At 41.2% G+C, this 113,592-nt stretch overlaps 2 protein-coding genes and 1 long non-coding RNA gene across 13 annotated transcripts; 2 read left to right on the top strand and 1 right to left on the bottom strand.

Annotated features, from left to right (window-relative positions):
• Positions 1 to 7,868: 7,868 nt before the first annotated feature.
• Positions 7,869 to 53,760, bottom strand: ZNF592 (zinc finger protein 592). Of its 9 annotated transcripts, XM_074354028.1 has the most exons (13): positions 53,643 to 53,760; positions 48,877 to 49,038; positions 39,051 to 39,159; positions 34,802 to 34,885; positions 27,642 to 27,719; positions 24,433 to 26,695; positions 17,795 to 17,973; positions 12,347 to 12,523; positions 11,925 to 12,084; positions 11,524 to 11,811; positions 11,175 to 11,287; positions 10,399 to 10,534; positions 7,869 to 9,251 (listed from the first exon to the last, which is right to left on the bottom strand). In XM_074354028.1, the coding sequence occupies exons 6-13, from the start codon at positions 26,674 to 26,676 to the stop codon at positions 8,751 to 8,753; spliced, it is 3,798 nt and encodes a 1,265-aa protein (XP_074210129.1). In that variant the 5' UTR covers positions 26,677 to 26,695; positions 27,642 to 27,719; positions 34,802 to 34,885; positions 39,051 to 39,159; positions 48,877 to 49,038; positions 53,643 to 53,760; the 3' UTR covers positions 7,869 to 8,750. The 9 variants fall into 9 exon arrangements, with proteins under 9 accessions (XP_074210129.1, XP_074210126.1, XP_074210127.1 ...); XM_074354025.1 differs by lacking the exon at positions 27,642 to 27,719; XM_074354026.1 differs by lacking the exon at positions 27,642 to 27,719 and having other exon boundaries at positions 48,877 to 49,005; positions 53,643 to 53,738.
• Positions 53,761 to 53,825: 65 nt separating this feature from the next.
• On the top strand, positions 53,826 to 73,137 carry LOC105069094 (uncharacterized). The gene is made up of 3 exons (XR_835293.3): positions 53,826 to 54,828; positions 59,553 to 59,674; positions 72,773 to 73,137. It is a non-coding gene; the product is annotated as an uncharacterized LOC105069094 (long non-coding RNA).
• A 1,579-nt stretch (positions 73,138 to 74,716) lies between these two features.
• On the top strand, positions 74,717 to 105,809 carry SEC11A (SEC11 homolog A, signal peptidase complex subunit). 3 transcript variants are annotated; one of them, XM_010955111.2, is made up of 6 exons: positions 74,717 to 74,861; positions 75,078 to 75,282; positions 88,076 to 88,185; positions 98,963 to 99,082; positions 105,041 to 105,098; positions 105,286 to 105,809. In XM_010955111.2, exons 2-6 carry the CDS (start codon positions 75,232 to 75,234, stop codon positions 105,334 to 105,336), a joined length of 390 nt encoding a protein of 129 aa, XP_010953413.1. In that variant the 5' UTR covers positions 74,717 to 74,861; positions 75,078 to 75,231; the 3' UTR covers positions 105,337 to 105,809. The 3 variants fall into 3 exon arrangements, with proteins under 3 accessions (XP_010953413.1, XP_074210150.1, XP_010953411.1); XM_074354049.1 differs by lacking the exons at positions 105,041 to 105,098; positions 105,286 to 105,809 and adding exons at positions 92,926 to 93,075; positions 99,763 to 100,961 and having other exon boundaries at positions 74,739 to 74,861; XM_010955109.3 differs by lacking the exon at positions 74,717 to 74,861 and adding an exon at positions 92,926 to 93,075 and having other exon boundaries at positions 74,927 to 75,282.
• The last annotated feature ends 7,783 nt before the right edge of the window (positions 105,810 to 113,592 follow it).

Raw genomic sequence — 113,592 nt, 5'->3', positions numbered from 1 at the left:
CCTACTCAGCTCTCTCTCCTCCAATGCAAACAAAATTCCAAGGGAAAAGTCTGCCCTCCTTTGAAGCACTGGCCAAGGGCACACATTACCTAATATTTATTAGCTATCAGGATAACATTCCACATTTCTCATCATCTCCCACCTGAACTTATTCAATTCAGGCCACCTCACACTGAGTGCCACTGTGCACCAGGCTCTGGTTCCCTGTCATCAGCCCACCCTCCTCTGATAACTGAGTCAGCATTGATCTCATCCTCTCAAAGACCTTCACCCCAACTCCCTTGAGCAACCCAATCAAATGTCCACCACTTGAACCTTGTCAGAGGAATTTCTCCACCTCCAAAATGCCATCTGTTATCCTTCCCATCTACCAAGCTTGCCCTCAGCTTTAGGGCAACTCCAGACTCCAACTCTCTTCTAACTTCTCCACTCATGAGTTCCTTCCTGGCTTCTTTATCACCCCCATCCCATCCCCATCTACACATCTACACATAGACATGGACAGTAACTCCAACTACCACTAGACTTTCCTCTGGGATCTCATTTCACTTGCCCCTTGACCTTCTGCTAAGTTTGCCTTGCTGCTTCCTAACCTGGAGTCTGGCTGTGGGCTTCTTGCTCTGAGGCTGGCCAACATTTCTGGTTTCCAACCTGAGTCCGGTCCCAGGCAGTTTGGCAATCCTTTTACGTTTCCCCAAGCTGACCTTTTCCTTTCCCTACAGCAACTGTTCTAAACAAGATTCCAACCTCCCCTCGCCTTCTTCACTGGCAATAGTCAACTGTCCCTTAAAATACAGGGAAAAGTGAGACCACTGGGCAAGGACTTCCACTTTGGAGGAGGACAGGCTACTATATCATCCCTGAGTCGCCTACCCTCTGCTTCAAAATGTATATCATTCCTTTCCAAGGCCCTCAAACTTCTGCTCCATCAGCTCTCCCTGTCCTCCCCTGCCTGGCCTCCTTCCTCACAGCCTAGGAGGATGATCAATGTTTACTTTTCCCTGAAATATTTACCTTATCTTTCTCTTCCCTTCACTACCTTTACTTCTCAAAAGAGCTCAAAGGAAACCAGGCATGTTATCAAGCAGTAATGGGTAACCAGAATTGGGTGATAAAGTGCAAGCTTTGGCTTCCTGAACAAAGCAGAAGCATCCCAATGACCAGAGCTGAAGCAGAGGTCTGCCTGACAAGAGTGGCCAGATGCCAGCCCCTGAATGTTACAGCATTGCTCCTCAGGATCAAAGATGGTCCCTGGCCTGGGACGGAAAGAACACATGGCCCCAGCTGTGAGGTGGGGAGGCAACAGAGGGTAGGGACCACTCAGCATTGGCAGGAAAGGAACTTGGCATGTACCTCTAGCCTCGTCCTGCCACTGTGAGGCCTCAGCACTCTCTAGAACCCTCTGGGTGAGGTCCCTTCAGCCTGTGTCTGGACATCTCCGGGGACTGGGAATACGCTACTCCAGGTGGTCCATTTCATTTTTAGGAGAACCTTCCTTCTATGGAATCTAATTCTGTTCTGCCTTCTGAGGCCACACAGAGGAAATCTAGACTCCTTGGTGATATAATAGCCCTGCAAAGGTGTGAAAAAAAAGTGATCATGAAACATCTCTTTCCCTGATGAAACATCAAGTTCCTTCAATAGCTCCTTGAGTGAAATGGCCCTGAGAGCTCCACACCATGCTGGATGGTCCCCTCTGAACATATCCACTTTGCCAGTGTCCACTTTAAGCTACTATGCCATGAATGTCACACTTCACACGTGAGCTCCTCGTGGAAAAGTACGACTATCATCAACCTCACTCTGGTCAGTAGACTTTTAAGATCTTCTTCTGCGTTTCCGGCACTTATGTGGACTCAGGCTGAAGTAGCCTTTTCCACAAGCAATGGCACAGGAATTGAGTTCAGAGGTCAGTGACACCTTCCTTGTGAAGCATCATAAGCTTCCACCCCAGTTTTCAAAGCTCCCCAGACTTGTGGCCAATCTCAATGCAAGTTAGTAGTAGTACGGTAAGTTAATTAAACACATGTCCATCTCCTCAGTTTCCTCTTTCTATTTTTCCTTCTCATGATTCCACTTATTTTAAAGATCTCGCCCTGAGCTCAACAAAGCCCTAGATTTCTGCCGATCATGCTCTCCTATGGGAAACTTCTGCCTTCAGCTGCAAGCCAGTCTGCAGTGCTCTGGACTGCTTGTCTGACCTCTAAGACCTCCCACTGCTCCCAGCTCAAGGCAGCCAAGTCCCTAATCCTGGAGGGTGGAAACTCCAGATCCTGCCGCTCTGGGATCAGTTGGTCACTCTGGCACTCCTGGGACCGGCGATGTGGTCACAGCTGTGCTGAGGTAGGTGGACACCAATTAAAGGATTATTGGCAACAAGAAACTACTCCTGATTCTTGTTTGATTGGAAGGGGAACTAGGGACTCGAGTGTAGAGCTACCCTAGCCAGTTGCCTTCCCCAACCCGCCTATTCTGATGCAACATCCAATTAGAAAGGCCAGGAACTTCTGCCACAAATGTAGGTCCTTTCTAGAATAAAGTTATCACTACATAGGAGGCTGACTCTGTGGTCAGGGGCCAGTAATTAATTGGTCAGGCCCAGGACACAAACTCCCCATCCTTAGAAAGGCCCCAGCCCAGCCCAGGCCTTTCCTGGTCTTCTTGCGGAGTGAACTGGTCCCTTTCCTCCCCTTCAAGTCTTTTTCTAAGGAACCTTTTGTATCTCAGCCAGCACTCCTTTTCCACAACAACTACATCTTCTCATTCTTTAAAAAAAATTTAATTATCTCCAAGCAATAGCTGCTGCAGTTACTGCTCAACTCAAGGGATGCCACTGACAAATCAAGTTACTAGCTCCATTTTTGAGTTTGCCAGTCCAATCAGCCACTCCTACTTTCTCACCCCACCACCACCATCTTAAAATCGTGTTGTTCCCAGATTCTAAACTCTACCTGTTCAAACTCCCCGGCCTGCTCCTCCACTGCTTTCTGTGCCTTTCCTTACCATCACCTCTCCCCTTCCCTCACCTCATCTTCTCCTTTTCCCCATTCTAAAATCACATTCAAAGCCCTACTCAAAACCAGTCTAGGGTAGAAATGGGAAGCCCCCTACTTAGGCAAAGAGCTTCTTAGAAAGGAGAATTTACCTTCCTCCTCAGATACCAAAATTATGGAGCCCTATCTATGCTCAGTGGGTCTTAGGGGAAAATTCCAAGCAAGTTGGTCTAAGGACTAGAAAATACAAAGGAAAATAGGAATTGTACACAGTGTGCCCTGGGCTATAACTGAAAGGGATGCCTAGAAGCAGTAGATCTTCCCAGTTTAAAATATTAAAGAGCAGCTTAATTTCTCACTTCAAGCATCAAAGGCATAATCAACTTTCCCCATTTTCACAGAAATTAGAGGCAAAGACTATGGGGTTAAGTTTTAGAAGTAACATCTAAGAGATTGTAGTCTATGTCTATCTGTAAATAATGCCATGCCCACCCATGAAATGAGATGGTGCTACTGATCCACTGTCACTTGAGCCCTCACTACAATGGGGGCTCTTCCCAGTTAGAGTTGACTCAAATGGTTTTATCATATCCTTTTGCCACATTTTCCATACAATCTATTACACATTTGTTAATTTTTTTAGTATTTGTGCACTAATAACTCAATTTTAATTTGCAAGTAATAATAAATATTATAAAAAAAAAAAAGAGCATTTTAAAACGGCAATACGTGACACAATGAACTAACTCAAGAAGGTATCTGGACCTAGGTCCCTAATGAACAGGTGCTGGGGTAACAGAAGGATTTGAAGGTGCTTTGGAATTATCAAGGAAACAGTTCAAACTTGGAAAGGCTTGACAAAAGCCTAAAGAAACAGGTGCTCATAAAAGGGCTAGAACTCAATTGAAAAAGCAGAAATCTGATGCAAATTGAAACATAAATAAATGCAAAAAAAAGTGATATTGCCTTGGTGGAGTGAGGTCAGTGGGAGGGGTCTTTTACATATATCTTCTGTATGTATCTAGGCCAAAAGTCAATAAACAAATAAAACAAACAAAAGAAGAAACTCTTAGTTTTTTTTTTCCGGCAGAGGTACTGAGGATCAAACCCAGGACCTTGTACATGCTAAGCATGCACTCTACCATTTGAGCTATACCCTTCCCCCCAAAAGAAATTCAATAAGCGTTCTTGCCTTTGGGAAGGTCTCTTCTATTTTTACATAAAAATATACAGAAACAAGAAGATAAAATCTAGCCAGGCTCAATCAAGTTCTCCAGAGATTTAAACCAACCTTCACTCCCCCACCCCCACCATTTGATAGATGCAAGAACTGAGGCCAAGAGAGATCAAACGACTAGCTGCAGAGCCCAGACTGGAATCTAGGGCTCTTGATGTCTAGTCACTGGCTTTCTTCATTCTATCACACTGCCAGTAAGTTTATCTAAGGCTATGTAGAAACATGGAAAATGTCCAGACATCATGTTAAGCAGAAAAAAGTAGAGTACAAAATCAGAGGCAGTGTAGTGCTAGTCACACTTGAGTGAATCTCTGCTCTGCCCCTTACTAGTTCCATGACCTTAGGGTCAACCACTCCTAATCTCCAAAAGAATAGTGGTATTTATCTCATAGGATTGTTATGAGGCTAAATAGGGGAATGAATGTGAGAGTAATGTCTGTCACATAGAAATGTTTGATGTTAACCACTGTTATTATCGTAATTATACTATAAATTCAACTATGAACTGAACAAAGATTAGAAAATGATGTGCAAAGATGAAAATTGCAAAGGTAAGACAGGATTATAATTATGCATGGTTTTTTATTTTCTCTAATAATGCTGTATCATTTTCCAATAAGAAAAAAGGCATTTTTAAATAGGGACCTCAAAACAAACCCATACTGGGACTTGAGTCTTAATCTGCTCTTTTCTCCAGAAGGACCTAAGTTTCACAGTTCCTAAGACTGCTGTGGCAACTGGTAGCGGAAAAAGTCAGGTTGTGGACAACAGCCTGAATCCCTTGGAAAATACAGGGAGAAATGTTCCAGAATCTAGAAGATTCTGTCTCAGATCTGACCCTGAGAGAACTTTATAGCTACCACTTGAATCAGATTCTTTCACTCACGCATGCATGTATTAATTCACTCATCCAAACACCCTTTGAACCACTACTGTATACAAGGAACTGTGCTAGGAGCTTTTAAAGAATTGGACTGACCCTCTGGATGAATTGGGAACGATCTCCATTATATGTGAAAAAAGCAAGCTTCAGAACACTGTGTATAGAATGCTACCATTTGTATTAAAAATAGATATATAAATATACATATTTATAAACTTGCAAATGCATAGAATTGCTCAGAAAGGATACATAAGGTATAAGTAACAGTGATTAATTCTGGAGAGGGGGACTGGGGAACTGAAGGCTGACCCCCACTGGGAAGCTTATTTTTCATTGTATTCTCTTTTGTATTGTTTGGATCTCTTATCGTGTATATTCATTTAAAAAATTTTTTGTCTTAAACAAGTAAAAGAAAGTATGCCCAGAGCTGAATTTACAGTGGTGGCCAGAACAGGCAGGGAGGTTCCCCAGTCTGGGGGAAGGCAAAGTGTGTTGAACTTGCTGAGCCACAGCTGTTAAAGTTTTTAAAAAACCAGACTGTTTACATAAGTTAAGGGAAGAGTTCATTCTACACCAATTAGCTTATAGTAACTCGGCATATCATTTTACAGAGATAAAGCAGTTGGAAAATAAATATTAGTCATTTGTCAAGCCTTAGAGTGTATTAAGTTGTAGTTTCTACAAGGGTGGGGAATCTTATCTGTTTAAGTTGATCAGTAGAGCATTCACTCCAGCAGGTAAGTGCTTGTTACAGCAAGCATTTTCTGATGATAACACAACTATTTAAAAATATCTTTTAAAAAAATCAGAAGACATTAGACCCTGAGGGAACCATGTTCCCTGTGAGGGTTGGTCCATCTTTTCTAGAATAGCCCCCCAAATGGTCTTCAAATGGCAAGATAAATCCCAATGAGAATGAAAGGTCATAGAGACACTGCATGTGCTTCGGAATGGCGCAAGTGACTGTGATGCACAGGGCCCTCCTTGGGGTGACAAGGCACAGACTGACTCCAAAGAGAACCTGGCACTCAGTGGGGCACCCCAACCACAGGGGAGGTAGGAAAGCAGATGTCTGGATGGCTGCAAACCTCCGACAAGCTGGCAGCCAGCCACAGCAGCCGGGACATTAAGGCAACACAGTGGTTGACATCATGGACTTCAGAACCAGATAGGCTTGACTTACAGGTCATCGAGCAAGCTGTTTAACCTCTCTGAGCCTTGGTTTTCTTTTCTGTAAAATGGAAGATAACTGTGAGATCACTGTAAGGACAAAACGAGAATCACTGGAAAGCATTTTTAGCAAGATGCTGGGCCCAAGAGCAGGGCTTCAAGTGTTGTTGTCACTATTACTAATAGTGGAGAGGTGCCCCAGACCAGCCATAACTGACCATCAGCATCCAAGCCTGAACAGAGGGTGAGGTGTGCTCCACCTTCCATGTCTGAAGTCAAGAATCCCTCACATTGATACTGTTTCATAAATTAGAAAATGCTTCCACACTCATCATCTCACAAAAGCCTCTGAAGCAAGTTGGGTGGGAATTACTAGGTCTATCTTGAAGGGAAGGGGCCAGTGAAGTTAGGGGGCTTGTTAAGAGCTGGTTGAGGGCAGAACTCAGGCTATGACCCAGGTTTCTTGGTGAGTGGCTCAGCATCCTGTCTTTCCACTCCACGCCATTCCCAGGAAGGAGAGGGCTTTGGAGTCAGGACAGGTCAAATCTGTGACTTCACCACCTCCTCTCCCCTAGTACCAGCTACCAGCCTCTTCTATAATCTATCTGTGCCTGCAAATGGCCCCAGGTGCAGGGTGGGCACCCTGCAACTGTAATTAGGAAGGGATGACAGCTAAGCTGGGGCTAGCTCTGGCTCTGGAGGGAGCCAGAATTAGGTTTGTCCTTGCTGCTGCTCAGGAAGCAGGGACATAGTGGCCTTGCCAGGTATGGCATGCATTAAAAAGCATTTTCTCTCTGAAACGGAAACAAGCACTAACCTTTTCCATTGCCATTAGCATTTCCACTACAAATGTGGCACTTGAGAGGAAGAAAATGTATTTTTTTCAATTGTGAAAAGGTCAGGCATATTTATTTGACTTAATAATTTATAATTGATATTCAATGCCTTCCTTGAAAGCACATCTAAGAAATCAGTCAGCACCCACTTCCCTTTGCTGCACTAGATCCTGCCAGGCCCAGACTCACATCCCCTCCATGCAGGGCTGCAGCAGCCGCTTGGGGCAGAGGTCAGAGGACACCTCCACACAGCCGGCTCCTTGTGCTTGGTCAGGTCCTAACTCTGTCATCAGTGAAACGGCAGCCCAGCCTCCCATGTCTAATCCCAGTGCTGCCACACCTGAGTTCCCTGTGGCAGTAGCAACACCAAGGCCTCCTGAACAGAGCAATTGCAGAATCCCCCCCTCCCCACCAGTAAAGGGTTCTCTTAGTTTGGAAAACCATTTGTAGGAAAGATGGAGGTACCCAGAAAAATTTCAGTAGGCCCTAAAAACCAAGGGAGACCTTGGAGATGACTCTTGACGGGCATTAAGACCCTCCCCTCACCCTTTCAGGTCCCTAGGGAACCTAGAAGTACTGAGCTCCTGGTTTCCTAACCACAGCTCCAAAATCTAGAGAGGACCTTCTGGGACAGCAGGGAACACTGTTCTCCCTCAGAGGTGGGACAGTGAGGGAAGTCTGGGAGAGACCCTTGAATGGATCAGGGTAGGGCCAGGCTCACCTGAAGAGGAATACAAGAGCCTACCTGCTGTGGTAAGAAGATTCTTTTTATTTGAAATATAGTCTGAGCAACATGAGTGTAGCCAAGAAGAGGAGGGGCTGGCCTGCCTGGGGCAGCAGCCTCTCTAATGGCACAGGAGCAAGAGTACAAATATTCCAAAGTCTGTGGGCCCCAAACCCCGCTTGTCAGGAAAGGCAGAGCAGCGGCAGAACAAGGACGCACAGCTCCTTCTGCAGGGCCTGCCTCTCGGTGCCTGCCTGCCTTGGCAGCGTTTCCTGCTCTCCCGGGTTCCAAACAGAGGTGTGCTGCACAAGTTTCTCCCACCCACACAGACAGGATGAGCCAGTGTGACAAATCTCCGGACTATTTGGGGGGAAAGAATCAGAGAAGACAGGAAAGGGCAAGGTGACCAAGGGCCCTCTGCAAGCCAGGCTGGGCGAGCTCTCCAAGAGGGGCTGCGCTGGCACCCTCATCCCCCTTCTCAGGCTCGGATGGCAAGAAGGAGAGCTGCTGTCTATAGGCCAAGGAGGCCCCTGGCTGAAGGCAGCGAGCGGGGAACCTCTCAGAAGAGCACAGCCGCTGAGGGGTTTCGAGCCAAGTGGACAGCATCGGCGTTGGGCCACTTAAGCAGCCTGGGGTTGGAAGGACACAGACAAGATTGGGGTACCAAGAAGCAGCCAGCACAAAGCCATAAATAACAGAAGCAAATTCAGAGCTGTGAGGGTCCTGGGCGACCCCGCATCTCCTGGGGCTGGGGATTCCCAGCCCCCCGCAGCTCAGGGCAGACACTGCTCCAGGGCACAGCGGGCCACACTCTCACCGGGGCGGAGCCTTCTCCTTCCCACTGTCCACAAGGCAGGCGGAGTACACCGCGGCACCACCCCAACTGAGCACACCGCAAAGCCTCCGGTCACACCTGCGGGGACGGTGTGTGGCTGTCCTGGTCCTGAGGGGCCTGTGGTTGACTCTGAGCATCCTGGGCACCGTCTTCATCAGGATCCAGGCCCAGGGATCTCCTCGCCTCTGGGTCGCCCAACAGAGGCTCCCCGGCACATTCCTCCAGTCCGTTCTCCCTAGTCTCCATGGGCACCTCCTCCCCGGAGCCCTCCTCTGGCTCTGCCGCCTCCACCTCTTCCTCCTCCTGGTCTCTCACCTTGTGGACGATGAAGAGGTGGCGGCTGAGGGAGCTGGCAGAGGTGTAGCACAAGCCACAGAGGAGACACTGGGCTGTGGAGCTGTCCTTTTGATGCTGAGGTATGTGGCTCTGAAACTCGAGCCCCGAGTCTGTGGCAAAGCTACATTTTGCACACTGGAAAAGGGACTTGTGCCTTTTGGTGGAAGAGACAGTCGCGCCATTGCTGGTGCCTGGAGCGTCCCCCGCTCCGCTGACTGGTCTTTTCAGATGGTTCACCTGAAAGGGAAACAGTGTGAGCAGAGTCCAGGCCAAGCCTGAGCCCTAGACATGAGCCCTCAGTCATGATCAGTGCAGCCCAAGGACTCGTAGAATCACTACCGAGGCCAGGGTCACCCCAGCCCTGAATGCTGGCTTAGGTTTGGTTTGTTTCTTTGCCTTTTTATTTTATTTTTTTAATGTAACATACACCTGTGGCATAACATTCCAAAGATATGGGAAGGATATAGAAAAGATTAAGTCCCTCTTACCCCCCTCCCCAGCCCTGCTCTCCAGTGAACACCGTATTACCTGGGTTCTGTGGCTCCCTCAAGAGATATTCTATGCATATACAAAACTTAAACTATTGTCTTTTACAAAATGATAGCATTACACGCACAGTTTTCTTCACTCTGCTTTTTTCACTTAACACACTGGCACTTGTCTCCATGAGAGCATATCCAGAGGCTTTTCTCCTAAGGGCAGCACAGTAACCCAACATGGGGATGAACGGTCCCCTGGCAGACATTCAGTGGAGTTCCTTCTTTGTTACTGCACACAGTGCTGCAGTGAACATCCTTAAACACATCTCTTTATGCCCAAGGCCAAAGATATCTGACAGATAAATCTTATAAGTGGAATTGCTAGATCAAAGGGTGTATGCATTTGGTGGGGAAGAGAGGGTGTGTATTTTAATCACAGACAGATGTTGCCAAAATGTCAGTCGACACCCCACCTGCTATGTGTGAAAGGACCTTTGCAGACCAGCGCCCTTCTCTGAATAATGAAGAACACCCTGAAACTCCAGGCCGTTCTCAGAGTTTCCCAGACATGCCTGGCCCTCTGAGGGGCAGCCCCTCAACAATGGAGTGGGAAGAGCCTACAGTGAGGAGGGACACCAGGCTGCTCCAGAAACTTATTAGAAATACGAACACCCAGGAAGGGGTCACAGTGACAGGAAACAGCAGGAAAAAGAGGTTGATGGGCTGCCTCATGGCTCTTTGGCCCTGTCCTTTAAATGTGTGCAGTTCCTAGGCAGGTCACACAGAGCTAGAGGGATGCTCCATGGCCACAATGACAGATGGGCTTCCTGTAGCCTTCCCAGTGCCCCTGCAGCCCCAGGCCTCACTGAGCAAGCTGTGCCAGTGGGCAGGGGCCCCACACTCACCTGAGGGGAATGTCCACCCGAAGGTCTGACTTTGGACGTCTGGCTCAAATCAGGGTTTCTGATACCATGCATAAGGCTGATGTGGCTCTCCAGGAGGGAGGGCCGAGGAAAGCTGGGGCTGTCCTCTGTGCAATACCTGCAAAAGTACAGCCAAAGGAGGTCGTATAAGATGACAGGCCTCAGGGCCCAGCAGGGCCACGCAGGCCAGGCAGGCAGACGGAAGGGGAGAGAGTATGAGCCGGCTCTAGGGGAGAGAGTATGAGCCAGCAGGGTGGTCCTCAGGTTGGCTGGGCAGTGCTGGGTGCCCCTAGAGAAATCTAGCCGGCAAGCCAGCCAAGGTAGCAGACAACAGAAGTCAGAATATTGATACTGGCCTTAAGCTATGGTTTTACTCCCCACTCCCTGATATCACCATCCAGAGAGCCAAGTGCTGGGCTAGTGGTCAGCCTGAAAGAGTGGCCTGTCCTGTCCAGTAGCTCACACGGATGGTGTTGAGGCTTCTCGGTCAGAGGGCACAGGCTCATATCACCACCACACCTCTCAAACCTCAGGGCCCTCCACTGCTCACTGGCAGTGCAGCCCGGAGTTAGGGAGTTGGGAAGGGGAGGGCGCAAGAGCCATCCAGAAGCTCATTTCTGGCATGCTCTGTTTCCATTAGAAATTTGCTTATCTCTTGCCTGTGAGCCCTGATCTCACAGCAGAGAAAAGCCCCAGTGGTACCATGGGAAAGTCTTATTAAATTTCAGGCTTTCTGGCTCCCACCTCTAGGGACTCACCCACAAGTGTAGACTTTCTTCACTGTGTCATGGTTGTTGCGGATGTGTTTGCGGAGGCTGTTGGGGGTGTGGAAGGACTGTTCACACTGCCGACACGGATACCTCTTCAATGTCTATGGGAGATGACAGGATGCAAAGTGTCAGAACCATACGATAGTTTTGGGTGCATCTTTCTTCTTAGATGACATAGGCAGAAAGGAGGATGCCCTAAAACATTAAGATTTGCGACATCCACCCTGTCCAAAGCACCAGGAACCCTAGGGGGTTGTCCACAAAAGACGGCTCTGACCCCACAGCACAGAAGTCCAGAGAATCTGGGGCTGCACTGTGTCCAGGTGACTACACTTACCCGACCATGACTCTTTTTCATGTGGGACACGTAGCTCTCCCGATCAGGAACCCACTCCTGGCACTCCTGGCAGGTCCAGCCAGTGTTCCTCAGCCGGGGCCTGGCCTCACCCCTGCGATGGGCCTCAGGCCTGCCCCATCGGCTAGAGGGCAGGGAGCTGCCCCGAGCAGCCACACTAGTGGCTGGGGGCTCAGTGGGAACTCGAGAACCTGGGCGACTTGAGGACGTGTCCACTGAAGACTGGAGACTTGATAGCTCGTCCACATTTCGCGGAACACCGTGGGTGCTCTGGGGATGGGGAGAGCGATTACTGACTGGGCAAGGGGAAAGATGCACAAAGTCAGACCCCCGGCCTGAGGCATATGCCCTTCTCCCCAGCCTCCTTCCCCACGGCGTCCCACCTTGACATGTTGCATCAACTCTGGCTTCTGCAGGAACAAGAGCGGGCACTCAGGGCACTTGAAGACGCCCACTTGTGTCTTGCTGGCATTCTGGTAAAAATGCTGCTGAATATGCCTCTTCTTGTTGAAGACCATTTCACAGGAGCACTTATAAATGAGCCTGATGAGATAAGCCCCAAGGTGTGAGGTAACCAAGGCTCTGTTGGCAGAACCACATGGCTCCTCCATCCTATCTCTGATCACTCTGAACCAGGGTCAGGCTCAGGAAAGCACTACTCTGAGCCAAGGTGGATACTCTTCAGTGGACTCCAGGCATCTCTGCCACTAGCCCAGGCTCCCCAGCCCATCCCAATGCTCCCCATACAGCACCCAGGCTAATCAGCTACACCCCACAGGCCTGCTGGCCATGGAGCTGCACTCACTGGGAGGGTCGGTGGGGCTGAGTGGGATGCTGGGTGGCGCTGTGGTCCGCAGTGCTACTGGCAGTCTTGAAGGCCATGGGGCAGAATGCACATTTGTGGAAAACCTGGCAGTGTCGCTCTTGGATGTGGCTTTTCAGCAAGGCCAAGGTCAAGTGGACGACCCCGCAATGGATGCACCTGGATGACAGAGGTGGGGCGGGGGGTGCAGGGAGGAAGTATGCATGTCAGACCCAAAAGTAGTGTTGGAAAAGAAGAGATGGAAGACAGGAACAGAGCCATCTTCCTCTTCCTCTCAGTCTTCCATTCTCCACACCTACAACCCAAGAACCTACTTGCTGCCATGTGGCACAATGCAGTCATGGGGGTTCCCCAAGCCTAAGACCACATCTGGTAGAAAAGTGGAGCGAAAGCTTCCTCTCCTCTCACTGGTTGGAGAATATTCTGCAAACCAAAAACCTGAGCCTAGCCAAGAGAAGTTGATAGGAGTGGGAGAGGGAGGGAAATGGTTCAAAAATGACATAAACGGTATCTAGTTAAGTGTGATAAAACTGCAGGTGTCCGAGAGGAATTTCAGAAGGAGATTATAGAAAGCCTGTGCCTTCACACAAGCTGGTACTGAATAGGCAGGGACTGCCACTTAATAAAATGTACAGTTAAAAAATGCTATGCTCGTCATAAACTACAATTAAAAAAAAAAAAAAAACAGCCCTAAAAGCCCAGGAAGAAATGTCTAGAGCAGCACTGTCCAATGGAACTTGCCGTGATGATGGAAATGTTGTATACTGTACTGTCCATGTGACTATTTAAATTTAAATTAATAAAATAAAATGGCCAGTTACGCTGGCTACAGTTCAAGTGCTCAACAGCCACATGTGCCTGATACCATTCTGGAATGTGTAGCTCATAAGTATTCTAGTGTCTCCTTGGTGGGACTATGGATAACTTTTTAATTTCCTTTTTCCCTACCAATTTGTATTTTCTGAGTTTTGTTTACTGAACATATCATTTTTATAATGTATGAACTGTCTTAAATCATTTTTCCAAAATTGAGGCCATGTTGGGCTCTTCTTTCAACTTTGAAATATCTCTATAAATATTGCATTTCCTTTCTTCAGTATCAGAGAATAATGTGACCTTTTTCCAGGCCAGCCTGCATTCATCCAGGTTCCTAGACCCTCATGTGTTTAGTCTTTCCCCCTGCCTATAAACACACACAGGTCTCCCCAGGTGAGAAAACACCTTCCCTGCTCCCAGCTATTCCTCTTGAGGTAACATTTATCTTCCTTTTGTTGTAGTACTGCTTGCTCCTATAACCTTGACATCCCAGTAGGCACCAGAAGAGAGGCTATTTCTTTACTGAAAGAAAGGACATCCCTTCACTTAAGAATTCTTTGACTCCCAAATATAACCCTTCATTTCAATATATTAACCCATTTTTCACAACCCATATAAATCATCACAGAATCTTGACCAACCCTTTTTGGTTTACTGCTTTTTATGTGTGTTGGGGGTGGGGTGGTAAGAACCATCTTGTGCAAACTCAGTTAGCAATGAGAAGTCCACAGAACCAGAAAGCTGTTTGCAACTAATGCCAATGAGCATTCATTACCGAATGTGTGTACGTGTGTTAAAGTTTCTATACAAACTACTTACATTTAATTATATTTTCTTTTCTCTCCTGCTAAACAAAATAGACACCAACTTCTAGCATATGAAGTACTTCCATACCATAGGGTATTATGAGGAAAAAAAAAAAATCCACATGTTTCCGAATTCATCCAAAGTGGCCAAGTATACCTGATGTGTGGAAAGAATCTCTTAAGTGGATTTATTTGTGCAGTTTGACCAAATTCCTACAGGACCAATATAAATGCGACTGGAAATCCATTCTATTTACCCAGTAGACATTCTTGGAAGAAACCTCATGGAAAGTAAGAACACAAAGGGGTAAAAGAACACATGCCAAGTAGCCTCAGTGAAAGACTGAATCAAGCAGGGTTTACAAACTGATGAAAAAATGTCAGAAGAGAAATCCAACCCTATGACAAAATTCTTTACCAACTACTTAAGAGAAAAAGAGAAATCAAAGAACCATAAGCCGTAAAGTATATAAAGTTTTAAAAAAGATAAAGAGCAGTAAAATATTTAGCTTTGCCAATAATCACAAATTATAAGAAAATAACATATTATTAAAAACAGTCTAAATTTGCTCCCTTATGTCATCATTTGTCACTCTCCAAAGAGCAGAATATAAAATTCTAAAAATATAATATTGTAGAACTCCATAGTAGAGTACAATGAAATGGAACATAGGTACCTTCTGAAAATTTATTTTAAAATATTAATACCCACAGAATGGGAGAAAATATTTGCAAATCATATATCTAACAGAGGATTTGTATCCAGAATATATAAATAACTTTTACAACTCAACAAAAAATGACAAGTAACACAATTTTTAAATGGGTAAAAGTTCTCAACAGATATTTCTCAAAAAAAAAAAAAAAATATATATATATACACACACAAATGGCCAATAAGCACAGGAAGATATGCTTGACATTATTATCTATCGGGGAAATGCAAATCAAAACCATAATGAGATATCACTTTACACCCACTGCGATGTCTATAATCAAAAGTCAGACAAAAACAAATTTTGGCAAGGATGTAAAGAAATCAAAACTCTCACACACTACTGGTAGGAATATAAATACAGCATAGCCATTTTGGAAAACAGTTCCTCAATTTGACTCAGCTTATTTCCTCCTAAGTATATATTTAAAAGAACTGAAAACATATGTCACACAATAACTTGTACATGAATATTCATTAGCAACATTATTCATAACAGCCAAAGGGTAAAAACACCCAAACGTCAATCAACTGATGAATGGATAAACAAAATATGGTACATCCATACAACAGAATATCATTCAGCCATAAAAAGGAATGAAATACTAATACATGCTACCACATGGATGAATCTTGAAAACACTATGCTCAGATCACATAGAATATGATTCCATTTATATGATATGTTCGAAAGAGTCAAATCTATGAGATAGAAAGTAAATTGGTAGTTGCTTAGGGCTGGGTGCTGGGAGGGCTGTAAACACAGGGCTTCTTTTTGGGTGATGAAAATACTCTAAAATTGATTGTGGTAACTGACTGTACAACTCTGTGAATATAGTAAAACTCAATGGGTTTTTATGACACTTTAAATGGGTTAATAATATGGTACTTGAATTACATATGAATAAAGCTGTTATAAAAATACATGTATTATTAGTTAAAATTTTAAGTATAATGGACACTGTATTAGTGTGCATATCTTCTGAATTCAACCATTGATTATTGAAGATTTTAATGTTAACATCTTCAGTAATCCCTCTAGCTGAATCATAATACTTTTTTGTCTGAACTTTCTTACAAAAAGGCTTGATAAACTAAATTCTTTTTCAGACATTAGGTTTCTTTTTCCTCTTGCAGAAGAAAGTAAAACGTTTAATTAAAAGACACAAAATGCTATTAATTTATCTGTTATTAAAAATTTCTTGGATTTAAGATTCAAATATAAAAATTAAAGTGTTAACTACATTGCTATTGGATTTGATCTTGAAACAAGCAGCATATGCTTAAGTCAAAGTTAGAAAGGTGTTTTCAAATGTTACAAGATACTGCAAAAACACATGTTCAGGTGTTTGGTTTAAAAAGGTAGCCAGCGATGCTGCCAAACACTGCTCTTCTGCAACACTGTGGCAAGAGCTTTGTATAACCCTATCTCTGGACTGTTTTGTTTCCTACACACTTTTGCTTCTCCATTCTTCATAATGTGCAAAGAAAATAGTCTACATTTGGAAATGCTTATACCAAGATAGAAACCTGGGAGTGATCACTAACCGCCCCCACCCTCACCCCCGTATACAAGCTATCATTCAAGACGTAACGCTGCTACTTCCTAAATCTCTCTCGAATTTAATTAATTTCTCTTCTCTCCACCCCATAGCTATGCCACAGCTTAATCCCTCAGTGTCTCATCTGAACTATCACATGTGCCACTCAACCAGTGTCTAGTCTCCCTCCTCTCTAATATAATGGCAGCTTCCCAGGATGATCTTTCTAAAACACAGATCTAGCTGGATCACTCTCCTGCTGCAAATCTTTCTGTAGCTCCCCACTGTCCACTGGACAAAGTCCAAATGTCTGCCAAGAAATACAAGATCCTGCGTGGCCTGGCCTCTACCAACTCCCTTAGTCTCATTTCTCACCCTCCCCGCCACCCCACCCCCCACCCCCCTGCCCCATTCATCCTGACCTACATCTATGGAAGTGCTTATCATTCTGGCAATCCCTTTGTGTGTGCTGGTATCCCTGGCCTATAGCCTTGCCAGGTATACTCTCCCCCTTTCTTCTACTAAAAATCTCCTAATATCTCCTCTGTGAAGCTTTCCTGACCATTCCTCATCTAAGGGACTTACCACTCTGAATCATAATTACTTGTGTGCATATGTTTTTAACTTATCAGACCGAATCCCCCTTGAAGGCAGGAGCTGGTTCTTAATCATCTTTGTATCCTGAGTGTCTGGCACAATGCTAAAGACAATAGTAAGTACTCAAAAAAAGTTTACTAAATGAACTAAATCAATATTTTTTTTAAATACCAAAAAGAAGAAAACTTGAGTAAATTTGCGCAAAATTAATCTTCGGAAGTGAAAGTGATCAAGTAAAACATCAGAAGATGCAGAAACTCCCAAGCAAGTAAACCAGGGAAGACCGCCTGATTGGGTCCACGTGAAACTGCAGACCAATGGGTTTTGGAGGGAGTGTTTGCCCTCATTTTGATCTTTTTCCTGAAAATGACTTCTTACTTATATTTGTTTGACACAGTGGAGAAGATTCAGTTTAAAATAGAGTTTTCTTGGTTTTATTATGAAGCTGATCATTTTTTCCGTTCTCAGGTTTTACTTCCTTCTCACAAACTGACAAAAGCTAATCAACACAAAGACACTAGAGTCCTTTGAATTGGGCATCTTGCAGCTCCACTTGTTAATAAAAATTGAGAACACTTGGAAGTACTGAAATTTGCAAATTTATTATTGAAACAGTACTTTAAAATTAGTATGCCAAACATAATAACCTTGTGAGCAAATTTATATACTTTAAAAAAAGACAGTGAATGTCATGTATATACTAATCTCCCCCAAACTTTCCCCTTTAAAGCTATTTTTTTTAATGTTTAATTGTTTAACTCCTTATTCTTCTTCCCCTTACTCTTGTTCCCTACAAAGTAAAAAATGTCTGAACACATATCAATCAACATTCTTGTCTTATTAGGCTGGAGCCCAGACCGCTTAAGACCAAAACTCAGTTTTATAAATGAGTTCTGGCCCAGAAAAAGCAGCAGCCACTAGGCAAGCTCAGGACAGCCAGTCAGGCAGCACCCACCTGTAGCCCACTTTGCGGGCATAGTGCAGGCAATTCTCCTTTACGTGGGTCTGGAAGTAGGCAGAGCGACAGAGGGCTCCACACTCCGGACAACAGTAGGGGGACTTGTGGGCGTGGATCCGCTGGTGGGCACAGAAACTGCACTGGTTGGGCAGCAGCATCTGGCACACTTGGCAAGTCTAGGAAAGAACACCAAGAAAGCAGTTCACGCAGGAGCTGCAGGCCTGCAGCTCTGCAGCTGGAGCCATCTGGCTTTCCTAGGACATAGGTCAGAACAACCTCCTCCCCCAACCATCCTCTCTTCCAACTCTCCTGTGATACTTGGGACACCCCCAGGCCTCAGTAAGTGTTGACACTGACACCCAAGCTAGCCTTGCTTCTCACTTTATTAATCAGAGACAGATCTGACTGTTTTCCCAAAGATTAGCCCTGCACCTAGGACTGTGAGTGCTTCTTTCCTCTGGCTTAGCAGAGGAGCAAGCTTTCCTTTCCAGAGGCCCAAGGCACTTACTGAATCCTAAGGCTTCACTACACTGCCAGACTCACCAGGGCCTCTCCCCTAGCCCAGCAGAGTCCTACTCAATACCTTTAGTCAGATGGCTCAGGGACTTCCAAAGCAGACGGGAGCCTACCCTGGTTAATACTCCGAAGCTCCAAGGCAGCCTGACTGAGTTTCCATACCCTCAGCCCTGTTTGCCCATTCTGGGGGACGCCCAGATCCACAAGTGAACACACACACCCACAGAAAAGGGTAGAAGAGGCAGCAGCTCCTTTGTTCTCAGCCCCAGAAGAGAAGCAGAGGATAACAAGTCCTACAGGCTGACTCGCCGAAGCGCTCTAACGGCGGGAGTCCAGACGGCCCAGAGGGGGAGGCCAGAGACTGAGCTGGTGTATGCGCCTGGGGAGGCCCTTCTTAGTAAAAAGGGACAACTGGACTACTCACTGAGAGGCCAGTGACCTGGGGTCAGAGGAGTGCTCAGAGGGATAAGGTGTTAGGAAGGACAGGAAAAGACCTCTGCTTTAATCAGCAATATCCAGAATGTGGGGCCTCTACAGGACAAACAATCCAGTTTTTTTCAACAAAAAACTTACAAGGGGAAAAAAAAAAAGATAAAGAGGGAAGAGGAATTCACAGATTAAAGACATTTAAAAGAAATTTTCAATAATTGCAATGTATAGCCCTTATTTATATCCTGATTCAAGCAAGCCAAGTGTAAAAAGAAATGAGACAATCAGGTATTTGAACACTAACTTAATGATGACAAGATTGAAACAGCTGACACTTGATATTAAGACTTGACGAGGAGTTATTATTCATTTTGAGATGAAATGATATTATGTCTGTGTTTTTGGAGGAAAAAAGTTCATCTTTCAGATAAGCATACTGAAATATAACAGACACTATAGTGCTGGGATTTGTTTAAAAATAATCTACTAAGGGACAGATGGGTAAGAAAATAGACGAAACAAGATGGGCCACTGAGTTGGTAACTGTTAAAAGAGAGTTCAATATACTGTTCTTTTCACTTTTATATATCTTTGGGACATTCCATAATAAAAAGTTTTGTTGTTGTGGCTTTTAGTCTTGCTGTAGGTGCAGAACAGTAGATAAGTACACCACCTTTTTGTAATAAAGGAGGGAATAATCACACACACACACACACACACACACACACACACACTTGCTTACACTTGCCAAAAAGGAGCAATGGAGAAATAAACCAAAGTAAATAAAAATGGTTACCTATGGGGGAGGAGGAGGGTGAAAAGGTGAACAGGGTGAAAAGGACAGGGATGGAAGCAAGACTTTTCTAAATGTACCTTGTTATATAATTTTAACTTTGGAATCACGTAAGTGTTTTACATAATTTAAAATATGTATATAAAATTAAGCTAAATAAACAAAAGCATTCCCTGAAAATGAAAAAAACAGAAACAACCTATGTATCAAGTTGGTGACATAACTATATGGAGAAAAAATGATTCCCAGTGACTTTTAAAACACAGTATTTTGACTTATACATCCTTAATATGATATATTCTAAGGACAAGAAGAACAGCAAGTAAACCCTCAACTTTATGAAGTTGTCCTAATGTTTCAAGTAATATTGGTTTTGATATTTTGAAATGTGTGTCTATGGGGGGGGTGTGTGTGTGTGTGTGCGTAGTAGGAAAATCTTAGGAATCAAGATTTTCAGCACAAAATCAGTCACATTAAAACTATAATCTTGTATTTGAACACCACTATAAACACATGATCTTCCATTCCTCTTGTTAAAAATTTGTATTTCTTAGCTCTGGTGACTGAAAAGGCCTAGAAACAGATATATCCAGTAGAATAAGTATGTCTGGTGCCAGAATGTTCTCTCTAAATATCATTCCTCACAAGAAATGTACCCAGGATATCTTGTTGGGGCTCAAAGTAATTTCTCAAGGCTTAATAAGTTCATGTCAAAAAGACATAGGAGCCAGCTTGAGGGGGCTCCCACTGACCAAAGATGGGATAATTTGAGCATCAAAAAGAATGACTGAATACATAAACATACTGAATATATAGAAACCAATTATAACACCAACACTAAAAATAACAGAGGAAGTCCCCTCATACCCATTAGGGATGGCTACAGAAAATAACAAATGTTGGTGAGAAGGTAGAGAAATTGGAACCCCTGTGAACTATTGATGGGAATGTAAAATAGAATAGCTGGTGTGGAAAACAGTATGGGGGTTCCTCAAAAAATTAAAAATAGAATTACTGTATGATCCAGCAATTCTACTTCTAGGTACATACCCAAAAGAATTGATATTGTACAACATGGGGAATATAGCCAATATTTTACAATACATATAAATGGAGTTTAACCGTTAAAAATTGTGAATCACTATATTGTGCACCTGTAACTAATATTACATAATATTGTACAGCAACCATATTTAATAAAATAAAATATTTGATCACACAAAGAATTGAAAGCAGGGTCTTGAAAAGATATTTGTACACCATGTTCATAGCAGCATTACTCATAATACAACTGGAAGCAACCCAAGTGTCCATCAATGAATGAATGGATAAACAAAATGTAGTGTATACAATAATAGAATATTATTCAGCCTTAAAAAGAAAAGAAATTCTGTCAAAGGCTGAGATATACATGAACCTTGAGAACATTATACTAAATGAAATGAGCCAGTCAAGAAGAGAAAACTACTGTATCATTCCATTTATGTGAGGTACCTAGAATAGTTAAATTCATAGAAACAGAAACTAGAGTGGTGGTTGCCAGGGAAAGGGGGAGGGAAGAATAGGGAGTTATTATTTAATGGGTTTAGAGTTTCAGTTTTGCAAGATGAAAAGAGTTCTGGAAATTGATTGCACAACAATATGAATGTACTTAATGCTATTAAACTGTACACTTAAAAAATGGTTAAGATGGTAAACTTTATGTTATGAGTATTTTACCACAGTTTTAAAAAATAATAGAGGAGGTATGCTCAAAACACTATTTAAGATTGTTAGGGCATTGGCTCTTTTGCCTTCCGAGATGGCTTGCACTCTATCTCTGGAGTGTGTATCTACTTTTACTTTAAACTAAACACACACTTCTCGGTCTCTCCCTCTTGCCTTTCTGAGATGGCCCGCATTCTCCCTATGGAATGTGTATCCTCTAAGCCGTTCTCCCTTCTGAGTGAGATAGACCGCACTCTGTCTATGGAGTGTGTATCTCTCTAAATACACTTGCTTTCACTTTACAGAAAAGAAAAAAAAAAAAGATTGTTAGGGCATTAACTTACTACTCTGAAAACTGTAAACTAAGGGAAACAAATTTATCCCATTTTCCAACATTAAACTGTATTTCAGGGTAACCTAATAGCCCCCATGGAAAAGGGAAAGATATTTTATACAGAATTCCAGCTAATAAGTGAGAAAGATATAATAAAATTTAAAACACCCTCCTGCAACTCCTAATAAAATTACAAGCAGCAATTACTAGTGGATACTAAAATCATCAGGTAAAAGCTAGGAAACTTTATAAGGAAGGGATCAGAACATCACCAATATAAACTCACTGATCAAGTTTAGCATCATTAAAACCGAGACAATCAAGCACTTTGTGCCTCCCTGAAGTCATGAATTATGAAGAACACAGTATTCCCATTCATCAAGATTGAATCTGAATCTAATCAAGTCTTTATTGCTAATTTCTAGTCTTCAGACAAAATATGGGGTATAGAAGAGCAAACTGATTACAGGAGGAAGCAATCAGTCAAACCCAAAATTATCCTGAGATTCTCCGGAAGCAGTCAAATCCAGAATTGTCTTGAAAAATTCTAAGGACATATGACCTAGTTTCTTCAACAAATCAGTGACGTGGGGGAAAAGGATCGGTGAAGTAGGAAGAGGTACAATTCTAGACTGAGAAATTTAAAAGCTATAACAAGCAAACACAACATGTGATCCATGTTTGGATCCGGATTCAAAACAAGCTCAACTATAAAGAGACAATTTTGACATGAAGGGAAATTTTGAATATGGACTTAAATTAGATAATATTAAGGAATTGTTATTAATTTTGTTAGGTGTAATAATGACGTTACAGTTAAATAAAAGCTTAAGAACAAGAAGAAATAGTCTCTGTCTGCTGACATCTGCCCAAGAAAGTGGCTTGGAATGCGAGGGGAAGGACCCCTCCAGCCACTGCAGAGGGAGGCATATCCTGTTCAGACTCCCAGGAAGAAGTCAAAGGCCCTGATGTGCCATCCTGCAGTCCCTCCCCTAGGGTGGAGCCCAATCTCACCCCATCTGTCCACTGCCTGCCCTAAGAGGGCTTGAAGCCTGGGTACCATCTCGGGAAATCCAAAGCCAACAGCCATCAAGGCTAGATTTTGATCCCAGAAGTCAAGCCTTATCCTTTCCCTGAGACTCTGAGGCCAAATTTATTGGCAGATTTTTGAGGGAATTGAGCTGGACTGAGAGGACCCTGACAGCCTTCCTGGGTACTCCCTCTCTTTCTCTCTGGAGGGTCCTCTTGTCCAGCTCCCACTAGAGGAGAATGAAACTGAGAATATGCAGGATAAGAAGGTGCTGGTCTGGGATCCTACACCTAGACCTCAGCCTGCTCGGTTTTTAAAAAAGAGGGTGAAGAACAGAGTGGTGCAGGTACCACACCTCCACTGGCAGTGGTTCTGATCACATGACCCAGAAGAAGTGATCCTGCCCAAGGCAACGATGCTGGTACAGCAAGAATACCTGAAGCCCCTGAGGAAAGGGCCTGGGGGCCACACTGTACCTGACTCATCAGAAAGAAAATGCAAACCAAACAGAGAAGGTGAAAATGAGAGGCAACAGCGACTTACAGCACCATGCTGGCCCTTTCTGGGGGCTGCCCACCAAATTCCACCTTCTGTCTCTACCCTAACACTCCAAACAACTTCCTGGTCCTCAAACTACCTTGCACTTTCCCATAACTTTGCTCCCTATACCTGGAACAACCCTTATCCCTCGACCTTGCAGTTTCAACTCAAATGTCACGTCCACACAGCACCTTCCCTATGCCTGGAACCACGATGAATTAGTCCCTCTGAAGAATTCTACACAACCTTGTTTACAAGGCTGTTTTAGCCCCAGTCTTAGCCTGCCACACACTGTAGCTGCCCGGGTGGGAAGCCCTGCCCACACCAAACCATCATGAGCTCCTGGAAGAATGGTGCGACTCCCTCCTAGGGCATCCCTGCACTTGACACAGCCTCCATGCCCACACTGGGCACTCGGAACATGTGTGCAGAGCTCATCAAGACACCAACAGGTAAGCGGGCCGCTGTGAACTGAAGTTAAAAGAGCTGTTTTGCTTTCCTTCCAGGCCTCTGTGGCCCTAGCTTAGGGAGGCTCAGTGAGGGGGGTGGGCTTGGCTAAGTCGTGAAGAGAGCCACCTGGAGAAGGAGGCAAAGAGCCTTCTGGAGGCCTGCTTCTTCAATCACTGACACAGAGGGTGCCAAAGGGTATATGCCCTCACACACACACACACACACCCTCAACAAGCATAACCAAGAATCTGAACAAGACATAAGCGCAGTTGTTTTCTGAAGAGGCCCCAAAGCCTTTGCCTCGGGGCTGACACGTCCTTGTAGTCTCCTTCCTTCCACATCAGCCCTGCCGCCCGCCCTGTTACAGTTCCCCTGCAAAAACAGCTGTGTCCACTCTGGAGCACAACAACTTGGTAAAGACAGGGTTCTTAGAAGCAGAGGCTGAAACGCAGGGCAGCGATGCACCTACCTCTGCCCCCAAGTCCTCTGGGCACATGCATGGACTGTGCTGACAGCTGCCAAGGACCAGGGGATGTCCAGCAGAGACCTAGCCCAGGCCCGACAATGGGTCCTGACAGCCCACTGGAGTGGGCGCAGAGTGTCCATATACACTCGTTAGATCTTCAGGGTCTCCCCTCAGTTGTGGGCAGGATGCTTTCATCAACACCAAACACTATACATCCAGGCGGGTCGCTAACCATCAAGCCAGATTCCTCTTCTAAGACTCTTAAGATGCCACCACTGCCCCCATATCAATGAGCTCTTCTCTCCATGCCCAGTCATGGAACCTGTGTGAACCAGGGGCCTGACACCTATCACAGGGAGGGTCTGCTTACCAGCCCCTCGGTTTCCTCCGTCATCCTCTGGAAATGTGCAGCCATAGCCATGTAGTCACGCATCTGCTTGTGACATTCGAGACACTTGACACTGTGCCGGATGAGCCTCACAGGGTCTGGGTAGAGTGGCAAAGCTGGAAGGGGAGGGCTGGCACTGCTCAAAGCAAGGCCATGTTTGGGGGAGGAGGGTGGGGCCGGGGCTGCTGGTGCCGGGGAGTTCACAGGGGCCGACACAAACATTTGGTCCGCAGAGATGGGCTTCACGAGCAGCTGGGAGCACTGCATGACGAGCCCCTTGCTCTTGTGGTCACGGGCGTGCCGGAGCAGGCTGCACTTGTTGAAGAAGAGCAGCGTCTGGGAGCACAGTGTGCACAGCACCTCGATGTGGACGCTCCGCCGGCCGTAGTGCTGGCTGAGGCTCTTCTCTAAGGCAAATGCATCCCCGCACTCCAGGCAACAGTACCCACTGGCCGGCACGTGGATCCTGCTGTCAGCAGGCGGGCTGAGATTTGGCGCGTAGAGGGGCACGGGGTTGGAGCTGTGGAGGACCTTGTTGAAGACCTCCACAACCAGGGGGGCGGCCTTTTTCACCTGGTGGACCAGGGGCACCGACATCTGTGTGAGCTGTGGCTGGCTCCGCCGCTGCGCTGAGGACTTGGCCGTCACTGAGGCGGCGACGCTGTGGGGGACCAGATTCAGGTTGGCCAGGTGCACAGCTTTGGGCAGGAGGTTGGCAGGGGCCAGAGTGGATGTCTGCAGTGCTGTGCTCTGCTGCTGCTTCTTGCCCATCTGTGAGCCTGAGGCAGCCCCCTTTGGGCCACGGGACCCAGAGCTGCAGCAGGAAGACGAAGATTCACTGGCTTTCGTCACGCTCTCATCCCCTTTTCTGTCACCCTGGGGGCTCCCTGAATTTGCGCCCACCTCAGGAAAGTGCTCCGCCACAGGCACGGCAGTGACCTCGTCCTCTGGCACCTCGCTTGGAGCCTCAGTGATGGTACTTCCTAGAGGTGACCCGACAGGGGACTTACAGGGATCGTCAGGGTCTGGCAGGATCCTTGTGACAGTCCGTTTGATTTCCCCTGATGATGTCTTAATGGTTTTGATTCTGACTTTGGGTATTGCTGGTGGGGAGCTGGCAGCCACAGAAGGGGAGCCTTTGCTGCTACTGTCACTGCAGATGCTCCGAGGGCTGTCTGATGGCTTGATACTTTTTCTAGTGGCCTCCAGAGGGCTCCGGGGACTCTTTGGTGACTTGGGCATTTTGGGGCTGCCTTTGGAGCCCTCTTTAGTGGGCCCTGAGGGATCCTTTGTGTGGCTGGGCTGATCCTCCTTTGTGACACTGGCTACTCGTTTGGCCTGCAGGGCCACCAAGGCTGCAACACAAGAGGACAGCTTGGAATGAGCTGGCTTCAGACGCTGCCTCGGGGGGACTGACGAGCAGGTACCGAGCTCCGCGGCAAGCCCCTTAGGCTCTCCGATACTGTTGCCGGGGTGGCTGTTGAACTCCAAAGCGTCCCCAAAGAATCGACTGGCATCCAGCTCCTTGTGAGGTTCCACTGCCTTCTGCCCACCTCGCTCGTGCTCCTGCTGACTCCCCAAGGGCAGGGGCTCCGGCTTGGGTTCTTTCTTACAAAAGTGATCAAACATATGCAGCTCTGGGACTGGAAACTTAGTCAGAGCCTCCAGGACAGGGCCCCCCACAGGCCCACACCCAGGAGGGGGTGAGAAATAACTGTCAGAGTGCTTGGGCTTTATCCCGAACCCATTATCTTTGATGGTATCCTCGGGTTCTGGGCTGGAGATTGGGCTGAACTGGTTAAAAGTTGGTAACGGCTCTGACTTGGAAGGTTCCAGCTTGCCAGGGAAACTCCTGGTACTATCTCCATTCATGAAAGTGGAATCAAACTTCCCACAGTTGTGGCCCAGGTTGTGGGGATCTGGAGGCAGGTCCGAGCCCCGGAATCCATTGTGTAGCAGGCTGGGAGCAATGTGATCCTTCTCCGCTTCAAATGACTCCTGGCGGCTGGTGTTCTTGACAATGACACTCACGGCCGGCACATCTGAGGCTGATCCTGAGTGAGACAAGGACACACTCTCATCCATACACATGCCTGGAGGTTTGAGGGGACTCTCATTCTCCTCACTGGGGGTCTGGATGGCCTCCTTGGCATCAAGGCTGGTGGGGTCTGGGATATCAAAGGCAGCCAGAAGGTCATCAAAATCTGGAGTTTTCATATCCCCCATGGCTGGACGCTGGCAAGGGCTATAACGGAAACAGAGAACAGAATCAGTGATCACCAGAACCCCACTGGGCTCCATCCAGCAACATCTTCCATCGCATACCCATCACGCTCACACACACGCAGCCAGCACGCCCATGCACAAACCCCTGCATAAACCCCTGCACTATGGCAAGTCACACACCTGAGTTTTACCCCAACAGGTTTCCAAAATGCTGGGGACATTGGGGGAGGAGTGGAAAGAAAAGTTAATATGTAGTGACAAGCCTGTCTGGCAGGCCCTAAACACCAATACCTGGAAATTTCTGGTTGGTTGCACAGCCAAAAAGAGGGTACACTCATACCACACCCTCATACTCCCTCAATTTCTCAGGGAATATCACTGCTCATGATTATAAGCACCAGCAAAAAACCAACCACTCAGCCCTTCAAAAAGAAGAAGAAGAAGAAGAAAAAAAAGCATGGCTCAGCACCTTCTTTCTTTAGAAAACTTCTGATTCATATGAGTCTTGGCTATAACTTCTGATAATTTACCGTTAGTAAGTAATCCTTAACTTTGTATAACTTGGCTTTTTGCCACATGAATTCACTCAGATCCAAAATGATTTACTACTGCCAGAATTTAAGCTGTCTCATAAGCAAACTCTAGCAAATTATATCAGCCCCTAGGTATTTTTTTTCTCTAATCAGTATCTGCTTGATTCCTTAATTTTCACCCCAAATCTGTTATTGGTTGGTGAATGGACCACTAAACCTGAGGGACAGGGTGACTCTCAAAGAAGCACACAGTTATCAATCTGGCTAGACAACAGTTCTAGAGAAGCCCTAAATTTTATTTTAACTTAATACACAAAGAAAAGAATATCCACCCATTTCCTTCATGATCTGGAGAAGTAGAGCTACAAAACTACTGCAGCAATGGAAATCCAAGGCCCTAGGAAAGAGGTCTTCCAGTAGGAAATTACTAACCTTAGGAAAGAGGCCTTCCATTAGGAAATTACTAAAACACTCACACTTAGATGAAACATGATGCTGGCTGGCTCAAACCTGCAGGAAAGAGGAAGAAAAATCCCACTATCTCCCTTGTTCTGCCCATATCCTGCATCACTTCAGCATCCCAGAGCCTTCCTTACTCCCATATTTCCTACGTGTTCATACTGAAACCTTTACGGATATAGACTGATACAACTCTTATAGAAAGCAGTACAGTAGCTGCACAGAACCAGAAAAGGAGCAAATCCTTGGGTCCAGGAATCCCACTGCCAGAAATTTATCCTAAGAACAAAATTTCCCAAAAGCTATATGCAAGTGTACAGCACTGGGGAACGGTGCACGGGGTAGCTCAGTGGTAGAGCACATGACTAGCATGCATGAAGTCCTGGGTTCAATCTCCATATCTCCATTAAAAAAAAAATCTATACAACCTTGACTTTTTTTTTTGAAGTGTACAGCATTATTAAAACAACACAAAAAGGACAGACACACACACAGAGAGAATCTAAATGTCTTAGAACAGGGAATGGTTAAATAATTAATAGACTATTATGTAGTTATTAAAAATACCAATTATGAAATCTACATTGCAACATGGAAAATTACTTACAGTGTTAAGTTTAAAAAAAATACAAAAATGTTGTCAGGCTGTAGCAATGTAAAACTAAGTATACATTTGAGCCAAGATTAAAAGAGAAAATTAATTATGCAGAGTGGTAGAATTACTGGCGGATTATTTTTTCATAACTTTTTTTTTGTGCTGATAGATTATTTTTATAAGTTTAAAAAGGGAAAATAAAGAAAAAAAAAAAACCACTTAGAACCACAGGGGAGCATTTGGCATGGCAGAAGTATATCTGTTACCACCCCATGGGATCAACACAGGCTTGTAGGTTTGGTTTCTTGTCCCACCCCACCAAGCCCCAGTAAAACACATCTATCTGCCTGCTTAAGAGTTCCCACAGAAAATGAAATAGACTCTCCATTGGTAAGAATCTAATTATGGTAGAGATAACAATGAAGTGAAATACTAATTATCTTTTTTCTTTTTTTTTCTTTACTTTTTTTTCTTTTTAATAGGGGGAGGTAATTAGGTTTATTTTTTACTTATTTATTTAATGGAGGCATTGGGAATTGAACCCAGCACCTCATGCATGTTAGGCATGTACTCTACCTACTGAGTTATACCCTCCCCCCTGAAATACCAGTTATCTTAACTAAATATGGGCTGGCAGACTATCTCACTGAAATGAGATATAAAGTTACTGGACAACAAATGATTGTCTTGTAGAATAGGAAGTGTTGGAGGGGAATATATTGGAAATAAGTGGAAGAAATCAGCCTCGCAATACCGGAAGAACTGCTATGCGGGATGATCGCAACTGTAAGGGAACACCTGTGTGATATTTGCTTCATAAGCTTCTCTCCCCCACCGCCTTTTCTTTATTATTATTATTTTTTACTGTCTAGGAAAAAAAGATTGAGGGAGAAGGGTGGATAGCTAGGTTGTCTTAAGGAGCTGGGAAAAGCAGGTGGGGGAGGAGGAGGAGTAGTTGGGGGTGTGCACAAGGATTAGCGAGGAGGCAACTATTGTCTAACTCAAAGTCACAGGGACTTGAAGCAAGATGTCACATCTGAAGAAAGTAATGTTTTCCACACAGAGAAATCTCAGGGACTGACTGAGAATGGTCAGAGGAAAAGGTATCTTTTACTAGGAAAACCAGAGCTAATAAATGGTATGGCAACTCAACATCAGCAGCAGGAAAAACTTTTATAACCTTTGAATTTTAAATACCAAAGTTGACACTTTTAAAAGCCAAAGATCAAGCCTTGTTTTCTGGTTAGCCTTAGTAAGGAAAACTAAAACAGCAGCAATCGATACCTGTGAATAAAGGACTCACAGGGAACCTAAGTGTTTGTATTTCTTTAAACTTTGCTCTAAAGTATCACACTGTTTATAAGAAGAAAACAGAAATTAATCAAAATGTAACCTGTTAAAAAAGCAAAAGAGAAACTGTAAAGAAAAAGACTATGAATAAAAAGTTCTATTCATCAAAAACTTGCCAGCACATAGTTAAAAGACAAACAACCAAAAGGAATATTTGCAACTTACGATAGTTACTATCATTAATATCTTTATTAATATATAAAAGGTCCTTTAAAACTAGTTAGTAAAAGATAAGCAACATATTAGAAAAATGAGAAAAAGTGATGAGCAGGCAATTAAAAAAAGAACAACCACAAACAGACAATTAATACATAACAAAAGTTGCAACCTCACAAGAAATTAGAGAAATACAAATTAAAATGAGAAACATCTTTGACTTATTAAACTGACCAAGATTTTCAAAAAATAATAATCCCCAGTGCTGGCACAGATGTGGCAAACTGAGCATTTTGAAAGTATCAGAAATTAACATAAGGTGTTTAAAGAGGAATTTAGCTATGTGTACATAAGGCCCAATAATTCCACTTTCAGATATTTATCCTAAGGAAATAGAGATGTATGTGATAAAGATAATCATTATAGAATTATTTATAACACAATTATTTTATAATAAAAAATGAGACACAACCTGAAGTTCCAACAGTAGGAAACTAGTTCTATAAATTATGGTATATTTACACAATTAAATTCTAGGCAGCATTACAGTTCAATATTTAAGGCTATGAGAAATGCTCTTAATATAAAATGAAGGGAAAAGGATACTGAAATGTATACATAGTACCATCTCCATGTAAAACAAAAAATGTTAAATATAGTTTTCATGAGAAAGGCTGGAGGAATACTGTAAAATGTCAAAAGTATCTCAACAGATGATGAGATTTTTTTTTGTTTATCTGCATTTTCAAATTATTCAAACTACTTCTTTCAAATTGTACTGTTTATGTAATTTTATTAAATTATATTTTTAACATTCAAAAAGAAGAAAAAATTAGGCAGGCCAGAAAATTTGAGAAGTTTCTTACAGAGGAACCTAAAAATCATTACTATACAACTCTTAAAGCACGTCTGGCATGACTCAGCAAGGGACTGCCTGCTAGACGATCAGTGAAGCACCTTAACTAAAATTAAAGGTGTAGTCAAAATAATAAGCTTCAGCATACGCCAGTGTCTGCAACTGTTGCAGGCAGCCAAAGTTGAAAACAGCAAACCACAGACAGCTGCCTGTCTTGCCTGGGGGCAGTACCCAGGACCCAGAGCCTGGCGATGGCCCCTGCCCCATGTCCAGGAACATCATGGCCCACCCTCCGGAGCACTCAGCAGGGCTCACCCTGAAGCACCTAATCAAGCAGATCCAGGCATGGTGAGCTTACCAAGTGGTCTGGAGTGGCCTAGTCAACAGGGAAGGCAGGCTCACCAGTTCTCTGGGGACTAAGCTGAGAGCAAATTTCACTCAAAGGTGGAACCATGCCACAATATGTGCAACCCCCCTTGTGGGTAAAGAACAACTCCAGGACTGACAGATTGACACTATGTGCTCTCTCAGGATAAGTTTCTATTCAGGGAATATCTGGAAACTTAAAAAAAAAAAAAAAGTAAATATAAATTCCCATTATTTTTATTATAGGGTCTACTAGTTGCCCAGGAAATTTTACCAAACACTTAAGAAAGAGAATCAACTGGGTGAGAGGGAGGGAACACTGTAATTGTGAAAGGGCTTCATCAGGCCTAATTAACCTATTAGAATTCTTTGAGGGGATACAAACAATATGATTATGGCAGAACAGTAGACAGAATTTCTATAGACTTTAAATGTCAAAATTCCACCAGAAAACAACAAACTGAATTCCATGTTGTTGCTGTGAGGGTGAGTGCATGTGTCCTTATGTGACTGTCCTTTATGGGGAACTATGAACAGTGACATTTTTTAACCCACTGAACAGTTCTGGGCTGGAGCTTAATGTTTTCATAAACTGTCTAGAATGGTAATTCCCCACCCATAGGGGTCCCAATTTCATAACCACAAATGTGTTTCCAATGAGCAGCCATTAAAAACATCACTACTGAATGAGAGTCCCTGAAAAACTTAATTTGAAAAGGAGGTCTTATACTCAAAATGCTTTGGGAACCAATAATCTAGCAGAAAAACATTAGGCTGTAGGATTCATGAGGAAAGAAGCTTATCTGTCTCATTCATCACTGCATTCTCCATTAGGTACTCAATAAATATTTGTTGAAGCAATAAAATAAAACCTTCAAGACTGCAAATGGCCTTAAAGCTGTTCCAGAAATCAAAACGTGAAATTAAAAGACAAGTTCTCACGAGGCCATATGAATAGGAGAAATTATGGCAACGGTGCATCAGTGAAGGCAAATGTGAAGGAACATTTAGGGAAAAGCAATTTCAATTATACATTTAGAATAATGGATTCTAAGCTAAACTGTTCAATAAAGAGGTATCAGCTTAGACTGTTCCCTTAAGACACCACATTGCATGTTTCATTACAAAAGGCTCAGAAAATACTGAGCATTTTCAGAAAGGATATTGGAAACAAAATAAAACTTGTGATCCTGCCCTTATTCAAAACCACTTGGCAGGGAGGGTGTAGCTCAGTGGTAGAGTGCATGCTTAGTATACATAAGGTCCTGGGTTCAATCCCCAGTACCTCCATAAATAAACAAACAAACAAATAAACAAACCTAATTATCTCCCCCCTCAGAAAAAAAGCTGCTTAAAAAAAAACCCACCACTCAGTGTCCAGAGTGAGATGTGCTACACAGTTTTGGTTCACCACACCTTAATAAACACATACCAGCGTTGGAAGAGGTCCTGAGAAATGAGACTGAGTAGATGGGAGAGCTTTCTAATGAGAACTCTATTTTATCCTGAAGAGATACAGATTTAGGGGAAAAGGGTAGGGGGTATAAATGAAGTAAAGATTTGTTCATCAAACCTCAAAACACTAGAGAGGAGAGGGCAGTATTTTTAAAGTTTGAAATAAAAGTTTTAGACCAAAAAAAAAAAAAATTACTTTATCCATTGGTCAGAAAATATACTGAAATTGTTACCACTTAAATGTAAAAATATAGTAACGTCCATGCTTATTGAAATCTAGAAAAAAATGTTAAAGGCTAAGGAACTAAGAACAAGGTATTGTCACTAAACCCATGAGTTTTCTTTCTCTCAGCATTGAAGCCTCTGAATTTCAAATGACGTTAAACTTGGTTATCTGCGTTTCTTATCAATATGAAGTTCAGTGAGACAGATTAATAAAAGTTCCCTAACAGGACACCAAGGAGGCAAAGGCACTCTAAATTCAAGAAAAATCTGATCTCTATTCAGTATATTCTGTTTAATGAGACATGGAAGCAAATAGTATGTCACGGATTTAGATAGTGAAAATAAAAGACTGCATGCCTTAAGGAACACTGTGCTGTAAGACAACAAAATTAAGTTTCCTTGAATTTGCCATTGCTTGTTGGATGAGGACTAGAAAGAAAGGATGTATACATGTATGTTTTACAACATGTAAGTGAGCTCTTTACCCTGCTCCCCTACATGATTGAATATGGCTTGGATATTGACATAATTTGTGTTCAATTATTGTTATAACAGTTAAGAGTTTAAAAATGGATAAATAAAAGTTATCCTCAGCTTTCTATTTTAGAAGCAGCATTCCCGGGGACAACAGAGCAAAAAATAACTCAGGCTGTATGAAACAGAGAGAGAGAAAGAGAAAGGGAGAGAGAGAGATCACTTGGGAGACACTAAGAAAGTACCTGAGCTGGTTCCTAGGTGGGAGAATTTCTGTACCAGGAATGGAAGAGGGCAAGGGGGAAGGAAGCACCAGAGTAAGCTGCTGCTCCATGACCTGCAGGAGGTTTCGTCCAGACTCTGGCTGGAACACTGATCAGAAAGAGACACTGCTTCCATGGTTGGTAGAAAATGTTGCTCAGTGAAACCTTAGCTGGATCAAAGGAAATGGAAAAAAAGAGTTCCATGTTCCTGGACCCAGAATGAAGCCCCAGACTGGGAATAGTAGAGCTAAAAGAAAAAGAAATTATGAACCATAGAAAACTAGTTTTCACCCTTGTGCTGTCACTGATTACCTGTGTGAGGATCTTGGGCAGGTCTTGGTTTAATACATAAAATTAAACTAACTTGAAAGATCTCTGAGTCCTTGAGCAGGCTAGGCTACAACAGCTGGGCAAATTAATCTAGAATTATTAGATTTCTATTGGATAAAACTTAACTCCTAAAGTGGACAAGCAGACTGCCATATACATACCACTGCCCTCCTGAATACACATCTTAGGCCTGCTTGTAGGTCTGACCCCAAGTCATAGGTATTCTGAATCAATTCAATGCTTCATTTCATGAGGCACCTGGTATTCTAATCATTAGCAAAAACTAGCATAAAGAGATTCTCAGCAGGATACAAGAAAACAGGTACCTCAATGGACTCAGGCAAAACAATAAGGCATTCCACTTGTCTTCCTCTATCTAGTCTTGGCCTCTCCAATGCACACTTTGCCAGAATGGCTGCTGTAAAACACTTATCTGATCACAGAGATGTCCCTGCTCAAAATCCCCATCACCTTCAGGATAGAGCTCAAACTCCTCCTAGCATGCAGAATCCATCCCCACCTGGTCTGTGCCCACTTCTCTAGCCACTTCTCAGGGTACCTTTTGGTCACTGGTGGTTCTCTCAGACTTTCTCATGCCTCTATGTCAGAGTCCAAGCTGTTCCTCCTGACTGGCCCCAAACACAAAGTGGCCTGAGAACTCCTTCTCATCCCCAAGCTCCTGCCCCAGGGCCCCTCCTCCTGGATGCCTTCTTCTCCTCCCGTCGTCTGTGGTAGCACTTCCCACAGCGGGCTGGGATCCTGAGTTTTCTTATCAGTCTGTGAGCCTCTCCAAAAGTGGGGTCATGTCCTTACCTATATTTTCAGGACCTAACACACCTGGCACCTGGTGGCCTGTGGGCTGTCACTGCCCGCACCCCTCCCAGAACCATTCTGAGAGGCCCCTCCAAACCTCTGATTGATGCCCCTGCCCCTGCCTGCCCTGCTCCAGGTGCCCCTCACCCAGAGGCAGCTTTTCTTCTCCCCCTCCAGGCCCTTCCACCCCAACCAAAAATTCCATTTCCCAAGAAGAGAATTACATTGCAAGCATTCTAACAAGACTCACAGAATGTTAGAGCTGAAGGGGACCTCAGAAATGACCTGGTCCAGTGGTTTCCAAACACCCGTCTGCAGACTGCTGCTGGACTGACTGCAAAAGAATAACATGGGGGAGTGACTTTAAAATGCAGAACCCCACGCTCCACTGTGGAAATTCTGATTCAGTAGTTCTGGGGTGGATCCCTGCATTTTGAAAAAAGCTTCCCAGTTGATTCCAGCGCACTGGTCTAGTCGAACCTCTTCATTTTATACATGAAGAACTGAGGCTCAGAAAGGGGAAGTTCAACCATCAAACATTTACCAAATGCCAAGATGTATGCCCGGCACTGGGGACACAAAGGGAAGGCACACACAGACTCTGTTCCTGAGTGCCCCCCATGCAACCCACTGAAAACGCCCAACAGCCACACACCTGTGGGGGCCACTGGAGGCTCATCAAGGGGACACGGGCTTCCTACAGGCAGGGAAGGGAGGACTTTCTCTGGCTGCCCTTGTCAGAAGCCACCTCACCCTCCCTTGTACTCCCTTTTGTTTCACTTATTCCTCCTCATGGTGTAATTTTCTACCTTTACTGTAGATATTTCAGTAAAACATTCCCTCTTCTGCTGTTTCAATAGACATACACTAAATTATTAACTAGTTGGTATCCCCTCCACTCCAGACTTGGATGTCCACTTGGATAGGCATCTCAAATCCAGCATGTCCAAAATCTAACTCTTGATTTCCTCCCACAGCCTTTCTCATTTCAGTAAACAACAACTCCATCTTTCCAGTTGCTTGGGCTGAACCCTGGCATCCCTGAGTCCTCTCCCTCAAACCCTTCACCCAATCCATAAGCAAATCCTGTCAACCCTGCCTTCAAAATATATCCAAATCCAAACATCTCTCATCTCCTCCAACTACCTCCTTTTCAATTCCCACAAAAGCTGCCTTCCTGTTCTTGCTTCTATCCTCACCTCCACTACTCCCTCTCAACACAGCAGCCAGAGCGCTGCTTTTAAAACATCCACTACATCATGTTCCTCCTCTCTTCAAAACCCTTCAACATCATCCCACCTCACACAGAGTAAAATCCAGTCTTCACCCCAGCCTACAGGCCAGGATGATCTTCTGTCTCCTCGACCTCTCTCTGTTGCCCAGTCTGCTCCAGGCTCCTTACTGCTCCTCAAGCCTGCAGGGCATGCTCCTGCTCAGAGTCTGCATTCCCTCTGCTTGGAATGTTCTTCCCCCTCAGACCTCTGCGGGCTCACGCCTCACTTCCTTCAGGTATTTTTCAAACATCACTTTGTCAGGAGCCTTCTATGACCATTGCGCATAAGATACCAATCCCCACCCTCACCACCTCACCATCAAACTCTGTCCCTTTAGTCTGCTTTGTTTTTCTTCACAGCCCTTATACCACCTGACACATAATACAATAGCTCATTTATTGTCTGTTTATAAGCTCCAGGATGCTTATTAGAAGGTAATCCACCATTAGAAAGTTCTCATCTGTCCAGAGGTAAAATTGTTGAAGGGTAGTCACAGATTCCTAAGCAGGCTTATTACCAGTCAAGCAGCTGGCTAACCTGCAATGTTATTTGTGTTTTGCTTTTTAAAACTTTTTATACATAGAGAGATCTTGAGTGGTGATGAGACCTTGCCAGTGGGAAAGGGTCTATCTGAAGGAGCACTTGTCTATGAATCTTGGGCTCCTGCAGGGCTGTTTAAGTTAAATATTTTATTGGTGGAAAGTGCCTACTGGCTAATGTCCCCACAATAAGGTCATCTGTCTTGAGGATGGGATCAGTGTGACGCTGGTGGAGAGAGAAGGCTGGCCATGAGAACCACAGGGAAGAAGAGGGCACAGGGTGGTATTGAGTCTTAAGAGGCTGCAACTCTTTGAATATAGTAAAAACCATCGAATCATGCACTTTAAATGAGTGAATTGTATGTCATGTGAATTATATCTCAATAAAGCTGCCATATTTTTAGAAAAGATAAAAGGAGAAGAGGGGATAGGACTGAAAGAAATTGGGATCGTACGAGACTGTACAGCTGACTGAGATGATACAAATGGAATCGAGGCACAGGCAACAAAGTTCAAGCAGAGCTAAGAACTGAGATAAAAACCGACACTTGGTAACCTGTACTCCCTTTACCTTTCACTATGTGCAAACAGATCTCAGCGCTAACTGGGCACTGCACTGTGTTAAAAGGGAACAAGACCCAGAGACAGAAAAGACGGGAACAGGACTCCTCTTGTTCACAGGCTATCCTTGAGGAGTCCCTCCCACTGAGCTTTGTAAAAGCATCATTTCTTGGTGGTAGGGACCCCCAAATTTAAGCAAGAAGTCAGTAGTCTCAGTCCTGCTGGGAACCAAGTCTCCACTCCCTGAACAAAAGGACCCCAAACAAGAAAAGGTAGCCATTCCACAGAATCACTATTTCCCTGTCTCTGGTCCCCTTGTGTTTGGTGGCTCTGAGTGCATCAACCTCATCTATCACAGGCAAACTACAGTCCCAAAGATCCCAAAATTAAAAGCGGGAATGGTGGGGTGGGGAAACATGTTATTAGTCTTGGGGTATCTCTGCAGTTCCCTTAGGTCACCGAGGAGTTTAGGAGCTGGTGAGTCAAGGGCCTGGTAGAGGGTTCCTCCCCAGGTGTTCTGTTTTCACTCCATTTTTCTTTTTCTTGAACCTCCACACACACATATATACATACTCTTCTCCTTCCCATCCCTCTACCCTCCTACTCCTTCCTCCACGCCCCTCTCCAGCCCTCTGTCCTTTTCTCCACGGCCTCCTCCACTCTCTCACACGCATGTTCTTCTTTAGCCCCTTCTTCCTCCCTCTTCTCTCCCTTCCCTCTCAAAAGAGATCTGGCTGGGCTCTTTGACCATGGCTGCTCAGACCTAAGGGCAGTCAGCCTCCTGCAGGAAAGCAGGGCACCAGCCAAGGCAAGCTTTTGTTTTGTTTTGTTTTGTTTTGTTTTTTGTTTTTACCAACAATCCGGCATGGCAATGTACCCAACATCCAGGTATTCACATGTGTGCCCACTGTCTATGTCCCTGGTGACCCAAGGGAATGACAGGGAATCATGATCCAAAGGAACATCCCTGTGTGCCCTTCTACCATCAGACAAAATGGAATATTAAAAGTGCTTATCTTTTTAAGATATCACCTGTGAAATGTTTACAGATAAAATGATGTGATATCTGGGATTTGCCTCAAAATAGCACAGGGCAGGAGGAAGCGAGCAGGGAGGGCATATATATATATATATAAGTGAAATAAGATTGGCCATGAATTGATAACTGTTGGATCTGGGTGAGGAGCACGTGGGGGGGTTATCATATTATTTTCTCTACATTTGCACATCTCCGCACACTAGGGACCAGTATCTCGGATAGTGGACTCTATGGATCCAACTGCATAACCACCAAGGTCACACCCATTAGGATAGCTATTATCCAAACAAAACAAAACAAGACAATCCCAGAAAATAACAAGTGTGGCTGAGAATGTGGAGAAACTGGAATACTGGTGCATTGCTGGCAGGACTGCAATATGGCCACTATAGAAAACAATATGCAGTTTCTTAAAAAAAAAAAATTACATGTAGAATTACCACATGATATAACAATTCCAATCCTAGGTATATATCCAAAAGAACTGAAAACAGGGTCTCAAAGAGGTATTTGTATATGTTTATAGCAATATTATTTACAATACCCAAAAGGTAAAAATAATCCAAGTATCCATCAATGGATGAATGGATAAACAAAACATGATATAAATATACAAAGGAATATTACTCTGCTTTAAAAAGGAATGAAGTTTTGACATATGCTAAAACATATGTGAAACTTAACACATTATACTAAATGAAATAAACCAGATACAAAAGGACAAATATCGTGTGATTCCACTTACATGAGGTACCTAGAGTAGGCAAATTCATAGAGACAAAAAGTAGAACAGCGGTTACCAGGGGATAAGGGGCAAGAGAATAGGGAGTTATTACTTAATGGGTACACGGTTTAGTTTGGGATGACAAAAAGGTTCCAGAGATGGATGGTGGTGATAGTTACATGAATATACTTAATGCCACTGAACAGTATGCTTAAAAATGGTTAAAACGGTAAACTTTGTTATATATGTTTTACCACAATTTTTAAAAATATTAGTAACTACCAAGGAATATTTTTAAAAAATCACTTGTGTTCAAACTCTCAGCTCTTCAAGGCCAGCTCAGGTCAGCCTAGACATCATACCTCAGTGAGGCTCTCAAAACAAGGGTGTGGTGAGTGTTGCTGGGGGTGCAGAGCTGTGGAGAAAGGAATAACTTCTACCTAGGCACATGGTCTAGTTTCCAAACACCACCTAAGGAAAGAAGAAAAATAAAATGTTTTTTAATAGGCCTGAAGGTTAGAGTGAGTTAACAATAATAACAAAAGTGGGGGGTCAGACCCTGAGAAAAATCTCCAAACATAAATTCAAAGCAGGCCTCAAATGTAGTCAAAGATAAAACTTTTCCCAGTCCCAGATCCTGTCCCCTTCCCCTATTGTAGTGTGGTGGTCCAGAGCCCAGACTCTACCTAGGTTCAAATCCCAGTCCTACCACTTACTAGCCATGTGACCTTGTGGGTTTCTTCACTTCTGTGTCTCAGTTTCCCCCTATGTAAAATGGGACTGTTATAGGAATTAAATGAGTTAATACTTGCAAAGCTCTTACAACACTGCCTTAAACATAGCAAACACATGTGTTTAAGTATTATGCCACCAAGCTCAGTGGCCAGCAACCTTTAGCTCATCATCTTTCAGAGTGCCCCTGCAGACTACTGCTTCCCTAAACATCAGGCTGATTGGAAGCATGCACGGGGGACAGACACTGGGTAAGTGAGGGCCAGATACTCCTCCTCACAACTCATCCTCCAGTGCTCAGGAGGGCTGCTGATGCAGAGGAAGCAGAGGTCAGGAAGTGGGCAAGGGGACAGCGGGGCAGGTAGGCTGGGAGAAAGTCACAGGTAGGGGAGAGGCAGGGAAGGGACAAGCACCAAACGGGGGATAAGAATGAGAGAAAACACAGGAAATGCTGACAGAATCCACTTCTTAAAATCTAGGTGGTTCTTGCTAAAAGAGAGAAAAGGCCACAACTAGAAATAAGAAAATTATGAAAGGGAAAAGCTCTCCAACAAAGGCAAACATGAAGTTAAGGTGGGAAACCATCCACACACAAACTAATAGGGAAGTTAAAAGACAAAAGTAGTGAAATCATCTGTATCCACAATAAGCAGTGAAAGGACACACAAACCATTAGATATAAAAGATGATATTAAAACTGGGTGGTCCTGTTGAACATCAGAATCACCTCGGGAACTTTGGAAACTACTAATGCTTGGCCACAACCTCCTAAGATTCCAATTTAACAGGCCAGTGTGGAGAAACTGATTAACAGTCCATCAGGTACAAGTACCCACAAATGACAGAATAAAAACTCTCTTCTAATTCTACTCATTCTCACTCCAATTCTGCATCCCCTCACTTGACTTCATTTTTGTCTTAACTTTGACAGGTCAGCATTTAGTTTGGATTCTACATAGAGAGATATAGACAACATTAAGGAAAAAATTTAGAAGGGACGAGAAGGAAACTCATTATCCCAATTCTACAGAAGGGAAATAGAGAAAAAAAAAATTTTTTTTCTCTGCTGTTTTTCCTTTTCTCATTTTGGACCTCCACATTTCAAAACATAAACTAACCAGCAGACACCATGCTGTCCAAATGAGAATAAAGATAGAGATCAGGGGAACAGGTAGGGGGCTGTCTTCAATCTGATGTTCAACGTAAGTTAGTTCTAAGATGCTCCAATAAGTGTGCCTCATTATTGATTCCAGGGTAACCTCAGTTCCTGCAGACACTGGATTCTGTTGTGTTATTCACACCGCCTCTGTGTCCAGTAACACAGCGCGGCTATAGAGAAGGGTTGGCAAACCTGAGCACCAGGCTTCACTGACCCAGGCTGGCTGCTCTTCCCAGGTTACCCTACCACATTTACAAACTTGGATTTATAGGAGCTTTACAGTTTATAAAACACTACTCCCACTTCACAGGGAACTCACCAGTGAGTGGCAGAACCAAGCCTAATGCTCAAGCTCCCACTTGCCTCCAAGGACCGAGCTGCCCTTCCACTCAGGAACTCTGATCCAGGAGGTCTGATTTCACATTTCAGAATTCCCAACATCCTCTTCTTCCCAAGGTGCTACTGTATACAGCACACATTTTCCTTCAGTGTGGTAATGAGACATTCACTATAACCTTTGCCATAATTATGACACACCGTAGGGTGTTGAAAGACCGAGATGAGAAAACAACGCATGGAACACTGTTCTAGATTAGAGGTTCTTCCAACGCCAGAAAGATTAACAACTGTCAGAGTGAGGAAACCATTAAATGTAAGCCGCTAACTCTACAAGCAAGGAAATGTAGGCTCAGAGAAGCGAGGTAATCAAATGAGATAAAGTATATAAACTGAAGAGTTTTTATTACTGTGAAAGATTTCTGTTATTCCTGGCAAGATGATGGGCCCTGCCTTAGCCTTCCCAGAGGGCCTGACGTCTCTTACTCCCAGTTACCCATTCAAATCTCTCCATCAAACACTGAGTCGAAGGCCAGTAAGCCTCAGACTAGTGATTCTAGCTCTGGGAGCACATTAGAAACACCTGGGGAGCAATGCTAATCCCTAACCCCACCTCAGACCAATTAAATCAGAATCTCTAGGGGATGGAGCCAAGCATTTAAAAAAAAAAAAAAAAAAGCCCATGTGATTGATGTTGTCTGGGGTTGAGAATCACTATTTTTAAATCAAAATGTGGTCCAGGGATCACTGGCCTCAAAAATCACCCCAAAACCTTGTTAACAATGCTGACTTCTGGGCCTACCTGGAGCCTGACTCAGAAGGAGTGGAGTGGGCCCCAGAAATCTGAAGTTGTGACAGTCACCCAGTGGTTAGAGAACAACAGCACTGGCACTGAGTGAGCCCTAGCAGCCACATGTGTGCTCCAGCTGACCCTGGACTCCGAGATGGCCCGAGCAGCTGGCCTGGGAAAGGCTCCCGGATGAGTCAAACTCTTTTGCCCATGCAGAGCTAAGAGCCACGGAAGGAGCTCCACTGCTTCAGTCACCAGAAGCCAGTCACCCAAAAAAAAAGGAGGAATCCATCGTGGCTCCACACAGCCGCCACGGGCTTCGCATCTCACCCAGAGCTGGGGCTCAGGCCCCCACTAGGAGGTACAAGCCCAGTGGGACCACCAGTCTCCCGTACCTCCCTCCTCCTCACTCCAGCCCTCTGGCCTCAAGGGCTTTTTCTCTGCTTTTCCGGCCACCCTGGTTGCTCTTCCCTCAGATAAATGTGCAGCTGCCTCTCTCACTCTTTCAGATCTCTGCTCAAATATCTTTTATCAGTGAGACTTCCCTATTTAAATTAGAAAAGCTGCCTGCCCACCAAAGCTCCCTATCCTCTATCCCTGCTTTGTTTTTTCTCCATAATACTTTTCACCGTCTCTCATACTTTATGTTTTACTTGTTTACTACCTATAAGCCCCCACACACTAGACTATGAGCTCCATGAAGGTAAGATTTTTGTTTATTTTGTCCCCTCTTATAGTCCCAATGCCTACAGTACCTGGCACAGAGCAGGCACTCAACATTTTTTCTAGGAATACATCAGAAACACCAAGCTCAAAACTTAACTTGTACCAAAGGATCATAAAGAAGCTCATTATACCAAAATCACTTCTCTACTGATCTCATCTTGGCAGAAGCCATTTTAAAAACAGACTAGAAGCCTAATGAAACAGAAACCATTTAGAAATAAGTATTTCCAGTCAAATTAATCCAATGTAAATGGATTTGTGAGTCAAAGACAATTTGTTCTGAGGAATAGATAAAACTATGAAGACAGAAAATGAAGTTGAAAGAAGGTAAATGAACAAATGGATTTCAGATACTGTGCTGGTATACGTGTAGGTTTGGAGAAAACCTGAGAGCACTCACAACTGCTTCTGGACAGGGAAGTTTCCCTCACACCAGGGAGAACAGACGGGCTCCAATCCTAGGTTATAGGAGGTGAGATACAGGCCCAGTACATGCTTCCCACCAGACCCATCAACCTAATGAATCTGGGGAGGACCCTCCTCTTTTCTTGCTCCTACTTACCACCACCTGCTTTCAAAACTCATTTGAAACCACAGACAACATTTTAAGCTCTACCAAGTCAGGAGTGCCGGAAGCTTTTGTCAAGGCCACACAGCAATTGGGGAGAATTCTGCAATTACCAAGTCTCACTGATGTCATCTGTTCCAGGTCACGTCTCCATCTTTGTCCTTGTTACCTCTTTCCTCACCACCTCTGGTCGCTCCCCACAGTCATCCTGTATGTCTCCTCCCACCCCAGCTTCTGGCCACACTGCCCTTTCCCACTCAATTTCCACAATGCACACACACTCCACACATGCATGTATGCACATTCATTCAATAATATTAATTGAGCACCTACTATGTGTCAGGCCTTGTTTTAGTCACTGTGGATACCATGGGAACAGAACAGGCTAAGTCCCTCCCCACACAGTGCTGACATTCCACTAGAAAGAGACAGACATTACCAAGCAAATTCACATGTCAGGTAGTCATATAGCCTTTCTCAACAGCAGCTCAACTAAAATCAGAAGTTGGAGTGTCTACATTCTCAATTCTAAAGCAAGCGAGAGAACAAGCCATGTAAACATGACAGAGAAGAGGTTTTAGGCAGAGGAAGAGCAAGCAGGAAAGCCCTGAAGAAGGCAAGTACTTGGTGCATTCAGGGAACCCAGACCAGAGCAGAGGAAGACACAGGGGAAGGGCTGGGAAGCAGATCGTGGAAGGTCACCGCAAGGACTGATTTCCTCTCGTAGATGGAAGGTTGCAGGAAGACCTGCCGTGGAGGAGTGACGTGCTGTGACTTACACTGCAAAAGATCACTCCCCTCAGCCTGTACACTTCAGCTGTCTATCATCGAGTACTAAAATCAGGAGGGACTTGTTTTCTTCTTGAATCTTCCCAAATTTTCTAAACTAAGTGTATATTATTTTTTCAATGAAGAGAATACAGTCTTCCCAACCCTTTAAGACTGAGCCCAAATTCCACCTCTGCCTCAAAGTCCCCTGTTCCAGGGCTAGGCCATGTTGTACCCAAGCCCCAGCCAGGAGGACCACCAGAGTGGCCCCAGAGTTATCAATACCTGCCTGCAGCAAGTACTGTTCATGCAAGTTTCTTTTGCTTCCCTCACTTCTCTCCTGTCATGTAGGAGCACGTCCCTTCGGACACTCTTTCCCCCAAGTGCCTGCCTGGGTCCCAGTCTTTCTCTCAGTTGACTTAATTAATTTCTGGTAATTAAAGCTACTGTTTGGTGATGAACTGCTAAGAGACTGACCTCTCCCATGGGTTGTAAATATTTTAAAAGGGGACTCTAAGTGGAAATGCAAGCACCTTAAGACTCAGAGGAATGGAGCTATAATCATGGAATGATAGGCACGGGGATTCATATTTTGTGGGCAGGTGGCTACTCTTTCTCCTAAAGGGTACAGGTGCTTAGAAAAGCAGTGTCAAAGGGAAACAAAGTAATGAAAGATGAAATTACAGCACCGCCTCCCTCTTCCCAAACAGCAATTTAATCCATTTTGGATACCAGAGAATGTTCCCCAGAGGTAACCCCAGTCATCTCAGAGGGGTGACCTGTGTGAAAGTAACCACCACCCTCAGAAAGAAAAGCCCCCCTAAGATACTTCTGGTCTGGAAGCAAATTGTTCTCTAATTGCTTTCAGTGGGAGAACTCCTCGAAGGCAAAGTTCATCTCACTTGATTCTTTTATGCTCCACAGAGCATCCAGCTCTGGGTTGGGCTCCGGGTGGGCCTTTCATAAGCAACTGCAGATAACTGATCAATGATGGCCCAATTGCAAAAAGGCTCCAAAGGATTTTATGGGTTTTTGTTTTGTTTGTCTTGTTTGAGGGATGGATAATTACGTTGGTTTTTTTTTTTTTCTTTAAATTTATTTTTTTAAGAGAAGTACTGGGGATTGAACCTAGGATCTCATGCATGCTAAGCATGCACTCTACCACTGAGCTATACTCCCCTTCCTCCAAAGGATTTTAAATACACATAAACATTCTAAGAATAACAGTAGTGTTAATCACACACCTAATATTTTTAAGGGCCTGAAGATTTATAGCCTTAATGAAGTCTCAGACAGTGAAGCAGTTTTACAACCTCAGCCAGTACAGTTCAGGTTTGGGGAGTCTGTCTAACAAGGCAAAGGCAGAGAGCAGCCCATGCCCACACACACCAGAGCCTCAGCTGGGCCAAGCCCCAGACGGATCTCAACAGCTGCTCACTGCCCACCCCTGGACTCCCTTCTCCTTTGAAAATGCCAAAGCTCTGCCTCAGATGTGTTTTCAGGCCCTGGAATAGCCCTCAGAGGCTTGCAGATACAATGGACGCCTCCCTTCAAGCCCTCTCTTTCTGGTCTCACTCTGCCCTTTGGCTTGCTAGAGAACAGTGTCAACTTCAGGAACTGAACTGGCAGATAGGAGTAGCCTGCTGTAAACTGCAGCAAACCACGGCAGTAAGAGCGGAGCCAGAGCCCACTCCATTGGCACACGTTCAGCTCCAGCTTGCCAAGGGCAGTGTGGGTAAACTGTTCCTATGCCTAAAGACTGGATGGAAATGAAGAAGAAATAGCTCCCTGCCTCACCACCAGGATAGGCTGAACCTCCAGAATGAGGGAAATTCCAGGAATGTATGCGAGGCTTACACACAGGAACCCCTCTTGTTAGCATCCCCATGTCAATGTGTGGGAGACTGAGCTCTAAGGTCCATGGGAGGGGGCCCAGGACCATGTCCAAAAGGAACGGATTTGTTAGAAGCACTCCCCTGCAAAAAACACCCAACAAATGAAACTAGAAGTCAATTCGCACTTTTCTCATCAATCCTTCCCAGATGGGTGCAGCCTTGGCTCCCTAAATTTGGGGACTATCTCAATCAGAGGTCCTGGCCTAATTTTATCTGCCTGGGAGAGCTGTCTTTACTGCACACCTAACAAAGTCAGTGACCAAGGAGGGGTGGTTAGTTCCAACGTCATACCTCTTCTACAGGGATGTATTTCTGGGCAGTTTGAGTTTTTGCTTGAGGGCATTCAATAAAATTAAAAACACATTTACCATTTGTCTATTTTTGTAAAGACAATATATAAACCTATAGAAAATTCAAATGAAACCTACAGCCTGCATAGGACTCAATGGTGAAAAACTCAAAAGCTTCCCACTAAAATCTGGGACAAGACAAGGATGCCCACTATCACCACTCCTATTCAACATAGTCTTGGAAGTCCTAGCCACAGCAATCAGGCAAGAGAGAGAAATAAAAGGGATCCAAACTGGAAAAGAAGAGGTAAAAGTGTCACTATATGCAGATGACATGATACTATATATAGAAAACCCTAAAAGGCCCACACAAAAACTACTAGAAATAATCAAAGAATTCAGCAAGGTTGCAGGTTACAAGATTAACGTTCAAAAATCAGTTGCATTTCTTTACAATAATGATGAATCAACAGAAAAAGAAAGTAAAGAAACAATCCCCTTTAAAATAGCACCCAAAGTAATAAAATGCCTAGGAATAAATCTAACCAAGAAGGTGAAAGACTTATACACAGAAAACTGTAAAACACTGATTAAGGAAATTAAAGAAGAATTTAAAAAATGTAAAGATATCCCATGCTCCTGGATTGGAAGAATCAATATTGTTAAAATGGTCATACCATCCAAGGCAATCTACAGATTTAATGCAATCCCTATCAATATGTCCCCCCAGGACATATTTCACAGAACTAGAACAAATCATAATAAAATTTATATGGAACCACAAAAGACCTAGAATTGCCACAATATTACTGAAGAAAAAGAAAGAGGCTGGAAGAATATCTCTCCCAGACTTCAGACAATACTATAGAGCTACAGTAATCAAAACAGCACGGTATTGGTACAAAAACAGACATATGGACCAATGGAACAGAATAGAGAGCCCAGAAATGAACCCATAAACTTTTGGTCAACTAATCTTCAACAAAGGAGGCAAGAATATACAATGGAATAAAGACAAGTCTCTTCAGCAAATGGTGTTGGGAAAACTGGACAGCAGTATGTAAGTCAGTGAAGCTAGAACTCTCCCTTACACCATACACAAAAATCAACTCAAAATGGGTCAAAGACTTAAACATAAGATAAGATACGATAAACCTCCTAGAAGAAAATAGAGGCAAAACATTATCTGACATACATCTCAAAAATGTTCTCCTAGGGCAGTCTACCCAAGCAATAGAAATAAAAGCAAGAATAAACAAATGGGACCTAATTAAACTTACAAGCTTCTGCACAGCAAAGGAAACCATAAGTAAAACAAAACAACAATCTAAGGAATGGGAGAAAATTTTTGCAAATGAAACCGACAAAGGCTTGATCTCCAGAATATATAAGCAGCTCATACGACTTAATAAGAAACAACCAAACAACCCCATCCAAAAATGGGTAAAAGTCCTAAACAAGCAATTCTCCAAGGATCAATAGGCACATGAAAAAATACTCAATATCACTAATTATCAGAGAAATGCAAATCAAAACTACAATGAGGTATCACCTCACACCAGTCAGAATGGCCATCATTCAAAAATCCACAAATGACAGATGCTGGAGAGGCTGTGGAGAAAGGGAAACCCTCCTACACTGCTGGTGAGAATGCAGTTTGGTGCAGCCACTGTGGAAAACAATATGGAGATTTCTCAAAAGACTAGGAATAGACTTACCGTATGACCCAGGAATCCCACTCCTGGGCATATTTCCAGAAGGAACCCTACTTCAAAATGACACCTGCACCCCAATGTTCATAGCAGCACTATTTACAATAGCCAAGACATGGAGACAGCCTAAATGTCCATCAACGGATGACTGGATAAAGAAGATGTGGTAAATTTATACAATGGAATACTACTCAGCCATTAAAATCAACAACATAACACCATTTGCAGCAACATGGATGTCCCTGGAGAATGTCATTCTAAGCGAAGTAAGCCAGAAAGAGAAAGAAAAATACCATATGAGATCACTCATATGTGGAATCTAAAAAAAAAAACCAAAACAACAACAACAACAACAACAACAACAACAAAACAAAAAACAAAAAAACAAAAAAACAAAAAACAAAGCATAAATACAAAACAGAAACAGACTCATAGACATAGAATACAAACTTGTGGTTGCCAAAGGGGCCGGGGGGAGGGATAGACTGGGAGTTCAAAATTTGTAGATACTGACAGGCATATGTAGAATAGACAAACAAGATTACACTGTATAGCACAGGGAAATATATACAAGATCTTGTGGCAGCTCATAGCAAAAAAAAGATGTGACAATAAATATATGTATGTTCACGTATAACTGAAAAATTGTGCTCTACACTGGAATTTCACACAACATTGTAAAATGACTATAACTCAATTAAAAAAATGTTTAAAAAAAAGAAAATTCAAGTGATAGGCAAGAATATAAAGAAAAAAGTAAAAACCACCCAATCCCACCACTCAGAGATAAGCAGATCGTACAGTAAACTCTGTCCTGCAGAGGAAGCAAACCTATTCTGAGTGAAACCTAGAGTGGTTGCTCTTGCATCTCTGGATAAGCTTGTGGATTTAGTTTTGCAGAAGACCCTTAATGCTCCCCTTGACCCACTCAAAAAAAAATTTCAAGGGGCTCCAATAATTCTGGAGCTCACAAAGAGACATAACAAAGTTATACAGACGCCCTGCCTCACACACAGACTAATTTGAGGCCAGGAGTTCAGTAGACATACTCCTTTTCTTCACGCAACATTGTGGCAGTCTTTCCACAGTCAGTCACACAAATACACATCATCATCCTTTTCATCTCCTGGAGCATGTGAATGAGAGGAAGGGGGACACCACTTCCTCTTGATACAACACCTGAATCTGACATGGAGAAAGCAAAGGACTTACCCAAAGTCACACAGTGAACAGAGGACAGCTGTTCTCTAAGTGCTGATGGGTTTGAGGAATGACTCTGTGGTGACACCAAACTCAAAACGTGTTCATCAACTTTTCTTTCAGTCATAAAAAGGATCCGACCTGTCATTTCAGCACACACATAAACACTTCTCACTGTCAAATAAAAGCGAATAGTTGGCTGAAATAGCACTTTGATCCCTAAAAACGTTTCTCAAAATTAATAAACTATTGGATATCACATCCTACACTCCTAGGACATAAAGGGGGAGAACAATGGACCAGATGCCCACAAATGGAAACATGCACAGATTGTTCACAGACATCAACACTCAGAACTCTCTCCCATTAAGGATATTCCTATTTTTGCAGGAAAAGAAAAAGTTAAAAGTCACATATAAAGATAGACCTTGAGATAAAGGCCTAATACAAACACTAAATATTAAAATGTTAACAGTAGCTCTAGGTTATAGGATTTATCGGTTAGTTTTATTTCATTTGTATACCTATCTGTATTGTCTAAATTTTCCACATGAATATTCTTTAGTAGAGTTTTAAAAGAAAAATAATTAATCCACAATCTAGGTTGGTCTATTTGGGTTTTATTCTTTGCTGTAGGGAAAAATAGATTCAAAATTCTAGAGGGTCCACCACTCTTTCCAGTTTCATGGAAGCAAAAGGAAGTGTTAAGATGTAGCTCAAACCTCATGAAGATTCCAATCCAATAGGAAAGTTCACCATGACCAGGTTGAGTAGAGGGTAGGAATTATTACCTTCTCTTCTGTCTCCAGTGTGTAGGGAAGATAAAAATTCTAAACCAACCGCTTCTTCAAGTGCAACCAAAAGCCTCCCACCTCTTTTGAGAGTTCACAGACCTCTGCACCCAGAACAATTTCCAACCTATCTGTCCACAACTACCTCCCAGACCACAAAATTATCCATACCACTTGGAATATGCATACCTTCTCCAATAACCCAATTCTAGGGAATACCCCTTTCCAATATTTTATTTCTTAAAAAGTTATTCCTCCTTTTCCTTAAGTTTCACAAACACAGGATCTCACCCAAATGATACAGAAACATTCACTCTATCGATTAATAATCATTGTTAACTACACTGTACAAAGCTTGAAGAAAGATTCTGTTAACAGAAAGGGTTAGTTTTCATGGAGCCTGAGAAAAACAAAGGGGAATTGAAGAGCAAGAGTTTGTTAGTATGTCCCAGCCCTTGCCAGAAGTGGGGGTGGGGACCTAGGGGGGAAAGGCCATGGCCAAAGGACAAAACATCTGTCATTCTGCAGTTTCCTTCCCCGTGGCTAGTTAATGCCCTAAGTTTATGCATCAGTCTCTTCCAAGTTTGGTTAGTCAGTCTCCCTGGACCTAATCAGCTCTGAGTGCCCTACAAAACTGAATTTCAGGCTTATGAAACTGAGAACCAGAACCCACCTAAACAACGTCACCCCCCAGGATGATATCTGTCTCCACTCTCTAACTGCAACACCCATCAAGGTATGTATTAGATGTATCTAATACTCTCGAACAGGTCCTTGTGGCTTACAGAATTAAATCCAAACTTAACCTGCCTTTCACAGCTCTAACTCAGCTTCCCAGCCTCATCCCTTGACAAATCAAGCCTCTCATGCAGGCTCCATGCTTTCACACATGACTCTCACTACATAGAATGTCTTTTGTCCAGTTTATGTGCCTATAAAACTCTTACTCTTCCTCCAAAGCCCAGTTCAAAAGTCACCTTGGCCTTGAAGCCTCCCCTACTGCCCCAGGCATCTCGTTCTTACTCTTCCAAAAGCTCTCGAAGTACAGGAGCTTTAGAGAACTTGTTAAGTACATTGTAGCTCATTCCTTTAAATATCTGACCTCCTCTGGATACTCTTAGCTTCTTGAGGGAAGTAACTCACATTGTATCCATAAGCCCTAGCAGTGTCAAGACTGAAATGGGAGATCAATGTTGAATGATTGATCACATGGAACATTGACATTATTTAGAGGAAAAGGGAGGGAAAAGAAGCTTCACAATATTCAAGAATTAAATTTTATCTGTATATTTAATCTCATCCAAAATGACAAGGCTGAGAGACAGGCAGCATGGATGTTTCAAAAAATTAAGTCATTGTAGCAACTAACATTTGAGCTAAGTTAATTTGATCAGCACAACACTCTTAGGAGGCAAGTACTTTTATCCGCATTTAAGCTGGAAAAAGCTTGAGGCTTTTCCAACCAGAAAACTGAGGCATAAGAAAGATTAAATAACTCAGAATCGTTCAGTTAGCAAGTGGCAAAAGCAAAATGCAAATTCAGTAGTCTGGTTCCAGAGCCAGTGGGTCTGGAATCAGGAAGATCTGGGTTTGAATCCAGATTAAGTTACAAATGTGGCTTTGGATAAGTCATCTACCTCCTCCGAGTTTGTATACGTAAAGGGGGCAGGACAACCCCTTTCTCTTAGAGCACAGAGAAGATTAAATTAAATATGATACTGTTTGCAAAAGTCTCTAAAATTGATTCTCCCACATAACAGGCACTCCATAAATGTTAACTATTTTCCCTTCTCTTCCTAAAAGCTGGGCAAAATGGTCTCTCTGAGGAAGAGGATCCTCCCCAGCCTGCTGGAGGCTTTTCGAAGCTGATCCAGTGGTTAGGCCACTCGGGACACAGAAAGCCTTGCCTTACCTGCTTATCTCTGTCCATACCAGAGAACTTTTAAACTGTAAATATCAAGTCACTCACTTAAAACCCTTCAAAGGTTCCTAATTACACTGGGGATACAATCCAAACTAAGGAGGGAAGGCATTCGGTCCCCAAGGCTCCCAGTGATCAGGCACACCTCTCCATAGACTTACCTCCCCTCTCCTTTTCCTCCTTGAGACACACAGGCCTCTTTCACTTCCTCCAACTTGCCAAGCTCTGTACTGCTCCACACATGGTTAACTCTTAACTCTCCCTCAGGTAGTCTCAGCCTAAATGTCACTTCCTCCAGGAAGCCTTCCCTGACCCCCCTCAACCCAAATCAAGGCCCCTATCTCTCACCACTCTCTTCACCTTTCTTTCCTTGTACTCATCACAGTTTGAAATGATTGGTTTACCTCTTCCTTCAAAGTTTCATTCAAAAGACACCTTCTTAGGAGGCCTTTCCAGGCCACTCAGATGTAAGTTCAATCCCCACCCAATAACTCATATCCTCCTTCTCTATTTTCTTTTTCTCTTTAGCACTTATTAACAGACTATATTTTATTTTATTGTCTTCCCCTTCAACACCCCCCACCCCAGCAGAATGAAAGCTTCATAAGGGCAGTTATTTTTGCTTGCTTTCTTTACAGCATCTAAAACAATGCCTGGCACATATTGGTTGCCAAATATTTGTTGTTGAATGAAATTTCAAGATTATTTATTATTGGGTCTCCACACTAGTCTATGAGTTCAAGCTAAATCATGTCTATCTGATTTACTACTGTACTCCCAACACCTAGTCCAGTGCCTGGCACATAGTAAGTGCTCAGTAAAATTTTACTGAATGAATTAAAGCCATGACCAGCAGAAAAATTGGAAAATGGTCAAAAATATGTGGGCTAGCACCTTGCTTCCTCTTCTCTTTCACTGTGTAATGTACCTGCGAGTTTGAGGAAACAGACCCCTCAAATCCCACCAAGCACCCAGCAGACCAGGCATCTGTCTGTCCACATCCTGTATGCTCAGCCACACTGTACACAGCAACAGACGCACCCTACAGGCCCTCCACCAACAGAGCTGAAGGCAAGTGGGCCAGCCTTAGGCCAAATACCATCTTATCCCCAAGTCCCATTCTCCTACTGCCAGTCCTATTCCAGGCTAGTCCTGGGTGCCAGACATGCTTCCCCGGGTGGGATTATGGATTTATTTCAATCCAGGATTTTTAATGCCACCTCTGGCTTACTGAAAGAAAAAAAAAAGTTAAAAAAAAAAAATCCCTGAGCAGCTTCAGTAATCCTGGGGTGCTCCGAGGCAGGCATACCTAAGGTCATAAGGACCCCTCCCCCTCACACGCCCTGATCCAAGGCCAGGAGGCCATCTGTCCAGCAGACGCTCTCCGTCCTCCCTCGGGTCACATTGAGCCTCACCACCTCCCCCCGCCCAGGTTGGCAGGAAGAGCCCCCTGCAGAGAGACAATTTCCACCCTGATCGACAGGCCTGGTCACCCCCAGGACCCCCAACTCTGGAGCAGGAATACCTGTCTGCTCCCGAAGAAATCTCCCCCAGGGTCAGAACTTGGGCCGAGGTAGGGGGAGGGACTGAGGGGCGCCAAAAAAAGGTCGATCCCCCAAGTGTCTGCCCCGTGACGGCGCCAGCTCTTCGGGCGGCCGGGACGGTCCGACTGACAGGGAGCCCCGGCGGGGGAAAGTGGCACCGTTATGCGTGCCCGGGCGGGGGTCCGCGGGCCGACGCCGAGGGCGGCCGCCCGTCCCGCGCAGGGAGCACAGCATCGTGCCCGCCCGCCCGGCGGGGTAGCGGCGGGTCGCGGCGGCGGAAGGGGCAGGCGGCCCGTCCGCCGGGGGCGGGGTGGGGTGGCGGCCCGGGCCCGCCAGGCGGCGGTCGGGGGAAGTGGCTGCCGCCTCGGGCGGCGAGCAGGGTCCGCCTGGCTGCAGGGCCGGGCCGCGGCGCGGGCGCAGGCTCGGCCCCGGCTCCACTCAGCCCCGACTCGGGCCGGGGCGGCCTAGGCGGCGGCCCCAGCCCACAGGCCCCGCCCGGCCCGGCCCGCGGGGGGCGCTTACCTGGCGGCGGCGGCGGCTGCAGGCCCCGGGCTCGGCCGCGCGCGTCCCCAGCGCCGGCTGCGGGAGCCACAACATGGCGACGGCGGTGGCGGGCGGGGCTGCGGCTCCGGGGGCGGAGCGGGGGCGGGAGCCGGCCTGGCGGCGGGACCTGGCTGGGGCCGCGGGCGGGGGTGGGGGGGCAGGCGGAAGGCGACTCGGACCTGGGCACCCGCCCAGGGCGGTGCGGCGGAGGGGCTGCCCCGGCCTGGGCCCGGCCTCTCGCTTCTCGCCTCCTGCCCCAACCGGACCGCGCGGCACCGACCCGACGGCGGTGGCGGGCAGGGCGCGGGCGGCGCCGGGCAGGGCTGGACCCTAGACCTCGCGGACCCGGGCCCGGCCCCTGGCCTCGCCTGCCCCGCCGGCCCCGCCTGCCCCGCGGAGCACTCGGCGCGGTTCCGGCCCGGCGCCCGCTCCCTGCGACCTGGGCCTCTCGTCCTCTGACGCGCCTCCCGGGCAGGGGCCTTAGGTCCGGGCCGAGGTCTCCCACTAGAGGGCCACGATCTGCCTACGCGGCTGTCTCGCCCCAGGGGACGGCGAGCGCCTCTGGAGCCGGGACGGCGTCCTCTTCCCTCAAATCTGGCACGTAGTGGGGCCTAGTAGGCTGCCAAACGAAAGGAAGTGAGGTGGCTGGAGCCTAGCACTTAGTAGGTGCGCCCCAAATGTTTGGACATTGCTGGATCGAGGGACTTGCACACAAGCCTGGAGGTGCGGGGCACTGTGACATGTTGCCTCTGGGGTCACCGTGACACTCGCGGTGAACAGAGTTGGAAGCCTGACAATGGGTGCCTCCCAGGGCTAGACTGCGAGACCCTGAGTGCCTAGGGAAGCTATGACTGTGCCAGGTGAGAACTCAGAGAGGCGGGCAAATGGCCAGGAAGGTGACCGGCAGGACCTTCCGAGAACCAGCGTACCTGGAAACGGCGGTGTGAAGGTAGCAGCTAGGTGAGAGTGTGACAGCACGGGATGAGGCCCTGGTGAGCGCCCACTGCCAACCATGGAGAAATGCCTTTTGAAGAACCAGGAAAGAGACGCCAATTTGCAAAAGGGGAGGAACTAACTTTCAGCCAGGGCCTGCTGTGGCCAGGCTCTAAGCTGAGTTGAGCACTTGAGTGGGGAGTATGAGGTGAAGAAATGAAGGCGGTAAAAGGTGATGATTCTTTCCAGAAGTTTGGCAAGGAGAGGGAGAGAAAAGTAGGCCTATAGCTCCGGCGGTAGTAAGAGTAAAGGGGAGAGGTGTTTTTTCTTTTTTCAATTTGAGGAGGAGCAAAGGAGCTAAGAGGGGGGAGCATAAAAGATAAGAAATAGGATAACTAATAGTGCATGATCTCAGAAGAGGAAAAGGAGATACGGCTTGGGGAGGGGGAGGAAGAAATCAGAGAAGAGGCACACCTCTTTCTAGATTTAAAGGATACGTAAAGACAGAAATATTTTGAGGTGGGGAGGTATGCATGACATTGCTGTAAATATTTTGAGGTAGGGAGGCATGTATACTCAGCCTTGCATGTTTCCATGATCAACTGATCAGTCAACCATAGTCCTGCTGGGCTCACTGCCCTTTAAAACTTAAGTGCAATTGGCTCAAACCCCTATTTCACTTAGAGAGGGAAACTCAGCGTATCTGCCAATATTTCAAAAAGATTCATGAAGGAACTTACATTCATCCAAATTATCACTGGCCCCAATTTTCTATTTCCAAAAACAAAACAAAACAAAACTCCATTGTGCTCTTTGAGGAAATTTATCACTATACCCTGGGTACCACTCCATTTATATTCCCCCAAAATATGGCACCATATGTGAAAACAAGCAAAATGCCCAGTGTTATATGATTGTTAAATTATAGTTCATTTGTAACCATTAAAAATCATGCTGAAGAAAAAGATTAATGACATAGGAAATACTTGTAATTAGAAAGCACATCATAAGATGATATGATACCAGCTTGCAATATATAAACATACATAAATGTGTATCACACATAGATTTTAAAACGGGACTTTCATTTTCTTCTGTGACTTTTATATTTTCTTATTTTTATGGTAGTACATTAACGTGTACCTTGAAATCAGGAAAAATGATATTTTTAAATACATTTTAAAAGAATTTTTAAGAGGTTTTTTTTTAAGGTATTTATGGAGTTCAAAATAAAGATATTAAGAATCAGGAAAGGAAATTGGAAATGGATCTTTGAAAGATGGATAGGGGGAGGGTATAGCTCAGTGGTAGAATGTGTGCCTAGCATGCATGAGGTACTGAGTTCAATCCCCAGTACCTCCATTAAAATTAAATACATAAATAACCTAATTACCCTCTCCCCCCAAAAAGATGGGACTTTAGCAAGCAGAGATGGACTAGTTGAGGAGGCTGCCCTGTGCAGAAGGAACAGTATCACTAATCAAAGACATGGAATAAGTTCAGCAAACACCAAGAGGTCAGCTTGGAGCAAAGGATTCATGTGGGAGAAGTATAGGTGAATCAGTCTGGAAAGGTAAGGCAGGCTACGGCCTTGAATGCCAAGTTTAACACTTTGTAATTTGTAGGTTGGGAGACTCTGGGGCTTGAACTGTACAGGTGATAAATTTTAAAGTAAATGTTCCTTTATGAGGTTCTAGATCTTAACCCTGTCCTGATGATATTTGGATATTTGATTGACTCAGAGTGAAGAGGCAGGGGCAGCAGTTTTTTCATTCCAGTTGTTTATAGAATGAGAAGTGGTCCTTGCTTCTCTGGTTACTCTTTACTACAATTTTTATTCACAAGGCAATTTTACAGAGCAAATTAGTAAAGAGAGAAAATGAAAGAAAGGAGAAATGTGCACTTTAAATCAATGCTTTGCAAAAACTCTTTTTTTTTTTTTACAGCTTTTCATGAGGTTGGCTTTTTTTAGATTTCATGAGTAAGTGAAATCATACAGTATTTGTCTTTCTCTATCTGATTTATTTCACTTAGCATAATGTCCTCAAGATCTATCCATGTTGTCAAAAGTGGCATGATTTCCTTCTTTTTCATGACTGAATAATATTCTTTGCACTCTTTTCTGACCATGACACTCCGTAAGAAATATATTCCACATCTCAACCCAGAATATACACACATGTGTACACAGACACACACACCTCTGAAACAAAAAGTTTCATTAAATATTACCATTATTTCATGCAATGCATGCTGATATTTTCAACTTTATTATTTTTTATTTCTTTTTAAATACTGGGCCTACTACATTGATCTTGTAATCTATTATAGGGCTACAAAATGCCTTAAGAAACATGGAAAAAAGACTAGACTATTATTCCCTGTTACATTTGCATTTCTCAAACAGCCATTCAGACAATGACCTTAAATTTGCCATGTTTACATGCCCCAGAAATCAGCAGGACAGACAAGACTCTTTCAGGATGTGGTGGGGGAGGGGATAGGAGGATTGGCAGAAGCCATGTTTGGATTTCTCTTCCCTTCTCCGTAAATATTTCCTGATATCAACATTTCTCAAGAGCTATAAATGTTTTCTCCTTTGTCTAGCTTGAGACACAGGCCGAACCTCAAACAAAGCTAGACTACTACCAGACTATCAGAGACAATGTTTCATTTGAATGAACAGAATCACGGACTAAAATGAAAGGGAAACTAATGTATCTTGATTGGGGAAAATAGAAGCCATCATATCCAACACGGTTGGAGTATTCCAGGGACAGTAAGTGCTACCCCTGTCCTAGAAGTTTGAACTAGTGAAAAAATGAAAATATCAACTTTATTACCAATAAAGCTGAGCTGAGGAATGTCTTGGATGACGACCAATAGGCTTTTGACCATTCTTTGAATTAAAATAATCTCCCCCAAAACTCCAGCCTTCATTTTGTAGAGACCTAGCAACTTGAACCATGTCTGATTAAAGAAGACTGCACTCTCTCTAAGAGCAGGCAGACCCAAAATCACCCATTAGGTAAGTCACTCCTCCTGGAAGAACCAGGACAAATTCTTTCCTACCTGCCCTCCTATGGGGGAAAAAGATTAGGGAATAAGGATTTATCCTTACACAAACAAATTGGATCTGGCCCAGTAGTTGGTCAGTTAATTAGAAAAGTATATTACAGCAGTGAATTATAAAAAGTGGTAAATATACACCTTAACATTTTATTTTTACTTCACACCTTTAAGGAACACCCACTTGCCAATCTTTTGATGTGAAGCCAAACCTTTTCTTTGAGCAAAAGTGGTGATTAGAGTTCTTGAGTTGTCTTTCCTACATAATTCATATCCATGATATATTTTCTGTGCTTTCCAATTTATTTCTTTAAAGTTAACTGAGGACTTAAAACTTCTTGCAAAGCAATATTACCAGAGGCCCCTTTAAAAAAGAAAAAATCCTCTGTAATTGTCTCACCCAGATCTAGTTTGACAGTAATTTTCAACTAGTCTTTAATTTATATTTCCAAAGCATTCAACTGATATTTCATAGAAACAGCTCTTTTTCATGTTTATGTCTCATCAGTTTATGTGATTTTAATTAAATTAATTATACTCTGGCAAACAGCTGTCATAAGCAGTTTTGGGACCAAACACAACAGACTCTTTTTAGACATCTAATTCAGCTAGTAGGAAGAAGTGTGTAGGTATTCCAGAGATGGACTAACTAGTCCAAAACATTCAGCAGGCATGGGCAGTAGTCAGTATGTTTATTTGGAGGGAAGGGAAAGGGTTGATTACAGAGAGTCCATTAAAAGAAGGCCAGTTAATGCTCATAAACAAATATAACCAACTCTGGGTGCATATAGCTAAACATTCTTCTTCCATCATTTATCCATTTTATAAATGTTTATTGCTATTCAGGACAGTGCCAGGCACTATGCTAGATCCTGAGGAAGCACAGCTCACTGATGAGGAAGAAACTAGTATGTAAACAAGATGAAGAGGCAGAGTGGAGAACGAATGTTCAGGAGCAAATCCCTTTACCTTCTCTCCACTCCATCCCCTCAAAAGCACTGTCCCTTATTCCCATTTAGCCAAAATATAGCTTTAAATGGCTTGGGATTGGTATGGTTATCACAGAAGTCCAAATGGTAACACCACCTACACTACATTAGCTTTATATATATGCATATATCTTAAGTACTTTCCAATGCTAATAAGATGATGCATTGATGAGATGGTACATTCAGAGAAAGCTGTGGGAGAGGGAATTGGTATAATCCTCTTCAAAAGCAATTTGACAATACTTCTGAAAAGCCTTAATAGAGATGTGATGCTTTTTTGACTCATCAATACCACTCCTAGAAATTTTTCCTCAAGAATTAATCCTCCCCAAAAGAGAATGGCCACATGCACAGTATTTACTATAACCTTATTTTTGAAAGTTTGAGACATATGAATGATTAAGTAACTTATGGTATGCAACACTGTATAAATTATTATTGAGTACACACACGATGGGGTAAGAGAAAACATTTGATTACATATTAAATGAAAAAAGATACAGTTTGCTCAATTATACTAAGAACCACTGAATTATATACTTTAAAAGGGTGAACCTTGTGAATCATATCCATTTTTTTAAAAAAGAAACAATTCTGTATTTTTGCTTTTGTATCAGCCAAAATCAGCAGGAAACAGATGGGCCCCTCAAATATGTAACTGAAGAAAGAAAGTTAATGAAGGGACAGAGGACAAAGATGAGGGAAACCAACAAAGGATAATAAAGCACCCCAGGGCTATTACCTGCTCAGAAGCCATTATCAACCACAGGCCTGAAGGGGCAAAGAGATGGAACCAGTGCTCAGTTGACAGCCAACAGCTGAAGGAGAGGGAGGGCCAGCGGGAACTTAGAGGAATATAGCTCACTCTTTCTGTCTCTCTTTTTCTAATCTCCTGCAGTACCTCCTACTGGCTGAACCCAAGAGGAAGCCTAAGGGCAAGGGAGTCCAGATGACACTCTCCTTCAAGGTTAGCCTCTGGAGAAGGATAGAGAGTGGATCTGAAGGCAGAATACCCAGCAGGTATGTAATCATATAACAGTGTGAGAACTGTCTAAGCATATGGCCAAAGGCCAAGGGAACCTGGAAAAGCAGTCTTTCTAGATAAAAAGTGGAGATAGTTGGAGAATGGGTAGGCTAGGTAGAGATGGCAGGAAAGATTGTTAACTCAGGCTGAGACAAGGATGAGAGCCCAGCATGGGAACAATTTATCATTTGGTCAAATTCTGAGCTCTGGAAGATATTAGTAGGAGATACAGAGCTAAATTAGACTAGAGTATGAGAAATTCTTTCCCTATCATCTATTACCCTGTATTTCTCTTTCCCAACTAAATTTCATGCCTTCAACAAATAATTGTTTAGTACTTATTATGTGCCAGAAACTGTTAGGCCCTGGGGATTGAGGAGGGAACACAGGTAACATCCTTGCTCACTTGGAGTTTACATCTTGGTGGGAGGAGTTGAACAACAGACAAGTAAAGTGCTAGAACAAAAGCACAGGAGATCAGGGAAATAAATTTCTGCCCATCCTGCCTTGTAGAAAACTCTTGATTTAGGCCATACATGCCCACACACACCAGAGCTCCTGAGTAAATCTGGACTTTTGTATCTCTCACCTGGACTAAGACCAGACTATCCTAATTGATCTTCCTGCCTCCAACACACTCCAACCAGTCCTCCACTCTGCTGTGAGAATCTTTCTGAAATGAATCTTGCTAGTACCCTGCTTTGAAAAGTACCCCGCGATGTTCTGATTTGCTTATCATGTGGAATCGTGCCTAACCTCATCATCATGGACCTTACCTTCTGGATCCCTCACTTGCATGTACCTCTCTCATTCTCCTTTTCTACCAACACTAATTATCTCTAGTCTATTGGGCATGTTGCCCTTTCTCTCCTTCCTGTCCCTTTGTGCTGCTCCTTCCATTTGGAATGCTCTCCAAAACCTCCCCGCTTCCTCCCAAATTTGGCAATCCTCTCCTTATTCTTTTAAATCCATTAACTGTCACCTCTTTGGTCAAACTTTCCAGATCTCCCCTGGTGTGAGGGAGTATCTTCCAGTCCCTGCCTTTGTGTTATCAGTATATGTTATAGATACCTCTCAGTATATTTACCATACCATATAATCCTATGTCCTAGAGCTCAGGTGTACAGGATTGGGTTAAACATGACCCATGGGTCAGGGACTCTATATATTGGTTCATGTGTGACCCTCTTTTGTTACTTATCCACCCTAAAAACTAGAATTGACAGCTTACATATATTCCCCCCCCCCCCCAGTGTTTAATCTTTTTTTCTTCCAGTTTTGTTGAGATATAATTGATACACAGTACTGTGTAAGTTTACAGTGTATAGCATAATGATTTGAATTACATCATGAAATGATTACCACAATAAGTTTAGTGAACATTCATCGTCTCATGTAGATTCAAAATAAAAGAAAAAGAAAAAGAAAAAAATGTTTTCCTTGTGATAAGAGCTCTTAGGATTTACTCTGTTAGCAACTTTCTTAACATACACCAGTGTTCATTATATTACTCATGTTGTACATTGCATTCCTAGTACTTATATCTTATAACTGGAAGATTGTACCTTTTGACTACCTTCATCCAGTTCCCAGACCCCCTCACCCCACTCTCCCACCCACCTACATGCCTCTGGCAACCATACATCTGATCTCTTTTTCTGTGAGTTTGTCTGCTTGTTTCTTTGGGGTTTGTTGTTGTTGTTGTTTTTAACATAATTGACCTGTAACACTACGTTAGTTCCTGGCATACAACATAGTGATTCAATATTTCTACACATTACAAAATGATCACCATCTCATTACTTAATCTGTTTATCATTTTCTTGCTCTTAAAAATATTTTACCTAAAAATATTTTATTTAAAAAAATTTTAATTGTCCTAGCTTTATAAACATTTAAAGTTAAAAAGTCTTGCATTTTAAGAAAGTTGCAGTTGAATGTGTTTATATATGTTATAAGCTATATGTATTTTCTCTTGCGAAATATCTTTTTGTATCTTTTTGCCTACTTTTCTATTGGTTATTTATCCTTTTCTCATTAATTTTCAAGATTTCTTTATATTTTTTCTTTATATGTTCTTTGCAGTTTTTCTTTTCTTAGAAATCAAGTACACTAAACTTTTTAAAAATTTTCAAATATTTGTATGTCTATATAGGTATATATTTATGTGTGCGTAAGAATATGCATACATATTTCTAAAACATACTTTTAAAATTTATTTTACTTTTTAATTTTTTATTGTTGTGGGGGGTATATATATATTGTTAATAGTTGTTTTCTTAATTAAAATGGTACTATTCCCTACATAATATCCTGGGACTTCTTTTTCACTTTTCATGTTATGTTACTAAGACTCATCTCAGGCTTGTTGCATGTAGTTGAGTTTATTTATTGTGGCTGCTATAGACTATTTAAGTATGTGAATATGCTAATGTTACTTTATCCCTGGCAGCAGCAGAGGCTGTTGGTACACTGTGTTCTTCCCTTTGGCCCACATCTGATTTCAGCCAAATGTGTGGTGGCCAGTTTTGTGGGACCTCCCATTTACTAACAATGTCCACTGCCAGAGGCCTTGGGCCTCTCCAATTCTGCTTTAGGCCCCTTCTTTTTTGGGGGGGTAGTTAGGTTTATTTAATTAATTTATTTTGAACCCAGGACCTCGTGCTCGCTAGGCTTGCTCTCTACCTCTAGAGCTAAGCCCTCCCCCTAGGACCTTCTTGAATGCTGCAGAGCCTTTACAGCCCTCTCCCAGGCACAGACTGAAAGTAAAGAGAGTTAACCCTCAAGCAGTGGGGGATGTGAGCCAAGAGATAAATGTCCTGTCTCTCTTTCTTCAGATGGACGATTCTAGGAGGCATCTTGTATATTTCTCAGATGTCTCCCTGGAATCACACTCCTTACATTGGCTTTTCCTGCTACTTTGCCTCACTGTCCCTCTTTCCTTCACTCTTGCTGCCTGAAATCACTTCCCCAATAAACAACCTGCACCCAAGTCCTTGTCTCTGCTTTAGGGGACCTCAAACTAATGCAACCAATTTCCTGATAATGAGCACTTGGATTGTTGTAGGTTTTTGCTGTTACAAAAGTGCTACTAAGATTGAACCTAGGACCTCATGGGTCCTACCACTTGAGCTGTACCCTCTCCTAGTTTGTACTTCTTGATGAGTAATGGAGCTGAACATATATTCATTTATTTATTGATCATAAATATTTCACCTTCTGGGAAATATCTCTTCAAAGCTTTTTCCCATTCTCCCTTTAGATGACTGTCCTTTCCTCATTAATTTTACCAATTTTTTGACACATATGGTGATTCTCCTTTAGAACTCAGGTGCTCAAAATAAAGTTAACCATAATCTTCACTGAATATGACATTATTTTCCTATTTACAAAATTAATGCATGCTTGAGGGGAGGATTATAGCTCAGTAGTAGAGTGTGTGCTTAGCATACATGAAGTCCTGGGTTCAATCCCAGTACCTCTGTTGAAAAGTAATATCAAATAAACAAGTAAACAAACAAACAAGCAAACAAACAAACCTGATTACCTTCATCTCACCCCCCAAAACCAAAAATAAAATCCAAAATTAAAAAAAATCCCTTCAAATTAATGCATGCTTGTTGTAAAAGAAACATGTAAAAAATATAAATATGTTTAACTTAGTTTTCATTACTAGTGGCTTTACCCCACCTCCAAGCAGGAATAATTTCCATGAATAATTCGCCACCCCATATTTTGGGGATTTTATTGTCACAACTATCTCTCAGATTAGATTGATAATATCTCAAGGGTAAGGACTATCGTATTCATCTTTGTGTTCCCAGGCCCAGGCCGAGTGCCTGGCTTAGACCACAAATGGAGTACATTATTGTTGAGTGAACCGCTGAAAGCTGGGCTACAACAGAAATTTTGAAGTTACCAGAAGACTTCACTTGGGAACAGAGGACTCAAGTGAAAGAAAAGTGGGAGATAGCACTGGTGAAATGTGCTGGGGCTAGATTACCAAAAGCCTTGGCCGTTGGGCCACAGTGTTTAATTTTTATCTTGGAGGCAGCCAGCCAGGAAAGCATTCAAGACTTTTCAGGTGGAGGGAGGCTATTTGTTCTTATGTTTTTACCAGTGACAGAATTAGAACAAAAAACTGACAATCCAATCATCTAATGGCAATGTACAGGATGTAAGGGGGAGGAGTTTGGGGAAAATGAAACTGAAGACAGAAAAATGAATGAATCAAGAAGTAATTAATTTAGGGGGGCACAGACTCCCATGAAAACTGTTTATTTCACAAAAATAGACATAAACTCAAGCCCATGCACTTTTAAGGAACCCTTTGATTTGTGTTGATTATTCTAAGAGTGAGAGAATAAGAATCTAAACCACAGAGGCAGGGTGTGTTCATTCATTTAAACATGTTTATCCATCTCCTGCTACATGCAAGGCACTGTGCTGAGCGCTGAGAACAGACACTGTCCAGTTTGAGGCGTGGGGTACTGTATGGCATGGTGGCCAAGAGCACAGACTCTGAACCCAACTGTCTGGTTTCAAACTCCTGCCAGGTGTTTGGAATCTTGGCTAATTTACTGAATCCATCTGCACTCCACAGATGTTTGACAGAGACAGTAATATCACCACCCTCGTGATTAAGGGAATCCTACATCTCCATAAAACAGTTAGAATTCTTGGCATGCAGAGAGCCCTCAGCAGAGCTGTAAGGCAGAAACCAGAGTGGAGAGCAAGAGGAGGAAGCAGAGAGCACGGGTTTGATTTCAAGAACTTTGGCTAAAACAGAAGAGGAGAAAGAAGACTAGAGGGGGAAGTAAAGGCAAGGAAGAATTTTTTTTTTTTTTAATCTGAAAGAAATCCTCAATGCTGACAGGGAGAATGTAGCAGAGGGGGAGAGGCTGCAGAACATCACTGCTGATCTGTTCTTTCCCTCTAAGAGTACCCAGATGGCAGGATGGCAAGGGCTCTCTGGCAAAGGTAGAAGGCCTGGTGACAGCTAGGAAGCCACTTCCGCTTGTGAGCTGGAGGGGTGGTGCCAGTGTGGCTGCAGGTGCTGGCTCTGAAGTAACCCCAGGCAAGTGAGAAGGAATGTCACCAACGGGGGAGGGGTGAGGAGTGGCGGCTGGTGGGAGGTCTGTGGAGAGAGGAAAAATTGTGACATACCATTTAAAGTGGGATGGTCAGTGACTAGAGGAAGGAGACAAGACTGTCAGGAGCCAGGAAATTTGTAAAGATACTGTCTGGTTGGGTAACTTCTGGTGGTCCCGGGAGCTATAAGAGGAGGAAAGCATCAAAAGAAGTGGTGCTGAGAGCCAAATGTCATGGTAGTGAAGTTGTGGAGGATGCAGACGGATAGGGGCTGCTGGACTTGCCAACTGATTGGTCATTTCTGAAGTCGTGTCTTGAGAGTCACTATAGTGTCAGAGCAGATGACATATGGCAGAGGAGGAAGGAGAGAAAGAATGGCAAACAGTAAACCACATGCACACCAAGAACACTGACTGCGAAGTGAAAGGGCAAAGTAAGACCTTAACCAAAGAGAGTAAGTAAGTCAGTGAGGTGTATTTTTCTTTCTAAAGGTCAGGAAAGCTACATATGTAAATTTTTTTTTAAATAAGGTAAAGGCAGCACTTGTACATGCTGGCAGGAACAGAGGCCCCTAAAGTCAGGAGGGGCAGGATGCAAGCATAATGTGGTTAATAAGCAGCTCCTCTGAGCCAGGTGTTTTCCATAAGACTAGGTTTTCCCCAATTTATAGAGGAGGAAACAGGCTCAGAGAAGTGAAGTCTCTTGCCCCAAGTCACACTGCTATTATGTGGCAGAGTCAGGATTTGAATCCAGGTCCTATGGCTGTAAAGCATCAGAGCTTGCCTACCCCTACCCCTACCACAAGCAGAAAAGTTGGCACTTCTGAGGAGGAGGAATAAAAGTGTATGGGTTTTTTAATTTGGCATGATTGAGAAAGTCTCACTTTACGTAGAAGAAAATTCAGGGCAGAGAACGGCACTCACCTTTCTGCAGGGAGAGAATTCGTTGGACACAGACAAAAAAAGTTACAGCTGAAGACTCAGGACACTTGCATGGCCAGTTCATTCACCCAAATTTCTACCCAAATGGTTGCTTCATGGGAGAATCAATGTTCTCTTAATTCGAGGGAATGGAGGGGGAAAGAGTTTTTGCATATCGACCAAGTATTTATTACAATTAGCAACTTGAGGCATTTTGTAGTGCATTTCTCATCTATTGATATTTTCTGATAGATGACTTCAAAATACCTGCCTAAAGAACAGACCTCATTTCTTTTTGCCAAACTCCCACATGCAGTAAACACCGAGTAAACCAAACCACGGCCAAAGGGAACTGCATAGTGTAATAGTCAGGTCACAGGCTATGACCAGAAACAGAAACTGAGAGCTTTGGTGAGAGAACTGGGCAAACAGGACCCAAGATCAGGACACGGGGGCAGACCCTGTTGCCACACCAAAGTTCCAGCCCCAGAGGTCACACCAAAGGCCATGGAGAACATGCCAGGGTTCAAGGGCATCTAGTAGACCAGGAAAGACTGAAAAAAGGAGATCTGAGCAGAAAAGAGATAGTCACCTGATCCAGCCTGCACATTAACCTCTACGTGCCTACAAATGCAACTTTAAATAATCTAGTACCCACATTCAAAAGAGTGAAAGGAAACAGGGGAAATTACATTTAATGTATTTTATTTAACTCAGTATATCAAAAGTATTGTCATTTCAACTTGTAATCAATATGACCAATAGTTTTCCTTCCCTTTTTCATACTAAGTCTTCCAGATTTGGGGCGTATATTTTACTTGCAGCGCATCTCAGTTCAGACTAGCCCTAATTCAAGTGCTCAGGGGCCCATGTGGCCAGGGGCTTTTGTGTCGGACAGCCCAGGCTTAGAGAAAACCATCCTTCACATTTTGACGTTCAAGTGTTTTGTCTATATATTTTTCTTTTCTTTTTTCTTTCTTTCTTTCAGAACTTGTTGAATTGAGTAGGGCTGGATTATAAAGGAAGTGAGTAAAAACTCTCATATTCTGAGAGTTTCAAATTTGAAATTTTAAATGTTCCAAGTATAACTCTCCCAGTTAATTTTCTTTCTACCCCCAAGAGATGGCTATTTTGTTTGTTTGTCTGTTTTTGTATTTGCTTTTGTTTTTGTTTTTGTTTTTTAGCCCCACAGTGCACAGAATCCCTTGGGAAGCTAAAAAGGCAAGGAGGGAGTGGGAAACAGGTGCAACCAAATGTTCATTCCTTTTGTTCACTTGTTTGTTCATTTTTTCTCTCATAACAAAAGTTACTAAACATCAACCATGGATCATTTGTGCCTAGGGCTAGTTTTACAGGCATCTTCCCTGGCTTGTGAAACCTACAATTTAGCAGGAACGCCAGACAAATAATTAAAATTAAATGTTGTGATAGGGGAAATATGAGAGGCTGAGTGGCTATCTAGGAGAATAATTTAACCCATTCTTGGAGAGATAAGAGGTCTTTGGCATGGAGGAGGGAATGAAGATTGCCTAAAGTGTGGGCTAAGAAAAGGGCGAAGAGAAGGCTAGAAAATGCTTGAGGCAGAAAGAGCAGAGGTAGGGAAGGACCAGAAGCCTTTGTGGAACTGAAAGAAGTCCACTGTGGTTGGGGCCCCCAGGGGAGGAGGTAAGGCTGGTATCATGCATTTTCCTCTGGGCAACCTTGTTAACAGTAGGAGTTGGAAGGCAGGATGTTGACAAATCTGGAATAGGCAGCCCCAGCACAGGAAGTACTCCACCCCAGACATATTCCTTCACCAGTTCAGTTGAGGTTTACTAGTTAGAGACTCAAATGGGTTAACAAGCTCCATTCAAATCCAGATTTACACAAACCACATTTCTAGTGGTGATTCATTGTCTCAACAGTTTCCCACCGGATCCCTTAAGCTACCAAGAGAAGCCAATTCCCTGTCATTAGCAATAGGATGTAAAAGCTCAAAAGGCAACTCATCAGTGACAGAGGAGGCATAAGCCCCAATTAGAGGAGAGAGGTTACGGTTGCCCCCACTCTTGGCCCTTCACCCACAGGACCTCCACATTCACAATACAGCTCTCTCCTAAGAACTAAAAGACAAACAGCAAGGCCTCTTTCTTCTTTTAGCCAAAGAAGAATGGCCAAACAGGAAACTGATGCTCCCCCTCCCCCCACATATACACACATACCAACCCTGAAGGCCAATACTTCCTTCTCCCAGCTGCCCTTGCAGCTGTCCAGGACCTTTTAAAGACAGCTCTCCAAAAATATTCCAGGGAGACTTGAGTGACTCTAATAATCTCTCTGCACAGAAGACACCTTTGATTTGGGGGAAATGATACTTCTTCTTGACACCCCATGTTACCCAAGCTACTGTATCTTTTAAAACCTGTATCTCTGATGTCCACAGTCACTGGGTTGGTGGGCAGAAATTCCCATTTCTTTAGCCCCTAATCTGACCTTGGGGAGGCTTGTGGATAGGCCCTCCTGGAAAACCCAGGTAGGTCCTTTTGGGATGTGGCTCCAGGAAAGAGCTAGGCTTCCGATGTGGCCTGTGTGCTGACCTGCCCTGATATGCCCAGGCCACTTCCTTTCCTGGCAGGATCATAGGGAGACCTTCTCCTTCCACTTATCACTTCTTTCATTGGGAAGGTCAAAGAGAAACTGGTGAGATCAGAGTTTTTTTGAATAAGTTTTTAAAAAATGAAGTTGACTTTGCTTCTGCTGGTATCCATCCTTGATTTATACAGAAGTGATTAACCAGGGTGCAATTATAGAATGACAGACTTTCTTAGGCCTAAGCATTTGTACATCAGTTTGAACCCACTTCTTGTTTTTAATAATTATTAACACTTATTGTCCATTTACCATTTGTCATCCATTGTGCTAACAGCTTTATTAACATGTACTATCTTGTTTAACCTTCAAATTATGAAAATGATTTTCTATTCCCATTTTACACACCAGAAAACTGAAGATAAAAAACAGTTAATTGATTGGCCCAAGATCATGCAGCTAGTGAATGGCTGATCCATGATTCCAAATCAATTTGGCCTGAGTTACTCTCTAATAAGGTACTTCCTTCAGGCAGTCCAGCAGGCTATATATAAAGGAAAATACCAGGCATGCCATTGTGATTGATGGGGTCCAAAAGACTACGTGTTGGGAAGATTGACAGCCCAGTGAGCGGAGAAAATAGCATGTCAGAGCCCCACATTTGGAAAAGTTAATTCCTTAGGCTTTACATCTTTATCTAGTCTGGGATCACCTGTCCTAAATATCTGAATTATTTTCATGAGAGACACTGTTTCCACCCCAGCACTGCAGGGAAACCTCATTAAGCCTTTCCAGATCTGCCCAGTTTATATTAATCTCTCCATGTCCCATTCCTTCCTAATGGATTCTTTTCATCCCATTATTTCTTGCTCAGCCTATCTTTTCTTCAAAACTGTAAGCTCCCAGGAATGAAGTCTGGGTATTAGCCATCAACCCACACCTAACCCCATTTCTAATCTGTGCTTGACATTCCTCTGTTACAATGCAAAGCTGACCCAGCTGTGGCTTCCCTCACAAGTCTCCTTTGACTTAGGCCATGCCTGAAAGATTCTTTTCTTCTCTAGTTTCTGTAGCATGTGTAGGCTAGCAGTTATACCTGAACTTGTTTCCTTTCATAAAGATGCCTTTTTTTTTTTCCTGCTGCAAATCTTGCTGAAAGCTCTGTATCTTCTGCTTTTTACTTTGATAATCCACTTTCAGCCTTAAACACACACACACACACACACACACACAGACACACAGTGGGCCACCATCCCCGTAAATCTGAGTGAGGATAATCCTATCCTGAGTGTCATTCTTGATCCTTCAGTCTCTGGGAGGGCTGGGCCTCCTGGGCTTTAAGGCCTCCATTCATTCATTTGACAACCTTTTTTTTTTTTTTTTTTTTTTGAGATGAGGAGGTAATTAGATTTATTTACTTATTTTAATAGCGATACTGCGGATTGAACCCAGGAGCTCATGCATGCTAGGCATGCACTCTACCACTGATCTATACCTTCCCCGTCATTTGACAACTTTTCTTGAGCGTTTGTTTCGTGTGAGATGTTGGGGGTACATAGATAAATAATAAGGCCCTTGCCCCCAGAAAACTCAGAGTCTGATGAGAGAAACAGATATACAATTAGATGATGAATATGCAGATACGAGAAGTACTGTGAAGTCTCCCCAGAGAAGGTGGGAATGAGCTGAATTTGAAAGGCAAGGAGGAATAAAAAGTGCTGGGGTGAGGTGGAGGTCTTTTCAGGCAGAGGAAGCAGCTTACACCAAAGTGAGAGTATGCAGCATTCAGAGAACTACACACTCTCAAATGTGAGAAGAGTGAGACTAGTCAGAGAAGTAGGCAGGGGCCAGATCACAAAGTGCCCTTTGTAGCACGCTAAGGAATTTGATCTTATCCTGCAAGTCAGGAGCCTCTACTGAAAGATTTTATGTAAGGAAGTAACATCATCAAATTAATGGTGTGGTTAAAGTATTCTGGCTGCAGTGTGGAGAATACATTGGAGTGAGGCAAGACATGGGAGGAAGACTGCAGGGGCTGGAAGACTGATTAGGAGTTCACTGCAAGAATCAGGATAAGTGACAGTAGCATGAGCCAAGGTAGTGACAGTGGGAATGGAGAGAGTAGATGAATAAGAGACATATTAAGAAAGTAGAATGGGGGGAGGTGGGTATAGCTCAGTGGTAGAGTACATGCTTAGCATGCACAAGGTCATGGGTTCAATCCTCAGTACCTCCATTAAAAAAAAAAGAGAAAAGAAAGTAGAATAACAAGACTTGGTGACTAATTGGATTTGGGAAGTGAGGGAGAAAGAAGAATCAAGAATCACAATCAGATTTCTTACTTTTGTGATGGAGTGGTGCCTCTGTGGAGATTTGCAACATAAAAGGAAGAACAGGTATTTTATGGGGAGTAGTGAGGATGGGGAGAGGTGACTTTTGGACATGGTAAGCTTGAGGTGTCTGTTGGACATCCAGGTGGAGATATCTAGAGGCAGTTGATATAAAGGTCTGATACCCAGGAGGTGATCAGAGCTGTAGATATTGGAGAGTTAGTTCAGTGCATATAGAAGATAACTGAAGTCATGAGAACAGATAAGATCACCCAGAGGCAGTGTAGGGTGAGAAGATGGTGCAGGCAGGATTCCACCATCTAAGGAATAAGCTGAAGATTCCTTGATGGAGACTGACAAGCCAGAGAGATAGGAAGCAATGTTGGAAAAGGAGACCTAATGGACCTTGAGGTTTCAAGCAGCTGTTTTATGACTTTCAGCCACATGATGGGGGGCAGGAACCAGTTTTCAGTGAATTGAAGAAAGATGTAGATGTTAAAGTTCAATGGATATGCATATTTGCTGAAATTCATCCAGCTGTATACATATCATTTATGCATTTTTACTGTATGTAAATTATGCCTCAATAAAGCACTCAGCATAAACATTTTGTAAGAAATAGTTGAACATGATCATATGCTGGGAAAAGAGAAAATTGAGGGGAAGAAATTAAGGGAGAGAAGAAAGAAGGAAGGGGGAAAAGTTCTGAGGTGGAAGAGATAAGGTTTGGGCAGGTGGAAAGATTAGCTTTAGACAGGAGGGATTCCTCTTTCACTGACAGGAAGGAATGAGGAGGAAGGGATGTTTATGGAAGCAGGTAAGTTGGGTAGGGGATAAGGTAGAAAGTTGAGTTTCTCTGTAATACTTCTTTTCCCTTGAAACTGGGCACCAAATGTTGTGGTTTTAGAAATATGTCTACAGATCCTTTGACATTCCTCCCTGAAAAAGGTGGAACTTAATTTTCCTCTCATTTGAGTCTACACTGGACTAATTTCTAACGAATGGACTATGAAAGAAATGATGATATGTTATTTCAGAGATTAGGACTGCCATGTTTGTCTTGATAGGGTAACAAATCATCCTGATTTACCTGGAACTGAGGGATTTTCTGGGATGCAGAAATCTCAGTGCAAAAATCAGGATAGTTCTGGGACAATCAGGATGAGTTGGTCATCCTAGTCTTGAGCTTATTCTTTTCTCTCTTTGCTCATTCACTCTGATAGAAGTTAGCTGCCATGTTGTAAGCTGCTCTAAAGAGAGGCCCACTTGGCAAGAAACTGAAGGAGACCTACGGGCAACAGCCAAGTAGGAATTGAGCCTTCAACCCAATAGCCCAGGAATAACTGAGACCTACCAACAACTACATGAGTGATCTTGAAAGCAGATCCTCCCTCAGTTAAGCCTTCAGATGAGACTGTAGCCCCTCTGGACAGCTTATAACTTTATAAGATAACTTGACCCTGAACCACCCAGTTTCTGATCCACAGAAACTGTAAGATAATGTTTGTTGTTTCAGGTTTCAAAATTTTGGGGTAATTTGTTACACAGAAATAGATAACTAATTCATCAGATCAATGAAGATGAGGGGGAAGTGGTGTGATAGGTTTCCAGGGCCTAGCATGGTTGGATGACTTTCTCCAGCAGCCCTAGACAATGCCAGACAATGTGCTTGTCCACTTTGCATGCCATTCATATTATGCAGTGTCCAACAGTATCTTTTTTCCCCCAACAATATAGTTTGATAAAGGAATTTTGCCAGTATCTTATTTAGCTTTCTTACTGACCATATTTATCATTAACACTATGACTGACTTTAAAAGCTTTTTGGCAAAAATGTGTCCTGCCACTGCTTTGGCTATAAAAGCGGATAAAGGATAGCTTTATAGTTTTGATCATGTCTCTTATCTTTAGGGAGAAATTTTATCAATGTTGTATTAGGAACCACTGTTCTCTAGGTTTTTTCCTTCCTTTAGAAAAATTCTTTTTATCAGATTGGCCACTGAGCTTTTTTGAAAAATGGCACTAAAGCTTCATTGTCTTTATGCCACTATTTGATCAAGTTTCATAACGTGTGTAATGAAACATATATAATGTACTGGGAACCAGGGGCAAACAGACTACCAGTTTAATAAAACATAAGTCTTAGAGTCTCGTGGTATGTCTTATTAGTACTTTTCTTTTTCAGGTGCTCATCATAATTCATTGCACTTGTGGATCACCCTATATTTATACGCACTGGATTCCTGGGCAATGTTTAACTTACAACTTTTTTTCTGTGTTTAAAAGTATTCAGCATCCTGATTTAATTAACTTTCAACTAACTGATGTGAGTTATTGATCCATTTTTGTGAGTTGAAAATAAAATGTAACACAATGAAATCTCAAATTTAACATATAAACAATAACACATATTACAAAATAATACATTAGTTTAGATTATTACAGGTCTTCATTAAGAAGAAATGTTTTAAGAACTGAATGTTTTAAAGTTTCATCTGTGTTGTAGATTTTCTTTTTGTTGCCAAATAATATTCCATTGTATGGATATACCACACTTTGTTTAACCCTTCATCAATTGATGAATATTTGGGTTATTTGCACTTTTTGGTTATTATGCATTATGCTGCCATGAATTCATGTACCAATTTCTGTGTGGACAAATGTTTTCAGTTCTCTTAGGCATATATCTTGGAGTGGAATTGCTGGTTAATATGGTTAAGATAGTAACTATAGAAATATAGTTAACATATTTAACCTTTTGAGGAACTGCTCTATTTTCCAAAGTGGCTGCACCATTTTACATACCCACCAGTGGTGTTCCATCCTTCTCCAAACTCGTTATAATAAAAACTATCTATTTTATCATTGTAAAAACTGTCAAATATATTTAAATTTTTATTTGGAAATTACTTTCAATTTAAAGAATTGCAAAGATAGTACAGAGTTCCAATTCTATATCCTTCACTCAGCTCCCCTCAACGTTAGATAACCAATATTTTGAGAAAGATAGAAATAATAGCAAGAGACCAGCTCTGGTCTTTCTTGTCCTAGGTATATATTAGTAGCTTTGGCCAGTCAAAGCAAAGGCTTTATATGCAGACATTCTGACTTCAAATGGTTTGACTTAGAATTTTTGGACTTTTACCATGGTGTGAAACTGATATTCATTCAGTAGGAACTGTACTTCTTTTCCCAACCTAGTGATATGCAGTATGATACTCTCTTCTGATGCTGGGCAGTGCAGCAAGCCACAGCTCCCAGTCAGTCACATGATCACGATGGTAAATAACCGGCATACTTAAAACCATTCTGTACCCACACAACCATTGTTTTTCACTTTCAGTATAGTAGTTAATAAGTCACATGAGCTATTCAGCACTGTTTTTTAAAATAAAATACGCTTTGTAAGTGTTCTGAGCACTTTTTTCACTAATTTTTCAGTTTTATTAGGTAGAATTATTACAATTTGACTGCATATATACAATAAATTGCATGTAAATACATATACACAATATACTGCACATATTTTTTAAAATTTACATATATGTACTGTTCATTGTTTCTAAAAACAGTTTAGAGCTTTAGCTTTTTAAACTTAGTTAACAAAGGGATAAAGCCAACCACAAAATAAGAATCAACAGAATGCAGTAATCCAATCATAAAGGACAATCAAATACTGAGCACATTTAATTAAGGTAGGCTACACCAAGCTATAATGCTCAGTAGGTTAAATGTATTGAATGCATTTGTGACTTACGGTATTTTCAAATTATGAGGGGTTTTGGGGAGGTAAGTCAAGGAGGTAAGTCTGTATAGAGACAGAAGTCAGCGATAATAGGGTCACATTGTGGTGCCGGAGATAAAATCAGGTTTTTGTCAAGGAGACAGTCAGATCCTGTTACCGAGGTCAAATTCGGGAAGGAGGGGACTACCTGACAAACCGCACCACTGGTGGTCTCATCACACTGCTGCATGGTTTGGTTGTTTTCTAATCCTAGTGGGTTGTTTTCTCTCCAACCAAGACTTTCTTAAACTCGTGAAAGGTTCAGGCAGTGCTTTGAAAGTCTCTCACATCCTCCGCCCTTACCCAACAGCACTTACTGAAACTCCTCAACCACATTTCCCGTAGCTAAGAAGACACGCCCCACCAGAGGAGGCAAGGCCGGGCGACACATACAGTGCCACACCCAGAACCGCGGCCGGACTTGAACACGCCGGCCACTCAGGGGCCGCTTCTGCCCTCAGACCTGGAGACTCGGCTTCCTATTGGCCAGGTGTGCACCAGGGCCTGCCTTCTGGAGGGTAGAGGGCGGCCTCCTACCTTACCCTGAGGGGCCGCCTCCGTGTGGGGCCGCGGGGCTGAGCGCAGGAGGTGGGCTCAGGTCGGTTCTCAGCAAACAAAGTTTGGGGTACAAGAGCCCTCTTACAGCGAGGCCAGGCCAAGCGGCTGGACTAGGACGGTCCCGAGGCCTTTTGTCTGCTCTCCGCAGGGAAGGGGCGGGGCCGCGCCGGTTCCGCCCCGGAAGCGGAAGTGCGGGCGCCGCGGGGTCCTGTCCAGTGTGAGCTCGGCCCGTGCGGCAGCCGTTCCTCTGGCGGGTCACATCGCGCCGTCTCTTCTGCCCGTGACTCCTCGCCGAGCCCGCCATGCTGTCTCTAGATTTTTTGGACGATGTGCGGCGGATGAACAAGAGGCAGGTGAGGTTGGCCGCCCACTGTTCCCCCTTGTCCCTTCGACGCTGCCACTGCGGTGCCCCGCGGACCTTTGGGCCCCAGTGCGAGGGCCGGAGCGGTTCTGGCGCCTGGATTAGTTCATCTCTTTGTGGAGTCTGTGGCCAGAGATAGCTTTATCCACCTCCTATTTTTAGCCCCTAGCTGTTACCGGGCCTTCTGGGGGCGGAGCGGGAAGCCTAGTCCTCACGTTCCATTTCCTCCAACGACGCTGGGGAGCAAGTGGAAAACGTAGGGCGCTTTCTAAGTGGGAGTTGGGGTTGCTTATTGTTTTAGATTTGATTAGGCAGCGTACTCACGGTTTCTCCAGTCGCGGCGACTTCCAGTGGATTCCGGCCACTAGGTTTAGCAGTTCACTTCTACTCCGGCTTCTGGGATGCTCGGGAAGGCTGTTGTCGGCCCCACAAAAGCCGTTTTCCTGCTTTCAGCCCGTTGCAACCCTTCTAGTACAGCTGGGCCCTAGCGGGCTGCACTGACTTTCTTGAACCACCCCTGAGTTCAGAGTTGTAACAGTTACTCCTCTTACCCTTGAGTCCACTCAGCATTAATTGGTGGCAGCCCTCAGAATCCTCGGGTATATCCCCCAATATTAGTGGTACAGGGATCTTGAAATTTAGATCTCCTGATTTTTGTCCTTAAACCTTACTCTGTCTTGAACTTATAGATCATAGTCCGAATGGTACTGGGAATATTGTAATTATTTAGTGATTGGAAAAAATTGCTCCTTTTTGTCTTCTCACCTAGTTTTGCTTGCCTCAGACCTTTTTACAGTGTTTCGCTGTTAAGAATTATCCTGATGTCACTGTTAAAGATTTCTCTTGGACTTGTATTTTGCACTGTTTATGAATACCACTTAGGGGAAAAGATATGCAGCCTCCTCTTACCTTACTTCAGACCTTAGTTAGCTCATTGTCACCTCTTCTTAGACATGTTTCCTAATTCTTTCAGTCAGAATTGATCATTCTTTTCAAGTTGCACAAACCTTTTATGTCTTTATAACATTTCAGGTTCTCACTTGTATAGTGTTATTTTCATCCATATCTGAATTTCTAGGTGCCACAGACATTTCTCTGAAGAAATTCTTATTTTGGGCCTAGTATTTATTGTACCCGGTGGTAGGTACAATGAGAGAGATGCAGAGATAAATAAGACAGACTCTGCCTTCAAGGAGCATAAATGTGTAGAAAAGTACTAAGAGCTCTTTTGAGCTTTTGTTATGTGTGAATTGCTTTATATACCTGTGAGGTAGATAATGTTATGCCCATTATACAGATGAAGAAAACGAGCAACCTCCCAGGGGTTGTTAGGAGAGGATGGGAAGGATTGGATAGCATGGGGATGGGGTGAGAGTAAGTTATGAAATAAGGTTTTACCTGCACATAATATCTGGGGAAAAAAATTGATAGTGACTGTGTGAAATCAGATGAAAAGAGGGAAACTGGAAGTTTGATTTTATTCCTCTAAAATTGCTGTCATTTGGGTAACTTTTCCATTTATGCTTAAATATATATCATCAAACATCTGATCCATTTGTTTGAGTTGTAATTTTTTTTTCTTATCAGGTTCATAGAGGAATACTTTGGTACAATAAATTCCATCCATTTAAAGTGTATCATTTGATAAGTTTCTACAGTTATATATGCACATTACAATCAAGATACAGAGCATTCCTATCACCCACGAGATCCCTTGTGTACCTCTGTAGTTCATCTCTCTAGCGCTTGGCAACCACTGATTTGCTTTTTTGTCAGTATAGATGGGTTTGCGTACTTTTTTTGGTGGGGGGAGTTGCATTTTCTACAAATGGAATCACAGAGCGTGTATTCTTTTGAGCTTTGAGATTTAATTGATTTTTAACACCTTATTCAAGACTTTTGTTTATTATATGTAATTTTTTTGGTCTACTTCACAATTTTCAAAGTTAAAATGTTTCACTACCTTCACAGCATCCAATACACTGTTGCCAAATTAATGTCTTCTCTCCTGCCCTCAAACCTTCTGTAGTTCCCATAGGTTAAAGCCCAAACCCCTTAGAATAGCATTTGCAGTAAGTCCCAGTCATTTTACAGTTTGCCATTTCTCACTGTTTCAGTCTTGTCCCAGTTTACTTTTCCTGCCTATTTCATGTCACTGTGTGTATGAACATTGTTCTATTCAAACTGTGCACTTAACTGTCTTCAGATCTTGCCTTATATTCTTTGTGGACTGCCCTAGACTATTAGGTGATCTCTAAAGTCCTTTTAGCTGTTATATACCATTTTATTTGTCTTCTCCCCTTTGGAGAGTGGCTCTTTTACTGGAGTATCAGATCACAGTTTTCCTGAGGCTTATCTTAATCCATGAAGCCCTGATTTGTAGTTTGCCTATTTCTATGGTGTGAATAGTTCCAACATGGCTGATTTCAAGCTACTACCATGATATCACTGAATATGGAATTGGGAAGAAATGTGGTAGCATGCAACTGTAACGTCCACCTTATAGATAAAATTTTTAAAATAATCTCAAGAATACAGATAATAGTAAAATGTAGTAAAATAATTAAGAACTGATGAATTTAGTATACATATTACCTTTGTTTTTAATAAAACTTAATTGTATTAATTTTTAATAATACTGTTTATCATCTGGCTTGCAAGATTCCTAAAAATTCAGCAAATTAGCTCCAGCACACCTCTGGTTGTAGGTTAATTTCTTGATGCCCATTGAGGTGGCCTTTGTATGCAAAAAAGTCTATTTGAATTATCTTATATTAAAACTTTTTTTAATTTGTAAAAGCTAAAATTTAAAAAATTTTTAGAATCAGTTTACAAATCTTAATCCTATTTAAAGTCTAGCAAATTTTAACAATCACTTTTATGGTCCTTTGGATATTTAGGCTAAATAACAAACAGGCATCTTAAAAACATTAACTTTAATTTATAAATTTAAATAATTTCCTTTTTAAGAATGTATATTATTCAGTAAACATCACTACATGCTTATATTATTTTTGTAAGTCTGGAGCTTAGCTTCTCTCAAATGTTTCAACATTTGAATATAATGAAATAGTAAGCTTTCTGATTAAAATAATAAATCTACAACAATTTATTATACAGTTAAAATTGGAATTACAAACCTGACCTATTACTTTAATAAGCCGAATTCTCTTACATTTTACAAAACTTAAAAGACCAAATATGCATGGAGTCCTTAACATAAAAATATTAACACTAAACATAATTCCCTTTAAGTATTTCTGTTCTAAATTATAAATTTTCCTGGGGTCAAAAGATACTCACTCACTAAATAAGTATGTCAAGTTATATAATTTTTGTATTATTTTTTGCATATAATTCTCTGCTTGCTCAGAATTCTTATGACCAGAGGATATTGGCCAGCGTGTGACTAGATCCATGTTTGAGCCCTGATGGGACTAATCTGACTTTCACAGAACTTGCTTATTACCTCCTTGTTAGGCTTCTTGCATTGCTTGATTGAATTTTGCATTTCTTTGGATTTTAATCAACTATGTATCATCCTGCCTAAACCTGAAGACCTTAGGACTTGGCACATTCCTTCATTCATTTTACATCTTCCTGTCTCTTAGGATCACTTAACTCCTAATGGCTATTCTAGTGATATTTATTGAATTCTGGATATCTTTGGTAACTTTTTTTTTTTTTAAATGAATTGGTCCTCTAGTGAAGCACACGGAAACCTGGGAGATTTTTCTTAGACTTGAGCCTAATGTGAGTAAGTGTGCGGTGAATAAGAGGTGTGTACGACACAGAGCATAGATCCATTACTTTTTTTGATTATTGAAAACTAATCTGCTCCTGTTTAGGATCAGGAAAATCTTTATCACTGGCAGGGAATCAATGTTCAGTAGTGAATTGCTAAGTTTCAATGTAGGAGCATCAATCTCCATTATATACGGAAGGAGTTAGCAAGTAAAATTATATCATCAACTGCACTTACTATCCATGGGTATGTTCTTGAGCTTCCAGAAATCATTCTTTATCCTTTGTAACACTGAACGAATCTAGAATACAGTGCCATAGTAAGGATTAGGCATTTACTTGCAATGGTTCCTATATACTTCATGTTTTTTCCCCCGTAATATTCTCTCCATGGACATACAGACAAGCATGATTATTTATTCCCATGCCAGATGGCACAAGCCTCCAACAATAAAGGCAAACCCTACTGAGATATAGCCAGAAATTATGACCGTAAGTCTTCTTCAAAGAGTTGTCTTTTCTGACTTCAAGGAAGGAGATGAGATAGAGTATCCAAACACAGATGTTTAAAGGGACAGAATGTTTTGTCTGAAGAATATGGTTTATTGCTTAGAGTTTAGTCTGGGAGGCAGAACCACTATGAATATTATGGAATTAAGGGATTTATTATAGGAATGAAATTTTATACAATTGTAGAAGAAGCTGAATAAGTAAAAGTCTAAAGCTAAGAGATGAAGAATCAGAGAAATATTGCCCACCAGATCTGTGTATAGACAAATCTGTGGAATTGGGGGCTAGATTCCACATCTGGCTGATGGAGTGAGACCACATCAAAGGAGAGTAGATGAAGTCTGTGGAAGGCTGTTGCCTCTGCAGCTAGTTTCTGATTGTGGAGCAGGGAAGAGCAAGGACAAATTGGATTCTTCCAGGCCTTTAATGTCTGTTTCTTACCATCTCTAACCACAGTGACCTTCAGCATAATAGCAGCTGCTTCTCTTTCACCTTCTAGGTCTTGGACAGATTTCTCTCTTTTGCCAAATCTAATCCAGAACCATACAGGGAGGGAGATTTGGGGAAACCTAGTTCTAGCTTCCCCAATTTGGCAAAACTTCTGTAATTTTCAATACTATTGTAGTCTACTCTGTCAGTTTGGCATTTATTCACACCTCTTAATCATATTTAACTTTTTGAATAAAGATAAAAACAAAATTATACTTCTGTCTAATATGCAGCTATCCTTTGTTTCTGTAATTGGTCACATGGGCTTAGCTGTATTCTTTCTTCTTAACCATTCCATATTCCTTTTGCTCTCAGCAAGAACATAAGTTGGTCATAGTTTCTTGCCTTGTGGAGTGACCCAAACCTTCATTACTAAAGGGTTAATGTCATGAGGAGTCCTGTCTGAACTGGATTGTTGTAGTTTTCACTAACTTTTATCGTAGGAGGCGGGAGTACTAAGAAAGGCCTCAGAGGATTCTCTATATTCCTGTCATACTCACTTCCCTCATTACATAGTAACAAACTTCTATTTTCCTCTGGTGGTCAGGGGCAATCCCCTTTGCCAGCAGATAGCCCTCATTCTTTGCATTTTGGTTCATTGGCATGAGTAGCCCAAAGTGGCCAGGTGGCAGACTCAACTTACAGATTAATGGAACCATTGTGTCCCCTGGTGGAAGGATATCTCCTTTGGGAATAAAAACCTCTAAACCAGCAGAACCCAAAGTTGTGAGGCTAGGAAGCAGAAATTTCACTAGCAGGCTATTAGGGATAATAGAAGAGTCACTCCCATTCCCACCATTTAATTCTGGGCTAGTGAATCCTACTTACAGAAGAATTTGGTTCTGGTTCGGAGCATACATCATACACTGGAGAACATTAGATGTTATCCTAGCCCAGCAAAGTGTTCCTGGTGACTAGCTGGTACTATAGCTGTCCTCAGAAGACCATTTGTATTACTCAGAATATAGAAACCACACCAGTAATTGAACAGGGAAAAATTAAATACAAAGAATTTTTAACTGTTAAAAAATGCTTAACTACTAAAACAAGTTAAAGAGGACTCTTAAGGGATTCAGAAGTAGCACATGCAGAAAACAGTTATTACCCTATTGGATAAGGGAGTGAACAGGGAAAGAACTACCAAAACACCTTGATTCAGACCTCTTTGGGGAGGGTGTGGCTGCCACAGGGACATGCATCCTGTCATGGCAGTGACATTCGCCATAGCAGAGAGCTGGAGCTGGTTCATGGAAATGGCCTGCTGGGAGGCTGAGAAATTTGCCAGTGTGTGTGGGCGGGAGCCAGTCAGTGATGGTCTGTGAGGTGTGCATACCAGATCTCCTATACATGGATCCACTAGCTGCCATGTGAAATAAAAACACTCCGTGGGAAGAGAAGCCATTTCTTCCCTCTTGTCACCTTGCAGTAGTCCTTCAGTGCATTTATTAATAAAGCCTAACATCATTGAGCCAGTTGGAAAAGGATAATTTGCTTATAGGGCTTAACCTAGTAGCACAAAGAAGATGGATTTGGAGCTGAGAGACAAGGAATTGATAAATGGCTTACTGTTCCACTATTCTTTCAGGCCAGCCACTTAAGATGATGGGGGGCACAGTAAGACCAATGAGTTGCACGACCATGTGCCCACTGCTGTGCTTTAATTACCCATAAAATAAGTTCCCTGGTCAGAAGCAGTGTTAGTTATAGAATACCATGTTGAGGAATAAGACATTCTGTAAGTTTATGGATGGCGGTTTTGTCAGAAATACTGAGGACAAGGAAGACAGATCCACATCCAGAGTCTAGCTGCCCCTTCCATGGTGGAAGTGAGCCAGAATCAGAAATCGTGGCATTGTTGTTCTTTGCAGTTGGCAGTCTAGGCACTCATCATTGGCTAGAACCAACCTTGGTGAGTGAAAGGCCATGTTGCTAACCTTCATCTTCACTGCTACAGCCACTTTGATCATGAGTCCATTGGGTAAAACAGGGGTGACTGGGGAAAGAGGCTGCCTGACATCCACAAAACAGGTAATTTTATCCACCTGATTATTAAAGATACTCTTCTGTTGAGGTAATTTTTTGGTGGGACACAAATATCTTCACATTCTGTGCACCTACTTGGAAAGCTCAATCCACATACCTCTTCCCCAGACCTCTTGTCTCTAACTTTCCAGTGATGTCCCTTTTGAGTCCCTGGCCATCTAGCCAAATTGCAAGTCAGTCTTGAATTAGTGTAAATTCACACCTGTGGCTATCTCCTCTTCCAGGAAAAGCGATCATTCTATCACTCAAAATTCTGCCCATTGGGAGGATTTCCCTTCACCATAATCCTTTATGGTCAGCCCTGAATGGGGATGTAATGTCATAACTGTCTACTTTCAGTTGGTACTAGATAGTTCATGTAGAACCATCATCTAAACACCAGGTCTAACGTCTTCCTTAGTCGTCTGGTCATAGGGAACTCCCTGTGAGGCGAGAGGTATAAGCTGAGAGAGAAGAAGCAATGTAGCATGAGAAGGAACCATGAGTATCTGAGTCTCTTTCTCGTACAACTTTCTTGTGTATTCAGGACCTGCTTAAGCCCAGTCTTGTATATACCACTTCCACTTGATGGAGTACTGCTGTGAATGTCTAGCTTTATGGCTTGGTGGATCTGGCAGCATCCAGTTCATGCTGGGACGTTCAGGTTATATGGTAACTTGGTGATCATGGTCAAGTGTTTAGTCTGTACTAGAATTCAGCAGCAAGCTAGAAACTGTTACTGAAAAAGAGAATAGTTCTCCAAAGTACAGCATAACTTTACCCCCAGATCTGGAGATCTGTGCTGTCGTTCACCTGTAGAGGACTGCCAGAAGCTCTCTGTCTGTCACAGATATTTCAGTTACCATGAGATCTTCTGGGTCTTAGGGCCCAAGCGATAGAAGAGCTTGCATGGGAGCTTGGACTTTTAGTGGAGCCCTACTAAAAACTGGATCAGGATTGGTTTGCTAGGTAAATAGGTTGGAGTAGTACACTCAAATGTGGTATATATTGCCTCCAAAATCCAAGGAGGACCACTAGGCTTTAAGTTTCTTAGTGGTAGCAGGAACCAGATGGAGAATGTCTCGTGTGTTTGAAGAGAATGTGTGTTCTGCTGTGTTGAACGGAGTGTTCTATAGATATTATAGACGTTTAGTTGGTTGCAGTATTCAAGTTTTTTATATCCTTGCTGATTTTCTGTTTCATTCTATCCACTATTGAGATGATATTGAAGTCTAACTTTTTGTCCTGAGGTAAATCCTGCTTGGTCATAATGTATATATTGTTGGGTCTGATTGTTTGCTAAAATGTTGCAAATGATTTTTAGATCTATGTCCTTGATTCCATTTTGTGGTTTTCTTGTAACATCTCTGTCTGGTTTGGGTATCAGAAATGCTGGCCTCAAAGAGTGAGCTGGGGCATATTCCCTTTCCTGCAGTCTTCTGGAAGAGTTGGCATAGAATTCTTATGATTTTTTCCTTAAATGCTTAATAGAATTCATCAGTGATTACCGTCTGAGTCTGTAGTTTTTCTTTGTGGGGAGGTTTTTAAACCATAAATTCGGTTTCTTTAATAGATATTGGTCTGTTCAGGTTATCTGTTTCTTTTTCAGTGAGCTTCTGTAGCCTGTGTATTTCAAGGAATTGGTAATATATTGGTGTAAAGGTGTTCACAGTACTTGCTTATTATCCTTTTGATATTCATATATTAATACAAATTAATATGTATTACTCTAGTGATGTCACGTCTCTCGTGCTTTCCTGATATCAGTAATTCATATATTCTTTCTTTTTTCCAGATTAGTCTAGCTAATAGATCTTCTCAAGAATCAACTTTTGGTTTGATTGTATTTCTTTTTTTGTTTCTTGTCTTCTGTTTCATTTATTTCTGATCCTATTTTTAATATTTCTTTTCTGGGAGTTACTTCAAGTTTCGTTTGATTTTCCTAGGATTAAAGGTGGAAGCTTAATTTGGGAAATCCACAAATATTTGGAAATGACCCATGGGTCAAAGGAGAATCACAAGGGAAATTACAAAATATTTTGAACTGAGTATAAACAGGAACAACACATAATTTGAGATCTTTCTGTTTTTCTTAATACAGGCCTTTCTTTACTACTATAAAATTCCCTCTATGTACTACTTTAGGTACATCCTACAAATTTTGATATGTTGTTTTCATTCTCTTTTGATTTCTTCTTTTACCATTGGTAATTTTGAAGTGTATTACTTGATTTCCAAACATTTGGGGGATTTTTCAGGTATCTTTCTGTTACTGATTTATGTTTTCATTCCATTGTGTTTGGAGAATACACTTTGCATAATTCAAATTCTTTTCTATTGAGACTTGTGTTCTTGAATATAGTCTATTTGATAAACGTTCTGTGTGTGCTTAAAAGGAATGTGTAAATGCTGTTGTTGGGCAGCATGTTCTGTAAATATCAGTAAGGTCAGATTGGTAACGTTTAGATCTTTGCTTTGCCCTTTTTTTTTTTTTGGTCTTGCTGTATCTGTTATTGAGAGAGAGGTATTGAAATTTCTGACTATAACTGTGGATTTGTCTGTTCCTCCTTGCATTTCTGTCAGTATTTGCTTTCTATATTTTGAAGTTATTAGTTGCATAAACATTTAGTATTATCTCCTCATAATGAACTCACCTCTTTACCATTATGAAATGACTCTCATCTCCTTGAATATTATTTCTGTGAAATCTACTTTGTGTAATATTAATGTAGCCACTCTTTCTTTCCTTCTTTCTTTTTTTATCTTCAATTTTCTTTTGATTACTGTTAGCATGATGTGTTTTTCTATCTTTTTACTATTATAATATTTGTGTCTATATTTAAAGTGCATTTTTTGTAGACAACGTGTAACTGGGTATTTTTAAAATCCAATTGGACAGTATCTACGATTTAAGCATAGTACTTCTAAGCATGTTACCACAATACCTTATTGTTATTCTTGCTTTAGTCAATTATCTTTAAAACTTCTTAATAAGAGAAAATATATTTTATATTTACTGACACATACTATTTCCAGTGGTCTTCATTCTTTGGTGTAGGTCCAGATTTTATTTGATATTTTCCTTTTGCCTGAAGGACTTTTTTAAAGCTTTTTTTTTTTTTTTTTTTTTGTAGTGTAAGTCTGCTCATGATGAATTATGTTGTTTTTGTGTGTTTGAAAAGGTTTTATTTTGCCTTCATTTTTGAAAAAATTTCTCGGGGTGTAGAATTTTAGGTTGATAGTTTTTCTTTTAGTACTTTCAAAATGTTACTCCAGTGTCTTCTGGCTTGTGTTTTCAAAGAGAAGTCTGCTAGTGTATTTGTTCCTTTTTACATAATGTCTTTTTTTATCTGGCTGCTTTTACAATTTTCTCTTATCTTTATTGTTGATTTTAAGCAGTTTGATGATTATATTTTGGGGTAATTTCTTCAAGTTTCTTCTGCTTAAAGTTTGTTATACTTCTTAGATACATAGGTTTATAGTTTTCATCAGATTTGAAAAATTTTTGGCCATTATTTTTTCTTTCAAGTTTTTTTGTCTTTCCCTTCCTCTTGAATCCAATTACATGTATGTTAGGCTGTTTGATGATGTTCTTCAGCTCACTGTTGCTCCATTCCCTTTTACTTAGTCCTTTTTTAAAATTACTTTTTCATTGAAGTAGTTTTTTTTTTTTCTGTGACTTTAGGTACACTAGTCTTTTCTTCTGTGGTGTCTAATCTGCTATTATTCCATCCTGTGTGGTTTTCATTTCAGACATTTTATTTTTCATCTCTAGAGGTTTGATTTAGGTCTTGGATATATTTTCTGTCATCTAAGTCTCTATTTAATGTGCTCAATCTTTCCCTAACATCTTTAACATACTGTTTTAGTGTCTTTGTCTACTCATCCTATCATCTCTGTCATTTCTGGTCTGTTTCTATGTACTGGGTTTTCTCCTCATTTTGGGGCATAGTTTTTTGCTTTTTGGTATATGTGGTAATTTTTTATTTGTTGCCAAATTTTGTATTACCTTTTTAGGTGCTGGATATTTTTGTATTTGCGTAAGTATTCTTGAACTTTATTCTGGGATACAGTCGTGTTACTTAGAAACAATTTAATCCTTTCAAGGCTCTTTAAAAAGGCTTTGTTAAGTCCAGTGCAGCCTTCAGTCTAAGGCTAAATTTGCACCACAGCTAAACAGTAACTTTTGAGTACTCTATCCAAAGCCTGTGTGTTTTGAGGATTTCCACTCTGGCTGGTCAAAACAAATTACTCTTGCCCCATATGAGCTTTGAGAATTATTCCATCTGCTCCTTTTAGGTATTTTTTTCCATTCTTTATACTTCCTTCAAATGAATGTACTGATCATTGCTGACCATCACTCAGCTGAAGACTTGTGGAGATACTGTCTGTAGATCTTTGTATAGTTCTCATTTCTGTACTGCCCTATACTCTAAACTGCTTTCACCTCCCCAAACTCCCAGATCTTTATCCTCAAGTCACAGAGACTTCTAGGGTCTGGCATCATTTCCCTTTAGCCCTGTGGCCTGGAAACTCTCTAGTCTGTAAGTTGGAGCAATTGTAGAGCACTGAGGAACATAATGCTCTAGTCCCTTCTTAGAAAAAATAATGAGGCTATTCAGTTCTGTGGTTGCTACTCCACATATGTCATGATGTCTTATTAATAAGTAGCTTGATGTGGTCAAATGCTATGAGGTTAGATAGCTGCCACCTTATTTTTGCCAGTACCAGAAAAAGCACTTTTTTCTGTACGTTCATTAATATTCAGATATAGTAGTGAAGAAAGCAGGGGCTAGGGAGGCAATATGTTTGTCTTTTGAATAAAGATTTTGGCAGAAAAAGGGGAGAAAAAGAGGAATATGACATTTTCAGATTTACTCAGCTAGAGTATTTGTTTCAGCAAATAGTGTGCTTCTGTGTAGGTTTTGGCTCGCAGAGACTGAATTAGCAGTATGCAAACAGGCACCTCTTAAGGAACATACCAGTTATATACAGTGAGGGACTTGTAACCTCTTTCTCTAGTAAGAATGATGAAGATGATCTTGGTGATTAGATATATTTCACAACAATGATTCAATAGTGAAAAGTAGTATTACATGTCTGAAGAAAAAGAGAAGGGTAATTATGGTGACCTTGTTGCAGAGACACAGAAAAGAAGAAAATCAGAATTTTTAAGTCTTTTATTTTTCTTTTAAAGAACAGTTATTTCATTAGCTATCCCATACCTGTTCTGACAATGCTACATCTGTGCCCTTCTGAAAATGGAAAGATTTTTCTCAGCAAAACAGGTTTGAACTGGTTAACAGTAGCAATTTTTAGTTTTTATTTATTTCAGTGTGAATTTTTAGTTTTGCTGCAGAAATATGAAATACCTTTCTGGTATTATAGAAATTATAATTCAAATTATAGAATTTTACGATTATTCAAATTATAGAATTCAAATTATAGAATTTTATGATTAATCGTAAAAGCAGTGGAAATTTAGTAAGACAGAGGCTGGCCATCAAGTCCTAACTATGTGACTGAAAAGCTGTGTGACTTTGGTGAAGCCATTTCCTCTCTTTGAGACTATTTCCTCAAGTTTAAAATGAGAGGAGGAGTTAAATGTCTTTGAATACCCATGACTATCAAGGGATAAGTATTGTAGAAAAGTAAGAACTAGAGGAGTTGAGAAGCAGAGGTATATTACTGTTAGCGGAGATAGATTACATATATCGTGGATGTGACTGAATTTAAGCTGAATGGTTGTGAAGCCAAATGAAATAATTTATGTGAAAAATTCTGAAAATAATATTATTATATAAGTGTAGTGTGTTTTAGCAAACAAAACAGAGCATAGTACTTTGGATGAGAGAAGGGGGACTGTTCTGGGATACTGATGGTATAATTATTACAGTATTTTAAAGAATGTTTAAAGCTGCCTTAATAGTCCTACTTGAAACTTTTAAGAGGATACTACTGTCAGTTGCTTTCCAGGGTGGGGATAATTATGGATCTGATCTCTTCTCTTGTTGTTACAGCTCTATTATCAAGTCCTAAATTTTGGAATGATTGTTTCCTCGGCACTGATGATCTGGAAGGGGTTAATGGTCATAACTGGAAGTGAAAGTCCAATTGTAGTGGTGCTCAGGTAACAACTAATTTTTCTTTTCAAGTCATGGAATGCATGGCATTACTTAGGAGAAATTGAGATATTGAATAACTGATATATCATTTCTTTAGAAACTACTCTTTCCCAAAAGAGGGCCTGGAAGGAAATTAGTTACTATTTCTCAGTTGTGAGAAATTCTCAATCTTGTTAGGTGCTTTTCATTCAGACCCCAAAGGGCACATGGCCTTTCTATGAAATGTTTGCTGTATGAGCTTTGTTTTTGGCACATCTCTTTAAGTGTTTCAGTGACTTTATTTTCCTGTAATTCTTCTGTCTTCTACATTCTTTACTTTGATTTATCAGGGCTGATATTTAGTTGTTAATTTACTAGCTTATGTATCATCTCCACAAACTAAGAGTTTTTCTCCAGCGTGTTCTCAGTGTCAGTACAGAAGCATCACTAATTATTTCCATGTTTCCTGCTGACCTTTAAATATCACTTCAAGTAGACGTCAGGAATTTTGAATATATTAATGCTGTCTCTTAAAGTGACAAATGGTACTGACTTTTTCTCTACTGTCTTCCTTCTCTGTACTTATATTCATACTCTTAGTCATGAAAAAACCTACTTTAGCAGCTCATTTTTGGAGAATTACCACTTGGTTATTTAATTGAATCATTATAGATCTATCTTATTTGGGGCTTAATTATGTAATCTATCTCAAGTCTTTGCTGGAGATAGTGGAGTATAAATATAAAATAAATTGAATCATTAGCATTATCTAGAGCCTAGATAGTAGTACCTTAACAAGATGAATTTGACTCTTTCTTGTCATACTAGGATGCACTTCCAGCAACAAGTGGTTGGAAGCACTGGGTCTCCAGGGTCTTACTCCTGCCCTACTCAGACTCTTACTCGTATCTTAGGCTGGCCTTTATTAGTAATCAGATGCATCTGTAATTTTAGAGATCCAGTGAAATGTCTGGATTTTATTAGCTGGGAAAGCATTTATTGTACTACTATGGTAGTATATAGACTTGGGTCTCTAGCTCTTTCATTGTCTAACTGCCACTTTGGGCAAGTCACTTATTCACTGAATCATAGTTTCCTCATCTGCAAAAGAAAGGCTAGACGTAGATGATATCAGGTATCTTTCCAGTTCTACAGTGATGTGGCCCTAAGTTCCCAGACAGTCTTGAATTCAGTGGAGAGCTTCAGTTTGCGATGTGTTCAACACTAACAGAAGGAGAAGCCACAGTAATTGGCACTGTGGTGAAAGGGTGTAGAGAGGAGGCCCAGGGAGGCTTCTTTTGGAGATTTTTCTGGGATTATTTCAGATTGAGCTCCCTTCAGTGGTTATGTTTATGGACAGTCTAGTGACCTTTAAACTGGGAATGGTGGAGTGAGTAGAGGATGAGACCAAGGACCTGCTTAGCACTTTGGTGGTCCTGAAAATATCAGTTGGGACTAAAAAGGTGTGTTCGGATAAGTTACGTAGTAACTAGGTTACTAAGTAGCTAGGTTATTTGTATACTGAACTTTTCTGATTGCCAAAGTGGAATAAAGAAAAGAAATGAAAAGAGAACAGATCATATTAGAAAAGAATCTGGTCAAGACTGGAAGGAACAGTCATTAGAGAAAGTAATTTATGTGATTGGGTAATATATATGTGATTTTTATGAAACTTCAACCTTGAAACTTCCAGGTTCAAACCTGGAACCAAATATGCCCCAGAGGACTCAGGCCAACTAGGAATCCACTTTTGGTACTTTTGTGAAGCCACTAGGGGAAAAGACAAATACGTTCTTATTATTTTATTAACTGAAGTTTCAGGGAACATTCAGAACTAGTTTTGTCCCCTTTATAAAGCTGAAGTCGGTTTAATTTATATATAACTTCTTATAAAATTGAGAATGATTGATGTGTTAAATTTAAAAGTATAGCTTAATCAGATAATAGTAATAAGTTTACTAGTAATTTATTTAATTTTTAACAAGTTGCCCCTGCTTTTTTCTCTAATGATCCTCTTACCACATGCTTTTATCTGTTTTTTAATTGCCATCCATATCTGAATTCGTTTTTTTTTAACATTCTTTTATTGAGTAATAGTCATTTTACAATGTTGTGTCAAATTCTGGTGTAGAGCACAATTTTTCAGTTATACATGAACATACATATGTTCAATGTCATTTTTTTTTTTTTTTGCTGTGAGCTACCACAAGATCTTGTATATATTTCCCTGTTTATACAGTATAATCTTGTTTATCTATTCTACATTTTGAAATCCCAGCATACCTGAATTCTTAAATCTTTTTTTTTTCTCATCTGACTTTATTCCCTGAATCCACGCTCTTGTTTTCATCCTGCGCTAACATCTGTATCTGGATGTTGACCAGGCACTTGAAACTCCTCCTGATAAAAGTGAAATTCATCTCCTTTTCCCACAGACCTGTTCTTCTTCCTTGTATTTCTGTGACTGTCACGGCCATCTGTTCAGTTGCCAATGTTAAAAACCTCAGAGTCATTCTTGATCCTCCCGTGTGTCGTATCCAATTGGCCATCAAATTCTTTATTTTCCCTCTTTCTGTTCCACCCTTTTATTACTGTCCTCCCTACTGTTGTTCTGTTTCAAGTCTTCATTATTTCCTGCCTTGGCTGTTGTAGCGACCTTAAAAAAAAAATTCTTTCATAAGTGGAAAAAAGTTAATATATTTTCATTCTATGAAATGTTGAAAACAAAAAAACTAGTTGAAACAAATTCACCCATAGTTCTGGAATATTCACTGTTAACATTTTGGTCTTTTTTTTCATGTATATTCTTACATAATTGAGGTAGTTCTGTGTGTTCTTTTCTCTATCTTTTCCTCTTATTGTCCTGTTCCCATGTTTTTAATAACATTTTTTTTTAATGGAAGTACTGGGATTGAACCCAGGTTTTCATGTATGCTAAGCATGTGCTCTACTACTGAGCTATACCCACCTCCCCATAATACTTTTAATAGTTGCTAAGTATTCATTTATAAAGTAATAGCCTGGACAGCTGGTTTCCAGTCTGCCTTCTCACTTTTTTCCACTTTACTCATCAATTCAATAAATATTTGAATGTCTTCTATGTACTCTATAGCTTCCGAAGTGATATCTTCTAAATGTAAATATGATGATGATGCTCCCTGCTTAAAATTCTGGAGTGTCTCAGAGGCAGTTTAACACAGTGAGAGTGGACTCCCTTGGTTCAGATAGCACCTTTATCATTTTTTTGATTTATGACTCTAGGCCTTTCTAAGCCTCAGTCTCTTTGTCTATAAAGTTGGGGTAATAATAATATCTACATTATAGAGTTGTTCTAAAGATTGTTTAAAAAAAACACGTAGAATTAGCACTTTGCATATAATAAGTGCTCAATAAAGATGCGTCATCAACTAGAACAATTCAGCTTTTATCTATTTTATTTATATAATTTTCAAGCAAGGTTTTATTTGAGCAAAGGATGTCACTGATTTAAAAAAATCAACCAAAATAAAAACTTGAAAATTTCATGTCTATAATGCCTTGTATAATATTTTCAACAAACACGTTCTGTCTTCTGAACAGCTTCTGAGGAAGAGAACTCATTGCCCGATGGGGAACCTTAACAAAAGTTTTAAGAATAAACATGTACTGAAAATCCATATTTCTAGTGGTTCCCAGATTTTGCTATATATTAGAATCACCTGGGATTTTTACAAAATACTGTTGCCTGCTTCCCATCTCCAAACATTCTGATTTAAGTGGTTTGAGATATGACCTGGGCACAGAGATTTTTAAGTTTCCTAGGTGATTCTTCTGTGCAGCCAAGTTTGGGTACCACTGCTATATATTCCCTTATGTATGTAGAGGGACCAGAGTCTTCAAGCAGAAGTGTTTGGACTTTGTCCTTGTTCCTGTATTGAATTTTATTCTTTGTTTATCCATTTCTTTTCTTACTAAATTTGTTGTTATTAAAAACTGGAGCTTGAGTTTCTGAAAATAGTACAAATGGGCTACTCCTTAGAAAGACAAGTTTCATTAGTGCATATATCTTAGGATTTTTGAAGAACTTGGTATAGGGAAGAACACGTGAAGGTGAGAAGACACCTAGAAGTTTGTCATCACTAATTACCATGGAATTGAATTCTTTCCTTGCTTCTGAAATTCTTAGGCAAAAATCTCTGCTTTTGCCTTTGGTTTTCTTTCTTGTTTCTCTTTTTTAAATAAATAAATTGAGGACACAAGCATTATCTCTGTAGCTGACTGTTCTTTGACTTGATAAGTTGTTTTTCCTTCTTGTTGGGTTGAAACCATAAGGTCATCTTGGTCTGTATCTTTATAAATGGCAGAAGATGATCCAGTTGTTATTTGAATATTTAAATAGCTTTAGTGTTTTCAAATAAAGTGAGAAGAAGGGCAGTGATTATAAAGTTCATTCTTTTATATTCTGTTTGTCATTTGAAATTTTAAAAGGTTAAGGAATTACTAACCTTGCCCTTTTCAAAATTTAAGCTCCTTTGAATAGTAATGCTTGAAATGGAACTAGTTAATGAAGGCTGTTAACTAAAGGAAATCTTTAGTATAACTAATTAGTCTAAGGAAACCATATATGGAGGACAGTACACATTTTTGTACTTGATGATGTTGATATGTTTGTTAAGGTGTTAAGTATATTCCAAAGGTGATACTTTGAATTGTTTTGTTGAATATCTAACTTTGAAAGTAAATTTAATCTCAGACTTTCTTTTACTGTTATATTCTTTCCCTCCCAGTGGCAGCATGGAACCTGCATTTCATAGAGGAGATCTTCTCTTTCTAACAAATCGAGTTGAAGATCCCATACGAGTGGGAGAAATTGTTGTTTTTAGGATAGAAGGAAGAGAGATTCCTATAGTTCACCGAGTCTTGAAGATTCATGAAAAGTATGTGCAAACTATATCTTCTCTATTTTAAAATATTTTTCAGTTTTAGTGTTTACAGTATTTAATTTTGATAGCCTAAAAATTAAGAAAGAGTGGAGAACTCCTAGGTCCTTCTTCTGATCTATTTTTATCAATGTCTGAAAGTTTGGTGAACATTTGGAAAATTAAATACTTATTTATTAATTCATTTATTTCCCTGAAGGTGTTTCTTGGTTCCTTTCTACTTCTTAACCAGATCAGTAACCTTGTATATAACCCCAGAAAAAACATGACGTAAAGATTGACCACAGTAGAGTCTTCTCATAGAATTGATGAGGTAGCCCTAATCTTTAAAAAAACAAAAACAAAAAAAACCCCAACCCTTTAAGGCAATCTCACAGACATTTCAAATAAGAATCAATATATCAACTTTTTCTAATTCCAAAGAAAATTCATTGAATCTTAGTTATTCTTATAAATACAGAGTCTTGCATTTTATAATTGAAAAGGACATACGGAAAGTCTTTAGAATCTGCTATGGTAGAGGTGTGCATAACAATGAGCAAAAGATTTCACATCTCTGGGTCTCAGTTTCCCTGTCTGTAATGGAAAGAGGTTTAGGAAGATGAATTATAAGATCTCTTGGTTCTAAGCCTGTGCTTCCCCTGTGCAACTACATATTCCTCACCCTACTCTTCCAAATCTATAATATTTCTAATTAAGGAGAACTTTCAGAAGGGAAGGAAAGAAAGAAATGAAAGACAAGGGTATGTCCTGAAGGACACACAGGGAAGTGAGACAATGGGATTGATGTCAGTTCTTGAGTATGCGGAAGCCCTAAATAAATGCTCATACTTACCACCCTCTCAAGTAGTCTATTTTTTCCACTTACAGAAGAGGGAACTGTCAACTGTTGCTTTTTGAAAGTCCCTGTAAACATTCTAGCTTAGCTTTCTTCATTGATAAAAGAAAGATCTGACTGCTCTTTTTTTTCCCCCAGACTTCAGTATATTGAAAGATTGTAATTTTTAAATAACATTCTATTGTTGACTAATAAGGAATAACTTAGTTCTTTTTAGGATTGTGAAGGTTTATTCAGTACAGGTAGTGTTTGCCAGATTCTTAAAGTGGATTTGTATTGTTTGTTCTCAGCACTGCCTATTGTGAACAAAGCAGAACCAATTTTCCCCTTATTTATCAGAGAAAGTCAAATTAAACCCAAGTCCTATTTTGGGTAGAGCAGAAGTTGTTCATTTTTACAGGTGATCCTTTGAAATTGAGTTTTTATTTTGAAATAGTTATCTTGTTTCAGGGCAGGTTCTTTGACAGATACTGTCTCAAATTACAGATACCTTAAATTTTGAGAATAATTTTTAACAGAATTCCAAATACTTTAACGTGTATGGTTATTTGTAATCTGAGGTTATTGGTCATTTACTTTAGACACTTGAGGTGCCTTCAGTTTGCAGGCTGTTTAGATAACAGATCCTATTAATCTTCCAAAGTTTCCAGTTTCCTTTTTTCTTTTGAGGAGACTAAAATAGCTGGTTGTAATAATCATTTGATTTAATAGTATTAACATTGTTCTTAAATATGAGACCAAATGACAACCAAAATGGATTAAGTTTTTGTAATAAATGTGTCTTGAACATTTTCAACCTTGTTTTTGCACTATTCATTCATTTTTTTTTATCTGAACCTTGTTTTAATAAATAAAATCCTGAGCTTTAAGAAGAATAGAGGTGGGAATTATCCAACTGACTTCTTTCTTGTCTCATTCCTCCTTTCCTTCTCCATCTGTTTCTGTGTAACTTCGTAAATTTGTAAATACAGTATAAAGCTCTTTTTTCATATGTTGAATTTCCATCTTGTTTGTTTTTGCTTTTTTTTAAATTTACTTCTTTTTTCTATTTTTACATTTTTCTTTTTCTTTTCTTTTTTAAATTGAAGTATAGTTGATTTACAATGTTGTGTTTCTGGTGTACAACGTAGTGACTCAGTTTTACATATAAATATGAATATATGTATTTCCTTTCCTATTTTTTTATCATAGGCTATTATAAGCTATTGAATATAGTTCCCTGTGCTATACAGTAGGACCTTGTTGTTTATTTTATATATAGTAATATCTGTGAATCCCAAATATGTAGTAGTTTGTATCTGCTGATTCCCAACTCCCATTTTATCCCTCCTTACTTTCTTCCCTCACTACCTGTAACCATAAGTTTATTTTCTATGTCTATGAGTCTGTTTCTGCTTTGTAAATAAATTCATTTATCATTTTTTATTAAAGATTACACATATAAGTGATAACACATGGTATTTTTCTTTCTCTTTCTGGCTTACTTCACTTAGTATGATAATTTATAGGCCCATCCATGTTGCTACAAATGGCATTATTTTGTTCTTTGTTATGGCTGAGTCGTATTCTGGGGGGGGGGGGGTGTATACACCAAAACTTCTTTATCCAATCATCTGTCTGGACATTTAAGTTGTTTCCATGTATTAGCTGTTATAAATAATGCTACTGTGAACACTGGGGTGCAAGTATCTTTTTGAAATAGTTTGAATCTCCATCTTATGAACATTCTTATTACATGTATATTCTTATACATGATGCTGTATAAAATTGGAAAATATAGAAAACAAAATCACATATAATTCTAGAATCCAGAGATAAAATATTAAAATTGGAAGTATTTCTCTTTGTCTTATAAACATATACCCCGCCGCCATGTAATACTAGGATCTACTCAATACTATTTTGTAACATGATTACCTAATGAGCATATGGTAGAATATACCTGATATTACCACATATGCAAAGAACCCCTGAACTAAAGATCAGCTTGCCAAGTGCTGCTTAATATGAGGGTACTGGGTCCATGAATTTGAATCTGTTCTTTGTGCCTAGTCCTGCCTGTTCTCCAGTTGAGACTAATTATGTGTACTGATCTATATGACTAGGCAGTGGAAAAAGGCATGTAATCTAGGGCTTCTCTCTAGTGCACTACTGAGCTCAGGCAAAATTCTCTTATCAGAAACATTAAGAAACTTCCAGTATTTGGGGACAATAGTAAATAGTGAGAAAGTGGCTGGCATTGTTTTTTAAAAAGGCTTAACTATGTCCTGCAATTATTGTAGTTACTAATATATTTTTAATTAAGTTTTTTAAAAAAGGAAAATTATTATTCCTCACTCCTACATGAGGGCTATGTATGCAGGCAAGTTTATATGTACTATGGCAAACAGCAAAAAATGTCTTTGTTCTCCCCTCACCTGTTTCTTATTTTCCGTTTTCTTCCAAAAGAGATGAGTTAGGAAAGAGCTAGAAAATAGTGAAGTTTGTTTTTTAATTTAAAAGGTGAGCTAGCTATTCAGTGTTATCAGTTGACTTAATTCTCTTGGATAGCTCGTCATATTAACCTGTTAGTCAGCCATTCTTAATACTTACTTTTTTGCCACGTATAAACTCTTACTTTATCTTACTGTGTAGCCTACTCTAATATGTATTTAGTAAGTGCAGCCTATAGGAAGTATTATAATTGGATGAAATTGAATAGTGGCATATGATCAAGTATTTGGAAGGAGAAATTTCACCATTGGGTGACCTAGTCCTTAGCTTTGCTCTTTTCTGTACAGATAGATACATCATTTTGTACCCGTTTGGCTCTTGGGGGTCTTTGTTATCTTATCTAAGCAATTATTTCTTCCCTCCTGACATCACAGTATTATGATGCTTGAAGTAAACTGTAAGTGCTTTGAGCTCCTTGGAGATTGATAATATTAAATATTTGGTCCCTGTGCTAGCAAGGGAAAAGTCCCATATAAATGTTGCCAGTCAGGATTTGGGGCCTATGGGTTGTGAAGTGCTGGATTAGGTCTTTATAGCAGGCTTAATAGGAGCTGGCTGCCACAAGAGACTATTTCTTGCACTATTAAGTAAATGAAAGAAAGCTATGTTTTTCGAACAGTTGTGGTGGTCTCTTCTGATTACATCCCAGAGCGGGGAAATTGGGTTTGTTTGTTTGTTTTGTTGGCAAACCATGTCTTTGGAAATAGCCCAGATCTCTTGTAGCATCCCTTTCCTTTCATGGGGAGATTCCCATTTTCCAGTTTTTCTCTCCTCATACTTGATTTTATTTCTCTGCCTCTGTGGGGTTGCTGTTACTTCATGGTTGAATTGACTCTTCCTTCCTGCTGCTCCCGACTTTCACTCTTGGAGCTAGCCCCACTCTTGGCACCTGCCCTCTTTTACCCTCCAGGATTTTTCAGACATTCTTTCATTTGCTGAGTTGTCAGCTGCAGATTATTTCTCTGTGTACATTTGCATTTTTTCTAATTGGAATCTCATTTTTAATGAGACTGTTGCACTTGACTGTTTTTAGTGTTTGCAACACCTCCCAATTTAGTTTTATCTGCAGATGATTTAGTGTCTAGTGAGCTAGTTTCTGGCTTAGAATCTAAGTAGATATTATTCAATAGGAGTTGAAGCTATTTTTCTTCTTTCTAGTATAGTGGTTAACCCAAACTCACTTGAATTAATTTTAAGATAGTCTTTATCAACTGTAATTTTTGCTTTCAGTTAAATTTTGAAATTACTAGAAGCCTCGTGGTTCTTTAGTAGAATTAAACTAATAGTTATCTGATCAAGTAAGATACTGTTTCCATAAATCCTGGCAGGTAAAAGTAATGTATATTTGTTGGAGAAAAAATTAGAAGCTAAAGGTAAGCTAAAAGAAAGCCATAGGTAGCTGCTATTTACACCTTAGTCTATCATTTTAGACCTTGTTTAATGTCTTTCTTTTTTGCTTTTATTTTTTAAATATGGGGAATTTATAACATGCACAAAAGTAGACAAAACAGTATAATGAATTTCCATGTACCAATCACCCAGTCCCAATAATTATTAATATATGGTCAATTCTGCCCCACCTACACTACCACCTCTTCTCATTCTCCTACTTGTACTATTTTGAGTCAAATCCTAGATATCATGTGATATCATATGTAAATATTTCAGTAAATATCTAGAAAACATAACCAATGAGCCTTTAAATAAAATATAACTACAGTTAGCATGCTTACACCTTAAAAAAATGACCAGTCATTCCTTTTTGACATTAGGTTTCCAATCTTTTAAAAAAAAATTTTTTTGTGGGGGTAATAATTAGGTTTGTTTGTTTGTTTGTCTTAATGGAGGTACTGGGGTTTGAATCCAGGACCTCATGCATGCTAAGCATGTGCTCTTCCACTGAGCTTATACCCTGCCCCCCAAGTTTCCAATCTTTGTTCAAATTCCCAATTATATCAACTTTTTTTTTTTAACAGTTTATTTGGATCTAGAATCAAATAAGATCCTCAGTTGCAACTGGTTAATATGGCTTTTTAATATCTTACTTAATCTGTAAATTATTTCTCTTTCTTTATTCCTTGCAACTTACTGGTTGAAGAAGCTGGATCATCCTGTAGTTCTGTAGTCTTCGTTTCGCCAATTATATCCTATGGGGTGCTTTAATGTGTTTCTTTGTTCTTTGTATTTCCAGAAGATTGATTGTGTTTATTTTAATATAAAAATGAAATTATACTGTATGTGCTATTTTGTAATATTTTTTCACTTAATAAAATTTGTATGATTTTTGGATGTCACTAGATATTCTTCTATATCATCATCCTTAATGTTTGCATAGTATTTCAACTCCTGTTAGACTTTTCACTTGTTTCCAGTTTTTCCCTAGTATAAACAGTATAGCTGTGAACATCCTTTTAGCTAAAGAATTATTTTGCTATTGGGAATGATGATAAAATTCCACAGTTCCACAGATATTTTCAGTTAACAAGAACAAATTTTGTGCTTTCAGGTGGCATGACAGTATTTGATATCTTGGGTTTCCCTTACTCTTTTAAGGCAAAATGGACATATCAAGTTTTTGACCAAAGGAGATAACAATGCGGTTGATGACCGAGGCCTCTATAAACAAGGACAACACTGGCTAGAGAAAAAGGATGTTGTGGGGAGAGCGAGGGGGTAAGTATAGAGGGGAGCATTTAAGGAGCTTTTCGTGTCACTTGAAAATGACTTTCTTGATCGTATTGTCTGATCATATACATATGAATATAATAGCGTGGTCCTGGTTCTACCAAGTTACCTGTGTCCTTTGAAAAAGTACGCTTCTTAAAATGCATCTAAAACTAAAGGTTTAGTGCTCCAGAGGGGAGGATATGGGGTGCTGTAAAAGAATAGGATATTAGCAATAAGGATGAATTGGAGTGATTATTTAAAAACTCATTTGTTTATTTAATTCATTTAAGAAATGTTATTGGGCATCTTCCATGTCTTCTAATGTCTATACTGTGCTAGGCTCTGGGAATCCAGAGCAGTATTTTTTTTTCTTTTTGGGGGTTAGGGGGAGGTAGTTAGGTTTATTTGCTTATGTATTTTTAACGGAGGTACTGGCGATTGAACCCAGGACCTTGTGCAGGCTAGGCATGCACTCTGCCACTGAGCTATACCCTCCCACAAAGAGCAGTATTAATTCTGCTTCTTGAAACTTACATTTCTTAAGTATTTACTGAGTCAGCAACTTACAAAGTGTTCATCTAGATTAATTTTATCATGTTAATTTATTCCATACTGCTTTATTTCTAGATTTGAAATTACTGGGGTTAAGTGAAATTTTAAAGTTATATTAAGCCTGTTTATTTCAGATTTTATCAGGAGAACAGATCAGTGGAGGACAGGAATTGTAAGTTATTGGTATGAGGAAGTATGGGATTATTACTACCTTCATGTTATTAATAGTATTAACAATAACTCGCATTTACTAGGGCTATGTGTCAGAAACTCATTTTAAGTGCTTTATAAGTATTACCTCATTTTAACCTCAGAACAACCCTAATATTTCCATTCTACAGATGAGGAAACACATGTTAGGTTGCTTATCTAAGGTCACACTGGTGATGGTAAGTGGCTGGCTGACTCCAGAGTGCACTCTCTTAACCATCACACCAGAATTACTGGCGTAACATTTCTGAGATGGGTAACTGCTTGTTCTCACTATTTAGATGCCTCATGGCACTCTTAACCACTGTCAGAACATCTGCTCCTTCTGACCTAGAATAGTCACTGTGGATTCAATGATTCCACTAGCAGACATGCCACCACACTGAGGAACTATGTTCCCGTAAAGAAATAAGTTCAAGTTATTAAGTGAAAGCTGTCTCAGTTACAGCATAAGAGATGTTAAGTTTGGGGCCAGAGAGATCGGATCAGAAGAAGCACCCATGTGTTTTGTCTTCTGCAGAGCTGGTTTTTTGTGCATGCCTCCAATTCAAGGGAATTTCTTTTCCTATGATGGAGCTAACTATACTTTTATAATTCAAATTAGATCTTCAGTGCTTCTCGGAAGTCATAGTCCCCCTTTCCCTCAGTTCCCAAGGTGCTGCTAATATCATCTCTTTGAGTCTTTTCTTCCTTTAATCTGTGTACAAATGTACAGATTCCTGTAGAAACATAAGGAAATAACAGTCATCAAAAAACAGTCACCTCTCTCCATCTCCTCCCCCTCCATAAATATTTTAATTTTTTGGTTTATGTTCTTTTAATGTTTATATATAAATATGCAGATCTTAATATACATGTGTGTATACATAGTACGTAAACACATTCTGTGTATGGGGAGAGAATGGTCACATTACTTATAACCTCTTTTTCATTCCCCAAAGTTATCAATATCTTTACAAATCAGAAGCTTTATTTCCATGTCATTATTTTCAAAGCTGTATGGTATTCTACTGTGTGAAAAGACCATATTTATTTAGCCAGTCTCCTATTATTGGATGCCTTGATTTTTTTTTATTGTGAACAGTGTTATGGTGAGCATTCCTATTAAACTTATCTTAATGCCTCTGCCTAATCATTTCTTCATAGTAAATTCTTAGAAGTAGAATTACCAGGTAAAACATAAGCATATTTTAAGGCTTTTGACAAATTTTGCCATACAGTTTCATTTATACTCCTACAAGTATGATAGAGTGTCCCTTTATCTGGATCTTGATTTGCAGGTGTTTAATGCAGTTCTGTCTGCTAACTCTAGCCCCATTTGGGTAAAAAATGTATCATCCTATGAAAGGGTAGAGGCTTTCTTCTACTCAGGTAACTTGACTTTATGAAGAATTTTTGAAAAATCCCAGACTGTATGCAGTGTTATTTCTAAAATCCCAACATTAAAAGTATAGGCCTTTTTCAGGCTTTCATTTAACAAAACAAATGTTATAGCCTGGTACTCTCTGAATTAAGTAACTTTCCATGAAGTATAAACATCTGAGACATGAACAGCAGGAACACAGAATCTTAACTGTACAAATGCACACTTTGTTGATTATATCATCACCTACCCTTGACACATAATGGGGCACATCACCTCCTTTTGTGGAAATTGTATTTATAAAATGCTAAACTATATTTCAGGGTAGGGATTTTTTGTAGACCAGTCTATGACTGTGGTATGGGTGTCTTTATGCATTAAAAATTTTTTTTTTGTTTTCAAACAGCTGCACACTGAAAAATTTTACACTGAGGCCTAAGGCCCTAAATAAAAACGAGTTTAAAAAATTTTTATTGAGATATAATTCACATATATTGGGATATAAAATTTACTGTTTTGAAGTGTACGGTATAGTGGGTTTTATTACATTCACAAGGTTGTAAAACTGTCACCACTATTTAATTCCAGAATATTTCCACATCCCAGAAAGAAAACTGTGTACTCATTTGCAGTCACTCTCCATCCCCTTCTTTCTGCGGCTCCTGGCAACCACTAATCTACTTTCTGTCTCTGTGGATTGCCTGTTCTGGACATTTTATATAAACAGAATCTTACAATATGTGTTCTTTTGTATCTGGCTTCTTTCACCTAAATAATATTTTCAAGGTTCATTCATGTTGTTGCATGTAATAAAAACAATTTCAGAAAATGAAACTAATACTGAGCCGACTAAGTATATAACAGGGGTGATTCTAAATTCAGGAAGTTGAAAAACACAAGAGAAACTGTTAGTCAAAGAAGAGTTGAAAGCAACAGGAGAAAACGACAAAAGCCTAGCAAGAGATCAGGGAATAGAGAAATACTGATAATGAAAAGAGGAATAAAAATGAAGGGGGCAGAGTAATTAAGCTCTATTGACTGAAGTCAGTTTTATGGAGGAGGCGTTTTTATTTTTTTTTTGGAGGAGGCTTTTAAAACATACTTTTTACTTAACTTGTAACAGGTCGTTCTCGGCTGGAAACAGTGATCCTTTTTAAATCAACTACTGGGGTCCACACTTCCTACACGTAGACTCCTTGTGACAACTGACAAAGTTATTTTCTCCCCAAACATCGGCAGATAGTTCTTCCTTCTGAGGCTCCTTCCTTAGCAACATCTTTGATCCCAAGAGCTCCAAGGGACATGTACTTATCCATACTCAGCACAGGCTGGTGTTGAAGTTGGCTTTGTGGATGGCATTTGTTTTACTTATTTTAAACCTCTGCTTATTATCAACTCTGCTTTAACAGAGTTTATCTGAGCAGCATAGGAAAAAAGTGCAGCTGATTTGAATTTAAGACGACTGACGGAAAAAAAAAAGGTGACTGACGACAGCAGCGTTAGGCACTTGATTAGCAGCTCTTGGCTCTCTGTCCGTGGAGGGAAGCAGTGGTACAGATGATTAAATCTTTTGTTTGACTTTGCACTGCCGGTCATATTCTGGCAAACTTAATGTTTTGCTTATATTACTCCCAAAGGTCTAGTTGCTTCTATTTCACTATGGTGGGCAAGGAAAAGCCACCTTAGGGGAAAAAATGGTTCTGTGGATAACCCATAAGACTGTAAGATCACTGTAGTTTTTTGAGCATAAATATTATTGCATGGAGGTCACAGTGAAAGTCTTTACCCATGAGAATAGCTGCTGATTGACCACCAGTCCAGAATTAGCAGCTTCATGTTGTTTTAATAGAAGTCACAGATGCTTTAAAAACTTTTAATCTGCGTTTTACTGTGTGGCATTTGCCTTTACATTCTTAAGTTAGATGATATTCCTTCACTGCTTTTATGAAGATGTTATAAATGAAAAAAATAGTTATTGCATGAAAAAGAAAAAATATGTGCACTGAAAATATGGAAAACCTCTATCCTCTCTCCCAGAGCTTAGCTATGCTGTTCTGTAGTGACTGTTGCTTTTTATCTCTTAAGGGTCCCAGGGGTTGAAACTGAAATATGGGCCCCCAGAGGGGATATTATTTGTCACTACACCTCACTTGCTAGAACTGTGCTTCTTGTATGTTAGTGTGCAGAAGCATCATTTGGGTCCCACCTTTGAGAGGTGCTCTGACTCAGTAAGTCTGGGAAGATAGAGCAATCTTCATTTTTAGCAAGATGCCCAAGTGATTCTCACAATGGAGGTGTAGATTTTAAGAAATATAAACTTATGAGAATGGGAGTTTGGGTACGGGGAAAGAGAGAGATGGGTCTAGGTAAGGCTGCCAGAAGGGAGAGGAGCAGGATGGGGTGAGGACAGGAGACAGGAAGTACGAGGAGTTCTTAAAAAGAAGTGAAATCCACCAAAGATAAAATTTCTGTTTTTCTCTTTTTTCAAGAGTGCCTAAAGCTTTGACGGTAGAGGTGTTACATAGGAGGTAATTTCTGTTTGTGTGCCTTTGGTGTGTGCCAAGGTTGTGGATGCTCTGAAAAAAAAAGTATCTGGGCTGTTTTAAAGTATGCAAAGTTCAGTCTCCATTTCAGCCCAATCTCCCTCCTCTAGGACAGGCTCTAGCACAGTACCACCTAGTCCAGTCTGAAGTCCAGCAGTGGAAGAGGAAGAAAAGAAAAGTTATACAATTTTAACTGCTGTTTCTTCTCACATCTCTTTCTCCCCTGCATTATTATATGGTTGAAGAGTCTTGCTTTGAGGGAGAATTGAAGTCCTGGGAGAAAATGAGAGTCCCAAAGGAAAAAGACGAGGCCTGAACATTCCAGCATTCAAGCAGGCAGTATTTACTGGATGCCTGCTGTGTGCCAAATGTTATATTTGGTCCTGAAGGTACAATAGGGAACAGAACTGACATGGTTTCTGCCCTTAGGGTCTAGTAGGGGAGACAGACACTATACAGCTAGTTAAGCAATTAATTATGTAATTAAACTCCAGGTAAAGACTTCAAAGGAAATATATCAGGTGCTATGAGATTATTTAACAAGTGATTTTTACCTAGTTTGAGGGGACAGACTTTAGGGACAAGAGGAAAGCAAGAGCTAGTGAAAACAAACAAAAGTATAGCAGCCAAGAGGTAGATGGAGAAAGAGACTTGTGGTGTGTTACAGAAACCACGGAGAAAGATTTCATGGGCAAGTTTCTGGTCATGGAAGTCAAATGCTGCAGAGATGAAAAGGAAGATAGCTGAGACTCATCTGCATACAGTGATTTAAACTGTTCCAGAGCAGTCCGAGAGAGCCAAAGCCAGATTACAGGTGGTTAAAAAATAAGAGGGTGGTGAAATCTTAAGTACTATAATAGAGCTATTACACTCACTTTTTGGATACTTAACATGAAGTACCTTGTAATGTTCTGGCTGTGTTTGCCTTGTCTCCCCAACTAGATCAACAGCTCCCAGAATTTATGACAACAAACCCAGGCCTTAGCCCCAAATCCGCACGTAGTGTTAAGAGTCACCAACTAGAGACCTGAGACCTTGGATCTGGTACTGGTTCCGCCACACAGAAGCCACGTACCTTGGGCATGAGCAGTTGTTTCCTCATCTATAAAATGGTGATATCCTTAACTTCCCTATCACATGGGCTGTTGAAAGGATCTAAAAAGATAGTATATGCAAATAGACTTTGTAAGCTGAAAATTAGTGTTCTATGGAAAACATTGAGAGTGTTCATTAAATGATAACAGCCTCTTAGGAAGTTCTGTGATGATCAGTTTGTTTGTTTGTTTGTTTGTTTAGATTTGTTCCTTATATTGGGATTGTGACGATCCTCATGAATGACTATCCTAAATTTAAGGTAAGATCCTGTACTATATGTTTCATTAATTTTGGAAACTATTAAATGGGTTACAGTTAAATGATGGAAGACTAAATTGTCTAGTTTAGTGACTTATCAGTTACAAAGGCCAGTTTGTTAATTAACTCTGAGGATTTGTGAATTTTTAAAAGCTTCTCTAACTTGGGGTACTGTGTTTATTTTCTAGTATGGAGTACTCTTTTTGCTGGGTTTATTTGTGCTGGTCCATCGTGAGTAAGAAGTCTACCTTGCTGTTCCTGGAAGATGCTGTACTTTTTGTTACTGAATATTTGGAGTAGATAACGATCTGTGGTTGGTGGATGGCGAACACACATGTTGGCGCTTCTTGGTAGCACTGGTTTGCATTAGTTTATGTCTCCATGCCAGAGTACGTGTGGGCGGGTGCATGTGCACCACAGCGTGCACTCGAGGGGACTTTCAGTCACAGAATTTCATATGTTGTCATTGTCACACTTTCGCATTTTTGTACATCAGTGAATTTTTTATATTAAAAGGTTGAGCCAAAGCCCCCAGTGTTTGTATTTTGAAGCCAAGCTTCACTTCTAAAGTGCCTACAGAGTTCTGTAAATGAAAATGCAGCTCTGCACGAGTTTGAAACTGCCATTCCTCCTTATAATGGGAATGGCATATCCTGAGGTGGTCATAGTCTTAACTTTTCAAAATTTTAAATAAAAGACTTTGCATATTGAACCCCTTATCCCTGACTTGTGTTTGTCGGGAAAGCTGAAATTTGCTTCCCTGTGCTGGTTCTTAGTACCCCTTGGGAAGGTAAAGGCTTTGATGTGAACAGTTCTTCAGCCAAGAAGTTTGTCCTAATACTAACAACTGGCATTTGTTTGTTTGTCTTGTTTTTGTTTTTGTGAAGCAAACATAGCGATTGATGTTCGTAGGAAATCTCTTTGTTTTAAAATTGATTCTTCACTAGGGTATGACTCAGATACACATAAACCCAGCTAGTTGCTGAGAGGTTCAGAAAATCTCACTTTGCTTAGACTCATAACCTTTTCTACACCTGAGACATTCTCAGCCCTTTCTACAAGATGTCAGTGAATTTTAGCATCTGGGGGAGGCATGAGAAAGGTGCTGGAGGGCAAGCATGCTGCTTGTTTTCTTTTAACTCTAATTTGCCTAACCTGTTCTTGTAAGTGCCTGGCTTTGCTTTTCTCTAATGCAGACTTAAAGAAGGAAAGGTTCAAAGTAGTAAAGGCAAAGCCCAGTTGTGTTTTTCTCCTTTTAATATTGAGGCAGTTAGGGAAATAGGGAGTTGGGGGGGGTCAGTTTATGCGTTTTAAGCACAAAATACTCTTAATCCTTTCTGTTCTCTTTTTGTATTACTGTGAAATCTCAAAGTAAGCAAGTTTTCTATGTTGGGCTCAATGAATGGTTTCTATGATTTGTTCAACTGAGGTGGAAATCAGTCCATACTTTAATGCTAATGGAATGAGAAGAGGGACAATTAATCTTCTGAAGCCTTCCCCTGTAGAGAACAGTGCCATCCTCAATCCATTATCTAGGATGTGGGCTCTTAATGCTATCAACAGAGTATGAAACTTGGCAACTTACTGCTAACAAGTACTTCTTTGAACTTGTCTTTAAGACTCATGTAGTACTTTTTCCTCCCAGTCACCTGCAGAGGATAGGGTTAACTGCTCGGCCTGTTTAGTGCCCTGGCTCTGTTTTTGTACCAGCCTTTCTAGACCACTCCAGGGGAGAAGTAGTGTGCTCTGCTGCCAAAGGGTGGGATCCCAAAGTTCCTTGTGGTCCCAGCTTGCCTGAGTGTAAACATCCTTGTACTTGTACTTGTAGTCTCAGCTATCCAGATTTCTCCTCCTTATATACTTAGGGGAAGGAAAGTGTCAATATTTTCCTCACTGGCATATTTTCAAACTCAGTTTTGTGAAATTATTGTTTTTACTCCTTTGCTGGATGCTCTAGTTTGAAGCAACAGCTCAATTCCTCTGAAAAAATCATTTAAAAATATTTAGATCATTTAAAATATTTGACTCACTCTAACAGCCAAAAATGAAAAGATTATTTGTGGAGAGAAGTGCTATGTTCTCAGTTTTCATATTTTCTAATTTAGTGCTAACACGTAAGACTTAAAACTGGTAGATTTTATTAGTAAATACAATGTATTTTAAAACCTCTTTGCAAATGTAAGAAATGCCAGAGATGTTTAATTTGGTGTTTTAATGAAATTATAAGCTCTTTGAGATTTGGCAGGTCAAGTGAAAAGTTAAGAGGGTTTAACCGTTGTGAGTGAAGGAAATTGAAGAGGATGAGAACTGATAAAACTTCAAATGCGACTATGATAATGGGGTTATCTGTTGGCTGTTATTCATTCACTCTCTTTAGTCTCTACAAGTTATTTCCAAATGCCTGTCCTTAGTTCTAGTCCCGTGTCTCTCTGTTCCCACTGGACACTTCCAGTTGATTGTCCCATCTTTAAACTTAAGTTAATAGCAATTCCTGCAAACTTCCCCTCTGAATTTCAACTTTTCTTTAAAGGAGTATTCATCTAGATTTTTCATTTTCACACAATATTTAGTCACTTAAAAGCCAACATTTCCCCCTGTCATTCCATTCTCATTGCCATCCCCTGAATCCAGAAACATGCTCAGGGGCTCCCTGTTGCTTGGGTGACTTTATGTCCTAGTTTCTCTGTAACGTGCCAGCCTATTTTAGATCATTTCCACCTGGTAGTTCATTTTAGTACCCCTTTTACTTTTAAGAAGTATCTCTTTGAGGCTGTAAGTTTTGTGGTAACCGTACATATTAGCTACGTGTAAAGTCAGACTTTGAGTTCAGCTGACATGAAGCAGCCTTGTGCTTTACTGCTGTGTTTTCACTTATATTCTCTCATACTCTCATTTCTGCTTGTCTGAGTCTCACTTTCTTTACAAAGTTATTTTCTTCCTCTTTCACTCAGCATCTACAGCCTTATACTATTTGTGTAAGTTTGTGGATATGGGCTCAAGTTCCTCCATCTTCCACGGCAGGAGTCTCATTTTATAGACACTGTACTCTGTTTTCCCAGTCTCATCTAGCAGCATATACTATATTTTCCGCATACTCATACATTGGAATCAGAGGCAGTAACTAAGGGTAGCATTATTGTTGTGCTTTTATTCTGGGGCAAAGCATATGAATCACTAAAGTGATTTGTACTTGCCTGTTATTTAGTAAGTACATTGTCTTGGTCTTGCCAAATTTGAATCTAAAAACTCCCTATGGTTCCATTTAAAACAGCATGTTCCCTTTCTAGAATTTTTTATGTTAATCTTGTTTTCTTCTTTTTTGTGTGTATCCTTGGTCTCTTCCTGTGTTCTCTTTCTCGTTGGGAGGAGTATTGGCATTTGTCATTTTTCTCAGGGAGTCACAGTCTTCTCAGAGAGCATAGGCTTGGAATAAAGGCTCTGTTATCCTTGAGTGCGTTTCTTGGTCATTTGCATAAGTGTGTTACCAAGTCCAGATAACCCCTGTCCTAATAACGCATTGTGTGTGGGAGCTTCCCCAGGTTCTGAGGGTACCCTTCTTATGACATTCATCACTCTGTTCACCTTAAGAAATTCTAGTTGGCTAAATGGATTGTCCAGCTTTCTCAAGATGCTCCTTCAGTTGAGATGGTCTATTCATGCTTTTTTCTGGCCAAGTATATCTTTGTCACTATTCTCCCCTGCTAGAATGGTAAGTAATAGCAGAGAGGTTTTAGAAATAAAACAGCAAATACGACCTTTCACACTTAATTATGGTGAGTCTAAGTGTAGAAGGAATTCTGTGTAACCAAGAAGTGTTAGAGACTAAAATATGCAGAGGTTATCAAAAAAAAATAATGAGAACATTGCCTTCCAAGTCATGGAGCTTTCTAGGCCCTCAGGGCTTTTTCCATTGTCAGCTCTTAGCACACCCCACTTTCTCATACCCTTGACACTGGCCTCACTATATAGACATCCATTCTTTGCTTATGCTGGTCTCTGCCTGGAGTGCCTGCTCACTTCTCTACTTGCTAAAGGCTTTCTCATTCGGGAGACTTTTATTGAGCATCTACTCTGTGCCAGATTTCGGGCTAGGCCCTGGGGATACAAATATGAATCAGATAAGGTCCCTTTTCCACCAGGAACTCAGTGCCTTAACAGGGGCAATGTGTAAACAAATCTTTCCACGTAGGATCATAAGATGCACAGGGAGCTCAAAAGAGTGTTTTCTAATTCTCGAGTAAGCTCTTGAGTGTATAGTGCTTCCTTCTCGGTGCTGCCTTCTCAGTCCTTTGTTTGTCACCCTCAGGGTGGCTCGTCTTATGTGTGCCCTGCCTCCCAGTTAGCTCCTTGAAGGCATTAAGACAAAACTAGCCAGTGATTCATCCTTGTATGTCCCCTAGTTCCCATCACAATGCTTTGCACAGTTTAGATTTATTTATACCCTGTTTTGTTCCAAAAAGGATTTTGAGTGGCTCATAAAGAGACATCTAGTACTATGTTATAAGATATAGAACAGTTGAAGAATTTGGGGTTGAAATAAGTATGGGAGAAAAGGACAAAGTTAGAGGTGAGGTTAATACCTACAAGACACCTCAAAAGATTCTGTTTTCTCATGGAGGAGATCTGTAACGTCAGCTGGGACTAATGTAAAGAGGGAAATAATTATTTCTATGCTTCATGGAATGGGCATAAAATGGAAATCTTAAAAAATTTCTGATCATACTTCAAGATCAAAAAATTTCTCTTCTGGGACCTCACTACAAGGGCACTGTGTAATGTTAGGCAATAATCCTTATATTAATTAGTCTAATGGTTTTCATAGAACTGTTTCAGAGAATGTTCCTTCAGTATAGGTATAGTTCGGCAATTTCTGCAGAGAGCTGCCTCACCAAAGATCAGCTACCTATCTAATCAGCCAGGAACCTTCAGTTAGTTTTCCTATAGAATGGTATTCCTTAATCTTTAAAAATTCATGGTCTTTTTTAAGAAACAAAAATTTCATACATCTTCTCCATTCTGATAGACCTCACCTCAGATCCATTATATCCAACCTCTTGTCCTTACCAACCAAGAATATTATATCTTGCTTTTTTTTAAGTTTGTATTATAAAAACAATAACTACTCATCTCATATACAGTTATATTATTATATTAAATATGACATTCAAATTATAGATTCTTGTTCTACTAATCTTAGAAGTTTCTGGTGTGCCACCTACTCTCAATCAAGGATCATATGTGTAGAACTCTTACTTTAATTGGCCAGTTTATTTAGATTGGTAAGCTGGATCCCAGCTTAAGTTAAGGAATCTAGTTAAAATAATTTGTACTCAGGACTTAGATCAGACAAGTAAAAAAAACAGCTAGCATGAAGCTTTGATCAAAGTTGTGAGCCTGACAACTTATTTAAGCAAGAATAAGAGAAAATGCTGTACAGAACACATTTCTTGGAATTGATCAAACTTGAGGTAGATATGCTAGCATTTTAGTTTGTCAAACAAGTCACGGTGTAATAGGCATTTTGTTGACTGTTGCATCAGCATCACGGCCTTAGCTGCTATCCAGGGAACCTTTTTTCCCCTGTAGTGGGCTACAGATTTAAAGCAGGTTCAGAATCCAGCTAATAATATTGAGTACTTAGAATTTGCCATGTGCTCTGCTAAGTGCTTTTGAATTTATAACAGTTTTATTTTTCTCCTTTAGTCCTCAAAACAAACTCCATTTTACAAAAAAGAGAAATCAGAAGTTAAGAGGTCTTCTGGTCAATGGATGGATGGCAGAACCAGAACTTGACATCTGTTGCTTTTATCACATCACAATGCTGGTGTCATAACCCAGTTTATAACCGCCTTTATAAAATCTAATTTGACTCTTTCATTTGGAATAAACCTCACCATTGCAAGGCCCTTGGGAATTCTTCTTTAGAAGCCCTAAGTTGTTCTTCCATGGATTTACTCAGATTAGTAAATTTCCTAGAAATAGATTCTCAGGCAGATTTGTAAGCATTTAAACCTCTTTGGAGCTTAAAGAATATTTATTTCAGTTACTGAAATGCCCCCTGAAATACATGACTATTACATCCAAGTAATTATGAATGCTGGGCCTGGGGCTTCTTACTTTGTTAGGTTTTCATAACTTCCCTGAGCATCTGTGCCATTTAGCTCAGCAGCCGCTGCTTAGCTTTCTTAGCCACTGTTGGGATCATCTTCACTTTTTCATTAGATACATCTTCTCTTTTTTTGAATATTGCTTTAAAAAAAACCATTTTGTATTTTGTCAGTTTGAGTTTTTGAAATATTTCCTTATTTATAGTCAATGTTCTGATTTTTTAGCTAACCCCTATGAGTTCCCTCTGACTTTAGGAAATTATATCAAATATCCTTGATTCTCCTTTCTTCTTCTCTTAAAGATTCTGCTCTTCTCCTGATTCTACAGCCCTTCCCCATTCTGAAACTACAGAGCAGGACCTGAGATACCCCAGGATGTGTCTCTTCCTCTCCCCAGCCCACAGATGGAGATCTGTGCTCCGACGTTTGCCAGGAGAGTGATTTTACATCATCCTGTTCTGAGCAGCTCTGTTTGTCATCATTCCTTTTCTCTAGGCTCATTTATGTCTAATTAAAATTTCTGCTTTTTGCTTTCTCTGTTGTTCTCTGTACCTTTCATGTGTGTGAAGTTCACACTCTGGTTTTCTCCATTTGTTTACTTTCTCTGCAACTAACTTGCTTTGTATTTGAGTTAACTCCTCTATTAAATGGGCATAAGACTAATCTTTACTACATCAAGTCAGGAGCATGTGTGTAAATGCTTTTAGAAAACAATAACAAAAAAGATTCAGCTGTGAAAAGGTGTTATTTGTAATTGATTCCAATTTAATGAAAAATAGCAAACAATAATATATGTCCTTTATTTCAAGCAATCTTTGATTAAAAACATGGTGCAGTTTAAATGCTTTGTTGGTGTTGGTTGTAACAGGATTTGCCATGTATCTTTCATCCCTTGATCGCCTTTTAGCTTGTCCTTTGAATCTTCTCTACATTTTCTGTGAATGTCCTTGAATGTTGTGGAAACCTGAAAGAGTCAAGAGTGAGCTCTGAAGAACTTCCACACACACCCCATATGATTCACTGTCAGTCTTCCCAGTGGGAGGGAGGACTTGGGGAACAGGCAGTCTGCAGTTGAGGTCCCCATTCTAAACTCAGAGCCCAGCACTCCCTGGGGAACCTACTGGGAAGCGCTGTCTTTGGCAAGCCCCTCTCTCGGCTGTGCCTAATGCTTCGCATTCCTGGGACTATTGTATAGCAGGCTGTGGAGCTGCTTCCCTGCTTCTTTCTCCAGGGTGCTCTCAGGCCCCTTTTTTCCTGTGCTAGGCTGACAGATAGAATGATCCCAGGGGCATCCGGGGTTAGTTTCACAGCTGTGGTTGGAGCTGTGAGCCCAGGCTGTGTCAGGGGAGGCTTGCTTCAGTATAAATGAACCTATCAGAGCAGAACTCAAGGTCCCACGGTTACCTGCAGAAGAGAGGTGAAACTAAATTAGTACCTGCTCCCTCTCCCCGCTGAGAAATCTAAACCAACTTGACCTTTAAAAAGGATGGTAAAACAGGAGTGGGTGTGGTTGCAGGAAAGTGACATCTGTCCCATATGATTTGGGGGCCTGATGGAGTGGTCTGAACAGACCTGAAGTCTGATACTACTGTGATGTCTGGGCAAGTGACTCAGCTTCTAAGCCTGTTTCCAGCTATAAAATGAAGAGCAATAAGCCTACCAAATAAGGTTCCTTCATGCATTTAAGTGATGCAGTACTCAATACCACCTCGTATGTGTTCTTACTAATTTCTGTGACTGAGGACCAGAGAAGATAGGATGGGTGTGTGATTGATGCAGAGGAGAGGGAGCGGGGTGAAAAGGGAATGATTATTATGGGAAGGTGATAAGAGCTATATCTGTACACTATGTCTAAGCAGTGACAAGAATACAGAGAGGTGTAAATGCCAGGATGGGGGACGAGAAGCAAGGAAATTGGGAAGAAAGCCGGGGCTGGAAATGGAGTGTCCTTGTCCTGTGTGTCATGCTTCTGCGAGCTCAGCATAACAACCAGCTTCTCAAACATGCTTCCCCTTTTAAGATGGGGATCCATAGAGGTAGCAGGCCTTGCTGAGCTAGATGTACAGGAGTTCTAATAGTAAGCACCATTATTGAGCCAGACTGGGGAGTAGGTCCTGTCACAGCCACACTGTGCAGTGTTTCTGAGAAGAATCCAGAGCCCAGGAGTTGGTCCATACCCTGCTCCTCCATCATTCACTCCTTTTGTACTCTCCAGTAAGATGGTAGACTCCTGTGGGAGCAGGGCATTATCTTTTGTCTCCCCTCCTCCTATGCCTAGCGTAGTGTTCTGAACATTGATGTTTAGTGAACATTTAAGCAAAAATAAATGTATTATTCTGGAGCACAGCATCTTCTGTTCATTAAGTATCACCATTGACCTAAAAGTTC

Source organism: Camelus bactrianus, chromosome 27 (genome assembly GCF_048773025.1).
Source record: "Camelus bactrianus isolate YW-2024 breed Bactrian camel chromosome 27, ASM4877302v1, whole genome shotgun sequence".
Taxonomy (NCBI): domain Eukaryota; kingdom Metazoa; phylum Chordata; class Mammalia; order Artiodactyla; family Camelidae; genus Camelus; species Camelus bactrianus.
The sequence above is the reverse complement of the archived record's forward strand: the minus strand, read 5'-3'. Positions and strand labels throughout refer to the sequence as shown.

Coding starts and splice junctions, on each gene's coding strand:
- ZNF592 (XM_074354028.1), bottom strand. CDS start 26,676: ATGGGGGATATGAAAACTCCAGATTTTGATGACCTTCTGGCTGCCTTT. Junction 17,974..24,432: donor CGGAGGAAACCGAGGGGCTG/GTAAGCAGACCC, acceptor GTTCTTTCCTAG/ACTTGCCAAGTGTGCCAGAT. Junction 9,252..10,398: donor CGGGTGGACATTCCCCTCAG/GTGAGTGTGGGG, acceptor TTTCCCTTTCAG/GTGAACCATCTGAAAAGACC.
- SEC11A (XM_010955109.3), top strand. CDS start 75,232: ATGCTGTCTCTAGATTTTTTGGACGATGTGCGGCGGATGAACAAGAGG. Junction 93,076..98,962: donor GTCTTGAAGATTCATGAAAA/GTATGTGCAAAC, acceptor TACTCTTTTAAG/GCAAAATGGACATATCAAGT. Junction 105,099..105,285: donor ATGACTATCCTAAATTTAAG/GTAAGATCCTGT, acceptor TTTATTTTCTAG/TATGGAGTACTCTTTTTGCT.